The 144179-nt window shown below is 44.3% G+C and overlaps 3 long non-coding RNA genes across 7 annotated transcripts in view; 1 reads left to right on the top strand and 2 right to left on the bottom strand.

Annotated features, from left to right (window-relative positions):
* The first annotated feature begins 41597 nt into the window (after positions 1–41597).
* Positions 41598–70748, top strand: LOC149916374 (uncharacterized). The gene is made up of 4 exons (XR_016470037.1): positions 41598–42242; positions 48561–48745; positions 49467–49643; positions 70663–70748. It is a non-coding gene; the product is annotated as an uncharacterized LOC149916374 (long non-coding RNA).
* Positions 70749–70753: 5 nt separating this feature from the next.
* LOC149916373 (uncharacterized) lies at positions 70754–94127 on the bottom strand. The gene is made up of 3 exons (XR_016470038.1): positions 93925–94127; positions 90131–90242; positions 70754–70797 (listed from the first exon to the last, which is right to left on the bottom strand). It is a non-coding gene; the product is annotated as an uncharacterized LOC149916373 (long non-coding RNA).
* A 44485-nt stretch (positions 94128–138612) lies between these two features.
* The window catches only part of LOC149916372 (uncharacterized), a 14363-nt gene continuing 8796 nt past the window's right edge, over positions 138613–144179 (bottom strand). For 3 of the 5 annotated variants that reach the window (XR_016470031.1, XR_016470034.1, XR_016470032.1), the window contains one exon: positions 143205–144065. This is a non-coding gene — a long non-coding RNA (uncharacterized LOC149916372). Of the gene's footprint in view, positions 139794–143204; positions 144066–144179 lie in introns of those variants that run through there. The other 2 variants (XR_016470033.1, XR_016470036.1) reach the window with 2 other exon arrangements.

Below are 144179 nucleotides of genomic sequence, written 5' to 3'. Positions count from 1 at the left end.
TTCTAGCTCGAACACCTGGGGAAAGCCTCCCTGCCATGCACACACCTGCAATGCAGACCAGACCCCTCAGGGCAGCCTGCAAACCAAAACATCACTGTGAGGCCTACTCCTCTCACACTGCTTGCTTTTTTCTCTTCTCTGATGTCATCTCCTGGTGCCATCCCAGAAATAACATGGACAAATTCTTGGCTTGCTATTTTTGGCAGCTCCTCCCACCTAGGAAAGAGGGAGATTACACTGTGGGCTATTCAGGCAAGCTGGCATGCCGGCCACAAACACGCTTTCTAGCCCATGCGGCTCTAATGATAAATCCTGGCCAAGCTGAACAGACTGTTTCAACTTCAGAGCGTGCTTGGAACGGCCAACGCTGTGCTAGACAAACCGCCTATGCATTTGGAAGGTGCTATTTATTTATTAAGTCTATTTAATGAGTAGAAATAGAGCTGTGCGGTGGGCACGGTGACCAAGGGTGGCTGGCGTGGGGTGAGAGGCCCCTGGCATGTTACCTGCACTTCACCTGGCACTGCCACCTGCATGGCAAAGAAACCAACCTGAGTGACTGATCAACTTTTAATTGGCACGTAATTAGCAAGAGGTAGATGTCAACTGGCAGAGAAATGAAATGAGGCCATTTATGGACACCGAGCCGCAAAGGAGCCTCCTGTGTCCAATCTGGCATGTCCCAAAGAAGTAAAACTTGGAAATAAAAACAGGCAGTGTTTCACTGGATTCCCAGAGGAGCTGCATGCTGTGCATGGAGCACATTAGTGCTTAGGCTTTAAAATGCAACTTTGTGTAAATGTGGTAAATGAAAGAACATTTTCTTATTCTAGGTTTACATGGCTTTTACATGGTTTCAGTTCTAGGAGTGTCTCCAGTGACAACAACAACATCCTTGGATTTTACTTTATACAGTGCCCACACAAAACAGCAAATGGTATGGAATTGAGAAAAACAAGGCTGGTCTGAAGAAAAAACTACAGATTGCTTTGAAGTTTATAAGTATTTAAATGGCCAAAAGCCCTTGTTCAAGAACAGCTTCGGCTGCAGCTTCCCAGGGAGGGAATCTCTCATTTAAACACTGTCCCCATTTTAAGACATATTGAGATGTGGTATGTCTGAGCTCACTGGCTCTAAAACCCTGTAAATTAATCTTTTGAGTTCCTTCAGAGTCTGTGTCTCAAGTGGTTGGGTTGGAAGATTTTTATGGAAAGTACACGGGAACATTCATGCTCATGTGTAATAGATGGGTTGCACCCAAACAAATCTTTCCAGGCCTAAAGATGACATATTAAATCATCCCTTTCAGGGCAGCAAACCTACAGTTTGTTCCCAAAGGTCTACCTCTATCCCAGATGAAACTTGTTTAGACAACAGGATTAAGCTTGAAGTAGAGCCATTTAGATCCTACTCCAATTTCACATTTTTACAAATACCAGCACTGCTCAAACCCAAGAATTTGGTTCACCTGATTACAAATATTCAAGCCAGACATAACACATTTGGATCTGGATACAGGCAAGAATGTCCCCAAAGAGGAGGCTGGCCAATTTGCAGCTTTGATTCAGAGCCTCCTCGTATTGCAGCTGGTGTTATAAACAGGATTAATGACTTAACATCTATAACACTTGCACAAACCAATAAATCTGTATCTCAGGATGCATGAGTCCTAACAGCATCACAGAAAGTGATCTGGGAAGTCTGAGATCTTCAGAGCCAAACAGGAACTAGGGACATGCAGGAGAAATATCTGTGAGGTTCTGGGTCCTGATGTGGACCTGATTGTCGCTCAGGTCCCATCACTGTGGATTACAGCTGAAAAAACTTTCTGCTAAATAAAAAGCAAGCAGAATATGTATGTCTTACTCTAAGACATATTTCCTAGTCCTGCCTTACAGAGCTCATATTTTCTGCAGCACAGCCAACTGTGGATAAAAGAGCAAAATCCCCAAAATATCAGGGAATGATGGAAAATTCAGACAGGCATGATGAAGTGGTCCAAAAAGCTGCTGACCTGAAGACACTACTATGAAAAAGGCCCAGATGTTTGTATGTGCTCGTAGGCCAGAAAATCACAACACAGCTCTCCCATCTTCAAATACTTAAATTTTCAGCCTTCTGAGTACTTTTGAAGATGCTGAATCACAATGACCAACTGGGCTGCCAGCAAGTAATTCTGTTTGCTTTGTGAAAACATTACATTGCCCAAAAAGAACCACAACTCTGCACAAGAGTGATAATCCTATTGAATACTGCAAACAGTTTCCTATGAAGGAAGGCTGCAAGGACTTTCATTTCAGTCCTCTGCTGCAAATGCCCATAATATTCCTGAATTTTCTGAGCTGCAAGTTTTCACACTGCTTTCTCTGCCAGTGTTGGCTTTCATTATTTCTTTTAAATATAAACTTGGAGCTAAACCCCTTCAGATGTTTTAAGTTACAAATGTGTGGAAAAGATACAATTTCCTACAGTAAGAATAAAGTTCTCTGTGTGAGTGTGAGAGAGACACAGAGAAGGAAAGAAGCAGGGAATAGATCAAAAATGGCAATACTTTGAAACCTGAAACTTGGCACAGGTACGGGTCCTGACAAAGTGTATGTTCTGCTAAGTTTAGAAGAAACTGTGGTTGTAAAATACAGCTAGGAACAGTTGAGAGTGTGCCATAGTGCACTGACAGTAGAGGATACTGCTTGGATTTAGCTGCTACATTAACCCACGCAGGCTGAAGATGTGTGCTGAAGGATTGCTCTTCTCATCTCAAGCAGCAATTGCAAGGACCTCAGAGGGCTACAACCAAACTCTTCCAGCAGGAAAGGGAAGGGAAAAGGAAAGAGAACGGGAATAGGAAAGGAAAAGGGAGAGGAAAAGGGAAAGGGAAAGAGAAGGAGAAGAGACAATGCATATCCTTCTACTGCATACCAAGACTGTTGAGTCATTTAGGATGTATTAAACCAGGAAGGCTAAGATTTAGAGTTAGGCCATCACTAATCAATGGCTTCTGATCAAACAACAACTTATTGCCTCTTTTATCCAAAAGCCAAAAACACACAGTGAACGTGGAAGCTGCCTCACATGTGGAGCCAAACTACCAGGCAGAAGGTGAGCAACGCCATCTCATTCCCAGTGACTGCCACTTAAAACTCGTTTGGCAGCTGACAGAGAGAATGTCAAACCTAAGGCTTGCTTTGCCATCCAATCCTGGTTCAGCTTTTTCCCTGTTTCAGTTCACATTACCTATGGAGCTGTTTCATAGCTGACCAATGGGCTCCCATGTGTAATCACATCAGTCTGACCTCTGCATGTCTTCTACCTTTATAACATCAGCCTCTGCTTGGGGCTCTAGACATTGAGCACCGACACTGAGTTTGTGTTCAGCAGGCAGAATCCCAGCATTTCACCCACCATTCTCTTATTACCCTTAAATCAAAAGCTATTGCATGATAAAACAAACACTGTTGACCTAAGTACAAGGTTGTTAAAACTGCACAGGTACTGTGTGAGATGTTGTTGACCAGCTAACAGCTCTTGAACATGCTGGCCTGATATTTGTGCAATGTGCTGCTGCTCACCAGTGCATCTCACAGCACCATCCCAGGGAAAGCAGATGAAAAAAGGAAAATTGAGCTATTCCTATTTTAGACAGGATGAAGTTCAAGCACACAGAGCAAAAGGAACTTTTCCTGCTGCAGCATGCTGCAGGTGCAATGCAGCTCACTGCAGCAGCATCAGCAAGGAGTGGAAGAGGGAAGACAGCACAACACCCCCCACGTCAAAAAAGCAGGGTTTTAGTCAGCAGTTGATGGAGTTTTGCAAGTCTTTTCCTCGAGAGGCATTTGATCAAGGACTGAAGAAACAGCAGCAAGAAAATAAACTAGAATGAAAAGTTAAAATGACTGGAATAAAAGCATTTTGACCCAGCCCTCCAGGGAAATGGCCTTCTATTGCAGCTCTGCTTTGGCATGACAGTTATATCATGCTTCATGATGGGTCACAGGGATGCTGACAGTTGCTCTTTGCAGGACCAGAACTGGTGTCAGAGGGTGTGGAACAGCACAGCAGATGCATCCATCCCAGCCAGGCAGTACTCTGACTGCCACAACCCCATGCAACATCTCCACTGAAAGTACAAAGCTGTGGCTGCATGTGAAAAAACAGAGAAGCAACTCTGAAGTTTTGATCCAACTGAGCACCTCTCATCAGTAATTGCACCCCATCCAGATGCAAACCACCTGGGGTCCCTTGGCCCCAAGCTGCAGTGGCACCTAAGATCCCTGCAGACAAGAAGGGTCTCACCTGGAGGCCAGGAATTCTCCCAAACCTGAACGAGAAGGCTTTGCTTGACAGGCAGGGCTGGATAGAAGGAGCATCCAGGCCTGCCATTTCCTCCAGAAAGCTCTATTTGTGTAGTTCGTGAGATGAGCGCTCTGTTTGCCTACCTTTAAAAGCTGGGCTCAAACAACCAAACCAATTTCACTCGGGAAATTCTGTCTGGACATACAAATACACAGACAAATACACAAGCTGAAGCTCAATGTGTACCCTTGTAAACACCACATTTCCTTTTTTATGTGTACATGTAAAAAACTTGGAAGGTTTTGAACAGTCCACGTTCAGAGAGATCTTTCATTTTAGTTAACCTCGGTCAAAGCAAACAACATCACATGGTACCCTAAGGTGGTTTCTTTTGGCTCTTCACACCTGGAAAACACTGAGCACATTTTCATGGATCCAAGTAATGTCCACACAGAGACTGGCAACACTTTGTATTAGTTCCATCATCCTCTGGATTGCAAAGATGAAAAATAACAAACCTCAGGCACCGTGCAATGACCTGAATTTTGATCTGAAACAAAGCTGTTCAGCAGATTGGGGATAAAAATCCATATCTACAAATTATTTTTGCATTTGTCATTTTACAGCATCCTTTTTTTTTTTTTTTTTTTTTTTTTTTTTCCCCTGTTCTGTGGAGAGGCAGGAGTAGAAAATCCCAAATCCCAAAAGGACTATCATTAAGACAGATTATTTGGAAGGAAAGTCGGGAACAGCGTGCAAAAGGCTGCTCTAATGAGATTTCTAGTCTAGTTTTGTCAAATGTAGGACATTTGCATGTTAGGAATTTTATAGGCATCCAAACCAGGGCTAACTGAATACAAATTTTGCATCAGGGAACCTGAACCACAAGTTGAACACACTGACCTTATACAACAGTTAATCAGACTTTAAGTGCTAGAATAGTAGGATTTGGAGAACATTTTGGTATATCAAAGAAACCAAGGGCTGCAGGATCTCAAGCTCTACAGCTAATTTGGGGAGATGCAGCATGGAAATGTCTCCTTTCAAGATGGCATGGGCAACTGGCTCCTGGCTCATCCTGGCTCACAGGCTCCAGAGCTAAAGCTTGCATCAGAGGTAAAATGCCAAAGAGGATTATGGGGACTTTGGTAACACTATGGATTTGTTTGTGAGGTTAAAGGATGTGAAAAACAGATGTTTTTGCTGATACTTTCAGTTCCACAGCCATGATCCCCCAATCATGATTCCTGATTGTGAGCTACTCATGGCAGAAGCAGGGAGGCAGAGGACTATGTGACCATAAATATATTGAAAAAGAATATACATAATTAACTTGTAAGTAAAGCCAGTTTAAGGCAGATGCCTTTTCAGTGGGAAACTGGGTCACCGGGTGATTTTGCAGGTGATTGAAGAAAGTCAACTGACTGCTGGCAAGCGTCAAACAGCCAATGCAATTTTGAAGTACAGCTTCATTTCAGAGTTGCTGTAGAGAGATGGGACCACACAGTGCTTCTCTTCTCCCATCAAGGACCAAACTCATGTGGCTCCTCTCCAGCTGTAATGAGAATAATGTTCCTGAGATAATACCAAGGAGACAAAAGCAGGCTGGATTCACACCACTTCAGCCAACCTGCATTTCTGTCAGGGGACCAGTATCTCAAACTCACATCCCATTTATCAACCTCTCCTCTCCCATGGGAAAAAGCCTGTGGGGGAAGCAGAGGAATTCACTCCAGGTCTCTCACTCTTCCCTGCTTCCCTTCAGCAGAACCCTCTTAAAGAGAAAAATGAGGCAACAACAGATGACGGATGCACAAGCATTTCTCCCAGCACAGCTCTACAGATAGCTGGGGCTCCAAGGAGATGTGATCCTTCACTGATGGAGCTGCTCTGGCAACAATCCCATATGCTGATACGATTATTTCAGCAAAATGTCCTTTTATTTTTTAAACAAAGACAATGTATGTTGTGCTGCACATCTATGTCCGTACTCAGGTGTATTTTTCTCCTGTACTTTTTGACAGCACAAAGCATAGCTGTGTCCAGAGGAGGAAGCACTTGGTAAGTACAACAACCTTTGGCATTCTGTTTTGTGCAGGCTTTCCTGGCATAGCCAAGGCCTCAGAGTTTTGGAATAGATGAACACGACTGAGATTCATCCCTCGAAACATCTCAAAAAATTTTACTGAGAAGATATGAGGAAGAGAAGATTTTTCAGAGGTCTAGCTTTACACAAAATTGAAAGCAGCTCTATTTTCAGACTGTGTTAGCCTCAAGAAAAAGCAAGCAGTAGGTCATGTTTGGTGGGATTATTGTGGATGGATGGATGGAGACAGAGAAAAAGTGCAGTCAAAGAGAGAAATAAACACAGCTGAAAGAAATTCTGATTTTTGATCAAGGGAGTGTACTCATGGAACATGACAGGCAATACTTGCCCAGATGAACATATCCTAGGAAAAGCCAGCATGACTCACAGCTGTAACATGAGAGAAAGCTGCTGGCAGCAGCAGACCATAAGGAGGATGCAAATAATTAAAGTTCTTCTAAACAAGGTCAAGTTTCAGCTGCTGCTTCACTTCCTCTACTTAATAGAGAAGGAAGATTGTTCAAAATGATTCAGTGAGAGCTTCTGTCCTTGTAAATCTCTGAGTGAAATAAGAGGATCAGAGCCTAGCCCTTCACTATAAGCTTTGCTGTTCACTGAACATGAACTGAACCATGACCTGGAATATAAGCCTGGTGCATCCTCAAAGCAGTTCTCCTGATGGGAACTCATTTGTTGACACCTTGAATTGCTTTATAGATGCTGTTGCAATTTTCACATTTGCCTTGCACTGCAATGGGTTCCCTGGAGCACTGAAGCACCGTGTTTTTCCAACAGTGCTGCCTCTTCCACTTCTTACAGAAGGGGAAAAAGAAACAGCATTAGAGATTATTTTTTTCAATGATTCAAGGCAATTTAAATATCTCTCCAGTTAGTGCTGTTATGTGAGCAATTCGTTTGGAGTCAGTTTGGGGTTGGCTGGGAGATAATTTCGGTTCTTAAGTACCATAGATACGTTTGGACATTTGTCTTTGCGTTGTTTTCCTAGAAACAGCCTTGCCTTCTGCAGTGTAAGTGGAAATACAACACAGCAAAGAAGTCAGAAAGCTGGTGTAAAGAAAGTAGATAAGATTATGACGTTAAGATTTTTACTTTGTGTTTTAGTGGAACAACTCCTTGAAGCATCTGACTGATCACAAGGTCTCTTTCCTCCTCAAAGAAATAATTTTGTTCTTATAATCCTTATTTCAGGTAAGGAAACATCCAAGAAAAATAATATAGTGCTCAGCACCTGGGCCCTCATCATCTGTCTTCAAGCATCTATGCTCCTTCAGAAGACAGCACAGAGCAAATACATTTTCTTGCTTGCTTGCTGGTATCATACTTAAAATCCCCTCAATTCCCCCCCATCATGAAAACATCAGAAGGAAAGCTATTTTAGATTTGACAGGCAGTCAGGATTAGAGCAGGACTGTTACATAAAGTGTCAGTGGGAGTAAGAAGGAACATTACTTATGGTCAGAAATGCTGCCATCTCAAGGGACCCTCACTGCACCACACAGTCTCTGGAATTCCTCAGAATGATTAATTATACATACTAGGTCTTTGGCAGGTATTCAAGTCTTCGTACCACATACCTGCCCTTCTTCCAGCATGCATTTTCTGTTTGGCTGTGCTTCTGCAGATGCTATCAGCCTACTTCCACAGAACATCAAGCACTAAGCACACGAAAGTCTTCTCCATCTGTAGCCAAATTATGGAGTAGCAGACACAGCTTTGCTTCCAAACAATAACAGTTAAAAATTTCTCCACTTCAGGACATTGGCCTACTGCAGTGTCATTCTGTATTCTGATCTGGGAGCACCTTGTACATCTCTGGCATTGTTCTAAATGACAGCTGATGCCTGGTTATAATGACCTCTAAGAGGAAAGACACTTGCACCAGGCAGCACTATCTCTTGGACTAACAGTTGTGACACAGAGTAGAAACAGGAGGGATTACCTGTCCTCTAGTCAAGTGATTTTTCAAGCTCTCGCTCATGGTACAACCTCCTGTGACAACAGCACATGAAAGAACCATGTTGCCTTGCTGACTAAAGCACTCATGCACCGTGCCAACCCTTCCAGATGAAATCAGGGCTCCATAGGAAATAACCAGTTTGCAGGACCTTTGGAAACACCAGGTTTCCTTTTCTTACAAAGCATTATTCTCTTGTTGGTTGATGGCACCTCTTGGCTGGGCAGAAAAGTAGAAGTGCTGTGGAAGGGCAGAGATGGGTATGAGGTTGGGAGGGGACACAGGTAGAACCAAAGGGATATTCCAAGCCATGCAGTTGCATGCTCAACAATAAAAATCTGGAGACAATCTTCCCAACGTAGTCCTTGCTTGATACCTGGATGGCCATTGGTCTGCTGGTGCATCACTAGTGGTTTTTCCTTTTTCCTCTTTTTCTGCTTCATTTATTGAACTGTCTTTAGCAAGATTCACAAGATATTCTCCTTCTCTCCCCATCCTGAATTAGTATAACAATACAACCCAACATGCCCAAACCGGTTGCCCTTGCTGAGCAGCTAACACATCTGCTTCCCTCTGAATTGCTTGTGGGAGCATGAAGAGATCCCTAAAGCAACACAGGGTGGGAACATGCACATCTACAAGCCCTCACCAGTAGATCTATGCTTATGAGTGGAGCAGGAAGGAAGTTAGTCACTAACACAAGAGCTAGCTATAGTTCTAGGAGTATTTGTGAGCACTTATTCAGCCCTCAAATGCCATAGTTCAATGACCAATTTCACGTCCGTCAGGCAGGTCTTGAGGACTTCTGCTAAGGTCATTCATTCAAGGTGTATCCTTTTCCTTCAAGCATAGTTAAACACACATCTGATCTATCATCTGCAATGAAAACACTACTCAAGTGCTTTCAGTGCTGACAAATATATTCTCCCACCATTGCTCAATCGCTATTTAGTCAGTTTAACTCTATATGTATTATAATAGCACTGAAAGACAGACACAGCCTTCAAAAGCAGATAAATCTGAAATCAGCAACAGAGGCATTTTCATCTCTGAGGTCTGGATGAGAGCACAAAATAACTGAACTTTGTTCCTGTGGCTTATTACATCATCTGGCCCCTTTTTGCCTGAAAATATTTCTATTCCTCATTCCAGCCCATCTGTTCTTTAGAAAACTCCTCTCAATTTAGAAGGAGTTGCCTGGAGGCAGGGCATTTCTTTTCAGAGGAAAGTATGTTCATAATCAAGCAAATGATATTATATGTTTATTCTCTTTAGTGCACATGCACATACATACATGTGTGCACGCCTGTCTATTTTTAGTTACACTGCCAAAAATGGTCTTCAAGAAAGGAGGTCTTCTTAATCCACAAGAAGAAATACATTACTTTTAATTAGGAAATAATAAGAGTAAGAATAAGCACATAACAAGTAAACCCAATACAGAACTGTCAAAAAAAAAATCTCTCTGCAGGGGAGCTATGCTGCCAGGTGACAGGACTTTTCCCTGCTGTTGTGTTTTCTTTAGCTTTAATTTACTTTTGTGTGAAAACTGAGCCCAATGACACTTGTCAGCCAGCAGAGAAGGGCTCATCAGTCCTCACCGTCTTAAATGGGTTGAGAAAGGCATTTTGGGTCTTCTCTGCCGATGGAAGAGTTTGCTCCTCTGATAGTAGTGTCTCTCAGTCAGTACAAACTTGTCTGCCTGTACTGCATTCAAGCTGTTTCTCCAATAAACCTTTACTCACATTGGAAGAAGACTAACTGAAAGCAGTAGAAACTCTTTTCTATTGGGGTAACCCATGCTGTCAAAAAATGGATTATTTCCACTAACATGGGTATTCTCTGCCCAATGCCATCTATAAAGTGGAAATGACAAATTCCTTTTTGTCTTCATTTTCCTTATTGTGATCACTTCTGGAAGAACCCTGCTGTACCATTTTCCTGGTGAGTGTCTGGAACACAGTGGCTCTTGACTGAATTTCTGGTCTCAGGGCACACAGCAGTGGGAACATGGAAAAAGAGCCTCATTCACTGTCCTCAGGAAAAAAGTCCATGTGCCTCACCCAGGCCACTTGGACACAAATGTTTTGAAGAGCTCCTAAATGAGTCAGTGCTGAGCTCATTTGAAACAATGACTACCAAACCACATATGAAGGGGTGAACCCCCCCTCTAACAACCACACTGATGAATTCTCAGAAAGTGTAAGCTGAGGGGAAATGCACTTGCAGAACACGCTGTATGACACGGGTAATCCATGGGGCAATACCCTCTCTCTGTCGGGGCCACTGCAAGAACTGCCTCTATATTGCACAAGCTCAGATTCAGCCATTCACAACTTCCTTTGGAACAAACTTCTTGTTCTCAAGGCAGGGTAGAGGCTGGGTAGGGGATGGAGATGCTTGGCCAGGTTCTTCTTTTCAGCTATGTTTCCAAGCTAGACAAGAAATTCCACTACATGGGACACGAGATGCTGCACACCAGCCCAAGCTGGCAGGGTTTCTAGGTAGGGCTGGAGGAGATACTTCACACTCACCGTACTCTTGGTATCTCTGTTAATATCTTCAATGTCCTCCTAATTTTGTCTCTGATCCCTACAGAACTGTTAAGGGACCACTAGTAACTGTATTACAAGAAACCCAAGGCAAGTCTACTTTGTTGCTTGTGGTATACAGAAAATTATTTCTTTCTAGATAGTGATCTGTTCAAGAGCTTCTGGATTGTAATTCACACCAGGTTAATCTTGGAACATAAAGATTTCAGTGCAACTACTCCTGTAATTTTGGAATACAAGACTACAAAAACACTTGAGCAGTAAACCACTGAACATTTGATGCATCTGAAGTCTATATAGACATGGTACATGAAGAATGGGAAAGAAAGCAGCGATATAGAGAGCTGAGATCACTGGATCTCATGGAAGTAAGCATTCTTGGGGTCTGCTACCCCTAATCCCCACAGTTATTAAGCAAAAAAAAAAAAAAAAAAAAAAAAAAAAAAAAGGTTCATACTTTAATTCTTTACATAACAAAAGGAAATAAGGAATAATAAGAGGAATAAAAGCAAACCCCATTCCAGTTTCTGGAGACACTGCATAGTGCAGAAGCCAGGCTTAAACTCCAGTGCATCTTCTGCCACATTTTGCCAGGCTGGCTGTGGGCACCTACCAGTTCACTCAGCATTTTGTTAGCCACTATGCAAAGGTGCAAGGACATACAAGTCTGACATTATGTGCTAGTGACAATGTTATCTGGTCACATAGCTTGTCTGTGACACACGTTTGTCAGAGAATGAATACACATAAACACACTACTGTCTTCTAAAAAAAAAAAAAAGAAAAAAGAAAAAAGAAAAAAAACCCCACATACTAGCTAATATGCTTTAAGTTTGCCTTCATGTTGAGAATGAAATGAGCTCACCATGCTCTGCTTTATCCACAGGGGTACAAAATGCAAGCGTCTTGCCTTTCTTCTCTTTTTGACGTGGTCAGAAGACTCCATTAAGATGGAGGAGTACATCAGGCAGATAATTGCACTCAATCCATTTAGCTCCATGTGGCTAATGGATTAAGTGCCTGGGCTTGCTATAAATTTAATTTCCCATTCTGAATGAAACACATCTTGCAAACTGTATTATTTCAGAAAATAGAGTTTAAAGAAAGTACTTGCCTGCAACCGCGGGCAGCACAGGTACAGGCAGCAGGCTTGTTTTTGTTTCACAGCAATTTGTTGGTGCAAAAGATGTAAGAATTGGGTCTCTAAATTTTCACATCTCCTTACAGATGTGGTTTCCAGATAAAAAGACTTGTGAAAGTCTTTCTCTTATTCTATGAGAATACCACTCGACTTTAACAGGAAGCAACCTGGTAGTCAAGAAAGATACTCTTCTACAAAGCTACAATTTATGCTTGCAAAATAGACTTGATCCTGAAGTCTCTAGACCCTTCCTTTGACTTCTGGCATCAAAGTGTTTTGCTGATTTGCCTGACTTGTTTTCCCAATTCACCACCCCCTGCTGCAGGGTGTCCTGCCCTATGTAATTGCCCCCTCCAGCAAACCACTGCTCTGGACTGATCATGGAAGCCCAGATCAGAGATAAGTAATGCACAGCAGGACAGAATATTTTCTTCTTGCTTTTCTGTAACTTCATATTTCTACTTGCCTCTGGATAGTGTTACTGAACACTGACATTTTTTCAATATTAACCAGAATGGGAGCAATTGATTTTCTGATGTCCTGGATCCCACCCAAACCATCCATTAGCCATGAGTTTGCAAATTTGGGGGAAAGAAAGGCTCACAGGAAATGTTATTACCTCTCAAAAGAAGTTAACTTAGGGTAAATGGAAATCAGATTTACTGCTTGAGACAGGTAGCATGCAGAAAATAACTCAGGATTTACAACCTGTCACCCATAAGACTCCATTGACTTGCTGTGATAAGGGGCCTTATGAGCACTCAGAGCAGCAGCTCCCCATCATTTACACACACTGCCACGTGAGGACTGGATGTAGATGAAGACTTTGTGATGATAGGGGCTATCCAAACACTGTGGCAGGTCATCATGCTCACATCACTCTGACAGTGGTAATTGGTACGAATGTGGAACATGACCATGGGTAAGGAATTCCTATCAGCATCTCCTCCTACAAACTCCTTGCCATCTGGCACCTGTATGCCAGACAGGTTACTTGAACTAGGGCTTGGTCTAGTGAGAGTTCCTCATCACAAGGTTGAGACTTGGCATAATGATCACCATCTTACTGAATTCCTTTCAACTGTACCTATAACATTGCATTGCCAGAGATGGGCAGGTATCTCACTCCCAGATACCCTGCCAGACCCTCGTGATTCACCATACACACCTGCTATATGCAGTAATGTCACAAATACATCTCGCAGGGAGTGCTAATAGAAGTATATCATCTCAGGCTTGGCCCTGTGGTTTCACTACTTCAAAGCCCTCAATTTGTCCAACACTTGAGCTACTGTTTAGCAGTTTTGTATACCACTTCCAGAAAAGTATTCTTAGTAACACAGATGAAAAAGAGCCTCATGGAACCAAGTGTCAAAAAAGGCCAAGCCCCACAAAGGGACTCTACTGCTAGCATTCCCAGTGCATGCAGTGCACGAAGCCAAGCTATCTGCTGCTTGGCATGTTGAACAGAGCTGAATTCCAGAAACTCTTGGTCCTAGGAGCTACTGGTAGTGTGCCTTAGAGGGGAGAACTTTACTTCATGCTTGTGGGTTTTTATGTCATGGTCAAAAAACTTTCTGAGTCACCATGTGTTTTTCAGTAGAAGACACTGATTTTTTTGTGGCAAAAGGGGCGTTAATGTGGGACAGAAACACCACTATAGAACAAAAGTTGCTTAGAATTACCCAATACCACATTGTATAAAACTCGTACCACCAATTACACATATAGATCAGTGTTGATTGTGGTCTGGTCTCTCTCTCTTTTATTTTTTCCTTCCTTGAGACTTCCATACTGACTCAAACATACAGATATTTATGTGGTGGGTTAATAACCATTCCAACAATATGAAAATTACTACAAGCAAAAGTACTCTGAGCCAGCAGTGGAAAAAAAGCTTTTACCATAACCACACAAAATGGAGAATGCAAGAGAAGCAGTTCCAGGATAGCTAGAAGCAGCCCTGGGAAAGCAGGATCCTTAGATGCTCAAGCTGGTTGAAAACTTCCCCACAGTGATACCCTATGAGGAGACCCACCTGTATCCACTTGCTACTAGTTATGCTTTACCTGGGATGGTAACACTGCAAACTTCATCAAAGCTCTATTCAGAGCCCCACCAAAAATGAAAGTTAAGTTCATATTCTTTTCCTAAGTCAGATGGCTCAACTGACAGCCTAATTCTGCCACCGACTTTGCACAGAGGCATGGAAAGTTATGCTGTGTCTTTCTCTGTCAGCTGCAGGCAGCAGTGGCTCCAGCACAGGCTCCACTTCAAGAACTGAAAGGTTGGGCATCGTGCAGCAACCAGAGAAAAAAACATGCAGAAGGGTCTGTGAAGGATCTTTGACCTTTGAAGGTCTGGTACCTGGGAGATCTGGTTTTCCCTTCCACTACCAGTGCTGCCATTCCTGTGAACTCTCAGCCTGCCACACAGTGTTCCTTTTGAAGAGAAAAGTGGAAAAAAATCCCTTTTTGCTGGCAGTCTTGGCTGGTTAAAGTGCAAGATGCTTGCAGCAGGGCTTATCTCAGAGGGTGGAGAGGCACTGGAACAGGTTGCCCAAGGAGGTTGTGGATGCCCCATCCCTGGAGGCATTCAAGGCCAGGCTGGATGTGGCTCTGGGCAGCCTGGTTTGGTGGTTGGAACCCTGCCCACAGCAAGGGATGTGAAACTAGATGATCTTTGAGGTCCTTGTCAACTCAAGCCATTCTATGATTCTACGATCTTTACTATGTACTCTTGGCAGTCAGGGTCTCCAAACACAACTGTAGACAAGCAGTGGCTGCTAAGTTGTGTGTATGTGCAGGCAGGCAAACAGAAAGGGACAGGTTACTTTTTTCTCTTATTTTTTTCTCTGTGGGAAGGAAATACTAAGATGAAGGTGTGCTAATAAAATGTCAAAAGGAGGTCCAATTATTAAACATCTTTTGGAGACATTGCTCATAATTAGTCTCTTTAATTTACAATTGCTCCTGCTTGCTGGGACAATGCTCACAGGCTTCGCTTTCAGTCTCACAGCTGGTTTCATGGGGCACCAGAATGATGCTGATAGCACCAGTGTTTCTCAGCCCATCCTTATTTTGTCCTACCATTCCCTGCTTATACACCGAAGCCCCTTTGGGTTGGGCTCTTCTTCCTTTGGAATGGTTTGCTCCTTCAAAGTGTTTGAAAAGACGTTTAACTTTTCATAATTTAAGGAAGAAAAACCTAGGTGTCATAGCCCCTCCTTCAACCCATCCCACTCTTGCACACCCCACCTGCAGCACAGACTTCTGCTCCTATGCATTTTTGAATGCTTATACGGAGCAAGCAGAAACCCCAAGGCTTCAGGTGTTGGACAGGGCCTGGCATAGGACGAAGTCAAAGAAGTCAGTGGATTAACAGCCATTAGTGAACCTCAGCCAGCCTTCAAATATAAAACTAAATACTTCCTGTGTGGCTGAGGAGCTCATGCCTGAGGGACAGTGCCCCTTTATACACAGCCTGCTTCCAGCCATGCAGCGTGCACTTGGGTCTCAAGAGTCCAATAAGCTTCATTCAGCAGGAGCAAAAATAGACAAAGATGAGATCAAATACCGTGACATTTTCTCAGTGTTTCTAGTCAAACCGAAAATTAAACAGGCTCAGTATTATTGCCAGAATGTTAATATATGCACCACTTTTGGGAAAGCATACACAGAAGGTCAGGTTTAATGCTGTTATTAGCTGTTCCCCTCCTTCCTGCTAGAAATACTCACTGAGATACTTTCTGACCAGAAGAGGAAGATTTAACATCAGGATGGGTGGATGAAGGGCTGGAGCTTTATATGGAAGAAGAAAGCAGGGACATTTCACTTCACTTGGCAGATGGGGAGGACACTACTTACCCAAAATCGTGCCGACCTCTGCCCACTGATTTCACAGCTACTACATAGAACAATGTTGTGGATAAATAGCACTCGTGTTTTGTTTGTTTTTTTTTGTTTGGGTTTTGATTTTTGTTTCCTTTAATTACCTAGTTACACTAAAATATATTACCCCATGCCCTTGAGCAGGTAGCGGGAGCAATTATCCTCTTCAAAGTCTGAATTAATAAAACAAACACTGAATTTGGATAAAAATTATAATTACTCAAGGTAAAGGAGTAGATATTCTTCTATCGTGCCCATTAAAGCACTGCAGGAAGGCAGGAGAGATGGCTTAAAGAATTAAGCACTTACACATGACAAAGCATTTCCCAGTATGATCCTCACTTCTTGAAATCAGTTTCTGTGCCACATTCATGTGTTTATGTGAGTGTGGAAACCACATACGCCCTTTGAGCTGGAATTATCTTCCTGTGACTCAGATCTCTGCTTTCATACAATTTTCATACAGTGCAGAACACCCCCAGCAATGCAGAACAAGGGCTGGCTCCTCTGGCCAGCACTGTGTGCAGAAAAGAAGAGAATTTGGAAAAACAACAACAACAAAAAAACCCCCTCTGTGTCCACAAGGAATAGAACACCAGCTGTGGCTGGGACAATGGATCTCCAAAACCACCAGCATCATTAGAGGAAGAGAGATCCTTTCCATCCTGAAACCATGCAGCACAGAGATCACAATCACAGATTTACCTGCTTACAGCTGATGTGCTGCTTCTCCATTGAGCTGTGATAGACTTGAACTGATTTCAGGTTGTCTGAATTTGCTGGCAACAAAAGAAGCTGCATAGGAAAAAATTGGCTGATTGCAGATGAAATGTGAACCCAAAACACTTGCTGGAATGAACATTCATTACATTCAAAGAGACACAAGAGAGTTGAAGGCTGTGATGATTTTTACAAGTCTGAGTGAGCAGAAGGCACTGCAAACACTTCACAGAATTCCCCTCCTGAATTCACATTTACCAGCCCTTTGAAGTATCTTTCTCTTGGAAGATCAAACATACTGACTCCTTCCAACTAATTAAATGGGTTTCCCTGGGAATAACTTGTAGCTGTCACCTAATCAGATGCTGTATTTTAATAAGTGTTGGCTTTCTGGTGTGAGTGTCTGATTCCCACAGTGTTTTGGTCAGACTATTTACTCTGTTTAGTACTCATCAGTCTTGTCTGCTAACAAATGTTTGCAGTGGAAAAAATTATGCCACCAATTCAAGCCTGCACTCCAGAATCTTTCACTGCTCCCTTCCTATCCTCCCAACCTGCACAAACCAATGCAATGCTCAGAAACATAAGCCAATGTCTGTGCCTTGAGAAAGGTGGGTGAGAGGCAGTGATCACTAGCAATGTGCTTCACGCTTCACAATTTACACCCAGAAACATAGGCCTTCATTGGAATAAAGTTTTAAATTACATTATGCAGGTCTGGTAAACAGCTTCAGAGATGACCTTATGGCACAATGTTGCCTGGGCATGCTGCGTGCCAGCATCTGCTGCTCCTTTGCTCCATCCTGACACCAGCACTGAGCCCCTCTTCTTCTTGAATCACACAATGACTGTAAGAACGAGATGATGGCAGCAGCGCAGATGCACCCAGGACTGCCTTTAGTTTAGGTAGCTCAGAGATGTAGCAGAAATGCACACCCAGCATCCAAGCATCCACACTGCTAATAAGGGCTTGTGCATGCCCTGCTGCAGCTGGTCCCAAGGCAGTGCAAGGCTCTCTCCTGCAGCAATGACAGTGTGGACATTTATCTCTGGTTACATACCAGCCACCTTCTACATCCAAAAAACCTTCAAGGGTGTTCATATCTGCTAAATCAGCTACTGCTGCTTTATAGTCATTCAATACTCCTTTCCAGAATTTCTCTACAACCCCAATTCAGAGAGCCAGGATTTCCACTGTCACAGACAAAGTGGAGTTTGGAGTTGGCTGGAATCTTTCTGCCACTTGAAAACTTATTAGATTCCTATTCTGCCTGCAGAAAAACTAGTGCTGCCTTGAGGATATAAGTTAAAACCAAATAATAGCCTAATGGTGCACATTCTTGTCAGTCAGAAGAACCATCATTACTTAGGATCCTTCTGTTTTTCTTACTTCTGAGAAAAGTGAAAATTCAGCATGTCATCAACATTCCTTGTTTCTTTTGGGGACTATCAACAGCTTTTGGATGTACCAAGAAGCTTGGTGTCCCTCAGTTTTGTCTCAAGTCCTATTCCAAATGAGATATAAATGCTGAATTAAAGCTGTGGCAACTTACTTAAGAGCTGGTAAGAGTTTCCAGAAAATGCAATCAGCAAAAGAAACAATGGCAATTTCTGAAGTTGCTCACTAGAAAGGGACTTAAGTTGTCCTGGTATGTCACAAAGCTGTCAGCAATACCACTGCTTTGTCACTACTGCACATGATGGAAAAGACAGCTCAAGTCAAATCAGGTGGAAAAAAACATCCATTTACTGAAAGACCCTTCACTTACTGTTTAAAATTAGTAATGTGTTGTGATCCAGTGCTTTCAGTGCTTTTAGGATGGATGAAACCAAAGTATAGAATTTAACCACAGCAGAGGTAATAACCTGGACTGAAAGAATCAGCGTGCCTCTGGGTTGGTGGGCCTCTTGGGAGTGCTCTCGTGTCTGGTGGCATTGCATTCATTTCCCAGAGGGTCTTGCAGGGACACAGTTCCTTGCCTGCAGCATTTTAGGGTGATCACTAACCACATCCTAATGGCTTACTTACAGCCAGGATCTCAGTAAGAAATATTACCACAGTCTTGCAGCACAAGTCATGAACACACTGAAGTCACTTTGGATGACATTTGCAACGCAGCTGTAGATACCAACTGTGAAGAGCACTGTTCAGGGCTTGAGTAGGAAGACTGAAGTAGAAGCTGGACATATTAAGTTTTCTTGTGAGGAGGTGTCTCTGTGCATGCAACAGTGTAGAACAGCTAAAGGAGGCATGACAATAGTGCTAAAATTGAACATTAATTGAAGGAGGCTTAGGGCTCACTAAGGATAAGGAGACCCGCTTAGAAGAGCTCTGATGAACTTGCAAGGCATAGAAAAGGCCAAGGAAGACACTTGCATGACCAAGAGTTCAGTACAAAATGTGTATCTTTAACTAGCTTTTCAAAAGTGGATTTCTTGGGAAGTAGATTGCCTTGCTTCCACTCAGCTGTCTTTTCCTGTAAACTGATATGAACATAATATGGCTAAATCTTCTAGCTCTCCATCTAACAGTTGATATGGCAGAGACATAAATAGAACTCCTAGGTCCCTCTGTTAGAGAAAACCAGTCAAGTAATTGCTCTTACACAAGACAGACTTGGAGTGTGACTTTTTTTCAGGTTAAGTGGGGTTAATGTTTGGATGAGAAGCACATTCCAGTGTGATTTCACCGATGAAATTGAATGATTCCCAAGGTGGATCCTGCAGCTGCTGTTAGCACACATGCATTTTGCTCTGTATATCCAAAATATATTGCATATATACTATATGCAAGTGATCAAACAAAACAGCTGAGGATACATCAGCATTAAGGTACAACACTGAGGTAAAGCATTCTTGTTCTTGCTACATGCACCACGGAATCAAGGGACTTCTGCCTTCCCTGAGAACTGGTATTTTTCCAGCCATATTGACTAAAAGTGGAAAGGAGAAGACATCCCCCATCCAAGACAGGCAGTAGGCTGATGGCACCAGTGAGAGAGCAGCTCTCCAATGTAATCTGTCCTACTCTTCTTGTGCCTCACTTGCATGTCTCTCCATGCACTGTGCAGCACTGCATTGCTGTGTGCCTGCATGAGGGACCACAAGTGCCAGTCATGAAACTCAGAGGAACATCAGCATGTGCTGATATTCACCTGGCAGCAGCTGAGGCAAGAGAGATGCCCTTCTGCTTCGCTTCTCTCAGGTGATGACTGGGCACCTGATAGCTGTAGAGTGGTATCAAGCACACATAGCAAGACACCAGCTATTAATTTCTCACATTTTCCCCCCAGTCTCCTCTACTCACACCTTGCCAGCTTGCTTCACCGCTAGCAGGCTGAAAGCATTCCATATCCTGCTGGCTTTATTCCAGCTGTCTTGACAAAACACAGTTTCTCCTATTTCTAATTGCTGGAAATATCCAAATAATTTACCAGGATGGTATCTCTGATTAAGCAGATTTTATTCGCAATTGGAATGGCAGGCCTCCTGCAAGCAGGAGAGCATGCAGGAAACAGCATTCCATCTTTTATGCCTTATTACTCGATGCTTATCTCTTTCTCCCCTGGTTCCTCATTGGCTGAGTGCTTCAGGTTCACAATCTTCCCGATGCTCAACTAAACATATCAGCTAAACATCAATTCTTGCTAGCTAAACATATATCACTAATTAGTTAACTTCTCACATTTGCTCATTCAACACTCGGTCATTGTTTCTGGACATCTGCTCGTCCTTGTATAGAGATAAGCTTGGAAGGAGGACAGAGGGGAATATCTTGATGCCTGCGTGTTGCATCCCAGTCTACCCACAGAGCGAGGCATGGCAGCCTTGTGTAGAGGCCCTGGCTTCTTTGATGTTTGTTAAGTCTGTTTTTCTTTTGCTGAGGGTCTCTTATCCAAACAGAATAGACCTACAATATGCTTTCTAGTCCATAACACTATACCTACGCTATTTGGAACATTTAAAAACTACTGCAGTTTTGCAAGGAAGAGTTAATCACAAAAATCAGTAACTATATTTCTAAAATATGCTACTAACATATATGGTATTTCTGCTTTTCCACATCAGCTATTTCTAAGGACAAGTTACAAAATACGAAAACATTGTGCTCTACTTCTTCAGATCAATTCCCCCTTTCCAATATCTTATGCAGAAACAACATTCCATTCCTACACTAACTGTGCATTTCCTGGCATGATTCCCATTGGAAACCTCCAGTTCTGATAATGTTCAATGACCTTTCCTTTATTATTTCCCCACGGTGCTCTTCAGTCCCTGATAAGTTCTAAAATTGGGATTTGCCTTCCTGGAAAGCCAGACACTCAGGGTGAATGACTCACAAGCCTTGGCATGTGGCTCCAGCAGCCTGGGACACAAAGGCAGCACCTTCCCCCACACTCAGCTGAGCTAACAGTAGGAAGTATTATTTTGCAGGGCTGCGCTCAGTGATTTCCTAGAAAAGCAACAAAAATGCCACATGTGTTTGTGTTTCCATGTGAATGGAGCACAAGGAAATCCAAACAGGCCACATGCAGTTTAGAAATTGTAGGTGTTAGGAGCCTCGTGCCTGCATAATGTCTTGCCTTTGGTATGCAGTAAACATTCCACATCTTTAGGGGAAACTCCCACATTGCCAGGAGAAAAAAAGATTTTTAAAATCCAAGATCCTAACTTCAGCGCAAAGGCACAGGTGGACAATAAATTTTACATCTGCTGAGGGACCATCCAATTATTTTGATATCCATTTTAATGGAACAATTACGCAAGAGTAATCACAGACAGGCCAAAAAAAAAAAAGACAGCAACAGTGTACGAGCTCTGAAGAGAGAAGGACACCTTAGAGGTAAGGCACGGATAGAGACCCAACCCCGCCAGCAATCACAGTGATCACACTGCAGGAGTCAAGGGGACCAGATTCCTACTGAGCCTGACAGCTCGCAATCTCCCTTGATCAAGAAGAAAAAAACCAGCTCTGATCTCAAAACAAAAAATCAATTGGCAGAGCAGAGCACTCAGCTTGGAGCAAGACACTAAGCAGTTTACAATCACATTCCCCATGTCTGAGTGATGGGCACTGCCTCTCTGGGTTCATCATGATGACCACATGCATTTCTTTGTCCCATAGTATATGTGCACAGCAACACACACCTTACTCCCCATCTGTCCCCAGTGGCCAGAACAACCATGGGAGCTATAGGAGTTCTGAAGCCACCGGGGAAGTATCAGAGCATATCTAGCTATCCCAGATCTTGGACAAACCACACATTTCAGACCAGGCAGAGAGAAATACCATCAAAACTTCCACTACAGCACTACTGGTGAAAAATAGCTTGCATCGTTCTATACCGCTTTGAAGGAAGAGTCATATGGAGGAGCAATATTTGAGGGAGGAAAAAAAGGAGCCACAAAGTCACTGATACTGATTTCAGGCCGACTCTTGTAGATTAATTATGGGGGGAAAGTATGCACTGACAGCTCAATGCTGACTCTAAGCTGGTTTTTAGAACAAAGCAGGTCAAGAGTGATCTTTAGAGGAAACAGCTTCTGATAGGGTCTTAGTGCTATGTTTCTTAGGTAACTGGACTCCAGCCAAACCATCTGGCTTTTCTGCATTTCAGGCTAACAAAGACTACTTCACAAACCCTGAAAGAAAATCCTGTACGAGAAAGGTAAGAATTATGCTCAGAAATGTGTCATCGAGAAGATGTTTGATGTATTTTAGAAAGATTTGGAATTAGAAGAAAAAAGGTAGGGAAAGAAAAAAGCGGCTGAGAGAAATGCTCCTATCTGAGGGGAAAAAAAAAAAGAAAGAAAAACAAAAACAAGACAACCTCTGCATTGTTATCTGTGGCTCTGCATTATTTGATCCTACTGAGAAAACAAGCATCTTACCACTGAAGTAGAAAGACTCTCCTGCTGCAGAGAAGAGCAGGATCACAGCTCCTGTCTTGGCTCAAGAGACACAAGAGAGCTTTGCAGCTTTCTTTCCATCACAATGAATAATGAGTAATTTAAACTCAAACATAGTGATGGTCTCCTCTAATATAAAACTGTCCAAGCTCAAATCACAGCCTGCTCAGACATCGGGCAAAAACACAAGACCTCAAAGGTCGCCTTCTTCTACTTCAGGCACTGCATTTAATCCCTAAAGCAAACCTAGATATGTCCATTTTGTGGAGTGGAAACATGATGATGTCCTTTTGCACCTTTGCTACAAGCACAGTTGGCACACACCAGAGTTGATTGAGTCTGCCATGACAAACCTGTGTAAAACTGACAGCCACATTTGACACGAAAAAGGATAATCAGGGTTCTCAGCAGACACTCCTAATCTGCTCTTCACAGCAGGTGGGAGCTTACTGACTAATTCCTTGACTTCAGGTGGGTGTCAGAAGGGTTTATTCCTTTCTCAGTTCAGACAAGTGCTCTGTCACTGCATGCACTGCTATCCTGGGAGAGTTCTGGGGGACTCTAGTCAGTTCTGAGGGCACTGGGAGCGTACTCAGGGTCTCCAGTCAGTACTGAGGGCACTGGGAAGCTCTGAGGAGAATTGGGTGTCTCTAATCAGTACTGGGGTGATCTCAGCAGTGCTCTAGGAGGGTGCTCAGGAAGTTCAATGCAGTACTGGGGGTCACTGCAAGAACAGGCTGGATTTTTTTCTTTGCCAGCAAGGCATAGGAACAAACAACACTGGACACAGCAAACAGAGATTGACCTTTGGTGGCTTGTAGTCCTCCTATGATAGCTCATTTCTGTGTCAAAGCTCATCTGAGTTCATCTGGGTTTCTACTGGCAATGAACCTGCAGCAGCTGCTCCCATGCAGAGAAGACCCCTGGCTTGATGGAGTCTCCATTCTGGCTCTTGTGTTGGTGGAAGGGCCTGCTCCCAAAAGGAAATCCAAGAGCCTGCAGTTCAGAGGTGGGCAGGAAAAGATCTAGGACTTCTCCAAGGAAGTCATAGGGTTTGCTCTGCAGAACAGGAACCTCTTCGGTCCTCCATCCAAGAGAGTTAGAGTGCCCAGCTGTGTCTCTCTGTATGCACTTTAAATAGCAAATATAAGCAAACATAACACTGTGAGCACATTCCATGCTAACAGTAGTTCTTGGAGCTTTGATTATTTTAGGAACCTTTCTCTGAACTGTGGACTACAACGTTATATACCATTATGTTACATGATGTCAATGGGCTGGGTTGAGCAACCAACGCTGACTCCACTGCCAGGCTTCCTTTGGATTTTTTTTCTCTTCCAGCCTTCCAGCAATATCAGGAATTACACTCTGCCCTGCCAGCATTCAGCACCCCATGCATGAGTAGGATTTGCGAATTGCCATAACCTAAAAAACACAAAATCAATAGAGCATTTTGTTAAAGACAGAGCCAATGAACACCTAGCTATAGGGCTCCACTGAACTTATATTGAGCTCCTGAAATTAAAGGCAGTGAACACGATAGAACTGCAGGCCTACTACACAACCCAGAGTGGATGTCTGCCCAGGTAAGTCATTTCCAGTAGCCCTCATTTTAGACCCAAATTGAGTAGGGTTTCTCACAAGCCTGCCATTAACTTGGTTTTCTTGTGTGAATTACAGGCAGGGGATATCACAGGATTGAGGTGGTTCCCTGGTTTACACTCACTTGCAAATAGCAGGGAGACAGCCTTGGGCAGAGGCAGGAACCTGGCTGGCCTGCCTTAGTCTGGGTCATGGCTGCAAATGTGAGGCCATGGGGGCTGCTGTGGATCCCTGCTCTCAGCCATCTCCAGAACCTGCTGTGGATCTGCCACTCCAGAAAGACCAGCAAAGCCACCTCTTATTTTAAACAAAACCACCATTAAATGAATGTGCTGGAATACTTTAGTTAAACATTCACACACATACAAACAAACAAACAAAAAAAAACCATCCAAACCCAAACAAACAAACAAAAAAAAAACAACCAAGATTCAAAACGTCTGTTTTGACATTTTTGATGTAATGAATCATCAGGAATACTTTGGAGTATTTATAAAATCTGTGTTTAAATAAAGGGTACAAATAAAGTTTAGGCTTTTATTTAAAGTGAAGACAGGGGGAAGGAGCTGTAATTGCTTGTTTGGTTGTTTTTGGGTGTTTTGGGAGGGGAACTTTTGAGATTGTATCTAGGTTCAGGTAAAAAAGAGAGAATGAAACTTACTCCTGAAATTTTCCACAGAAAGAAGATGCTTTTGCCAATAATCTCTAGTCACCACATCCATTGCTTGTGTTTCCCCAACAAAACTGTCATATATCAAGCAAGCTTATGTTCCCAGTCAGCTAGTTAAGGCTGCAGAGGCCTGGATTTAAAGGAAAAAAAACATGCTAATGGTTGCAAGCAATGAAACCCCAATGGAACAGAATCTGGAAAATTCAACATTGCCTTGGCCAAGAGCTTTCCCCCCGTGTAACATTTTTGGAACAGACGAGACAGTAAACAGCATACCATACTGATGTGCACCATATGACAGAAACCTACAAGGAGAAAGCTCCCCCTGCCTCAGCCTGCAGGGACACAGATGTAGGCACAGCACAGAGGAGCGGGGAGGGCAGACCCCCAGGTTTGGTTATGAAAAATCCACTTATTGCCTGCTTCACAGAGAGAAGATGTAGGCCTGGGAGTGGAAAAGGACAAGCCATCCATTCTCGCTGCAAGGACAACAGTTTGGCTCCTCCTTCAACTTCTCTCATTCACAACCCAATAGTTCAGCCTGAAATCACTGGCAAGAAGTTGAGTGAGTGACCAGGACTAAGACAGCATGGCACGGGCTGTACATCATTTGTCTGGACATCAAGACTGAGAACAGGCTGAGGTCCCTTGGTTTGTTCAGCGTGGAGGAGACTGAGGGGAGGCCTCATGGCGGCCTGCAGCTCCTCATGGCGGCCTGCAGCTCCTCATGGCGGCCTGCAGCTTCTCATGGAAGCCTAGAGCCACTTCTCAGGGGAATGGAGTGGAGCAGTGATGAGCTCTGCTCTCTGATGACAGCAACAGGACCCAAGGGAACGGCATGGAGCTAAATGATCCTTGTGTGTCCTTTCCAACTCAGGATATTCTGCCATTCTGTGATTACCACCTGCTGAAGATGTCCAGCTGGACACGAGGGACAGCAAGGTCACCATAACGTGTCCTGGGAGGCTTGCTGTGCTTCAGTCTGTTCTATGCTTCATTTTACTGCAAAAACAAGGACTGCATGGCTCCCCGTGGAGAATTCTGCAACCTGCTTGAAGGATTTTGGATCTTGCAGGTCTAGAGGGTACATGGTGGTGGAAGTGAAGGTAGCTCAGATAGGTGCTCTCTAGCAGATAGTTGCTCACACCATCAATCAGACAGCGCAGGTCCCCAGGCAAGTACATCTGCTCTGAACACAGCGAGCTCCAGATCTGCCTTCCTCAGACTAGGGATTTCTGAATGGTGTATGGAAATCAGCACCAATTTATGGCAAACAGACCCGATCTGCCTGCAGAATTAACCTCATCACCTGTGACAAGCTGAACTCTAGAGCTCAGCCATGCTTTTAGGAGAATAACAGAAGGATACGGCTTTTTGCATTTATCTTGCAGCTTCCATGTGCTGATTATAAATCCAGTTGGCTGGATTTTTACCTGCCAGCTGGTTTTCTGGAGGTGAATGGGAGGGATCTTGCAGGGAATATCATCTGGGAATAGACATTTAGCTCCAGAGCAGCAAGCAAGCATTTGAACTGCTCTATCTACAGGCTTGGAGTGGTTTCAGGAGGTGAATGGGAGGGATTTTGCAGGGAATATCATCTGGGAATGGAGATTTAGCTCCAGAGCAGCAAGCAAGCATTTAAGCTGTTCTGTCTACAGACTTGGAGTGGTTTCAGCCAATCCCCCAGACCAGCAGGAAGTGTCAGAATCCACCTCAGTGGAGAAGGCAAACATTGGACAAAAGCAATCCCAAGAACTGAGGCAGTAGGACTTAATGGATGGTATTTGAACAGGGCAGGAAACAATGTTACTGTCTGACCAGAATGTGGTATTTTGCAATGTTTTCCTGTCCAAGATCAGTGCAAGAAGTCTTACTAAGAGTTTTTGGCAAACCAAGTTTAAAAAAAAAAAGATCTTATTTTAAGTATTCAGTCCTCAAGGGTGTCTGCCAGTTCTCCCTCCCCCCTCTAGTTTGCTCTTAAGTTTAAAGGATAGAAGAGCCATTTTAAATTGATTTATTTTTTTTTCCTGAATGTTAAACAATACAAGGATAGACGATCAACCGGTCCTGACTCCCACAGGCATCTCTCTACCAAGCTGCCCACCTGCTTCCATAGGGGGGTCTGACCACAGCCATCACTTCTGTGCACCCAGCTTTTGGCAGTCAGTTCTTCTGTCACTCCTGCTCAGCAAGAGAACAACTGACTAGAGAACCACTCAAGTGATAAACATGCAGAAACCATAGGATTTCTGCTATAAAGCCTGACAGATAAGATCTGTGAGGCAGCTGAAAAACAATCCATAGCTGCACGTTGGTGGCTTTGTCCCTGCACCCTAATCTAGAGCCCCCAGCTATGGTGATTGGAGCGCCCACAGGACAGTCAAGGAATTCAATGAATTCAGGGCCAAACAACTGAATCACTGTACATGGAGCAGACAGGTCCTGGGGAGATCCCGAGCTGCAATCTGACATTAAACAAATCCCTCACCTTTACCTGTTTCCAGTACCACATATTTGCAAGCTTCTTTGATAACCTTCAAATGAACACCACAGCACTTGCATCACATGCAAAATGAAGAGGTGACAATCTGAGACAGCCAGCAAGTTTTCTCAAGGGTAGATAGTGCCTGACCAATCTGCTGACCTTCCCTGATGTAGTGATGGCATCAGTGTACCAAGGAAGGGCAACTGATGTCATCTACCTGGACTTGTGCATGGACCCTCACCACATCCTCATCTCTAAATCAGAGAGATACAGATTTGAAAGTGGACTATTCAGTGGATAGAGTTGGATGGTTGAAGCCAGAGGGTTTGGCCAATAGCACTATGTCCAATGAGTGTTGTCCTCCAGGGGTTCATCTTGGGACCAGTGCTATTCTGCATCTTTATCAATGACAGATTGTGGCATTGAGTGCACCCTCAGCAAGTTTGCAGATGATAACAACCTAAGTGGTGCAGGTGGCACAACAGAAGGAAGGGATGCTATCCAAAGTGACCTAAACTGGATTGAAAATTGGGTTCACAAGAACCTAAGGATGTTTAACAGGCCAAGTGCAAGGTGCTTGCATCCCAGAAGGGCAACTGCATCTTGGGTTGCATCAAAACAGGAGTTGGCCAACAGGGCCAAGGAGGGGATTGTCCCCCTTTGCTCTGCCCTCATGAAACCCCATCTGGAGTGCTGCATCCAGGCCTAGAGTCCCCAACACAGTAAAGATGTGGAATTGTTAGAGTGGGTCCAGAGGAGGGCCATTAAATGATCAGAGGGAGGGAGTAGCTCTCTGATGAGAAATGTTCAGGGAGCTGGGCTTCTTTAGCTTGTAGAAGAGAAGGCTCCAGGCACACCTCATTATGGTTTTCCAGTATCTGAAGGGAGCTTATAAGCAGGGAGGAGGGAGACTTTTTACACGGTCTAACTGTGATAAGACAAGGGTGAATGGCTTGGGGAAATTTAGGTTAGATATTAGGAAAAAATATTTTCTCAGAGGTTGGTGAGGGACTGGAACAGGTTGCCAAGAAATTGTGTATGCCTTTTCCTTGAAGACATTCAAGGCCAGCCTGGATATGGCCCTAGGCAGCCTGATCTGGTGTGCTGCAACAAGCACACAGCAGGGGGGCTGGAAATAAATGGTCTTTAAGCTCTCTTCCAACCTAAGCCACTCTATGATTCTATGATTGTCCTACAGTTCCCATTTCCACTAACAGACCCAGGCTATTTCTTATGTAGCTACAGATCAGTAACTCTCGGTGAGGAGAAAAGAGACACTTGGACAAGGGCTGCTCTGAAACTAATGCCTCCTATTTTATGATCTTGACCCATGACATCAGAGATGGATGTTAGTGGTATGGCAGCAGAGGCTGAACCTTCCAGCCTATATTCTGTTATAGTTTGTTGCCATGTAACAAATGGCAGCAGGTGGGCAGACTGACAGAATGACATCTGATATGGAAGTAGGTATGAAGATAAAGGCTAAAATTCAATTTCCTCCATGCAGAAAAAATGGCACCCATTGACATTCATCAACATTTGCTGAATGTTTATGTAGACAAAACAGTGAATGTGAACACAATGTGGGTTGGGTGGAGGTATTATGTCTGCCTTCAACAAGGAGCAGTAACACTCTTGTGCTATGCTAAAGAAAATCCAATAAAAGCTGAACATGAGGATGGGTGGAGGAGACTGCCAGCATCTGGGGGGGAGGGAAACGTGCAGAGCCAGGCCCCACACTCCAAGCGTGTACAAGGCATCACAAACTTCATTGCTGCACGGGAAGAGCACCCACTTCTGCACGAAATGAGCAGCAAACAGCAGGTGTCACACACAGAGACTGACAGGAGAGGCTAAGGCAGAAACTGGTGCTGCAAAGCCAGTGGTCGAGCAGAGTAAGGTGGAGTAAGGGGTAGTTGCTTAGATAACTCATGTAGGGAGAGCAGAAGGCCTAGGAAAAAAGCCAGACCTGATGAGTTAAAGAAAAAATGCACTTTTAAGGGAAAAGCACTCACAAACATGTCTTCTTAAGGAAACAGATGCACATGTAAATTGCAATCCAATCCTCTGCAAAAATAACGCGCTGATGTGAATTGGTAGCCTTCCTTTGTGTAATGACAGCCAGACTGACAGACAACAGTGGACAGATAACCCAGAAGCAGGAGGCGACTCTCAGCATGCTACTGATGTTTGTGCTTTTTTCCATTCTAGCCCCAGGGCTGGGGGAGTCTTACTGTAGCAATTTCTATATCACGGAAACAAATTTCTCTTTTCATCCCATCCACAGAGACAAAACTTAGATGTATTCATCCTGAAGATTAGTCACAGTAAGGAAAAAATAAATTCCAAGCTAGTGGCTGTTGAGGGCCCCAGATTCAAGGCTGCTACGTCCCTGGGAGCTACAGCAGCTGAAATAGAAATTAGGAAGACAAGTGCTTTTGACCCAGAAATGCATTTTACTTTTTCATGCTCAAAGTTCTGAGCTTGCAGAAAGAAATATAACAGTGAAATGTTCATCTGTGCCCCAGCCCTGCTCCAGCAGACCTGCAAGCAGGTTAACAGCAGTGTGAAGGGAAGGAGGGCAAGTGCTGCAAAGCCTACAGAAATGCACTATGGCCAATCTCTGTCAAGCCCCGAAGAATGCTTCTGGACTGGGGCTCCTGACCTCCCCTCTACAAGCCCTGCTGCCAGAGTAGCCTTTTCCTCTCCATTCACTTCAACAGCACAGCCATCACCCTTGGGAAAAAGAAAGAAAGAGCAGAAAGATCAAAGCTCTGCACGTCTGTAATATTTTATTAGTTCCTTCCATCTGTTATGCACTGATGAATCACTGGGAAATAAGCCCCCTCCTGAGAACTGCTACCTTTTTGTGGTTGGCTTCAGCTAACAAGCATCCTTTATCAGTTATTCATTCAGTCTGAATGAGTTTCAGCTCCTCATTCACAAACCAGCCCCTGCTCCTTGAATCAAAGGGCAAGGAAGGGGAGGGAAGGAGGAGGATCGTGCAGTGCTTCTGTCATCCCTTTTACACCCTGCTCAGTGTCTTCTGCATAAGTGGAGATTTTGAAAATCTGCGGGCACCCTGGCAGCTGTGTGTGGAGGCTTTTCCTGTTGAAAGAGCAGGTAGCAAACAATAACCCAGATTCACTGCTGGGGTGAGAGAAAGATGTGGCATGCTGCTTTTGGAGAAAGGAAAGCACTTTGGGGGAGTGGGGGAGAGAGTCAGATTTCCTGACTACTCCTGAATAAGGTAAGGCAGAGGGAGATTCTTGTAATGGGGCAAACTGCCTTGCCCTTCTACTATCACAGAGCAAACAGGCATCTGAAAGGCTTATTGCATAGATAAGCTCCAGAAAAATGCTGTGCTAGGGAAATTGAGGGAATTTCATGTATCAATGGCCCTTCCCTCTTCAAAGGCATCACCACAAGCATAATCCTGCTTTCTCCAGAGCTCTGAGGGCTCTCTCCCTTCATAAGGGCATGACAAGTACAGACTTCAATAGCCCAGACCTCTGTCATCAAGTGGAGTCTGTGGGTTAGTCATATTTTAAGGATGACCAACTGGAAGCATCTTAAAATGTTCACCTTTATGTTGAACATCCATTTTCTTTAAATAAACAAATCAATCACTCAATGGAAATAACTCGAGCACACTAAAACATTCTCACAATTCACTTGTCTTTAGCCTTGTCTCATTGGAGTTGAGCTCCTTGCTTGAAAATGGGCTCAAGCAGACCAGGAGAACACTTTGTACCAAAGCCTCTTCCCACCAGCATGCGAGACACCAAACACAAGAGCATTTGACCATGCTGGGCAGAAAGCCTTGGGGTCATATTATTAACTGCTCCAGAAAGTCCTGCTCACAGCATCCTGGGTCTGGATGGCCAATGGCAGAGCAGGCCCTCATTTTGTATGAGGACTCCACCTAACTATTTGGGCAAGCTCTCCATCTATCTATAAAATGCAATGTCAGGCACAACAAGCTGGAATTACCACCTGTAATCTCCATATCCAAACCAGAAAGGACGAGCCAACTGGGGAAAACTATGAATTTTCCTGATGCTACCCCAAAGGAGAGGAATGTTCTCCCATTCTTGATGGAGCACGCCCTTGGGGGGACCTCTCCTTTCTTGGGGGATATTTTGCTCATCCACAGGATGGCCCCTGCTGGTTGTCCCTTGGGCAGCCTGACTTCAGTATGTAGCTCTCACCAAAGGCAGCAGGAACCAAGGAAGTAGCTAAGAAGGATTTTGAAACCAGCACTCTTCTGAGGTCACTCTTCCCTAAAGCTTCATCGCTTTCACTGAGTAATTTCAAGGACCACCTTCAGAGATCATTTGGTACCACTGCCCTTTTGCTCACCATTCCTCCCACCTCCATCCTGACCTCTAAGTGATCTTCTAAGCACTGGGTACAGAAGTGCTTTTTCTTTCCTCTATTATCTGCATGGCATTCAGAGGGTGGAGGACAGCTCCAAAGCCATCCCAGGTGGTCCATTTTGCCATAAGTATTTCCTAAAGGTTGTGCTTCTGGATTGTCTGGCAAGCACAGCAAGCCATCTACCCCTCCTGCTTCATGAAACTGTCTTTTAAAAACAAGATCTGCTGCTATCACTATCATTGTTAACCCATATTCAGCTTTACAGAACAGCAACAACACTACAAGTGCTCATGTCCCTTCTTTTCACAAAGAATTTGAGCCATAATGAGATTCAGAAGTGTTTTAAAACCACCTCCAACCTGCAGTGCACCAGCCACAGCCTCATCACAGAATAGCTGGCTGGCCTGAGCATCAGAGTGGATTATTGTCCTGAGGGTGCAAAGTCAGAGATGAGGCTGCTGCGCGTCATTAAACAAACAGATGGAGAGACAGCCCCAGAGGCTCAGACACAGCCTGATGCTTGCTGGCTCTGTGAAAGCTTGTTACAAGAGCAGAAATAGCTCCAGAGTGAAAGGAAAAGAACTGGTCATGGGCTGCAGTCTCAGAGACTCAAGCTAATTGATGATGGAGAATAGAGGCAAGAAGGGGACAGAAGGCTCTTTCCTTAAAACTAGCTCAACAGGAACGAGCATGCTGCAGGGCTTTGCAAATAGAGAGTGAAGCCAAACTGCCCTAGATGGCCTCACAGGACCTCAAGTAAAATGAGAGCACCTCTCAAGAGGCAGAAGCAACCACTCAACTCATCCACTCCAGCTTATCCTATCAGGCTGAGCCAGGAGTCCTTCCTGAGCACATGCTGAGCACACTTGCCTGGATCGCTGGCCAGGATACCCTTCTGGTGTGGTTGCTGCAAGCCCTCTCCTGAAACTCTGACCTGAATTGTGATGGGAAGTTGCTCCAGCCATTCCTGATGGACCTGAGCTGCCACAACACACTGCTGTGTGTCATGCCCCTTCTTCCTTTCACTATATTCTTGTTTGACAGAAGGACTCAAAGCAAAAATGGTTCCCCATCTCATCTATTTATCTTCCTCCTGATAAGGCTGTCCTGCTTTGAGCTCAGCCTGAAGGCAGCATCGTGTCTAGGTGAGAATAGAAGTGCCTCCATGGTCTGAGCAGCTAAACATTTCACCACTGCTTGGGACACAGCAGTTAAATTCGTTGCTACTTCAACAACCCCTTCCTTCCTTGCTCTCTCATTTCACTCTGCATCACTGCTATTCTGTGTTTGCTTTAGCCTCTTCCAGTATGGATTATTCTCTTTCTATCACATTCCAGAAATGAAACCACATTGACATGAAAATAAATACCAGCTCCCACAAGGTTTTCATTTCATTTCTAACTACAGTCATTAGTTAGGATCTTTTCAATTTTCCCTGGACTTTGTTTTGGCCTTTAGAGTTCACTTAGAATCAAAGGCAGCTTGATTGTTTTGCATCTAAACCAGACTCCTGAAAGAAGGTGAATGACTTGATTTGTCCTAAATCCTGTTCATTCCCCAGAGCAATGGAAGCCACATCCTCCACTGAAGCATCTCGTGACTGGACCTTGCTTCTGAGGTATTTGGGTGCCTGTTGCCATCAGGACTTGAGGAGGAAGCATCAAAATCTTCAAGTATAGCATGAACCTGAAGACCTAACTACACTGAACTTGAGGAGTTTTCTTCCAATCAGCGTGAGTGAGTGTATCACCTCCAGCTCCAGGGAAATCTCATGAATAAACTCTAAGAAATCACTGCTTAAAAAGATATTGCAATTTTTAGAAACAAAAGAATAGTAGAGTGCTCTAGAAGTTTCCAGATGGGGATGTTGCAGCCCATGACTTGCCAGAGAGACTTTTTTTTTTTTTTTTTTAATTTTAAATGGGAAGCATCTTATTCACCTCAGGGAGAATGATCTCATCCACCTACCTGCTTCTGGGCAGCTTTTGTCATGGTTATAAACCAAGTGATGTCTCTGGGATGGCAATGAATTTCTCACAGAGCTGTTCTGGTTCAATTCATGCTAAGCTGGTATTAATATCACTTCCTTTATCTTCATTTCTGAAAAAGGCTCCAAGCATTAACGGCTTCAGTAATGACTCAGGGGTTTAAATTCCTAAACCTTTTGAGAACAGGAAATTAAAGCCAACATGAACAATACCCACAGATTAAATATATTTAGCTGCTGTGATTCTTGCTGAGAAACTCAGAACTGTTTAGTGGTGCTTTTCATGTGGCTTTTCCATGTGGGAATGATGGCAGCCTGCATTTGAAGTCAAACCAGAAAATTAAAGAGGGTGGGGGACACAGGAAGACATTTTATTGTTTTCTTTGTGCTTTCTGCTCTCCAGCAAAGCTCCTCCAGGCAGGAGCTTCACACTAGACCCTTCAGCATCAGAAAAACAACTAAAGGAACAGCCTTTCATTAAATGGTAGGGGACAGGCCACGAGGAAGGGAAACCACACTTCTGTGAGCATGTTCTTTCCTTTCAGAAGGGAGACTGGAAATGTTGGCAGAAGTAGATCATGCCTTCTCTGAGTAAGCATCAGCAGACAAAAAAAAAGCTGTTCTCCATCACACATCATTGCAGTCATTCCTCCCAGTGAGATAAACAGGGAAAGCAGGCACCTCCCAGCATCTTCCTCTCTTTTTGTGCTGAGGCATCCTTTTCTGCACTTCATCCATGACCCTCTTGAATCAGGAATCAAAACTATCCATGGAGCTGCAGTTCAATACCCTGGCTGCTAGGTTCCTTCTCCTCCTCTCTCTCAGGGCTGCCCAGGATCTCAGCTCTTTGTTTTTTCCCACTTCATTAGCGAAACAAACAATAACACCATGTAAAATACCAGCCTGCTAGTCCATCTGGGTGACACAAATGTATACAAAGGATCTTGGAGACAATTTTAGAAACAGGTTGTGCCTTTGCCAAATGCAAGCTCTCGCATTAGAGTGGCTGCTAAGCATGCAGCTCGAGCTCTGTGAGAGCCACTGGCTCAGGTGGATGAAGAACTGTCATTGAGATATAAAGACCTGGGCTATAATACTGCTAAGGCTTTCAATTAAAAGGCTGTGGATGACAAAATATCTCAAGTAATTCAAAGACATTATAAGGACATTAAGGCAAACACTTAAATGTCTGAGTGGGAGACTCAGATTTCCACATAGCTCTCAGCACCAGATGTTATTTCTCCTAGAAGACATGTTAAAGCACATGAGGAATGAGCAGGTGATCGGAGACAGCCAGCATGGCTTTACCAAGAGAAGGTTGATGTCCCTGCCTGTGGCAGGGGGATTGGAATTTGATGATCCTTGGAGTCCCTTTCCAATCCAAGCCATTCTGTGATTCTATGTTTAAACTTAAGTTCCCACAGGAGACCAAGATTGACTGCAGTAAAAAGTGGGGAGAAAGGCATTTGTGTAAAGAAATCCTTTCCCCACACTCACACTGGTCATCCAGCACTTAGCCAGAAAGGCTAAGCCCACTTGGAATTAAATCTGTCAAGAACAGCAAAAAGGACTTCTTCTTTAAGTATATCAACAGCAAAAAGAAGACTATGGAAAACGTGGGCCTGCTGTTGAATGAGGTGGGTACCATGGTAATGGAGGACATTGAGAAGGCAGATTTACTAAATGCCTTCTTTGCTTCAGTCTTTACAGCTAAGACTCACACTCAGGAATCGCAGACTCTGGAACTCTGGACATAAGAGAGAGAGTATGGAGAAATGAAGATTTCCCTTGATTGAGTAAGATGTAGTTAGAGATCATCTAGGCAAACTCAACACACACATGCACTCTGATGGGATGCTGAAAGAGCTGGCAGAAGTGATTGCCAAGCCACTCTCTATCATCTCTGGGAGGGCATGGAGAATATGAGAGGTGCCTGAAGACTGAAAGAAAGCCAGTGTCACTCCAGTCTTCAAAAAGGGCAAGGAGGAGAACCCAGGAAATTGCAGATCAGACAGCCTGAACTCCATCCCAGGAAAGGCGAAGAAACAACCTATTCTGGATGTAATCTCCCAGCAAGCGGAAAAAAAGAAGGTTATCAGGAGTAGTCAACATGGATACAAGGGGAAATCATGCTTGACCAATTTGGTAGCCTTCTATGTTGTCCTGATTGGCTAGGTAGGTGAAGAGAGCACAAGATGTGTTGTACCTTGACTTCAGGAAGGCTTTTGACATTGTCTACCATAACATCCTCATAGGTAAGCTGAAGAAGCGTGAGACAGATGAGTGAACAGTGAGGGGGACTGAGAAATGGCACAACAGAGTGTTGTGATCAGGGGCACAGAGTCCTCTTGGAGGCCTGTGTTCCCCAGGGGTAGGTCCTAGATCCATTCTTGTTCAATATCTTCATCAATGACTTGGATGAAGGAATAGAGTGCACCCTCAGCAAGTTTGCTGAGTATAAGAAGCTGGGAGGAGTGGCTGGCACATCAGAAGGCTGTGTTGCCATTCAGCAAGACCTGGACAGGCTAGAGACTTGGACAGAGATGAGCTGCAACGAGAGAAAGTGTAGAGTCTTATGCCTGGGGACGAATAAATGCATCAGTACAGGTTGGGGGATGACCTGCTGGAGAGAAGTGTTGCAGAGAAGGACTTTGTGGTGTCCTGGTGGACAACAGGTTGGCCATGAGCCAGTGGTGTGCTCTTGTGGACAAGAAGGCCAATGGGATCTGGAGTGCATTAAAAAGAGGGTGGTCAGCAGGTCGAGGGACATTATCCTCCCCCTCTGTTCTGCCCTGGTGTGACCACATCTGAAATACTGTGTCCAGTTCTGGTCTCTGCAGTTCAAGAAAGATGGGGAATTACTGGAGAGAGTATAGAGGAGGGTCCATGGTTAGGGCCTGGACCATCTCTTGTAAGAAGAAAGGTTGAGAGACCTGTGACTTCAGCCTAGAGGGGACTGAGAGGGGATCTTATCAATGCTTATAGGAATCTAAAAGGGCAGGTATCAAGTGGATGGGGGTAGGCTCTTTTTGGTGGTGCCCAGCAATAAGACAAGGGGCAATGGGCACAAGTTGGAATACAGGAAGTTCCATATGAACATGAGAAAAAAACTTCTCTACTTTCAGGGTGAGAAAGCACTGGAACAAGCTGCCCAGAGAGGTTGTAGAGATATACAAAATCTGCCTGGATACCTTCCTGCACAACCTATTCTAAGGAACCTGCTTTAGAAGAGGAGTTGATCTCCAGACTTCCCTTCCAGCTCCTATGACTCTGTGATTCTGTAGGTTATGGCTCCAGAACCCACTAGCAACCCGGACAGAAGAATGCAAGGGGTGGAGCCCACGTATACCTCGAGGATGAGAAGAACTTTTCGCTTACTTTGCACCAAATCCTCTAAAAGAGCATAAAACTATCTCATAAGAACTGCTGGCATAGGGCGACTAAGTTGTTCAAATGAGCAAAATTTGTCATCTAACACAGCCTGCAAGAACTTCCCAGCTGCAGAAGAGACTGTTCTGCAAAGCAAAAAGACCCTTGAGAAGCCCAGACGCACACAGCTCTCCAACTTTCATATCAGCTTGAGCCAACATTTGTTGTTAATGAGAGCTGCCTCTACCACTCACAGAAATCCCTAGGAAACTTTTATCAGTTTCTGGTGGGTTTCAATCATATCTCTGAGGTTAAAAGCAAATGGTTTTTCTACACCAAGCACATGCTTGTTCTAACGTATGTACGTGCCAGAACAGACGTCACGGAAACACTCCATGCCAGATGCCACTGCCAGAACATCCCCAGCTCCATGCAGCCCAAGGCACTGTGGTCACACCACATCCACGCTGCACCCACTCATCTGAGACCTCTGATGTATGACTCAGAGCAGTGCCACCATCGTGACTTATAAGTAGGACGAGCAACTTATTGGAGAGAACCAGATTTTCTGTAAGCAGAATAAATAATTTAAATGCTGAAGCAGCTAGCTTTAGTACTTTCCTGTGGCCTAGTCCTACTTTTAGGAGTCTTAGGGAAAAACATGACAGAAGCTGGAAAATTAGACTTTCTATTCAACATCTCCTTTGAGTTCAAATCTCCTAATCAGAATCAGTGAGCAGTTTGATTTGTCCCACTTTGCTTACAGAGTCCAAGAGAGCTATTCAAATTTGTTTCACATAACTTTAGGTCTCAAGTCACAACATCTCTGCGGAAGAAAATACTCAGAATGATCCTGAGAGACTGCTTGACTCTTTTTTTTTAAAGAAACAACCTTCCCTGCTGCCTCCCATACCATTAGCCAGGCATGCCATCTTGCCATTGGCTTTAGAAAGCTCTGTTCGTTTCCAGGAGAAATGTGAGCATGCAGAAATACCTTGGATGTGCAAACTGCTCTGTGTTGAAATCCAGTTTAACTACTCCAGGAACATACCTCTACCCTCGGTTGCATTGCCTTTACCTCAAAGGATCCTCATATGGCTATAACAGGGCTGTGGGCTGATAATTGAAGCTAGCTGTGCTGGACTGGACCTGAATGACAAGAGAGCAGTGCCACATTGCCCTTGTGGAGGAAGTGGAGAGGCTGCAGCTCATGGGCTGCTGAAAAAGCATGGCTCTTTGGCCAGGCCTAAGGTCTCCTCCTTAATTGACATGTCAGAATTAGAACATCCTCCTTAATTGACATGTTGAATTAGAACAGCCTATTCAACTCGTTATGGAAGATGAATGCAAGAACAAGCTTAAAACATGCCTGGAAAAGCCACTCATGAGCATTGAAGATCAAGAGCAGGTGTCGAACTACTGGGATGACCAAGCAGGTGGCATCAACTTTAATGAGTGACAAAGGAACTTGAAGTGAAGTTAGGCCAGTGGTTCCCACCCTGCTGGAGAGCTTTCTTTAAACCTGCTTGCTCTTCAAACTCTTACTGGGAAGGCAAGAGGACACACAGAGAGCAAGGGCTCCAGAACACCTGTACCATCAACTAGCTGCAAACACTTTCTCTTTCTCCTATCAGCAGACCACAAGAACTCAAGGCACAGACAATTCCTCTCAGCAAAAGACCCAGGAGAAGAGGGAGAGAGAAGGTCTTAGTTGACCATAACTGTTCCACCAACTTTAGCTGGCACACTTGCTTCAGATTTCAGATGGCATTGGTCCAACACTGATAGTATTGGCATTGGTGGACAAAGAGAAGGCAATGGATGCCATCTACCTGGACTTGTGCAAGGCCTTTGACATGGTCCCCCACCACATCCTTATCTCTAAATTGGAGAGATATGAATTTGAAGGCTAGACTATTTGGTGAACAGGGAACTGGTTGGAAGGCTGCAGCCAGAAGGCTGTGGTCAATGGCTCTATGTCCAGTGGAGGCCTGTAATGAGTGGTGTCCCCAAAGGGTCCATCTTGGATCCAGTATTCTTGAACATCTTGATCAACAACAGGCTATGGGATTGAGTGTACCCTCAGCTACTTTGCTGATGACACCAAGCTGAGTGGTGCGGTTGATACAACAGAAAGAAGGGATGTCATTCAGAGGGATCTTGACCAAATAAAAAGTTGGGCCCTTGTGAACCTAATAAGATTCAGCAAAGCAACATGCAAGGTCTTGCACTTGGGTTGAGCTAATCCCAGATATGTACACAAACTATGAGAAAACTCCTTGAGAGTAACCCTGCTGAGGACTTAGGAGCCCTAGTCGGTGAAAAACAGAACATGAGCCAGCAGTGTTGTGTGCTTGCAGCTCAGAAGGCCAATGTTATCCTGGCTTCCATCAGAAGAGGGGTGGCCAGCAGGGTGACAGAGGTGATTGTTCCCCTCTACTCTGCACTTGTGAGGCCTCAGCTGGAGTACTGCATGCAAGTCCAGGGTCCCCAACACAGGAAAGATGTGGAGCTTTTGGGGTGGGTCCAGAGGAGAGCCACAAGGATGCTCAGAGGGTTGGAGCACCTCTCCTATGAAGACAGGCTAAGGGAGCTGGGCTTGTTCAGCCTGGAGAAGAGAAGGCTGCAGGGAGACCTCATTGCAGCCTTCCAATATTTAAGGGGAGTTTAGAAACATGAGGGAAATCAACTTTATACATGGGTAGATAGTGACTGGACAAGGGGGGATGGTTTTAAACAAAAGCAAGGCAGATTTAGATCCAGCATTCCAGTCAAGGGGAAGTTTTTACTGAAAGAGCAGTGAGGTGTTGGAACAGGCTGCCCAGAGAAGTACTGGATACCCCCTCCCTGGAGGTGCTTAAAGGCAGGTTGGATGGGGCCTGGGCAATCTGATCTAGTACTTGATCTAGTGGCTGGCAATCCTGCTTGTGGCAGGGGGTTGGAATTTGATGATCTTTGAGACCTCTTCCAACCTAAGCCATTCTGATTCTATTATTCTATGATTTGGTATATCATCTTGTGCCCATGCCCTTGGGCAAGTTCTGCTCCTTCCCTTCCCAAAACAGAGACAGTACTGCCCACTGATTTGAGAGCCCACAAGAACAGCAAAGTGTTACTTCCTAATGGATGATTGTTCCAAAGCAAAGTCTCCTTGTGGAGTTAATTGCCTACAAAGGCACTTGCCACAGCCAAGCTGAATCACATGTTCCTAACTGTAAATAGGAGCTTCTGCCTGGCTCCAGCCCTTCCTAGCCCCAGCCCAGCAATGGTCCCTTCTGAGCTTCTTCCCTTCTTTTTTTTGATAAACAAAATAGAAGGTGCCTTCTCAGCACTGCTCGCATCCCCACCACCTCCTCCAGTCAAAGGACTAGCAATTCTGGATAAGTTTTATACAGTTTCCTTCCCTTTTAGTTGGAACAGAAGAGAACAACATCTGATCTAGAGGTCCAGCCTCACAAAAGTCAGTTCTCTGAGGAAGCACAGAGTGGTCAGCAGGTAAATACAATGGGGCTGTTGAGCACAACAACACACTCCCAGGTCCCAGGACCTCTCAAAGCCTGATTTAACTCCAGTGCCAACATTAAAAATTGCTGCTAAACAGGCTGCAGCAGGACAAAGGCAAATCATCAAAACCACATGTTTTTCAGAAGGATGACTTTACATTTTCACTGAAACCATCTATTGGGCACACATGTAACATAGCATGCGTTTTTTTGTATTTAAATTTACATTTGTTTGCTTCAAAAAAAAATCAGAACTCTCATGATTCCCCATGAAATGTGGTTCAACTTCCCTTTAAAACATAACTTCAACATCTATGTGGAAATGCTATGCCACAATGGGGGTCTTGTGTGTTCCTTCCTATCAATGAGCAGCCACCAAAAAAATGAGTATTTTGCAGAGAAATTCCTCGCTGACCCAAACAGAGAACAAATTCCTCGCTGACAGCAGAGAACCTGTCTGTGGTGGGTATTCACAGGTTGTGGCTCCAGAAACTTGTGGCCTTCCTTGACTGCCAGTGTAACGTGACCTTTATGAAAAGTCAGGGGTGAGGCTGGCTAAATCAACAGGAAAAAAACACCCATTTTGTTCCTGATGTAACAGTTGAGATTGAAGTTTGACATCGACTTATCTCCAACCCAGAGCTTTAGGTCAGAGATTGATTCCAGTTATGATTTCCACTCTACTTTTAACCATCACGCATAGCAATCTTCCCATGGTAACAATGCATTTTCTAAGGAGGAGTCCAACATTCTCTGTGCATGTGTCCATTCACCCCACTGGATACATGTGTGTATGGGGCACATGCCTCAGGGGGCACTGATGCTGCTTGTGCAATGTTCAGAGTACTTGGGCTCATGCTCTTGCAAGGGTTTTGCAGAGAGAGGACTGCAGGAGCCTTGGTCTGTACGTGAGCAGCAGCCAGCTTGTTGAGTGCACTGTGATTTGATTCAGACAGGAGCCAGACTCATCCTTCCAACTTTGCTCTGGCTTTAATTCTTGGCATAATTTCACGGCTTCTGTCAAGTCCCCAGAAAATTAACTTTATGGGAAGCCAATGAAATTACCAGATCACGTTTCAGCCTGCTCTATTGATAGTCTTCTGCTGCCCTGCACCTGCAGCAGTGTACTAACATTTTGAGGGAAGAGCCATTTGATGCAATTCTACCTTATACAAAAATTCTGTAGGAGCTATAACACAAAATACTGAGGCCAACAGATAAGCATAACTGTGGTACATTCAGCATTACTTGGTAGAGAGGAATTTTTGTTTATTGACTTATTCCTATCCATGGGAAGAGCATTTTCTGGCATCGGTGGTATCCTGAGCAGTTATTTCAGTGTAAAACACAGGCAGGGCAGAGCTTTCCCAGCTGTGTCTCTGGGCAGAAGAGACTGGCTTGCTCCTCCACCAGCTTCCTGCACCTCCCTGGCCAGGCAGAAATGATGCAGTCGGCAAGGTGATTCAGCACAGCGTCTGTGAGATGGTGGCAGTGAGATGGGATACTACCACAGAAGGGGGTCAGCCAGGGATAACCAGTGCCTGGGTGCTTAGAGAGAAAAATCCAAAAATTCTACCTTGAGTTCAGGAACTACTGCTTGGAATTAGGAGCTTCAGAAATGTGCATCAGTTTGAAGAGTGATGATAAGTCAAGCAGGATTTGTACAGACACCATGAGAGGTGAGTACAAGCTCTAAATACATGATTTTTAACCACTCCAGTTGGATCCTTTTGGCATTACAGTGACAACCTTGGCATCATCACTCCCACAGTTGTCTGCAATTAACAGTTGCACATTTGAGCCTCCTGGTGTTCATTCACATGCAGGTTCTGCCTGAAACCCCACTGAGGCTGCAGATGAGACCACGGAGTAAGCTCTGAGACGTTTGATGGGACGAATTTCAGACCTTCTTTTTCTTTTGTCCCTGATCATCAGAATTTTCTTCCTAGAATGAATAATCTCTTTTCCCTTTGCTCTGTTTTTCTCTCACAGCACTGTTAGTGCTCTCAGAAATAACAGCAGTAGGTCAGACAGCAGTGTCCTAGTGGCAACATTTTGCTCCCTGACTGCCCCAGCTGTGAGTTTATCAGCACTTATTAGTGCTGCAGCTCCCAAAAATATTTAGCCTCTTCAGCTGGAAACTGAAAGTCTATCTACAAAGAAAAGCCTGATGATTTGGGAGGCTGTCGTTCTCATTTGTAGCGTATGGGCAGTAAGAGAGAAAGCAGAATCTGAATCAATATCCTGCTTGAAGGACAGGATTAGCTTTAATGGAACAAAAGTATAATCCAGGGAAATTCATAGTGAAGTACTTTCCCATACCGGGGAAGCTTACTTGCTGATGTCACATATTGTTGCTGGCAGAACTGAGACTCAGAAAGTGACTAATGGCCAAACTTGCCTTAACCACAAGGCATTTCTTGGCTCTTGAACATTAGAATGAGTAGTTCGTATTTTATCTCAATTAGAAGTGAGCTGTGTGTATGGGGACATTGCACTCCACATTTAAATTGCATTTTGAAAGCCATAGCTTCTTTTCCATGAGGAGAGAAGAGGAAACCAGAAGCATATACCTGTTTGCCAAGTTAATATGAAACAAATAGTTGCAGAACTTCTTTCTGCTAGCTTATGGTTAACGTGACTTCCTTGACTTCTCCAGAATGAAAGATGTTTTACTGAGAATCCTCATGTTTTCACAGATCTTTATGGAAGCTTTTTAGATGCTTAATTGCCAAACCCACCCTGTCACTAGTACTCCCATGCCACTGGCTCGAGTATTTCAGTACAGAGCAAAAAGAAATAGAGGCAGTCTTAAAGAAAACACCGTAACAGAAAAGCCTAGAACAACAGATGATCGAGGAACTTTTTATTACTTTTGGTTCATTCAGGGCTAGCTTAGTGCAAAGTCTTCCAAGGCAGAAGCTGGATGGTCTCCGTTCCAGTCCATTTTCTAGGGTTTTATCCCCAAGCAGCCCATACTTAGTTGAGATCTTAGTTTTGCAGAGCCCTTAGCTTGCCAGTACCCCTGGGAGACCTACTAGACTTCTATTCTAATGATCACAGCCTGGCCTTTGAGACCTCCTTGCCTTCTTCCTCAGACCCCTGATCATAACTTGAAATTATTTCCCACAGTGTCATGAAAACAAGTGAGAGAATTTCAGTTCCATCCTCTCTCTATTACTAATAGAGTAACACCTTGAAATCCCAGCTTCTAAGTTCTAACAGGCTTTGGAGAAACAAGCAGAATTTCTATTAGTTCAACAGCACAAGCTATAGCACATATTCATAATACTAGCCTTGCTTTTCGTCCCACACCACTTTCTTCTTCCATAAAATAGCTTAAGTTGATATCTGCAGCCAGTTCCCTACACCCTGTGGCATGAACCCTAAAAAACTGTCTTCTGTGCTCACTCCAGCCAAAGCCAGAGAATAGGAGATCACTTGATAACTGAAGAGGTTCTGACTTGATATATTGAGAAGATCTTGCTACAGCCTCACTCTTCCATTTGTTATTTATATAACAAAAGCAGTTCCTAGACCTAGAGATCATAAACTCTGGTCCTGGCTTTGCATTACAGCATGTTCTATTGCTCAGAGTTTGCCAAAGGGAGGAGCTTGGAGGAAAAGGAAGAAGACAGTTTATCCAGTTGACAGACCTGTCTTGCTCACCTAATCCACTCCAGCCCAGTAGACCTTCATTCTAAAGAGAATCAGCTTAGTTTTTTACCAGGTCATCTCATTTCATTGGCAGCTGAGTAATCTTTTTGGTGTTAACAACTGGGAATAAAATCACAGAACCACTGAGGTCAGAAGGGTGCTCTGCAGATTATCTAGTCCAAACCCCTCAGAGCAGAATTGCTCTGAGAATCATATCTGGTAGGGTTTTTAATATTTCCAAGAGTAGAGACTCCACAGTTTCTCCAAACAACCTATTCCAGTGTTTGCCCACTCTACAGTAAGGGTTTTTCTATTTCGAAAAGAAATTTCCTGTGTTTTATTCTGAGGCCATTGATAACCTCCAACCCCAGCCTTCCCTACTCCATACTAAATAACTCCAGCTCTCTCAGCCTCTTCTCTTAAGTTAAATGATCCAATCTCTTCATGCTCCTCTTGATCCTTCACTTGGTACATTTCAGTGTGTCCATGTCCCTCCTGTACTGGAAGCCCAGCTGCATCTCACCAGAGCTGAGTGGAAAGAGGATCATCTCCCTCCACCTGCTGGCAACAATTTCTCTAATGCTGAGAATGTGCCACAAAGGCACACTGCTGGCTCCTGTTCAACTAGGTGCCCACCAAGATGCCAAGGTCTTTCCTCTTCCAGTTGCCTTCCAGCTGGGGGTTCCCCATCCTGTAGTAGTGCCTGGGTTTGTTTCTCCCCAGGTTCAGGATTTGGCATTTCCTTTTGTTGAGCTGAAGGATGTTCCTGTAGGCTCATTTCTCCAGCCTGTCAAGGTCTTTCTAAATGGCAGCACAGCCCTCCAGCGAATCAACTGCTACTCCCAGCTCTGCACTGCCTGGGTCTTGTATACAGGAATTAATCTGAAAGACCGTGATTAATTTTTAAGTAAAAATTTATTTTTGTTGTTTTCACCAGCGATATGTTCTTACAGGATCTCATGGAGCTGTGCCTGAAGCACCAGGGATGTGCATTTCACCTGTGCATGAGTAACTCATAGCTCAAACACCTGATATCCAACATTCATGCTGGAAAATGGAGAATTCTACACAGTGACGATGGCATGCGTCCTATCCAGTCATTCCTTCTTTCTTTATTTGTCTGGTAAACTAAAATTATAGAATTAAAACTTAGCAGCTGCAAGTGAGAGAGGCCAATATCCTCTGTGGATGACTCATTCCTCTTGTGTTTCTTGGGGGTTGAGTTCCTGAGGAAATGAAAACATGTCAGTGTCTTTTTTTTCTCTCACTTCCTTACACAACACACTGTTCTGCTGCGTAGACTCACTGGTGCACAAATCTGTGGCTCCTCTCTGTGTCAGGCTATGTGTGCTGCCTGATCTTCTGTACCACAGAGGCAATGGTGAAGTGGTGTCATGGCATGCCAGCTGCTGTCTCTAGTGTGTTATGTATGACCAAGGAGGATGAAAATACCCATCAGATGGGCAGAGATTGAAATGAGAGTAAGGGTGAGAAATGGAAGAGTGGCCACATGATGTTCCAGCAGAGTGATGACAGCCAAGTGATGTTTGATTTTCAGTGGAGGAGCGCTGAAAACTTCAAGTGTTACATGGCCTTGCAAGACCATGAGAAACCAAACAGAGGAAGTCAAGTGGTGGTTGGTTTCAGTCACTTCATCACTCGTAACCCGTGGTGCCCTGCTTTCCAGATGGCACAGTATTCACTGAGAGCCTGCAGCTGGTAGGAGTAGCAAGGTTTCACCTCCTCCAAGCTTCCTTGAGGTGAGGATGAAGAACACAGCTAGGGGCTGGGGCCACTGGAGCAGTATGCCAAAAGAAGTGGTGCAGCGTGGTGGCAAACTCCATGAAATGATGTGAATTCTTCTGGCCAGCTGAGCTGAAGAATTAAAGAAGCAGGTTTTATCTGCACTAAGCTGACAGATCAGTACCCAGGAGTCCCAGTCCTCTCCTTTCATCCCTCGGCTACGCTGGGATTGCAGAGCTCTGGCCTCTTAGAAGGAGCTGTTTTGCCATAGGGGTTTTCCTGCCCTCTGGTGTAGTGAACCCTGCATCGAGTCCTTGGCTTTCTGATCTTAACATGCTGGACAGGAAAGGGGCTGACACATGCTGAGCTTTTCTGATGTTCTATGTTTTTAAATGCTTTTGAGACTTCTGCTCAAAAATGCTCTGCTTTGATTTCCATTTAATTTCCTTAAAATTGTCACTGGAGCTGTTGATATCTCTGACATGTGTCAAACGCATCCTTTTCTCTGCTCTTTCTCCTCTACTACGCAGTACATATAGAGATATATAAGAGAAAAAGGGTTCAGCTCAGCACTTCACTATCCTCCTCCACATTTCTTTGAGCACTCGTTCCGTTTTTTTTTAATTTAAGAAAAAATCACATAGCATAGTGCATCTAACTCAACATATAATTGTTACATGTAGAGTTTCCCCAGAGAATTATATGATCTCAATCTGTCTTCCTTAGGCAGCATATAATCATGCAATCTACTTGTTCTTTGCTGCTTTTTTTTCTTCTTCTCCCCAATACTTGTAGTAAGTCTTCCATCTTGTCTAGACGTTTTTGACATACACTGCCTGATCTTCAGCAGCTGCAGCAGTTCTGTTCTTCATATACCTCAACAGGTGTATAAACAGGTCCAGCACCTCAACAGCACACAAGTCCTAATTCCAGTGTGCCAGCATTGGGCACTATTGGGCAGCTATTCCTACCCCTTTCAGCCACATCTTTCGTCCCAACAGGGGGGCATTTTAATTTTTTTTTTTTTAAATACTGGGACTCCCTCTTAATGGGAAAACACCCGCAGTGACCAAAATTGTCTGTGATTGATGATCACTGGCTCTGGATGCTACAGTAATTGCTGTTAATAGATAGGTACGATCAGAATTTTTCCACTTCAGTAGGATTGAATAGGAAAAGTAGGGCTGACACCTTTTTTTCTACTTTTTTTAAGGAAAAAAAAAAAAAGAAGAAGATGGTATTTCCATCCAAAACCTCTTTGTAAATGGAAAGATGGCTGTGATATTTCTCGGAAACTGTGGCTTGCCTGCCTTGCTTTTCCATTGCCTCTCTTACCAGCCTGCATCCTCCACTATTACAGCACAGCTGGAGCTCTAAACCACCTGCCCAGTATGGGAAGATCTGAGACAATAGAGCATCATGTTGGCTGACCAAATATTCTCCCCAAATTCCCACTCAGTGCTGCAGCAGTATTTCGAGCTCCCATCAGAGGCCTGGACAGCACGCCACTACTGGAACAGCTCCGTTTTCTGTCAGCAAAAAGCCCTCATCCCATCCCCAGCCTGAATGGTAAAAGTCCTTCAGCTAACAGAGACAGAGGTTAAGTATTGCCCGAGTCTGGCAGAAATCTCCTTTCCTAGTTTGTGCACAGCTTATACTGGGGCAGAGAAGGGAGAATGAAAAATTATTTGCAGTCATGTATTCAAAAAGCATAAACAAAATTCCTTGGTGTAAGTTCACATCCCATCAGCTCTAGCTTTTTGCCAGCTATCTAGCAAACACGTTCCAAGGCAGGAATGTTTGCTGAGACAATATATTGCATTTTTTAGACGTTTGTACAAAGTAGAATTGAAATTCGTAACGGTGAGTATTTACCTCTCCAACCTGAACAACAAAACTGCCCTAATCCACTTGAAGATTAGAAACATACCAGGGTGCTGATGTGTCCAAAAGGCAAAACTTTGGATCCACGTAACAGATTTGAAGATTGTGCATACACACCCTGAATGCCCCAAGTACATACACCTTGCACAGCAACTGCAAAGCCCTGGGGCACTCCAGAGAGGAGGAAATAGCTGCAAACTGTGTTTTGTTGAACCCAGGGTTCCTCAAAGGCAATAGACCTCACTCCCATCTTTGACCACACTGCTGTGAGAGCTGTGCCCGACCTGGCAGAAAGCAGGGAATTGCTCTTTTCTGGTTTTGGGGATGTGATCAACGGAACCCAAGGCCACTGAGTGAGTTAGACCTACCCTGTGTTTCCTAGTCTCACCAGCCATTGATACTTGCAATCAATCCATTTACAAATCCACAGCAGCCTCTGCCACCAATAATAATAATAATAATAATAATAATAAAACTTGAAAAACATATATTGTAGATATGCTTTTGTTTCTCCTTTAAAAAAAACAATTATTATTATTATTTTATTTTATTATTTTGGAGCCTTCACAGATTGCATTTAACAGGTTCTTTCAGCAACTACAAAGTGTTCTGAAAAAATGACAATTCCTTGATCCAGGACTTGTCAATAAAAATCAACATTATGTTGTAGCAGAGTGATGTAACCTTGGTACACATTGCATTTGCATTTGCAGCCCTTGTGAAGAAACAAATTGCTTCTCCATGACTATCCGTGAGAAACTGAAGTAGCTAGAGATCAGCAGGCTGTACATCTATGTCTGTCACAGCACTTCTCTCTGAAGTCCAATGCAGAGTACATCAGCCCTGGGCGCCAGGAGACCTGACTGCTTGACTCTGACACTGACTCATTTGTTGACTGGTAAGTCATTGGAAATGACTCATTTTATCCCCCTGCAGATGCTGTGAGGGTTACCCTATCAGTAGAAAAGCTTCCTAAAACCCATCGCTGAAACTGGCAACAAATACTGCATCAGCACTCCTGATGAGCCCAGCTCTTCTCATACCATTTCACAGAGCTAAGCAGGGGCTATTCTGCAATGGGAGCTGATGGAAACTTATCAAAGCAGGACCCAAAAACTCCAATGGCTCAAAGCAACACATGAATAAGCCAAGTGAGAAACCAGACCAGATGAACAAAGGAAAAAAAACAATATGGCTTATCACCATTTGCTTCATATCCAGTGCTATCCACAACCAGCAACTACCACCACCAGCCCATTGACAGTGGCCAAGGCTATGCCATGATGCTTGGGCAGCAGGGCCCTGAGCCTCTACTATACCATTTGGAAGTGCTCTATTTTCCCAATAATATTCTCTGTTACTCCCTTAACTGGCAGCCCCGATCTGCCAGATCATTAATGAGAAACTAAAGAAGAGTGTCAGGCTAATAGAGAAGCAGTAATGAAGATTAATCTCACCCCAGAGAGGATAACAGGCCTTTTTGGAGACTTAGTGCACCACAACAGCATTTGGAGGGTCAAAAATAGTGCAATAAATGTTAATTAATAGCAAACTTCTCTTTTGCTCTTAATTATGAGCGGTACCTAGGGATTTCAAATAAGCCTCTCATTCCATTCTAGCTACTGCTTTCCCAAACCAGGACAAAAATATGATGGCAAATGGGAGCACAGGTCTCTCAAAGCGAGCCAACAGAGCCAGAGAGACTAGGATTGCCTACGCTTTATTCCCTGGTAGCAACTACACGTCTTCGTTTCTGAAGATGAGTTGGATGAGCTTCTGTATGCACCTGGAGTGAGGTAAGACCTTAAATGAGCAACTCCTGCACCTTGGGCCACATCAGGTTGCTCTCTCCATAACAAGCTCCTGGCACCTTCTGGGAGCCCCTGGAGTTAGTTCTCCCATGGTGCAAATTCTCACTGCATCACTTTTTGACAAAGGACGCTGCAGATGGTAGAAATGTATGTAAGGCTGCTACATGCACAGATGTTATTACTGGCCCAGAGAGTTCCTGAAGGCTGAAGCAGCATGGCAAGACCATGCATCACCACAGAGCCTTGCTATTTGGGAATGTGACTGAGTTCCAAAGCCTGCTGCTCACTTCCATTGTAGCCTTATGTCACTTCAGCCCCTTCACCTCAATTCCTCGCCCACCACATGAAGGCACTTTGGTGGCTGAGATCATAGTATCCCACATAATGCTACCACCTCTGGTGCTCATGTGTCCATGCTACCTCATGCAACTGCCTTCAAGACATAACTGTGGCAATGGCCTTCACACACATTTAATGAGAATGCTACAACTCCTCCTTCATCCTCCCTATGTAAATCCATAGGGGAAAAAAAAAAGGCAAAAAATACCCATAGATCATCCCTATACCAGAGGAGAAAGCACCAAGTTTTGCTGCTCTAGGTGATCCATAAAGCAGTAAGCAATTAGGATTCCTGTCTTGCCTGGCTGGAGCCCAAATGGAAGCAAATCCTCTGCAAGCAGGACAGTCCTTCCAGCTCCACAGTCCCACAGAGGGGAAACATACTGAGTCTAAAGAAAATCAATGACTTTGCATATGCTGTATTCAGAGAGGTGTCTGGCAAAGAAATTGCCCTACTTACCACAAAAGCAGCAACAGTGCCACTGCCACAGCAGGGGACAGACCAACTCCAGGCCTTGTTTCAGATCTTGTTTTCCTAATTGGAGCAGGCTGTGCTGCCAGAAAGAAAACTCTTTACAAGAGCAGAGGTACATATCTCCCACTACATTTTCGAAGGTGAGACAACAGCTCCATGGCAGCGTTTAACTCTTACCCAGTTGATATCCACTGCACCAGTCCATGCTTTCTACCCAGGAAAGATATAAAGGGAGAAATCAGTAAGCAAAGATGGGTAGTGGCTGCTGCAGTCAAGGACAGGGCTGCATGTTCTGCAAAGAAGTGCTTGGGTTGAGCACTTTGCAGCTTATTTTTCAGTAATTGCCAGGCAACTTTACAAAGGCAAACAAGTTAGTTTTCATATCAGTGGAGCAAAAGGAAGCCATCCTAATTCTGTCTGAACTCTTGCATAGGACTAATTGCCTGCTAAGCATTTCAAGGGGAAGCCCTGCCATTTCTATTACATTTACATGTCCTTTCAAAATGGTGTTGGCAAAGACTCTGGATCAGATGCCACCTCTTCCAACATGCACCCTCTGGTGAAGAGAACATTGGCAGGACCTGTTCAGGCCAAAGTCATAGATGCCCAACCTTTTGGCTTCAGTCACACATAAAAAAATAGTTAATGCAGGAACGGTGTGGGCCACGTATAAAATAAATAGTTAATGTACATAAGTAACAATTTTTTTTTTTTTTTTTTTTTTTTTTTTTGTTAAAAAATTAAAAGACAAGGGCAACAAAAACATGAAAGTAACATACTGGACACACATGGTCTAGAGGTATTCTGTCCCTCTGCAAGGAGCATGCTGCCCAGGCACCCACTGGAAATGCTGCTCCCTCAGCTTCTCAATAAAACGCCTTGGGCATTCTGTTAAGCTGAGCATTTAAAGGAAAGATGTACCCACCTCCCATCGACAGCAGGAGGAGGCACCTAATTCTGGTAAACTCATTTGAAAGCCTTGCATTTCAGGAGGAATTCCCCCACAATTCAGGAGGAAACAGTTACTGACATGATACTTCATAGAGACAGTCACAAATCCATGGGGACAGATGGGATCCACCTGAGGGTACTGAGGGAGCTGCCAGAAGTGATTGCTGAGCTGCTTTCCATCATTTAGCAGCAGTCATGGCCAACAGGGGAGGTCCCAGACCACCAGAGATCTGCCAGTGTGCCACCCACCTACAAGAAGGGTCAGAAGGAGAATCCAGGAAACTACAGGCCTGTCAGCCTGACCTCAGTGTTGGGAAGGTCACGGAGCAAATCATTTTGAGTGCAATCACTCAGCATGTTCAGGACAAGCAGGAGCTCAGGCCAAGCCAACATAGGTTCAAGAAAGGCAGGTCTTGCTGACCAACCTGATCTCCTTCTATGACCGGGTGATCCACCTGGTGGATCTGGAAAGGGCTGTGGATGTGATCTTCAGTAAAACCTTTAACCATCTTCCACAGTATTGTCCTAGAGAAACAGGCAGCCCGTGGCTTCCAGGGGTGGGCTCTTCACTGGGTGAAAAACTGTCTGGAGGGCTGGGCCCAGAGAGTGGTGGTGAATAGAGCTAAACCCAGTTGGTGACTGTTCACAAGTGTTCCCCAGGGGTTGGTATTGGTGTCTGTCCTGTTCAATATCATTATCGATGATCTGGATGAGGGGGTTGAGTGCATCCTCAGTAAGTTTGCAGTAGACACCAGTCTGGGGGAAGTGTTCATCTGCTTGATGTTGGGAAGGCCCTCCAGAGGGATCTGGATTGGCTGGATCGATAGGTCGCACTTTGAGTTCTGTGTTCAGTTTTGGGCCGCCTCACTACAAAAAAGGCATCAAGGCCCTGGAGAATGTCCAGAGAAGGGCAATGAAGCTGGTAAGGGGTCTAGAGCACAAGTCTTATGAGGAGCAGCTGAAGGAACTGGAATTGTCTGAAGAAGAGGAGGCCCTGGGGAGACCTTATCGCTCTCTACAACTCCCTGAAGGGAGGTTGTGGTGAGGTGGGCAGTCAGCCTCCTCTCCCATTATCTAGCAGTAAGACAAGAGGGAACAGCTTCCAGTTGTGTTAGGGGAGATTCAGGACATTAGGAAATACTTCCCTGAGTGGTCAGGCACTGTATCGGGCTGCCCAAGTAGTGGAGGTGATAGAGTCACCATGCCTGGAGGTGCTCAAGGACTGAGGGATATGGTTTAGTGGGAAATATTGGTGATGTGTGGACAGTTGGACTGCATGGTCTCAGAGGTCTTTTCCAAGACCTCTATTCTTAATCTATATACCCAGATTCTATGATTCTAGGCTGAGACCAATGGGATGAAGTTCAACCAAGTGTCGGGACTTGCACTTTGTTCATCCAGGCAATGCTACAGGTTTGAGGCAGAGTGGCTATAAAGCTGCATGGAGGAAAAGGACCTGGAGGTGTAAGTCAACAATCATCTGAACATGAGCCAGCAGTGTGCCTGGATGGCCAAGAAAGTCAATGGTATCCTGACTTGTATCAGAAATAGTGTACCAAGCATGAGCAGGGAGGTGATCATCCCCCTCTACTCAGCTGAGTGAGGTTGCACCTCAAGTGCCCTGTTTCACTTTTGGACCCCTCACTACAAGAAAGACATTGAGGCCCTGGAGCATGTTCAGAGAAGAGCAACAAAGCTGGTGAAGAATTGGAGCATAAGTCCTTTGAGGAGAGGCTGAGGGAACTGGGACTATTTAATCTGGAGAAAGGGAAGCTCAGGGGAGACCTATTACTCTCTATAATTCCCTGAAGGGAGATTGTAGCAAGGTGGAGGTCAGTCTCTTCTCCGGGTAACTAGCAATAGGACAACAGAGAATGGCCTAAAGTTGTGCTAGGGATGTTCAGGTTCGATATTTGGAAGAATTTCTTCTCAGAAACAGTGGTGAGTTATTGGAACAGGCTGCCCAGGGAGGTGGTGGAGTCACATCCCTGGAGGTCTTCAAGAACCATGTAGATGTGGCAGTGAGGGACATGGTTTAGTAGGCACAGTGGTGATAGGTTGGTGGTTGGTGGCACCAGATGATCACAGTGGTCTTTTCCAACCTTAATGATTGTATGGTTCTATTATTTCAAAGTTCTGCTCTAATTAGTCAAGTAATTGCCTGTCATGTCTGTGCTCTTAAGCAACTGGCAGTAGAGCTAACTTGCACTGATTCACCTTCTGACTCAGAGTCATTTATTTGCACAGTTTCCACCACTGGGAGTTGAAATAATGACACATGTTTTCCATACGTTCACAGGATTAATTCATAAACTATGAAGAATATATGACTTCATGTCCATCTATGCCAGGCTTTTCTAGCTTCACGACCAAATAAAAGCAACCAGATCTATTGTCAGTTCTAGGTGTGCTTAAATAAGCTTGGGGATATATTAATGCAGGCAGATTCTCTTTTTCACCATTTTTAAGACAAATTCCAGCACTAAGAGAGCTCTGAAGGCTGTGAGGATCAAAGACAAAGCCAATCCTCTACTGCAGAATTAGTCCCTCCTGCCTGATTTTGGCTGGTGTCTCCTCACTGTGCATGAGCAGCCATTTAGGGGACTTGAAAACCCTCCTGGCTCTGTGATTCGTCTCTAGCTTTGACTTCCACGTTATGTTTGCCCGACAGCTGGCAGCAGCTGAAATATGGTGACAGTGCTGCCCAGCACACAGCACCACAATGCTCTCATCAGGGTTAGTGCAAGCTACCTCCAGCTGCAGCAAGAGCCTCTGAGCCGTTTGCATTTATTCCCTCTTCTACTGTCCAAACTCCATCCCAGTGGCCTCATCTCCCACAGCCCATCGAGGTTCCCTTTCCTTCAGCATTTTCATCCTCCAAGTGGGATACCTGACTAAATTAAAAAACTGCCTGGTACTGAAGTGCTGTAGGAGTATAGGAGCTTCTTACAGCTTCTTCCACCTCGTGCCCTCAGGCCCGTTCCTTAACATCAGCTCTCTGCCATTTCGAAGGGGAGTGCAGCATGGCCACCAGTCTGATGTGGAAGTCAGGCTCAGCTCAGTGAGGCTTGGCCTGGGCCACCCCACAAACAAACGTTTTTAAGATATGTAACTGAACAGAATATGCAACAATTAGTGAAATAAGAGGATAAGTATTAATCTGATTAAAAACTACCCAAGCTGAACAGAATTAAAAAATAAATGAAACTCAGATACAATCATAATGAACAACTACTTACTAACAATTTTTAACAGATCCTTAAAATAGAAAGAATCGTGCTGAAATAAAATTAAAGATTATTAACAACAAAAATGGTTGTCAAGAAAAAAAATGAAATAGGGCCTTTTAAGGATTTGTTCATGATGTGCACTGGTTGATGGTAATCTCTCCCCTCTGCTGGCTTGCACTATGCATTAGTATTTTGTTTTCCATATTATGTAGGTTGATCTGAATGTAATGCCTTCTCTTTATTTCCATGGAAATGACAACAGATGCAAAGAGAACAATAACACTATTTAGTAGAGCAAATTTTCAGCTACAAAACACTATTTTTCAACAAAGTCACCACCATTAGCTGTGTATTTTTACCAGCAATGACAAGAGTCTGCATGCCATGCTCATGCAAACCAGAGGAGGTGACCCTTTGTTTCACACCAGGTATGATGGCATTGTTACTAGGAAAATGATGCCCATGCAGTCTATCTTTCATTGGCCCAAACAGATGATAGTCAGAAATTGCCAAATCTGGACTATACAGTGGGCATGGTAGGATTGTAATTGCTCCATGGTCTTCAAACTACTATGGGGCCTGGTGTTATCCTGTTGCAAAAGAAATGTTGTCTTCTTCTCTGGCCTGACTCTGGATGTTCAAACCTTCAGCTTAGTCAGCACTGCAACATAGCGTTTAGGACTGATGATTTGTTCAGGTTCCAGAAAATTCAGAAAGATCACCCTTCTCTCTCATATCCCCAAAGACAGCACACATCTCTTTACTCACTGAGAGCTACATCTTGAACTTTGTCTTCGAGGAGGAATTCACATGTGCCACACCATGGACTGCTGTTCTGACTCCAGCCCATACTGGTGATATCTTGCCAATGGTAAAGATGCAATCCAGCAAATTGTCACTTTCAACCTTGCACTGGTTCAACAAGTGCATGTGGTGTTCTTTCTGTTCTGGTGTAAGCATTTGTGGGAGCCACCTGGTGCAAACTTTGCAATACTCCAACATTGCCACCATCACTTCCAACGCACTGAAGCCAACATTTCTCTCCTTACAGTTCCCTGGTCATAGTTTGCCACATTGCTTGGATCAAGATGCTCTTCATTTCGTGGTGACAGCAGTGCATGGACATCCACAACATGGCTTGTCTTTCATGTCACTGTTACCACTGCTGAAACACACCACTCAGCACCTCACTGTGTTCATATGCACTGTTTGGTCTTCACAAACATTCAGCAAATGTCAATGAATGTCAATAAGTGCCATTGTTTTCTGCAAGGAGGAAATTCAATTCCAGCCTTTGTCTTCACATGCACCTCCACGTCAGACTGCCCATCTGCTGCCATCCATTGCATGGTGACAAAATGGAATGGGATATCAGCAGGAAGGTACAGTCTCTACTGCCATACCACCAACATCTGTCTTTGATGTTGTGGGCCAACATCATAGAACAGGCCAAAATACTTTCAGAGCAGCTCTTGTAAGCTTCAAAGTCATCCTTATATTGTAAGCACACGGCACCTCATGGTCAGGCCTTGGCTGATGTCTTTTGTAGGGATAAGAGCCTCAGTTTAGCACAAATCTAATTTTAAATGGAATAGCAGGCTCTTAAAAAAAAATAACCACCATCAAGGTACCAGACTGCATAATGGATATTAGCCATGTTCCTAAGTGCCTTCCTGAATGAAGGCCATGGCCTATTGATTACAGATGATGTATTAACAGCATAATTTTCTCAGAAATGATGATAAAGCCTGCATCTAGGCCAAGGTTATCCACCAGGTACAGCAATGCAGATTGACATGGGAGTTACAAGCAGGCTGTTGGACAGTCACACTGACAGCACGTGGCTCCCAGAAGCCCACACTAACAACCCCACTCCCCTGGGCTGCACACACCTCATGTGCTATGTGAGTCCAGCACAGTGGGCTCATCAGCACCTTGTCCTGCCTGAGGCAATTTTGAGTGGTGAAAACTGCTGCTAATTGTACACGGGCTGCCATTCATGACAGTGTGCCGTGCAGAGATTTACAGCCGTGCCTAATCACGCAGGTCTCTAAATGAGAGGTAATTAATAGAAATTAATTAGCAAATGTTAATTGAGTAAAAACAATTAGAAAATAGCAGCTGTATGGTAGGAGTGCAAAGGATAGCTCTGTACCTGTGTTAGGCTGAGCAGCCAACAGAAGGCACGGCTAGCAAGCATAGGATGTGGCACTTTTCTCTGTAGTGTTTTGCTGCATGATGCTGCAACCCTGGGAAGTGGTAACAGAATACATAAATCTCATGTCATTTTTCCTGAGCAACATGAGGTCTACTTAACAGGCTCTGAGGTTCTTCATTTCCTGAGGTGCAAGCCCATGCTTACAGCACCTTGCAATTAGCCAGGGGGGCTTAGAAAATGAAATCCCATGGGTCTGGACCTGTGCTCCCAGTTCTAGGAATGGAAGTTTTCTTGGTGGTAGCTCCCTCTTCTTGCATGAGCCTACAAAACTGGAGCCTGTAGTGCAAATAAGTAAAATATTAGTGCCATACTGCGCTGCAAATGCTGCAGGAGCGGAACAGCACAGACTGTCATTTCAGAGTTGCATTGGCAAGAGCTGTTTTTATTTACATCTGCTGTTTTCATCGCTGCATGATGAAACAGAAAGGAGGAGATGTTCAAAAACATTATCTAGGTCGGGGCCATGTTTTGTTGTCTCCTACCCAAGGGACGGTGATCTTTGGCAGCTTCCACAGGGGCTGAGTTCCCCTCAAAATTAATCCAGGCCAAAACCCATGCCCTTCTCATGACCAACCAGCTTCACCATTCACATCCCAGAGGCTGCCCTGAATTAAAGCTGGTTCATGCACAGCAGTGACATCCAGGCAGCTCAGAAGTTAATGATGCAGGAGAGCAGTTGGGTGTGACTGCTATGAAAGGGGAGAATGTGCTTCCAGCTTTTCAATCACAGTTAATCATTAAAATGTTTCATGGTCACAGAAGGTGCTGGCTTCCTTACAAGCTCCCCTTATCAGCTATAATTATTTCCTGATCTGCTTTCACCTAACTACCTAGCAAATTTATGCACAACACCCTTGAATCACCTGACTGCACTTATTGCCCTGTAATCCAGGTCAAATGGGCCACTGCTATGTCAGCTGCAACACTTACAGCATGTTATTTCTCCCAGCTCATACCCAAATGTAAAAGCTGTTCTGCCCACCGCCTTCCCTTTACTCCTCTTTCTGTGACAAAGCAAAACAGAGCAGTAAGCTAAACATTTCACAACATCTACCTTATCTTCAAAACACAACTCCTGCATAAAGCCCACAAGAGTTCTACCCCCCCCTCCCCCCCAAATTCCACTTCACTCTACATTTTCAATCATTTTAAATCTACAGATATTGTCTAGACAACTGAATTAATGCATTTCTGTTTACACTCCTTTCATTTTTTTTCTTTTGTTTTCTGACAAAGACTCGCTCACTTCCATAGAGGAGTGAGATCTAAATCCCCTGATAGACCCAAACACATCACAGTGTGTTATTTACCATGTCAGAACCAGCAGAGCTGGGACTCAGCTTTCTGCTGGGTACAGTCCGGAGTTACCAACTTAATTCTTTTAATAATACAAATAATAATAATAAAAGAATAAAAATGGGTAGAATAGCCCTGCCCAACGTTATAGGTTTGAAGACATGAAGTCAGATCCTGAAGCCGTATGTAAGTGGAGCCAGTGGAAATTTCCAAGATCAAAAGAGGGCCTGCACTTTGATAAGTATGAGCAATGTACATAAATAAAAGTAAGAACTGGAGATCCAGTTCCCATTGCAGCTCTGATTAACAGGCAGAAATTCACCTGCTCTCAGTGAAGCAGAAGAAGCTGTCCCATCTACAGGTACTGTGAACCTACATGTGCACATATACCTGTGCTGTACAGCACCTACCTGAGCTACCAACAAGATCTTTCTATGACAACATAGACAAAGGGGACAGAGGTGTCTAGGCAGGGAGAGGAAGAGATGAGAAATGGCAGCATGGCATTTCATGATCAAATTCATCTTGGTGAGACAGTAACGTCTACAAAAAGGAACAAAAAAGCATTGAAGGGGGATTTTGTTTTCACTGCTTAAGTTCATGAAAATACTGTTTTAGGGAAATTCAAAACCACGTAGTAAGCAGGGGATGTACATGGAATAACCCTAAGGCCAGATTACACTGCTGTTGCTTAATCCTGGTGTTTGATACATGGTTGACTCTGCTTGCAGGCAATTGCAGGGTCATTGTGAAACAGTAGTCATCAACAATTGAAACCGATGCTTCCTCTTTCTTTCTAGCATAGTATTCACCCAAAACAGCCACTAATTCAGAGAGCTCTCAAATATGAACAAGAATGTGAAAATGATCTGCTCTCCTTGTCTTTTCCTGCTCGCTGCTGTCATGTTTCTTCCAAGGCAGAGCAGGGCACTGCAGGGACACTGGACTGCTCTGAGAGCTGACACCAGCAAAGTATAAGACAGCAACTCACAGAAATGTTTACCCACACGTGCAGTTCTCTGCTGTGTGAGCACACCTTTCTGCTCTCACACTTATCTATCGTTCTGCCTGTAGCCACTGCATGCAGGGCTTTAAAAATGCCAGCTCAAGGCTCAGAATGAAGGCATGCAGGATCCCTGGAAGTCCTACAGAAAGACTAGGGGAAAAGATGGTAAACTTTGCCGTTGTGGAAGAAGCCCACAATGCATCTATGCCATATTGCCTGTGGGGGGATCTCATCGATCTCTCTTGGAAAGCCCAGGCAATAAGTGTGGAAGAACAGACGAGGTGATTTTGCATACAGCACAGCATGTAGGTGGATGCCACAGCTCAGAAAAGCGACATCTGGGGAACGTGACAGAGGTCTGCAGAGACACAGATAGTGGTAAGGTGATGAAGTGTTCAAGACAACTGCATCCTGGGCTGCATCAACAGAGGGGTGGCAGCAGGGAAAGGGAGGGGATCATCCCCCTCTGCTCTGTCCTTGTGAGGCCCCATTTGGAGCACTGTATCCAGATCTGGGACCCCCAGCACAGGGAGGATATGGAGCTGTTGGAGTGGGTCCAGAGGAGGCCACAAAGATGTTCAGACTGCTGCAGCACCTCTCCTATGAAGAAAGGTTAAGGGAGCTGGACTTGTTTAGCTTAGAGAAGAGAATGTTCTGGGGAGACCTCATTGTGGCCCTCCAGAACTTGAAGGGAAAGCTCATAAGCAGGAGGGAAAGCAACTTTTCACACAGACTAATAGTGACAGGACAGGGGGGAATGGCTTTAAACTAAAAGAGGGGAAATTCAGGTTAGATGTTAGAAAGAAATTCTTTACCCAGAGGGTGGTAAGGCTCTGGCACAGGCTGCCCAGAGAAACTGTGGGTGCCCCATACCTGAAGGTATTCAGGACCAGGCTGGATGGAGCTCTGGGCATCCTGAACTAGTGGCTGGCAACCCTGCCCAGCGCAGGGGTGTTGGAACTAGATGGTCTTCAAAGTCCCTTCCAAATTAAGCCATTCTATGATTCTATGACACAAGAGGTAGAACCACTGCACTTACAGGGTCCACTACAAATTACCACAAAGCTAATGACAGACTTTGGGTGGGTATGCCAGGGTTATGGCAGGGGAAGGATCACACTACCTAGAGTTTCTCTCTTAGGCTTCCCTCAGACACTGCAAACTGGATGAAGATGGGCCTTTGGCATTAGCCACTACAGATCTCACTATCAGGGCACACAGTGAGTGTTTATATTACAGAACAATCTGTCTTCTGCTCAGAGCTATATCCGGGCACATGGCTCTTGGAAACTGCCTTTTTGTTTTCTTGCAGCTTTCCATTTCAGACTTTCACACTGTTGCCTTCTTTCAGCTTTTTTTACCATTCTATGTACACCTAGATTTTGAATGAGAGTGAAATATGCTGCAATAACAGCCTTGCAGCCTGCTGCCAGCTATCTGTCCACAAATACTTACACCTTTTCCCTGTGTGCCTTGACCTTTAACTAAAGAGGCCTCTTTCAGAGCTCATTCCTCATGGTGCGTTCAGTCCTCTGCTGAGACAGCCAACAGCAGTGCAATCATGGAAGTCACTCATTGTGGCATGATGTCCCATCCCAGGACACTCGTGTCCCACTGCAAACCCACAAGGCTGGGGGAATCACCGTGGAGCAGAACCAGCCCTGTCTGCCTGTACACAACACGTCTCATGCTTTCATTATGATGTCCCTGCAGCTTGGCTAACAGCTGAACTACAAATTGCCTACAGTAATCAGCAGCCACAAGAATTTTTAACACCTTCTTTTTACTTTTAATGATGTTTGAAAGACCTTCATCAAATATGATGACGGGTAAGGTAGTCACTGATGGAATTACACAAGAGGGAGGAGTACATCACCTGTGCTGTGGCTGTGCCCTGTGTCAGTGCTCCTAAAAGTCTGCTACCAGAGTAACTTGAGCAACCACTCAGCGGTCATCTTGGCACTAGCAGATCACACAGGGCAAGCTACAGCCATAATATTTTGAGCTGTGCCATTCTTTTATCCAAGTTCACTCGCCTGCTAATTGACACCTTGGTGGATGGTGTAAAACTTTCCCCATAGGTCCAAAAAGAATGCTATTTCCTTTGTTTATACTGGATTTCTGTGCCAAGTTTCCCCTGAAGATGGAATTAAGACTCTGGCATATTCCTGTTTCTTCTTGCTCAGGCCTTACTTTGCTGCTGCTGGGGCATGTTCCCAGTCCTGGTTCACTACAGGCATAGGTGGGAGTTGCTGGCTTCTGCCAGCTTAACAGCAATGCACATAAGTCCCTTCTCTGTCAAGCTGCATCTTGCCCATCCGCTCGGCCTTGTTTAATCAGAGTGAGGGAGGCAGGGGATTGTTTCTTGCCTTCTGAGAAATGTTTTGTGAAACTGGAATTTTTTTGAGGTCTTTTTCTGAGGTTGGCTTCTTGGTAAGTCTTCTTTCCTGAAACCCCAGTGAAACACGCATAACATTCCAAGAAATCACACCTCAGGCTTTGGGGTAGAGGAGTGGGATAAGCGTGGATTTGGTTAGCAACAAGTAAGCATTTTGCATGGTTCCCCTTCAAAGAAAAAAAAAAGCTAAGCTAGAAATAGCTTCCTGTGGGACACACATACTCACCAAAAAGCCCCAGCTTCCAACAAACAAAAGAAAAGAAAAGAGAAAACACTTCTGAGTTTCTTTCTGATCTGAATGTGGCCCTCTCACAGACCAATGCAAATCACTGCCCTTTGCTCATACTGCCCCACGATGCCTCCCAGCTACTCCTCTGCTCTGAGGACACTCAGCTCCAAGCCTGCTGTGCTCTGTTCTAGGCTGGCGGGTCCACTTGCTCCCTGCCACCAGTGTGATCTCATGCCACCAGTCATAGCCATTCTCAATGGCACAGTCAAACTGTCAGCCCCAGTGTCAGCTCTGCTTCGTGACACCTCTTGAAGTGAGCAGCTCATGAGGTACCTGGGAGCAGAGTCGAACTCTTTGATAAGATGGAAGTATATCCATCGCTTTAACTCCACTTTGTGGGGTCTGTATTGCCCATTTCCCCATATCTATCTCTGTCTTGCTGCAAAAAAAAACAAACAGCCAGCACCTTTACTGTTAGCCATAAATAACAGCTGAAGTTCAAAGCCCTCTGCCTCTAGCTCCCAGATCACAAAACCAGAAGGCAAAAAGAGGGAAACAAACAGCATTAACATGATATATCTTTTGCATGCTGACTCCAGCCTCTCTTTCAAGGCCGTGCATTTCAATAATGAGAAACAGGGCATTCCTACCCCTCATGCACAAACCCCCTTTTATTTCCTACACAGTAAGGACTTAGGACATGAGACTTGCACAAGTGCTTCCCACCAGAGCTATCTCTGGCTTTGACTTTGATAACTCAGCCCAACTCATCTTTGGCAGTAGCATCAGTAGTCAGAGCAACGGAAGGGCTTTACAGATTGAATGGCCTTTGGGACAGCTGGTGGAAGTGCCTAAAGCTCTCAGTTTTTGCTTCCTCAAGGGTATTCATGAATGCCATCTTCCTTTATTGTTAGCTTTGAAACAGGAGCAAAATAATGAAGGTGAGATTCTCAAGCAGCTGCATTACACCAATTGCTAGAGGAAACTGAGTGATGTGATTCGGAAATGGTGGCAGCTGCCCAATTTTTCTGCCGTCCCAGTATCCTGATCAACTCATATGCTGATGTTTTTTTAAGCTTCTCATCTTGGGCTGAGGTTTTCATTCCATATTGCTTATACCAGGTGTGACATCAGTGAGTGCTCCATGGGAGGATCGAAAGGCCATCAGCCAGAAAAAATATTAGCCTAGTCTCTGTGCATCCCAGAAAGCTGCACATTACTGATTTACATTTAACCTCTGTCGCCATGCCCCAGTTTCAGCTAAACTCATATTCTGCTAAGACTTTCTGAAGTTACCTTCAGAGCATCTGTGATCATCCAGGTAACATAACTATGACTGAAACTTTGAATGGAGTCATGCTGATAGGCCCCATTAAGATTCTCATCAAAAGCTACTGAGAAAGCATTGATTTACGCTTACCAGCAGGAAAATATTGTTATTAGTAGTTACATTTTTGTTATGCAGCTCTCAGAGATGCTTTAGTATAGGTTTCACTGTTTAAGAATGTAGGACTTAATGACTATTCAAACAGCTGACTGGTTTTAAACTTTCAGAACTGCTGGTGGTGACTGAAGTTGAAGACAAATTTAAGCCAATACAAGGAGGTGAGCTCCAAGGCTCCTATGGATAAGTACAATTTCATGACCAAATTACCAGATAGATACACACTTCAGCTGATGCCAGCAACTATCTGGGCACATTCTCGTAACCCATGCAAATACTGAGAGATTCAAGTTTCATAGACATGTATGTACACAGAAAGAAGCAAGCAGCAAACTGGCTGAAGACCCAAACACCCTTCAGAGTAAAAAATAGAAAAGATAGTTGTTCATTTCATTCTTCCATACTGATGGAGACCTAGGTCCAGGGCAGGAACTGAGAGGGTACTCCCTGATATTTTGTTTTGACATAAATGTAATTTGAATTTCATGTTTTGGAGCTCAGATCCCTGAGCAGAAGCAGACAGCAAAACTATGTTGTGTTTCAAGCCCTGATGTTGGGACTGACATGCCAAACAGCTTTCTCATTATAAAAGCAGTAGGATTAAGTTTTTAAGAAGAAGACAGATTTGTCTTCCCTTGTACTTGAGGACTTTCCCAACCACCACACAACCAGAGAGTAAACATACGTAACCAGGGTGAATGGGGGTGTAGTGACTCAGGCTTTCTGAGGCAGCATCAAGTGCAAACAAGACCTTTGACATGAGTTGCTGACTGCCTCAAAGTGAAACAACACTGACAGCTGCAGAGTGCACCACAGGGCAGTCATCACTTTCCCTTCAGAGATGATTCTTCCTGAAGATCAGATCTATGAAAGTGGCACCTGCCACAGAAGGGCTCTGCAGCCATTCCTCCTAAGACACCAGGATCTTTTTCCATGTGTAGTTACACCACGTGCACAGTTGCCTCTCGGAGTTGTTGGGAACTGTTGCATATCTTCAACTGGAATTTGAAGGAAGGGCCTCCAAGATATCAAGTTCATAGGAATAGCAAGAAAAATAGTGACCAAATAGAGCAGAAAATCTCTGTTAGTGCCCCTGTTATGGCAAAGGCTGATGAAGTGAGCTCTCTCTAGGCCCTGGAGAGCTCCCAGAAGGACATGTTAGAAAGTAGATCTCACTCCTGCTGCTAGTTGTGAAACTGCTGCCTTCTTTCTTCCTGGTAGCAATACTTCTGGGCTTTGGAGCTCAAACTCTACCAGCATTCAAGCTTTTCCTCCTCAACTCTTTCAAGCCAGTTTATTCCTGTAAATGCTTTCAGACTCCTCCAGCTTCTAGAGAGCTCTCATTTTTGGTATCCTTTGGGGGCAGCTCTGGAGTATGCTCAGGTAACAACCCTTCCCTCAGTCCAAAGCCTGACTGTGCAGGAAGTTGACTCCCGGTTTCAGTAGGCCTCCAGAACAACTCATGTCTCCACTACCTGCGAGAGGAATGTTTAAACCTTTGCTCACAATGAGTAGCAGCTGATGCTCTTAATCATCACCGAGAGGAGAAGGAGGGATGGAAAAATGTGTGCCTGCCAGCCCTATTACCAAGGCTTCAGAGTGAGACCTTTTCTTGGGGGTTGGAGCAGTGGTCTGGTTCTCTTCTTTGTTCATTTGAAGCACCCTAGTCTAAGATGCTTTTGAAAAGAAGGTACTGGTAGTCTTGGTGGGCAACTTAATATGATCTTCCCCAAGCAGCTGAGAAAACAGCAGAAAAGTCAACTGAGAATCATTCCCGTATCTATTATGAAATGACCCTGAGACTGGAAATACTGCAACAGCTCAACAGTAGGATAGTATATCAGCACAATATCAAAGGCTCTAAAACAGAAGCTCCCCAGATTTTTCAGTCCTCCCTTGTTGTTCAAAGACTCCTCCTCCATCAAAGCTCAAGCCCTCTAATCACGTGAGAGGCATCAGAGGATCATTAATCTGAAAGAAATTGGTTGAAAGCGTGTAAAGCACACCCAATCTTTGAACTGAGTAGTTTAGAAGATCATTGCAAAATAAAAGACAACTGTATATTCATTTCCCTTCAGAGAGAACATACGGCACAAAGCCACAAAAGTTACATGACCTTCATGTGAAGGAGAACAGAAGGACCAATCTTCATTCATTGCAAAATGACTTGGAAAGGCAACAAAGCAATGCCAGTTTTCTTCATCTGAAGATTCAACCAAATGTCTGAGGTACTGAAACTATTAGGCCTATTCATTGTGAATGCTTCTGGGCATATGACAGTGAGAAATTTCTTTCCAGAGATGATTATGGCACAAATAGGAGCCCATTAATTTAGCCTGTTACGAAGACTGTGCCTTCCTGTAAAGCATGCAGTGGAGAGTGGGATCTATTAACATCATCCAGCTGCAGAGAAGCCTGCAATCTCAGAGCTGCTTCTGCCTGGTGGCTTGTATTTACCTTCAGTATCATCTTTGTGTCCTCTCCAAATCCCTGCCCAGAAGACAGGCCAACTGCACAACCATTTCCTGTTGCCATTGGTTGGTCCTGCAGCAGTCAGAAATGTGAGAGGAATCTTTGCCTTGACCACATTCTGGCAACATGTGGGAGAAATACAGATTAATGTCTCTGAACTGAAGCTTGCCACTAACATTCCCTTAGAGGAAAACAACAGTGGCCATCAGCCTAGCAGCCATGGTACAGACAGCACTGCACTCATTTCCTTCTAAGAGTGGAACAAGATGCTCTGTATTTTCTACAGCAACACAGAGACCTGAAAAGACAACTTTCTGTAGAAGAGCTCTTCAGCTCCTGCTGTATACTAGATAGCACATGAAAGAATGGTGCACAACAGTACCATCCCACTTTGCAACACACACATCTCAAAAACATTCCAGAATTTGTGGCAACATAACAAATCTAAGATCTTTCAGGACAGGACAGCCTAAGCAGGACACACAAAAGAAATAATCTAGTTTCTTTGCCAAAAAATGCAAATAAACAAAACAAAACAAAAAACATGAATGCCAGTTAGATCCCTTATTTGCTCAGGAAAAGCTTTATGGGACCAGTGTTGATCTGGTCCCATAAATTGCACCTGAAAGAATTCCTATTACTTTTACTTTTCACAAGGAAGCGAGGAGATATTCTGTAATCAAAATTACACTTACACACAAATACTTACCAAGAGACAGTCACAACATCAAATGGAAACAGATTTAAATATTTTTTATTTCATATAATACAAGTAACTAGTACAACTCCTCACACTTATGAAAGCACTGGGAGCTATGGGACAGAGGGCTTTCTGGTGCTAACCTCAGCAGAAGTGAACATTGACCAACTCTTTGGGGCACCCAACACAAGAAAGATGCAGACTTCTTAGAGCAGGTCCAGAGGAGGCCACAAGAATAATTACAACCCCTCCTAGAAGTGACCTGCCAATATCTAAAAAGGGCCTAAAGGAAAGATGGAGAGAGATTCTTTGGCAGGGATTGTAGTGATAGGACAAGGGGTGATGGTTTGAAACTAACAAGTGGGTAGGTTTAGATTAGACATTATAAACAAGTTCTTTACTAAGAGGGTGGTGAGGCCCTGGCACTGTTGCCCAGAGAAGTTGTGAGCGCCCATCCCTGGATGCTCAAAGGTCAGTCTAGATGAGACCCTGGGCAGCCTGAACTGGTGGGGAGCAACTCTGCTCATGGCTGGGCTTGGAACTGCATGAACTTTAAGGCCCCTTCCAACCAAAGCCATGTGCTATTATTCTATGATCAAGATAGGATACTGTATTACAGAGACTTAATCAAAACAGCATTTCAAAATAGCATTTTCTTTCCCTGAAAATGAAGATCATTTTATGCAGAAGTTTGGCTTACTTCATGGCAAAGATCCTGGTCTGTTTGATAAAGTCAGCTCTTGACAGCCTAAAATTCAAGAGCAAGGCTGCTTTGCTGTTAGGGAGCTGACATGACACTGGCTGTGCTGAGGAACAAGGGCATGCACCTCTCCATGTGCCTGACCTCTACTCACCCCTTTCACGCTGACCTTCCCAACTGGATTCTGTATCCTATGATTTTCACTGCAGATCCCTGAAGTATTTTCTGTGCCTGTGGCTCTCGATGAGAATTTCCTGCTGAAGAACCACCACCTATGAGTTGTTAGTGTGCATATCTTGCTTTTCTTAGCCTGATGTGTGAAGGCTTGTGGACTGGAAGAAGCTGCTTACTGGACATCTGAAGTTCATAGCATAGGTGTGATATCTCATCTCTCCAAGTACAAGCAGCACATCTTCAGTTCTGCATTAACAGTGAGCAGCTACCAAATTTTGGATATCACTGAATCAGATGTCCTTCACATCCTTTGTTCTTCCCCAAAGGTTCACAAGATGACAGACCTAATGCATAAGATAGGAAAAAAGAAAAATGTGCTAGCTGACGTACACGCACTCATCCACACTGTCTGACCATGATTATCAATTTACTTAATTATGGGCCTAATCGTCAGTCTTTGCCAGCAGTTTCCATAGTGTAAATTGAGTCACGAAGTTACATCACCCTGACACCTTCCATAGTGGCCAGTGGTGAGCAGCCAACATGGTGGCCCAGTGCTATGTGGGCTCTGCTGGCCAGATCCTCTGGTTTCCACTTTCAGACAGGCAGGCTTGTGTTGGCACAGGGTGCAGAGGGGCTCATACAGTAATGAACTGCTCCTCTGAAAGAAAACTCTTGAAAGTGTTTGTAGGCACAGGGAGGATTTCCATAAAAACCATTTTAACAAGTTCTCCGTGGAAAGTCCACTTCTAGGTGTGCGCTGCTCCAGATCAGATCTGTGTTGTGAAGCCATCAAAATGGAAGAAATCAGGTATCTTTTCCACGTGAGTTCAGCAGGAATGGAGGCAAAGCACATGGCAATGGAACACAAGTCACACCTGGTAGGCAAGTGCTTTAAAAATGGCATTTCCAAAACAGTCATCACAAAAAAGTGACAAGGAAATTGGGTCTTTAAATGTAGCAATCCCCATATAGAATCTGTCCAAGGTTCTATAGGTAATACTTTAAGCCTTTTTTTATTGAATAACATTCAGTAACCCAATAGAGTCAGAGATTAATCATCACACAGATGTCATGCCTTCCTGTTAGGATTGCATGATTATTAGAGGTTAAACAATGAAACCACCTACATGTGGACAAGGTGTGTCCACAGATTAATACTGAAGTAAGACTTATTCTAGATCAGAGTAGTGACCCCTTTAACACTACCAGTCTGTCTAGGAAAGAGAATGGGGAAGAACTGTGCTCGACTTCAGTGTTGCAGTCTAACTCAATTCCCTCCTGCATCTGAAGCCAATTCTGCCAGCACAGCTCCTGTTGGACAACACATCTTTTGGAGTACTGCAGCAGCGGCCTGTTTGGAGTGAGCAAAGATGATGCGATCTGTTTCTTGTTCTCCTTCCCCAGTCATATCCCAGCAATGTTTTGTTGCTACCAAATAGACTGTGACTCACTGAGATGTTCAAAATCACACTGGTGTAATTTTCATTTTTACTTCTCTCGTTCAAATCCAGCCTGTTGTGGCTCGCCCAGCTCCTGTGCAGCAAATGCTCCCTAGCCAGCCTCATGAGTCTGAACATCAGCTCAAAATGAGGCCTAGGCTGGACACCATTAGAATACACCAGGTTTGATGTACAGACAAAAAGCAAACTGAAGAAGTCCAAATGGAGCAAGGACATGAAATATCCAGGTCTTCCCAGTACCAGTGCATATGTCCCTGCAGAACTGAAAAGCAAAAGCTCGAGACAGCAAGACTATCACAGAGCCTGTGTCAAGTAGCAGCCAGTATGAGACTTCCCATGAAACACACCATTGGTTTGTCCCATCACTACATCAGTGCCTCGGGAAAAGCCCTTCTCTGCTCAGCCAGGGATCAGGAATGAGACATCCAGCAGGATGCCTGGGCTGGGCTGACAATGTATGCGTAGCAAGCTCTAACTTAACCTTCCAGATTGTACTCCAAATCTTGTGATATTTACACTCTGGGAACATCAGCTGATCACTCAGAAGGACACCACAGGGCCAGGAACAGCTTCCCCAACATGCAGACTGCTTCAGGACAGCAGAATGCACAGACAGGCACTTCAGGAGCTGGGTAAGGGCTAAGATACTGCTAAGATAAGTCAATGTTTTTCCTGGTATCTCTCTCATCAGAATATAAAGCTTTTTAAAGTAAAGAGATCTACTTCCACCATTTTACATTTATGAGCAGGTTTAAAGACTACGTTATTCTTAGAACATACTTAAGAAGTTTTATTAATTCTTTTCTCCAAGCTGATTACAAGGCTTTATCCAAAGCAATGTTCATGCTTCATTATCATGACTGATACACAAGCTTTCCTGGCTTTGCTTAGTAGCTTTCACTGGACAGTGCAGTGAAAGAAAACATATTTCACCTTTCCTGCAGTAACACCAATCCTAACGATCATTTTGGAGCCAATGGGATTGCCTAGAGGAATCATTCAGTGCTGTTTCCTCATTAGCCTGACCATGGTTCCAAGCAACACTGCAGAAACTCAATTAGCCAGCTACCCATTCAGACTTCCTCTCCCACTCCCAGCTCTCTTATCCATGAAAATGTCCCAGGAGAGGTCACAAAGCCTTGTCTAAAGGATCACAGCTCTCAAATTCCTTGCTGATGTAATTCTCAATTAATGTGATTAGAGGTACCACTGATCCTACAGGTGGAAGAGACAGAGGAGAAGACAAAGCAATGCTAAAATCCCTGCTTTGCAAGGGATTTCAGCAGACAGAAGTGATTTGAGGAAGGAGGAGGGCTGTAGATTTCTGTCAAAGAAGATGATGAAAATACTCATGACATCATTTCAACTAAGTGACTTCATTTTCTAGGAAATTTTGTAGAACAGAAACAGCCAATAAACATAATCATAGGTGACAACGTAATCACAGAAATCATAGAATCACAGAACGACGTGGGTCCAAAGGGACCCTAAAGATCATCTAGTTCCAACCCTCTTGCCATGGGCAGCGTTGCTGCCAACTAGATCAGACTGCCCAGGGCCCTATCCATATCCTAGGACCTACACAAGAGTAAATCAGACTGCCCAGGGTCCTATCTATATCCTAAGACCTTTACAAGAGTAAAGGTATCTGGATATCCAGTTTTCTTTGTCCCATAGGTCCCCAGAAGAACATTGCCTCAATGTTTGAGGTTTTCCATAGCAATATTCATCTGCCTGGCTTCCTAATCTAAACACCAGTCATGAAGACAGTCCTCCAACATCCATTTACAACTTCTCCAGAGTAAACACACTAGGGGCTGCTAATGTTCTTTCTCTATACCTATCACAAATTCTCGGCTATACTTCACATTACAAAAAATGTTATGCTTACCTAATATGTATATTACAGGTTTTATTACTGCACAGTCCGCCCAGGATATTTCAGCATCCAGCTCTGGTTTCATGGAGAAATGCTCACATCCGTATGACTTAGAACAAGTCCACAACATACATTTGCACTGTCATCTCATGGAGCAACACAGAGCTATAACAGAAAGGAAGAAGTCACCGAGATCAATACATAAATCCAATCAATCAAATGATAAACCCAATCTCTTCTGTATGATTTCCTGGGGCCCGCAGTGCAAGAAGGACATGGAGCTTTTGGAGCAGGCCCAGAGGAGGGCCACAAAGATGATCAGAGGGCTGGAGCACCTCCCTTGTGATGAAAGGCTGAGGGAGTTGGGCTTGTTCAGCTTTGAGAAGAGAAGGCCCCAAGGGGACCTCATTGTGATTTTCCAATACTCGAAAGGGCCTTAGAAGCAGAGGGGGACCAAATTTTTACAAAGGTAGACAGTGATAGGACAAGAGGGAATGGATTTAAATTTAAACACGATGCCCAGAGAAGCTGTGGATGATCCAACCCTGTAGGCATTCAAGGCCAGACTTGATGGGTTCCTGGGCAGTCCGATGTAGTGGTTGGCAACCCTGCTCACACCAGGGGGTTGGAAATAAATGATCTTTGAAGTCCTTTCCAACCCAAGCCATTCTGTGATTCTGTATGGTTTCGTGCTGCTCTGCAGATGAGCCTCACGTCTCTCTGATGTAGTTTCATTGAGTCAGTCTCCAAGCTGCCCTCAACAGAGCGCCAACTGTGTAGTGGTTTATTTGGCTGAATTTAAACAAACAAACAAAAATAAATAAATAAAACACCTGTAGACTCCTAGGAGTTGTTAGTATTCATTTTATGCTGTGACCTAAGTCCCGTGCCTAGGTATCCAGAGTATACTCATCTTTTAAGCCATTTTAAGCTTCCAGTTCCTTGCTTACAGATCATTCCTCAACACCAATGCAACTGGATGGCATCTGGTGAATAAATCAGTAACTAAAGTTTCTGTCAATTCTTCTAGGAATAAACACTGCCATTTACAAAGTGGCAGTCAAGCTTGTAAAAGGAAGGAAATAAATGCCATTTGCAACCCAAGTGATTATTTCTGTTAAGCTAGACTTGAGCTTTTTGTCTGATAAAGCCGCTTATCTGACTGTATGAAAGGTCTTACATAGTTGTTGGAAGAACTGAAAGTCCACAAACAGGGTTTTCTGCCATCCTGCAACTGTTGTTTATGCTTTTGATTGAATCATTATTTCAGCTCCCAGAGCTGAGTCATTTCATCTGCGTGAACATGTATGAAGCACAGGACAAGCAAGCAGTCTCGGTTGTGTCAGAGAGTCCACGCAACTTCATTTTCAGCTGGCATGCTTATTTTTATGATCTCCCACCTCTAGAATCCCAAAGGTCTTCGATGAAGACCTCTCCACTGGAGGCGATGGAGGCACATTATTAACAACCGCTTCTCAAACCACCACCCCACATGCTATTAAGAGATTGCTTTGGCCTCTGAGCGAAGGTTGGCTCTTGCATTTGGGGTCAGGGAAGGAAAGCAGCACCATCAGCTTGCCCACACTGGTTCCTGGCTTTGTGCAAATAGCCTTTTGTACAGCTCAAATCGTTGATTAAAAGAGGTATCAATTCTCTGAAGGTTTTTTTTTTTTTTTTTTCCCATGGCTGCCTTTGTATGTCATTTGCTGAAATAGTCTAAGACCTCATAAACGTCAAGCATTACTAAAATAGATTTTTTTCTCCACTCTCCCTCCCTCCCCCTTCGCTATTTCAAGTGTATGTCTTTTGCTAAAGATCCAGATTCTCCCACAGAAAGCATGTGACTGTTGTCTGGAAATAGATCTTCTCTCTGCCTCTAAAAGCATCCAGAGCAGATGGGCAGGGACAAGATGCTCTGGTATCACCAGCTTGCACCGTCTCTCTGATAACACATCAAGGGAATGGTTGGAGGAGAGCACACGCCCAGCATGACCTCTTACCAGGATCCCTTACTGAAGGGACCAACATTTGACTGAAATGGAGACGAGAGCAATGCACGTCAGTATTGGGGATGCCACAGAGGACTTGAGTTGCCTTCAAAATCTCCTAACGCTCAACCTGGTTGCCAGCCAGAGCAAAAGACAAAATGCTTCTCAGAAGAGCTGACCAGGAACAGGCATGCTCAACTAAGAGTAAAAATCTTTCCTAAAGAACTGGAAACTGGGGATGTCTAAAAGTTCAAGAGCTGCAGACCTCATTTCAGAACAGACAAGGGCTGCTTGCATCACACTTTATTTTTACAGAACATGAATCATTTCTCACTTGAAGGTAGCTGGGATCACTCTGCTGTCAGTATCTCTGTCATCAGCAATGCTAAAAATACAAAAAGATCCAAAGTCAGCCACGGCACGTTGTCAGCTCTGGACCTGTGCACATGACTGCTGGGTCTCCTTCATGGGCTGCCAAAGAGCAGCAGCAGTGCTGGCACCCTTCATATCAGGCTCTGTGATGTACCAGGCCCACCTCCTGCGCATGCACACACACATGCACAAAGCTTTTGCTTCTCAATTCATCCCCAACAGTAAATATTTGATTGCTCTGCTTGCTCTGCCAAAGAATGGCAGCCTACAATTACAGTTAATCCTCTAAAGGTTGCCATGCTGTCAAACACTTTGGCTCTCAGCCTTGCTTGAGGAACCATACGGCTGCCTTCGCTGCAGTGCACAGCTGGTGAGCTTACATCCACCAAGGAAGTAGATTACCCAACTTTGCCTATAAAACTGCAGGTAAAGAGCAAGCCAGTAATGAACTCCTGATTATTTGCATATACTTTAACATCCATTTCCTCCAGAAAAGAAATTATCTTGTACCATATGAAGATAGCTGTGCTAATTAGGATTTTAGGTGTCATGAAACAGCCTTCAAATGTGATCCTTTCCATCTTGTCATAAACAAGGCCTCAGGTGTGGCATGCTCTACAAGGAGCAGTGCCTGCAGTTGCATGAGCAGTGTACTTTTTCGTATACGATGGCATTATACACCTGCATGCCACTAGCAATTTTAGAGGCTGGAATTGTTTTTTGCATTAACTTAAGACAAATTCACAGAGAAAAAGCCCACTGGGTACAGGCTCTGCTTCTCGAAACCTTTAAACAGCTGACAGAGGGAAAACAAAGGAGTGCTGAGGAATCGTACTATGCCAGCCATCTCCTGAACCTAGTGCTGCTGTACAGCTGAAATGCAGGAGGTGGGCCCTGCTCTCACCTGACCTGCTGGCCATCAGAGTTCTGGACTTGGAATAGTAATACCTTCACTCAGGAGTGGGACTCAAAGATCTTGATGGGTTTCTTCCCACTCAGGATATTCTGTGATTCTATGATCTTTGGTCTGGGTTACTCAATACTTATTTCACACAGTGGCATTGGAATCTCATTTTATTCCTCTTGGGAGAGTTGCTGCTCTGTCTCTTGTAGCATAGATCTAACTAGGTGCTAAGCTGATACATGAAGGTGTAAAGGAACAACTTGCTTACCCAGCAAATTTCAGCATGGCTTGAGCTACAAATGAGTTTCTCTGCCATCGTGGAACCAAAGCCAGGACATTACATGCCTCTCAGAAGACAAGGAACGTGACCCTTTCAGTATTTTCATTTACCTAACTCAGCAAGGGCTCTAAGAGATGGCCTCAAATTCATTATGATACACCATCCTTCTTCCCAATGGAAAATGGAGCTGTGCACAGGGAGTGACCTACTGCACAACAGTCCAACCATACCACAAGGGATATGGAGACACCAGGCCTGGCTTCCAGAGGACACTGGGGCATGCAGCTGCTGCTCCAGCAGTGGCCATCTGAAACAGCAGAATTGTGTTCAACTCCATGCCAGCTCTTCAGCATGAGCAGCCAAGATCTCTCATGAGAGAGTTAAAAGAAAATGTTGCCAGACTACAGAGATCACTGGCAAAGACACAGAGGGCTCTTGTACTTCTGATGTCTTTTGTGCTTATGCATGCAGGTTTCAATGCAGAACTTTGTTCAGTGGTGGTAAACCACATGGCCTCAATCTCAGCATCAGACTGCTGAGTACATCCCCCTTTTTTTTGTCCCTGATATTTGGAAAGATTCATATAATAATTTCATCAGATCACTTCAACACTCTGAGTTATGTTCTGCAATAACTGTGAAATCCATGCATAGCAGGTAGACATAACAGAGACATCACTGCAAAGGGGCAGCTGCACGCTTTACCCAATGCCTGTGCACCATAAGTGATGCTCCTTCTTAGTGTAACTCTGCCAAGCCCATGGCAGTTTCATCTTGGAGGAGTTTCTCCAACAAATTGAAAGAATAGTTATGCTTCCCTGCCATCTCCCAAGGCAAACCAACCCAAAACACAAGACTTGAGGTCAGTACAGAGCTCTCCCAACTTTCAAGGTAAAGACTAATATATTTTTAAAGCAAATAACAATTTGTTGTCTGTGTTTCTCCATTGCTTCCAGACAGATAATAAAGCAAAAAAAAACAAACCAAAACAAACAAACAAAAAAACCCAGAAGGGCTGCAAATACAAATGCTAGAGGCTTCTCCTTACACTGCTCTTTCATAGCCACATGCTTCGTCCTCCTCACACATACTTTAAAGAGAGAAATTCCTATCCTCAAAGCTGCCTTTCTAAAAACATTCTCAGGGTTGAATCCTTTAGTTGCAGGTGAACTAGCTCTCACTTATAAACACCTTCAAAAGGTAGAAGGCATGTTGTGTGCTTCTAAGCAGAGTTCAAAGAGCAGTGGCAAGGAGCTGGACTCTGGAGCCCACCAAAGCCATTGGCCATGGTATATCTGATGGTGAAGCAAAAGCAATGCCTCAGACCCACAGAGGTCTTGGACCTGAGCTACCTCATTTGATTTAGTCAGTCCCTGATACAGTTAACAGTGGTCAACTCTGCATTCATATTCAAGATACAGTCCCACATTAACAGCAGAGGTATCTCCTGAAAGGGGGTTTCAAGAAACACCGTTCTCTCGGGTCCATGGGCTCCTTCAAATCAGCACAGCCCACTGATGCCAGCAGGGGTTCAGTTCACACCAGCTGGGACAGGACCAATTGCTATTCAGCTTGTGACACTGTGTTTGAAATGAGCTGATTGTGCCTGAGCCATTAAGTGCTTCTGGAATGCTGATGGACTGATGTTATTGATTGGGATGATGCTGCTGCCAACAGAGAGGCTGCATAGTGCATTTCAGAGCCCAATTTTGTTGTAACACTAAGCTGTATTGTTCACAAAAGCCTAGGAAAAAGGTTGTGATCAGAGCTCTGTTAAAGTTGGAATCAATCACCTAGAAACACTGCCAAAAATGCCTCCTTCTTAGGTAGCTCCCACCACTCTCATCTCCTTCCTGTGTCCTGGAACTGGCTTCTCTCCTCCACATCATATCTGTTTGCCTGCACTGCCCCATTCCCTGCCAGTCTCCAGCTTTCTGAGCTCCCTCCATCTCTACCACCTCCCAGGTGAAGGCAGAGCCCAGCAGGTACCAGCTGGGCCTCTCAGCACTGCCTGCAGCTGGGGAATGCTGGCACTGGCTACAGAGCACATCTGCCATGCTTACAAATTATTTCCCTGCAATTTCATTATTTAAATTGTAAAAGACTTACTTAATGCCTCTCTGAGTTTACCTAAAGGCTGATTCTTTGCTATTGCAAATCCTTAAATAACAGTCACTCAATCAGAATTTCCTTAAGGGTGAAGATAGAAGGTATGTAATAGTAAACATTTACACGATGTTTCTTTTCACGGGATCCCCTGGCACTTTACAAACAGCACAGACATAATAAACCAAGAGAGTAAGGCACACAAACACCTACAGTGAAACACTGACCATCCAGTGCCCAGTTATGTCTCACCAATAGGCTCCAGCTTAAACAAATGAAACTGGATTAGTCCTACAGAAGTGAAATTGCTTTAACTTCATAACCAAAACAGAAGGAATTAGGGAGATAAGGGCAAACCCCTTCTGCTGCAATCAGCTTTAAAGCCATGCAGGCAGTGGCTATAATGCAAATACCTCCTTGCTCCTAGCAGACAGCAGCTCCAGCACAGTGCTTTAGCCAAGCAGGACCACCAGAAGAAGGAAATTTAGTAAATGTTACCAAAAAGCACAGCTCAAGACTTGAGGCAAGACTACCACTGGTGTTCCTCCATCATCCCAATGAAGCCTGTCTCTGTTTCTGACATTGGAAAGGCTGCTGTGAAAATGACAGTCCGGATGACACAAGATCACTTGGCACTGAAAAATGCTTGTATTCAATCTTTGTTTTGGTTAGTCGTTGGACTTCTTCATTTTGACAGTAATGCTTGTCATGAAAAAACAGTTCTAAAAGCTTTTTCTCTTTTTTGATTTCTTTATATGAGTGCCCAGCATTTTAAAAGGCAGAAATCTGACTGGGGTGGGGAAAGGAGGGATGAATGTTTCCCAGTGGAGGATCTGAGGAAGAGCTCAGCACATGCCTGTGCTGCTGCTGTGCTGTTGCCACAGTGGTGTATGGACAGTCCAGCCAATTAATATCTCTCTGCACTTTAGCAGTTTCTATTTCAGAACAGAAGATCTCCAGGGCCATTTCTTTAGTTTCATTACCACCTGTAGCAGCTGATTTGTTCCGAGATATTCTTCCCACAAACCTTGTCTTGCTGGCCCTAGTAGAGACATGCATCTGTCCCACTATTTCCAGCAACTCGCATTTTGCCACCGACTATTAACAGGCACAAGAGCCAGTTCACTATCCCAGACAGCTTCTCAGAAACTGATACAGGCCCTAAGGAGGGCAACAAGCATCCAGCCTGGGGGCAATGATTCTGGTCCCACACCTGAGCCTGTCTCTACCTGGATAAGAACATCACTGGTTCCCGTGCTGCTTCAGTGTCAGAACATTTGAGATTTTATTATAAGGTCTGGGAACAGAGATCATGTCATAAAGCAAGAACCCTATTTCCATTCATGCAGTTAAAAAGAAAGAGGAAAAACTCCATGTCACTAGATTCTTAATTGCCAGAGGCTTTCAGCACTGCTGGTCTCAATTAACAGCTGCCCAGCCATTAACAGAGGCTTACCAGCTTGCTGCACTTTCTGAATGAGCTGTACGTACAGCACTGCCAAACTTTGACTCAAAGCTATTTCTGAGATGGCAGATGCAGCCTGGGGGACAAATACAAACATTTCTCCTGCTCAAATCTGTCTCAGAAGCCACTCAGCGTGACTTCACGAGATTTGCCCTTCAGGCAGACTTCTGAATTTTGGATATCTGTCTTTGAGGGACTGAGATGGATGCCAGCAATTCCTACCAGCATCAGGAGAAGCTAATCTCAGATTTTTCTTTCTCCCTGACTTTCTCCTTAAAGATTCCCCAGGTCTACATCACAACACTGCGTTCTGGTTTCAGCTGGGGCAGAATTGATTTTCCTCACAGCAGATGCTGCGATGCTACGTTTTGGTCTTAGGAGAAAAACAATGTTAATCACACACTGATGTTTGAGCTGTTGATGAGCAGTGCTGCACAGAGGAGGTTTCAGCTTATTCTGTCCCACCAGCAAGGGGCCAGGTGGCACAGGGAGCTGGGAAGGGACAGAACCAGGACAACTGGCCTGATGTGGCCAAAGGATTGATGTGGCTCTGGGCAGCCTGGTGTGGTGGTTCACAACCCTGCCCATAGCAGGGGGGTTGAAACTAGGTGATCATTATGGTTCTTTTCAACCCAGGCCATTCTACAAAAGGATATCCCATATCATCTGACATCATATGAAAAAACACTCTAAAACTGGGGGAGCTGCTGCTTAGGGGCTGGTGGGCATCAGTCGGCTGGTGGTGAGCAACTGCACCATGCATCATTTATTTCGTAAAGTGTACTATATATATATATATATATATATAGAATGTATAATCATTCCTATTATTTCTCTCTTCCTTTTTCTATCTTAGTCGATTGTTTTTATCTTGACCTACGAGTTCTACTGTTTTTTCCCCAGTTCTCTCTCTCATCCCACTGGGAGCTGGGGGTGGTGAGCGAGTGTTTGTGTGGTGCTGAGCTGCTGCCAGGTCAAACCACAACACGTTGCTATCAGCCACCTCTTAAAAACAGCCTCAGAGCACACAAGTGTGAGCCTGCTCACAGTTACCTCTGTTAAGTCAAGAATAAAATTTAATCCTTATTGCTAAAAGGGGAAACAGAACAAAAATGAAGGTGCTGTAAATAAATCAAAGGCCAATTGCCACCCTTCACCCTACATCTCATGTAGCCCTGCAGCTCATTCAGATGAGAGGGCTTTAAAGAATGCTTGTGTGCTCCACACACACATACAGAAAAAGAAAAAATACAGCCTCAAAACATTTTGTTTTAGGAAAACATCTCTGAAGTGCAATATTGGGAGGATCAGTTCAGGCCACGCTGACACAACCCAGCCTTTATTTTGTTCCTCCTGGCATCACAGTGTTTCTCTGAGTTTCTCTCCTTGATGAATTACACCTCACAGAAGCCTGGCCTGGCTCTCAGCTCCTCTAAAATCTGAGCCAAGCAGGAGCAAGGCAGGCTTTAATGCAACTTGATGCTTTCATTAGCTAAGGGTTATGAGAGACTGTACCAGTCCCAGGGTGAGTCAGACTCTGCTTCTCATTGTCTTGGCAACAGAAAAGGAAACATGCTCTACCAGCAGCAACAAGGGAGTAGGAACAGGGACAACATTTGGGCTTCCAGGGAAAGCTCCCACAAGTTCATTACTGGGGACTATTTCACTCTTTTCTGCAACAGTTCTTCCTGCCGTGATCAGATGCTACAGCCACATCTCAATGAAAAAAATCAGATGAGAAAAAAAGATCAGAAAAAAGGTAAGAATGGGTGCATTATTAAGAAAAGTAGAAAGGAAGACCAACATATCAGCCTCACCTCTGTGCTGAGGAAGATCATAGAGCAGATCTTCCTGGAAGCTATGCTGAGCACATTAGGAAGAGAGGTAAAATGAGATACCAGCATGGCTTCACCAAGGGCAGGTCCTGCTTGACCAACCTCGTGGCCTTCTCTGATGGCATAACTGCATCAGTGGACATCAGCGAAGACCCACTGATGTTATCTATCTGGACTTTAGGAAGGCATTTGACATGGTCCCCCATAACATCCTTCTCTCCAAATTAGAAAGATAAAGACTGGACAGATGGATAGCTGAGAAACTAGTTGTGAGATTGCATCCAAAGAACGGTGGCTCAACGTCCAGATGGAAAAGTGGTGTTCCTCAGGGGTCAGCACTGGGACCACTGCTCTTTAACATCTTCATCAGTGACACTGACACTGGGATGGAGTGCACCCTCAGTCTGTGGATGACACGAAGCTCTGTGATGCATTTGACACACCAGAGGGAAAGGATGCCATCCAGAGGGACCCAGACAGGCTCAAGCAGCAGTGGGTCCAGGTGAACATCGTGGGGTTCAACAAACCCACGTGCAAGGTCTGCACCTGGGTTGTGACAACCCCTTTCAGTACAAGCCAGGGGATGAAAGGAGAGAGCCCTGACAAAAAGGACTTAAGGATACTGGTGGAAGGCAAGCTGGTCATGAGCCAGCAACGTGCCCGTGCATCTCAGAAAGCCAACCATACCCTGCACTGCATCCAAACAAGTTACCCAAGGGATAAAACTCTCTTACAAAGACAGGCTGAGAGCTAGGGCTGTGCAGAATGGAGAAGAGAAGGCTCTGGGGGAAACCTGAGAGCAGCCTTGTGGTTTCCTAAGGGGGCTGTAAGAAATAAGGGCACACCCTTCTTTCTGTGGTCTGTGGTCACAGGATAAGGGGAAACGGTTTCAAACTACAAGAGGTGTGATTTAGATTGAACATATGGAAAAAGTTGTTGGTTTGGGGTTTTTTTTTTTTAGGGTGAGGGTGGTGAGGCACTGGCACAGGTTTCCCAGAGAGGTGGCAGCTGCCCGATCCTTGGAGACATTCAAGATCAGGCTGGGGAAGGCTCTGAGCACCTGATCAAGCTGTAGGTGTCCCTGTTCATTTCAAGGAGCTGGACTAGGTGACCTTTAAAAGTCTCTTCCAAATCAAATGATTCTATGATCTATTGCAACACACTGGAAAACCCATTTTCGTAGAAATTCAGGTTTGCTGGAGGTGAAGAGAGTTGTGCAAAAAGAGCTTGTTAAAATGTGAACAGTCATCGGATGTGACAGTTAATCATTTACATGGAAGCTTGTCCCCTCTGATAATAATTTTCCAAGGCAGCAAAACTAAAGCTTACCTGGTCATTGGCTTCTAAAGCGACCTTGTCTGGCAGGGAAGAGAAAAGGGGAAACAACAGTAACATGACCCTCCTGTGTCAGTTCCAGGTGGGGACAGGAGGGGACAAAACCGCTGCTGGCACGTTTCAGTTATCTGGCTACTCACTTCAAGCTGCCAGAAACCTCCTGCCTTCAGGGCCAGCAGGGTCATGCCAGCTTAAAAAGCTCAGCAGGGTATTTTTGTTGAGAAGCCTACCAACAGGATATAATCAGATACAAAGAAACACTTTGGAGAAGGCCCAGAAACATCACAGCATTCGGATCTGAATTGCCAGGAGGGATGGATGCCTTTCTGCTCAGCCACCCCCAGTTGCAGGGACAAGTGATGGAAGCACCATAAATAAGCATTTAAAAATCCAAAGCACAGACAGGAGAGAGCTTTCAAACAGATACCTCCCTCATGGCATCCAGGAGCAGCAGAAAAAAACATGAGGTTAGAACATTCATTGCACCTGTGGTGTTAACACAGTTTTGCCACTGCATTGACTGCAATTCCAGCACCACGTATAGAACTATTTTATCATGCTAGAGGTGGGATAGAAATGAACCCTAACCTTTTCCAGACAGACTGTCAAGAAAGCAACAAAGTGAAGACAAAAATCACTAGATGTGAACATTTCTACTCCAAGTCAGACTTCATCTGGCAGCCCGATGCACTCTGACAAGATACTGGGAAGCCAGGGCTGGTCCCCAGCCAGAAGATCCATCTCCTCTACTTGTGGTCTTGGTTTCACTAAATGCTTCCAACAACAGGCTTGGAAGACAAAGTCCTTGTCAGGGCTGCTGAAGAGTGAAGGTTTCTGAGCTCTCCTGGACCTCTGACTCAAGCCAGAATCCCCAGGTAGATTGCTCAGTGGTTCCAGATCCACCCAGCTGTTTTGCCAGCCACTCAGTGTGGTATTGCTGTGTGGTATTGCTGTCTTGGAGACTGTCCACAATGAAACCTGGAGCTGCACTTCAGAAAAGTTCAGAGCCTGAAATGCCATCATCTCATTGACCCTGGTTTCACGGGAAATCTTCCAACCACCTTCAGGGACACTACCTAGAGGTACAGCTTGAGATCACATGAAAGAAAAAAACCACAAAGGTAGAAAAGATGCTTGGAGGAGAACTGCAGATGTGAGGCACTGAATATTTGCTGTTGCATACCACATGAATTCTCCAACAGCACAGAGAATGTGAAAATGCTGCTTACATTCACTGCCTGGATTCAGCAGGTTGTTTTGTACTCAATTTCCCAGCTGATCCAGCTGCAGCATGATAGCAGGTGCTAGAATCAATCATGTTATTGCATTTTTCCCTTCCAACTGCAGGTGGAAGAGACTCAATGCATCACTATACAAGAGGAGAGGAAGAAGACACTGCCAAATTCCCCACTGGATGCAATATTTATCCTGTAAGCAAGGATTAACTGAATAACTTGCTAGCTTTGTGTCAAGGCTTGTAAGAAGCGGTGACTAATCCTAGCTCGTGGGGATTAACAATGTTTGCTGTGGGAAATGTGCCAGGCTTTTCAATTATATCATGTCTTACAGACTGCAATAGCTGCACAAGAATACAACTGCATTCTTGCCACAGTGATAGCTGGGTATGTCCCTTCTAGTTTTTAATGCCACGCACTGCAGTGCAGTCATCAGCAAGATCCTCATATGGACAGACAGCAGTAGTCTGTCCTCCTTGAGCAGGGTAAGAAGAGGGAAAGATCAGGTGTGCAACAAGAGAGTCATTCAGTCATATTTTGGTGTACCTCCCTTTGTGATCCCCTAGGCAGACTTAGTTACAAGAACACAATTGAAAGTAAACGAAGTATCATGGTAAATTGCTAACCTACTATTTAGGCAACAGGTTTCCAATGGGACCTCCTATGCACTCAATGCAAAAATCCAGCACTTGCATTTAAGCCACCATTTTCAAGCTTGTGCCCTTTGCAAAGCTCTGGTCTTGGACAGAGCTGCTAATCCATGAGAAAGCTCCTCTCCATACTGGGACTTCACACTCAAGCAGACAGTTCAAGACAGGCACAGCCAGAGCAGTACAGGATAGGGGCTGTTCACCTTGGGGAAGAGGCACTGGGAGTATGGATAGAACAACAAGAGCAGTAACTGGTGGTATTGGTACCACAGGACAAAAACAGAACTACAAAAAAGCTTTGAGACATTTTTCCACTCGTTTTTAGTCAGCCACAACACCAGAGCAAAAATAAATTGTACCCACTAAGCAGTTCCAGAGGTTCTTGCAAGAAACTTTTTTGTGTGTGTCCTCCTCCACACAACATACCATCAGTTACAGGTCATTTTGGATGCCCAGCATTGCACCCAGCACCACACCTTAAGCAGTTTCTCCATCTTCATCCTGCTCTTAGAATCAGAGTCATGTAGGTTGGAAAAGACCTTCATGATTGTCACATCCAACCATCAACAGAACCTCATCTCTAAATCCCATCCCTTCATGCCGCTGTATGCGTAGCACAGATTTAAATTACTGACCTTATTAACTCGTTAAGTCATCAGCTTTACAGTGACTTGAATACTGTCAGGTTCACCATGCAAGTAGCTAGAGGAAAACCAAACATGGCAGGCTATGGCCTACAAGAATCCACGCACCAAAATAGTATTTTTCTGGCCTTTCCTGTGGTGAGGTACAGATGAGAGCATCACTCCACTGCCTTCTGCACAGCACTGGGAGGTGCAGGGCTTGTTGCAGCACGTGGAGGAAGCCTATGCCTTGGCTAGGGGACAGCTATGTTTGGTTAGATGTGTGCCCCACTCCCATGTGCCCACAGCCAGATGTAGAGCCCAACTCAGAGCCTTTCTGGACCTTCTACCTCGTTTCAAAGACCTCTGGATAAAAAGCAACCCAAAACAAATAATAAAATGAAACAAATCACAGAGATTCAGCTTGCAAATATTACTCTTCCACTTACTGAGTCGACAAGAGTCCAATACCCAAGAACCAAACCATTCACCTCTTAACTCCTCTGATGCAAGCCTGCATTCAGATGCACCCATGAGAAGCTTTGTGTGTTGTGTAATACAAAATCCCATTCTGAGCTCCTCTCACTCTCCTAACAAGCTACCTATTACGCTCAATTTCTCCCACACGTATCAATAGTTATTACTACTTAATAGTGACTTAATAGTGCTGCAAGGTACTTGGGAGTACCAGCAGCATGGAGGTAATTAGAGATGAAGAAATATCAATTTATGACTAAGATACATGCACCTGAACAGGACGCTTTGCAGTGGCTTGACTGCCCAGGGACAGCTATTTCAGTACACCAGAGATGAGCCGGTTTGAATGATTTTAATTTTTAAACTGGAAGCAAATTATTTTGGAAGTTTGCATTAAGTGGAAACAACAGCAACTGACTAAGCAAACCGTTCCATTTGAGGATACTTTCAGCAGCCTATATTCATGAGATGCTCTGTTTGCTGTCCTTTTCTCTTAAGAAAAGGAAGGACCGTGACATGGAAGAAGTCAAAACTTCCCTTTGCCTCATTCAAAGAAGGGGTTTGAAGCAAATTGCCTCAATTTCAAGTTGTCCTGTGTTTGGAGTGGTGAGAAATAATGTCCCAGGTGAAGGACTCTGCAAGGCCTCCTGAACACTTGTATGCACCTCCATGAGGAGCTTGGCTGGAGAGGCAGAAGCACCCTTCACAAATGGCCTGCAGCCAATGGACAAGGCTGTTCCATGGGACAGAAGAGTTTTAACCCATATTCTGCATCTTAATATAGAGGGGATTTGAAACCTGGTCCTGTGCCTCTCCTATGATTGCCTTCACCAGCTAGCTACAGGGAGGAACAGCACTGTGAACTGGTTTTCTGAATATTACGTGGCATACACCATCTCTAGTTTATTTAGCTGTAGTTATTTGCCAAACACAAAACCTGCAAGGAGCTTAAAGACCATCTGAAAACACTCTGGGGGGAAAAATAACAAGCTTGAAGCAGTATGACAGACAAAGGTGGGTTTAGGCATCACAAACATGTTTACTGGCTAAGGCTCATCACTTGGCCTCCCACGAGTGCTGTAGGAAATGAGGCTAGACATCATCACCCCCCATGCCAGGGGAGCAGTGAACAGTAGATGGGAGGGAAGGACAGAAGCCTAAGGTGGAAATAAAACAGCGGGTGCAGGGACCTGGAGAGCTTTGGAAAGGGAAAAAGGTGGAGGAACTGAGATTGACTCCAAAAACACTGGGATGTCCTACTTGAGATCCAGCTTGTACAAATCTTGGGACAGGAAATCTATGGACAATTTCAAAAAAAGCTTCAGCCACTTCTAGGCTTCTGCAAAGAGAGCTGCTCCCTCAACAACAAAGGACCTGTCTCCATCTGTCCACTCCTGTCTTTCTTCTGCTGAATCATGCAACAAACTTTACTTGCCAAAGAACTGTGGATGTAGAAAAGCAATTAAGGAATCAGGATGTGACATTCATCAGTTCATGTGCCTCTGAGCCTGACTACACCCTGGTGAAACAACTCCTCACAAGTGTTCAGATATTGTGGGAATGGGAGTTTGTACAAAAAAAAATACAATACAACAGTACCAACACCATCCAGTGAAGGAGAACTTGCCTTTCCATATCACAGAGATGAGCATCATGGCATCACTCCAGAGCTTGATAGGGAAAAAGAGTTGCACTGGTTTTCACAAAATATGCTCTAACAAATGAGCTAATTACCTCCATTACCAGGTTACATTTCCAACCTGCTGTGGGACAAAGGTTACCAATGGAATAGCCATTGAGCTTTACATCTGAGGGTCCCAAGCCCAGACGTCTTCAGGATGGGCGAGCTGGACCCACACAGCTTTTTCGAGCCCCACACAGCTCCAACCAGCCACACATGGCCAATGAGGGCCACATACACAGCCAAGTCATTTGTACATTCCATTTTCTCTGTGCCTTTGCCTTACTCCCAAAGAACCACGTGGCATGAGCTGGCACTCACAAGGTGAGAAGATTGCGGGGCAGCCACCAACATCACCCTCCCTAAAATGGCCTGAAGCCTTACACAAAAACTTTTCCTCACGAATGTCCATAGGAGCATCTGCCCCAGGGCTCAGCCATCCCACTCACAGATAATTCCCCCAGCTTTACAGGAAGCTGAGCACCTGTAAGAAAATAGCTGATATCTACAGCGTGCTACAAGTAGGAAGCAGGGCAGACAAACAGTGGTGCCCACACGCAGCCCAGGACCTGGCAGCACTGAGGGATCTGACAAACAAATAGAGAGCTAAGCAGCTTCTGCTTGAGCCTTAGGCCAGACTGGCTTTTTCTTCTGCCCCGCATCAGGATGGTTCACTAACTCACCCACTTGAATCTACATCCAGAGAGCCATTCTGATGTCCTTGCTCTTACCTCCACTAGATAATGCTACTTTGCCCAGATCATCCATCCTAATCACTTCCCACGGGGATCTGATGACAGTTTGGGCTGTTTCATAGAGCAGTTCCTTCCACCCACCGTGAGTGTCTGCATACCTTCTGCTCCATTCCTGCACCTGATGAGTAACACCACAGAAACAGCTACAGTGATCATCACACCCTTCCCTGGATGTCCAAATGACTTGCTCAGCCTCCTACAGAACTCCAGCTATTGTGGATCAGAATTAAAAACTTCCATTAGGATCCTGCTGGGTTTGACAAAGTGAACAGTTACTACGCCATCAAGATCAAGAGGTGGGAAAAGATAGAGAAAGGTTCCCCAGAGAAAAGGGGAGAAGGAATGCAGGCTGAGCACTTCTATTCCTCATAGTTGTTCTTCTTTTTTTTTTTTTTTTAATAATCCTTCAGAGATTTCAGTCAAATGCAGGAAAATGTTACAGTGGACAATGTCCTACAGATAAGAGCACGTACCCACAAAGTATGCATCTCATAGAAAAACAGCTTTGTATGAAAGCCCACAACTCTTCTGGTAGTAGTAAAACAATATTCTTAAGTTGTACGTTCAGCTCCCTTCTTTATGTAAGGTTCACAGTTTCTTCATGGTGGTAGGAGAGTTCTGAAATACAAATAATTTGTTTTCACTCTCTCCTACTACAGACAATGCTGACTGCTCCCACTCACCAGGATTAGCTGTATTTTATAAACAGTAAATGCACTTCAGCAGCTTTTTTCAAGACTTTCTCAATTTTGCTGATGGACAACGTATTAAACATTTTGATAGTTCAATTGTCAAAGTGTTCCATAAATAAATTGACATTGTTCATATCCTTATCTTGTGTTGTCCAAAACCATGGGGGTTGATGGTCTGAAGTGGAACAGTCCCTCAGTAGTGCCTTGGAGAAGGCACTTTCTGAACCAAGACAACTGCCTGCCCGTCTATTGCTTTTTCAGTGACCATTTGGAATAGGAAGCATTACTTAAGCTCAAAGTCCTATCTGCCCATAGCCCCAAACACACACAATTTTTTGCAGGATTTGCCTTACAGAGCAAGCACCCTGGTCTTGTTTTCTCTTTGCGCTCTGTTCCAAAGGGAACAGGAGATGGATCTCATTACTAGCTTACACCGATTACAAGCAAAATAAAGCAGCTAGGGAAAGAGAGAGGGAAAAATAATAATAATAAAAAAGCAAGCTCGCTTTTGTTTCCCCCCATGAGAATCACAGAATCACAAAACATCCTGAGTCAGACGAGACAACACAAGGTCCAACTCGTGGCTCCACACAGGACCACCCAAACCAAAGCCTTCTCTTGTGGTTTAACCTCACAGAGAGCTAAGCACCACAAAGCCATTTGCTCACTCACCTGCAAGTGGGACAGGAAGAAAATCAGAGACAAAATAGAACTTACAGTTGAGACAGAAAAGGAAAGCGGGAACAAAAATGCAATAATGACAATATATGGGGGTTGCTCTGAAAGTAATGCCTCCTGTTTTATGATGTCGGCCCACAACATCAGAGGCAGATGTTGGTGGGATGGCAGTAGAGGCTGAATCTTTCCACCTACATTCTGTCACACATTGTCACGATGTGACATATGACAGCAGAGGGACAGTCTGACAGAATGGCATCTGACATGAAAGTGCATATGAAGATAAAGGCTGGAACTGAATTTTCTCCAAGAAGGAAAATGGTACCCATTGACATTCATCAACACTTGCTGAATGTCTACAGAGACCAAACAGTTGATGCGAGCGCAGTGAGAGGTGTGTGGTGCATTTCAGTAGTGGTAATAGTGATGTGAATAGCCATGCACAGCCATCACACCATGAAATTAATAGCGTCTCGATCAGTTCACCTGCACAAATCGGTTAAAGGTGGTGACTATGCTGAAAAACAATGTTTTGTAGCTGGGAACTTGATCTATCAAATAGCATTATTTTTCTCCTTGCATTTGTTGTAGTTTCCATGGAAATACACAGGAGACATTGCTTTCAGACTGACCTACATTTGTATCCACGATGCAGTTACTCACCACCCAGCTGACACAACTGCTTGCTGACTGACACCCAGCTAGCAACACAACATCCCACCACCCAGCCAACTCCTCCCAGCAGCCCCCATCTGTACCACACGCAGCTGTATAGCCTTCTGCATGATGTCAGGTGGTATGGAATAACCCCTATCCTAATTCAGGACCTGGCTCCACCACACTCCCTGCTGCCATGCCATGAAGGCAGTGACTCTTCCTTGCTGAGCAGCACAGACCAATCCAGCCTTGGGAGCAATCCCATTGTTCAGTAACAACCAAGACATCTCTCAACTGAAACCTGGACATTTCTAACAATCAAAGCTCTTTCCTATTATTTGACACCTTCCCAAGTTTCCATCAAGTCATAGAGAAGCAAACCAGAGGGTCGGACTGGAGCTAGTCAAATCCCTCTTTAGCCTGCAGTGGGGTTCAGCAGTACTTGATGGGAGAAAGCTGGGTTTCTCTGGCTTCAGAACAGGTTCACAAGGCTGAGGAAAACACTGGCAGAACGGCTTCCTTTCCAAAACATGCAATGGAGCATGTGTTAAGATGAGAAACTGTTAGTAATCTAGGCACTCTTTAGAAGAATTAAGGTAATCAGTTTGTAGTAAGAGGGAGATGAAAGCTCAGGATAAATCCCTTTTCTATGTGTAGACCAGTTGCAATGAAGATGCCAACATCACGGAGAGTACACAAGGAAAGAAAAAATATCATAGAGTTGTGGCTTATTCTTGGCTACTCTAAAAGAGATGCCACAAACTTCATTTTTTACATCCTGCTGCACTTCACTGTTGAGCCACTCATATGAACCTGTTTATCCTCTACCAAGACAACACACAAGCACACCATCAGCAATGCCTACCAGCCTCTCTGTCAATAACTGCACTCAAGGTGGGCTGTCTGGAAGGAAGCCACAGCAGACAATTAAAAGATACCCTGACAGCCCCCTTCATCGTGTGAATGACCCTAGCAACAGCAAGAGCTGTCTTTGGGTTTCAAAGGCAGGAGGGTTAAGATAACAGCTAAGCACAAGCAAGGGATAAAAGTCTCAAGTTATCCATTCTTTACAGCTTCGTGCAGTGAGCTCAAAGAGAGCTCCCTAATAGCAGTAATGTCATTTAAGCTATGCAGTCCTGGCAGGCAGTGAGACAGAGCTGCTGTGGGGAGTTAGGCCTGCACAGATAGGTTACATTTAGATTCATGGCAGCCTTAGGATGCATCTCTCAGGATGCACCTGAAATCACTAAAGAAAGCAGACAAGGGACAGAAAGAAGAAACAGATGAGACACTGAGAATTCTATTGTCGTTCAGCAGCTGTTCATATTTTATGGCCTGTCAGCATGCTTGCAGTCAGGAAACAAGCATGTCCTTTCCAAGCAAAGAAACTTCCTTCCATCATTTAACTCCACCTGTCCCAAACATCTCAGATCAGGTTGCAAAGGTCTGGTCAGGTTTCCAGACCCCACATGCACAGGCCAGCCTGTCCAGAAAAGGGAGACAAGTCTATAACAGATAGACATGGCAGCCACCATAAGCAACTTATCTGCTTCTATTCCTTAACCCAACTCAGAGACTGGGTGGAAAATCCTGGGATGACTGGGCAAACACTTCACACACATACAGCTTGCTTCCTCAAGCCCTTCTATCTTGTGAACAAACACGAAAGAGAGCAAAGCTGAAACACGTTTGTGCAAATCCAACCTGCATTGTTGATCCATCACACTCAAAAGAAGCCTTTCCTCCGGCTTCAGCAGCCTGCTTACCAGACCAATGACAAATGAAATCAGCTCCTGTCAATGGCTCTTCAGTGAAGTGGCCCTCAATGAAGTTTCCAGTCATGACAAGTCCGATGTTGTTGGTACATTCTCAAGCAGTCTGAAGAGAGAAACAGTCTGATGAGACAGGAAAATTAAACTCCTTCCTCCACAGGAGGATTGGTTCTTGTTAAGGTTGAATGTGTGCACGCAGGAAAATACAGGTTCATTTTCAATTTTCTTCCATGCTTCTAATATCTTGATTTGAGGAATATTTCAGATTTCTATATTTCAAGACCCTTTTAACCCTTTAAACTTTTGCTGCGAGGGTGGCTTGCTTTGAAAGATGCAGGTTTTCACTTTAGGTCAAAATAGAACACCTAGGATAAGGCTTAATCTCACAGAATTTTTAGCCACATACTCAGAACATTTAATGGTGTGCCTGAATTCACATGAATAAGCAACCTCACTAAAAGGAGGCTGGAAACCACGTACCAGCCTTATTACATCACAGCTCAGAGGGCAAATGAAGCTTTGCCTAGGAAGCATAACTGTGACTGCACAAGTGTGCAACATGGTGGTGTGGAACTGCTTCTCCCAGGTGAAGCTGCACACACCCCCTGGCTTCCATTCCAGTGCAGACCATGAACAGTGAATTGGACAACGTGTATGTCTGGGGATGAAGCAGAGATGGGGAAAAGGGAGAGGAAGCAGTACTGCTGTACAGAGCACAACATGGGATTGGGATGGCAGTGCTAGGAAGCTGGACTGCCCTATCCACGCATGCTGAGAAGTACAAAAACATAAACATATCTATTCATGTATATATACACACACAAAAAACCTAGGAGAAAAAGAAACCCTCTGGCACAGCAATATCAAAGGATGGAATCATTTTGCTCACCAGAGGCCGTAGCAAGGAGCTGGCTGTAATACACAAGCCAGCAGGAGCACAGCATTAAAAGAAAAATTAATGCAAGGAAAAGAAAGCACAGGAAGAGAAGTGCTTCCATTACAGCTTGCATAGATGAGAGAAAAGGAGCGAGGAGTTGTTACAGTCTGTAGATTGTTAGGTTTTGGGAGCAGCTCTAGTAATCCTTATGACAGGAACAATTTAAACAATAACTGCAGAGAGTTACAAAGGTCAGTTGTGATAAATAATAGGGGATTAAATCACGTAACAAAACCAAGTTCTCTGTAGCTTGCTGAAGCTCTGAACAGCCTTGGAAGCTCTCTCCAACACCCAGGAATGAGGAAAAGCACATCCATACACCTTGTTCACAGTCCTCATCCCAAGGGACACGTGTCCTTTCAGCTCCTGTTAATCACCTACAGAACTTAAGGCAGCTGCATCCTCTTACCTCCATGCCTTTGGCAGAATGAAGGAGGAGACATGGGTTGGTGCATGCATGTGGGTGCATTCACAGGGCCCTGGTCTGGACAAGGTGCCACCAGCTATGTGAGACCTCAGTGATGGTTCAGTATCCCAAAGTGAAGCACTGGAAGGAAACGACCACAAGGACCTGACACTTTACCCTTCCTTGATTGCCATTTTTTTCCAGGAACTTCTTAAAACTACAATGAAATTTCAAATTGATTCTTTCTGCCCAAATGCAGATGGGCAGAATTCCATTTGGTCTCTTGGGCATACATCTTACAGGCCAGAAAATAAAACAGTAATTGTCAGGGAAACAAGCAAATTTCTCTCACACCCAACAGGCAGGCTGATTTTGGAAATGTTCTGTATCTCACACTGGCATTCAACCTGAAGGAGTTTCACAGCCTTGTGGCAAAAGGTTGAGGCTGGTACCAGACTGTACCTCTACAGGTTCAGAAGGGAGTCTTGACATTTATACATAATTTCACCTCCACTCAAACCAAAAGCCAAGCCTAGCTGTGCCAATCTCCGATCTCTGCTGCTATTAACCATCCTCTATAATTTTGGGCTTTCTTTGCAGGTGAACCTGGTTACTTGACAGCTGCAAGTGTCTTGGTATTCTGTTCTTCAACAGCCTCCAAGCATCTCTGTTTCCCACCAGCTTCTGAAAGGAGCCAGCCCAGGAAGAACACAGACCTCACGATCAAACTCATGCCAGGACAGAAGGACAAAGTCACAGGTGTGAGAAGACAGGATTATATGCTTGGCTGCTGCTTGCTCTGAAAATCTTACAAAGTCCAGAACAGACTCTGAATTTCCACCGAGCTTGCATTTTCTGGGATGTAACTTCTCTTAAATGATTAAAAAAAGAAAAAGCAAGTTAGCTGCTGACAAAATCCCATACAGACCAGTACTTAGACTAGGCTTGTTACAGACCAGTGAGGAGCAGGAGTTCTTTGCTCAGCAAATAGAGCACAAGTCTGTTTCAAACTCAGCAAGCAGGAAGGGGCAATGCTCCTCCAGAAAGCCTACTTGCTTCACCCTTGCTCTGCTGCAGGTGTCTTGGAAACATAACAAAGCAGTTACTTCTCTCCAAAGAGCCACTGACAGTACTGTACACAGCTAAGAAGCCAAGAAGCAGATGCACAGCTGAGCACGGGCTCTCTTGCTCTTTCCTGCTGTTTGCATCAGCCACATTACCGCTGACATGAGGTTGTGCAAGGCTTTGTCCAAAGAGAAATGATATACAAGTCATGCTCCCACTGCTAACAGCACATCGGGTATGAAAGAGTTCAGAATAACTGGCCTTTGTTCAAACGCAGGATATTCTTGGTACTAAATTCCCATGGCTTCCAGTTTTCCATGTCTAAGCTACATCCCAGGCCCGAACTGAGGGATGTTCAGCTCCACTCCTGCCAGATGCAAGGAGTCTTTATATTCAGTCACCTTTAGCAAACACAGTATTTATCTCAGACTGATACAGCAACCACGAACTACAAACATGGATATAAAGATGAGATCAGAGCTGCAACCACGAGGCAGAAGACACTGGTTTTGATATGCTTAGTTTGCTGTTATCTTAGTTTACCAAATATCTTGTACAACCAACAGAAATACCAGTGTTGTCCATGCATTTACTTCTCTCATGTCTTTTGGTTTATTTGTGGCAGCTTACAAATCAACACGTCAAAGGAGTTGAAAACAAAACACGCTTTGAAGATACAAGGATGTTTGTAACACAGGCTTAATACTAACTTGATGAAGGCAGAGTCAGATACAACCCACGTTCAGTTCCCATGGACAGCTTCAGGGTAAATGCAGTACTGATGCAAACAGCAATACCACTTAAATCTGTTTTCTTACCTATAATGTAAGCAGTTAAGTACTGTCACTGGTCTGTCAGCAGCAAGGTAGGTGGAAGAGTTTATATTAAGCTACTGGAACTTTATGGACAAAGGCAGATGACTAAGGAAAAGCTATACTGGGGTGTAAATTATTAGAAGGGATTTAGCACCAGCCTGCAGTTCTGCACTGGAATGATGTTTTACTCAGCTGTTTGGGATCTTGCTTAGTTTAAAACTGGCTCAGCTGCAAACCAGCAGCCTAGGAGTAAAACTGATCCCAGATCATGAGCATTTACCCCTCTGTTCAATCAAACAAATTAAAACGTGGATAAGGGTTAAGTCCAGCGTTTACACTAAAGCATTTCCCATTTTAACTGTTTTGCACCAAATCATTTCCTGCCAAGGCACAGTTGTATCCTACTGGTCCATCTACCACAACACACGCTCTTTGGAAGTCATGGAGTAGCAGAAAAGCCTGTGTTACAATTGGAAAGATCAATGGAAGGGCAATTCGGGAACATAACAGCAAAGGGACCAGCACAGGTAGGATGGTATTTCAAACAGAAAGTAAAAGCACTCACCCATCTCTGAGGATTCAGGCTTACAGGAAAGACTCCACAAAGGAGAATATCCAAGCAGAGCTCCTTCCCCAGTGGCACTCAGCCCTTCAATGAGGTCTAAGAGAGGTGCAGCCAGGCTCCAACCCTTCCTGTCTCACAGCTGAACTGCCTTCACCTGTGCTCCCAGGGCTGACCAGGTCCTTTCCCCAGGTGCTCAATCAGTGGTTCAGGCCAGGACTCAACAGTTCCCATACAGCCTGTGATTAGATGCAGACCAATATAGACTCCTCTGAAGACAAGTTCCCAAAAGCTTAATTTCCAAAGCAAGCTATTTAAGCAGCTGAACTCAATCATAGCTTTTTATTTTGCTCCATTCCTCTTCAAATGCAAAAAGTTTAAGGCTGCTCCTTGTTGCAACCCAGAAGCGTTTCTATGGGAGTCTGAAAGTCACAGCACTGATACAGGAGCCATGAGAAGCCTGAACCCACCACTTGGGCTAGCACCAAGCACAAGACTGCTGCTTGTCTAGCCTTTAGTCCTTTATCCTCAAGGCAATACCATCATGACATTTTACTAATGGAAGGTTTCTTGGATTCCCTTTTCCCAGAGCAAATCCAGGCTTCCCTGGTCAAGGAGATGAGCTTTCTCCTCACCGCTTACTGGGCATGCTGGCACTCCAGGATTTCTTTTGGGGTCTCATCCCTCTTCCCCCTGCTTCAGGACATCAGGACCCAGAAGCCTTGTCCTAAGGGCAAGCAGTGCTTTGTTCTTCCTTCCAAAACCAGGGGAAGCCTCTCCTGCCCTCTCGGATCTAAGGGTTTCAAACCCACTTTTCAAAGGAAGAGAAAAATTTGGTTCAAATTACGTGATTCAGATTAACACAGCCTCCTGAGGAGATCAAAGTTTCAGAGAACAAGTAATCACATTCAATTAAACAAGAGTGACACAAACCAGGGAGCTCTGATTTCCTTTTCATAGCACTCAGCCTAGTGAATCCAGTGATGGAACAACACAGATCTCAGCAACCAGTGCTTGTTCCAGTGCTGAGAAATACTTTCAAATGCCCTGAATATTCCACAAGTATAGAAATTCTTGTATAATTTTTTTTTTTATGAACTAACCCATGAAAATTTTCCTTCAGTTCTTTTTCTGAATCTTAGACAAATATTAGGGAAAAAAACTTGAACAGGTATCACATAGCAATTAATCAATTCCTCAGCTGCTCAGTCTAAAAGGTGTACAGTCACACGTCCTAAGAAACAGACCTGAACTTTTAGAAGGAAGACCTGACCTCAACATAATCCAATCCAAACTGCATGCAAGATTCATCTGTAAAACTCATCTAGCCTAAGTGTTTGTCTAGGAGTGCAATTACTGTGGAATTTTGCAGACAAAAAGGTATGGCACAGAAACAGGTTCTTCAATGAGAGGGAAGAAGAGCATTTGTCCATGTAGAATTTTCTTTCCTCGTTGATAAATATTCTCGAAGCCAAACCATTTTTCCTCCCAGAGAGGCAAAGAGGACCAGTGCAACTCCCATGGGGCAGTGTGACCAGACTGACAAACCATCTCAAGACCTATCCCACGTGAGCCCCATGGAAGGAGCAGGATCTCAGAAAAATGGGGAGCTTCCCTTATTCAGACCTTTGGAAACCTTCTTATTCCTAGTAATAAGGGACAGAGCAACAAGAACACAGGCAGTGCTATCATTCCAGCAGAGGTAATCCTTTTGGTGTCTGCCAGGCCCTTCCCATCAGACAGACAACTTCTTTTGTAGCTCACAGAAAACAGATCCTCCAGGCATCTTAGCACAGAAGACAATGGGATGCACACAGATGTATGCTGAGCACAACAGTGTGGTAATGGTGCTTTGGGTATATTTTGGGAAGAACTTACAGGATAGCACTGACCCAAATGCCAAGTTACCCAAGGGCAACTGCTTGACAGAGCCAGCCCTGAGGACTCATTTCCCCACCAATAATTTCCATATGGTTTGAAATTCATACTATTTAGCTTAAACTTCAGCCCTTCTGACAATCCCATGAAGGCATGGAAAACTCCTACAGCTATTGTGCTGATCAGAATAAATTAGGCAATCGCTTTCCTGCACCTCGCTGCCTGGCACAAATCTCCTCTTATCTGTTGGCCCTTGGCAAGCAGGGCACTGCTGGCTCTCTCTGGCTAGCCTTTGCCTCCACCACCCACCTCTCTCTGTTTATGCTACTTTCCCAACACAATTGCAAATATGATAAAGGTTAACCAGGTACAGAAGGCAAATAGGGTTACACAAAGCTGGATTTAGCAGTTTAATCAGCCACTAAGGAAGACAATTCTTCAATGCAAGTGATGAGGAGATACCCAAGCCAGATAAAGGATCCGAGTTATATAAACATGCTCCCAAAAGCCTGCTTCTCTTTTGCATAAGCAGTGTAATCGTGAAAGCAATTCTTAATGGAGTCACTTGGCAGAGGCTCTGGCACAGCAAGCTGTGAGCCTCTCCTTAGCTGATGGACCAGCTCCAAGAGCACGTTTTGCTGCAGGAAGGAAAGAGGTGAAAATCTGCATCAAGTCTGCAAGCAGTGGGATTGGAGCAGGGTCAGATCTCCCCTGATATTGCTGGTTTGGAGCAGGTCACTTATCCTTTCTCTGTTCAACTCTGCATCTATAAATTGAGACCAATGATTCTCCCTTTGTGCCGCACCTCTCGCAAGGATCTTTCCTTATACACAGGTGAATGCTTTTGTTACTGCCATTCAGAAACTAGAAATAATATTGCTACTAAAAAGTGACTTTTCATTTTTCCTGAGCTGCCAGTATTTGCTCATTGCATTAAGGAAGGAAAAATTAAACAAATCAAAGATCCAGTTTCCTGCACTAGCATCCTGTTCTCTTTCACCAGCCTGTGCCAAAACCTAGGACAATACCCTGAATGGGAAACCTTTTTCATTCCACATTTTGCTATTAAATTTAGCACAGAAGTGCCCTATCTGCCCTGTCCTTCAGCAGATATATTGGCAGCATCACCCACTGCATGTCCTCCCATCAAGTGGGATGGCTGCAGCACATCAGGGCACAGTCCTCAGCAGGTTCAGTCTGCTGCACAGCTCTGTTCTTCTGGCAGTCCAGGATGGAAGAACTCTAGGCAGGAGGCAAGGGGCAGCCTCAGGGAAGTCTCACAAAGTGAAGTTTATTTCACCCCAAAAGTCTCTATTTGGAAGATAGGTCTAGCAATGGCAGGGTTTTCTTACCAGAGACAAAAGAGACCTCATTCTCACAATAAACAGCATGCACTTTGCCAGCTGCAGGACTGAATCAGTCTAGGCATTCACTCAAATATCAGTTACACTCATTTGCAATGCCACACATTAAGAGTTCCCCTCTGTTTGCAATCATTTCACTTTCATCAAGGATCTTCATTAGACTGATCTAGAAATTTTCCCTATCCTATGCAAGCCAAACAGCTGATCAGCTACTTTGAGATCAGCAGAAGCAGCTATTGGGAAATAGCTGGAAGTAGGAAGATTTAGTCCACAGCCTGCCACTGGCCCACTTCAGATGAATATCTTTACTCTGCATGCCTCTTCTGTCCTCTGAAAACACAGGTGAGTATACTTCTGCAAAGTGCTTGGTAATCTATGAGTAGAAAGCACGATATAACAATTTGGAGTTATTATGCATAACAGGATCCACAGCGGTCTGCAGAACTGGCCATTCACCAGCTTTCACCTCAGAAGCAAGCAATGCTGTCGTGAACTACCTTGGAATTATCTCCAGCTGATAGAATATCATCAGACCTTTTGCAGAAGTATGCATCTTGGTCTTGTTGAACTTCATCCCATTGGCCTCAGCCCAGAGATCCAGCCTACCCAGATCGCTCATTAGGACCTTCTTACCCCCACACAGATCAACACTTCCTGCCAACTTGGTGTCACCTGTGATTAAATAACAATTGTTATTCTGTTGATCATAAAGGCTAACTTAAACCACCACAGCTAATCCACAGTTCAGGCTTGACACTTGTTCATCTGAACAAACAACCATGAAACGTTCTTTGTCCTTGCAAGGCCTGTATAGGCAGAAGTCATGGCTTTCCTGGTTATTCAAAAGGGCCACTGTTCATTGCTCAGGACAAATGAGAGTGCTCAGATAGTCTGACCAAGCTGAATACCCCGTTTCCCCCTGGCTCACATCATGGAAAGACTCAGAGCTGCCCCACCTGAAGGTCTGAGGTGAGCTTTCTCAGGAGCAGCAGAGTGAAGCAATAAACTTACATTTTCCCAAGTTATTCCATTCCCTACAGGCAAACTCACTAGGCATGCAAGAGCCCCAAGTTAGATCTGGAAACAGAACTGGGGCTTTTAAATAATCTGCCTTTTCTTTTTTTTTTTACATTTATAAATTATCTTTAGTAATAATGGACCATGTTATGCTCCTGGTCTGCTGCTCAGAGATAGAACAGTTGCTTCTTAGCAACTTAGCAGGCATTCCCTTCTCCTGAAAGGGGCAACAAGCTCCTTGCACATGCTTGTCATGGACATCAGGCTGAAGAACTCCCATCACAAGCCAAGGGTTTGTTTGAAAAGGCTCCCAGGCAAAAGCGTGGTTTGGACTCTGTCATTTAGCTTTTGGACTCTAGCTCAAAACCAACACATTTCCCTTCTGTTTCAGCATGAAGGTGCCTGCTGTACAAATGCAGGGCCTGGAGTCGCCCAGTCCTGGGGTAATAATAAGGAGGAGAGAATGATAGAAAGCCAGTGCCTGGCATAAAACAGCATCTTAGAAGAGTTTTGTTGAGACACCAAGGCAGATCAGGGACAACCATGCAGTTTTAGCCATTGCAATGCAGCTACAGAAGTGCCATTACTTTAACCTCACATTTGTGCAAACACCCTCTCAGACACCTCTCTTTCAGACACTAATGAGATAAGGCAGCCTTTGAAATTAATAGTGCTTGTGAGAAATTGTGTGTTTAAGTAAACAGAGCTGGTCAAATACAGCACTGACTCGTACCACTCCGTTCAAACACAGCATCTCCAAACTGACATTTCAGAGTTCACCTTCTTATAACAGAAAAGCAAAAGGAGGAGACCTGACTATGAGGAGATTCAGGAGCATGGGCTTTGCCAGAAAACGTTTGATTAAAGCTTTCAGAACAGGACTTTTCAGCCCAGGAAAAGAAAGTATTACAGAAGACTTCAACCATAACCTGTAAGTCCACTAATTGTCATCAGACACCAATGATATCAAGAGCTTATGAGGGTTCACTAATCAATTTGACAAATTCACAGAAAAGCCCGTCAGAAGCTATGAAGCAGTGCATATTCACCACAAACCACATCTCCACTGGGGACCTGGAGGACACACCTCAGAAGGAAGCATCCCTGCATGCTTGTTTTACACACTGCAGCCACTGCTACTGCCAATAAAGGACTGGGCAAGTTTGTCAGTTCACTGGGTAGAGGCATGCTTCCATTCTGAAAAACAGAAAAGAGGGAATGAGAGGTAACAATCTGCAGCACTGTCAGCAGGAGCGCAGTGCACTGCTCACACCATCCAGTGAGAGGTGGGATGCTTCTTCAGAAGCCTCACATGCTGATGAAGGGAAGGACAGTGAAGCTTCTCAGTGTCCCATCGCAGACCCCAGGCCTGGGGCCCCCAGCACAGAAAGGATGGGGAGCTTTTAGAGCAGGTCCAGAGGAGGGCCACTAAGATGGACAGAGGGCTGGAGCACCTCTCCTATGAGGAAAGGTTGAGGAAACTGGGCTTGTTTAGCTTGGACAGGTTGCACAACCCAAGGAGGTTGTAGATGCCCCATCCCTGCAGGCATTCAAGGCCAGGCTGGATGTGGCTCTGGGCAGCCTGGTCTGCTGGTTGGTGACCTGCACATAGCAGGGGGTTGGAACTGGGTGAGCATTGTGGTCCTTTTCAACCCAGGCTATTCTATGATGATTCTATGACAGGACACTGAAAAAGGTTGCCCAGCGGGGCTGTGGATGCCCCCACTGTGGAAGCACTCAAGGCCAGGCTGGCTGTGAGCAACCTGGCCTAGAGAGAAACGTCCCTGCCTATTACAGGGGGTTGGGACTACATGATCTTAAAGGTCCCTTCCAACCCAAACCATTCTATGATTCTATGATTAGACCCAGTCACAGCATTCTCATCTTCATTCACCGATCCCCACATATAAAACCAGTTGATACTTTCTGAGCAGTCCTGTCTCTGCCATTCCCTGACGTGGTCAGCACACATGTTGAGTCAGATCATTGCAAGGAGAGCACAGGAATGGCCCTCCAAAACAGTCAGCCTCATCTACTTCCTTGCCCCAGGCTAGCTCAATCATAATTGCATCTTTCTAGACAGATCTCTCTGTAATCTGACTCTTGGAACCCTCCAGACACCGATGTTGTCCCTTCCCAAGTCATCTGTTCCCCCTGCTGAAAACCCCAAATCCACAGCAAAGAGAGAGCAGTTGACAAACATATCTTTGCTAGGTTAATACATCCCCAAATGAGTTGCTCAGCACCATGAATCAGAGATTAGATGTACAGTCTGCTGAAGTTTGTGCAAGTTTGCAGCACCTGGCAATCTAATTTTAGGCTTTTTTCCCCCTCTCTTTCTTTCAGCCTTATCTGAGACATTTTGCAGGTGGAAAAAATCAACAACTCAAGGTCAAATTAAGTCAGGTTTAAGGGCATTTGCTGTACTGAACTAAAAATCTGTGGAGATAGAACACTCCTCCAAAATTTACCATAGCTGTGCTCTTCCTTATTGAATTGGAAGATGATGAAGAAATGTCCTTCATTTTTTAATACAAATCTCGAAGCAAACTGTTCAAACTGCTTGTTTATCAAGAGCAACTAGAGAGATTTGGCTTATTCATAAAAACAAGTCAGTAACACTTGAAGTCCTGCTATTGTCAGGATGACCTGGCAGGCTTTCCCACTATCCCTCACATGGTAGGAAGCAACAGCAGGACTGCCCTTCCAGCTCTGAAGTCATAGCTGAGACTTCACCCAGGGCCAACGGACTTAGCCAAGCAATGTCACCTTATCGCTCAGCAGTACTGCTGCATAATCTCAGTTATTCATTAAAATAATAAACTCCACATAATAAAAATGTGAAATACTCAATATACGGAGTACCTTACTTCCTTGTTAAATGATACCCTCATAAGAGATTTATGTCATGTACACCATTTACAAGAGTACAATACTATCCAAGGTAAATGTCCTGCAAGTTCTTGATCCTGTAATCTTATTTTTGAGCACGAATTGCTGGTACAGCTTTAGAAATGAACATTAAGCCCTTATCGCATAAATTAGCTCCCTTCAAGGCAGTGTTAGTGTTGATAAGATGCCTGGTGATGGCACGTCATGCAGAGGGATGACAAAAGCAAGTGGCTACGTGGAACCCTGAGTGTACAAGGGAGCTGGGCCCTGCTCCAAGAGCTGCCCTGGACCTGTGAGCTGCTGGCAATGGGTTTACCTGGGAGAAAGCAGCTAGGTGAGCCACTGTGAGATGAAGCTGGCACTATGAATGAGAACAGGGGGCAACAAAACTGTAATGGGAGAGAGCTGCTAGCCAAAACACAAACAGCCAGCCAACATCCCCAACCCAGACAGCTATTCTTCACTGAGTTTGTTTTGCTGTTTTAGCCCAGTTCTGGTGTGTTGAATCCATGGAGTCAAAGCTTAGTTTCACATTTACTTGTACTAGTTGCTTTCTGAAGGCTTAGGCTCATTAGGCAAATGAGCATGTGACAGCTACACTGCTACTGCACAGCTATCTTGGCTCCCAGACTGCAAGTTATGTTCACAGAGAAACTGGCAGGCATCTGCAGGGCTGCAACCACAACACCCTGTGCTCGAGTACAGAGACCTAAATCTTGTCTTCTCCTGTGGGAGGGCTGAAGACTCTCCAACATGCTGAAGACGCACAGAATTAGCCCTGCCATCACTGCCAGTCTCAGCACTGACATTTCTTACTGGGGAGCTAGCTACCAATTTGTAGGTATGCTTGGCAACCCAGGCCATCAGAAAACCACAAAGCCCAGGTGAGAGCCACTGCTGCGACACACTGTGATGGGCCCATAGGCTAGGCATGGGACACATCCATTCTCCTGCTTTCAGATGTGCCTGTGCTGGGAGGACTGCAGGGAGCGGTACATGCACTTGCCTGAATCAGAGCCTGAGTTACTCATTCTTCTATCTTCCTTCTGTGCTTTCTCTCATCTCTTTGCCTCGAAGTTCCTGGTGGCGTGACACTACAGAATAGGATGAGCCATCTCTTTTGCAATGGAATTAGCTCACACTCCCCTCAGCTGAGGGACACTGCTTTTATCGTGCTATCAACATGACACATTTTTCCCTCCTGCTATTTACTGCTTGGAAATTGGTTTGATCAGAATAATGAATCATGAAGCCAGTAATAAGAAAAGTCATAAAGCTAAAATCGGGAGGCTCAAATCCCATGGCACTCTTAGCTTTCTTGCATGCCAGGAGATACAAGTCTTTCCCTTCCTTCAAAATGAAATTACAGCACTGCATTCAGCAGTCCGTTCCAGAGAAGAAGGCGATCTGTATATTCCAGTTGACAAGGAATAGACATAACTGGAAGCTGTGGAGGCCTATAACACCACAACTGTGCTGTAAAATAGCCACTAGAGATGGAAAAGGGAGGGACAGCCATTTTTTTTATGTATATTCTAAAACAAACAAAATTAAATCTCTTATTTTTGGAAAGCACGCATACCATACTCAACACATTTGGAAGAAAAGAAAAATATGACAAGAGCAGCAGGCAAACCAGCAGTAAATTTGGTAACGAGCCCATCCCCCTCCCTCATCCCAGCCCAATAAAGTGATGCTATTTACTCCCACCAAATTATATTTATTCTCTGAGTGTTTCTGCAGTTCTTACTGCCTGCCTGAGATCAGGGAAGGATTTCCTATCACAGCGACAGTCATTCTTGCAACATGCCTGAATAGCTTTGCCTTTGACTTGTTACAGCTGACACGAGATTTACTGCAGATGCAACAACACTGCAAATAAATCTGCTGTTTGGTGGCTGTACATTTTGCCCAGACCCCTTGGATGACAGGGAGTCACACACTCGACTGATGGTTTATTTCAGCAGTCATTTCTCCAGAGCATGGTATCAATATATCTTCATTGTCAGTCAAGTATCACAGCAGCCCGCACTCTCTGGAAGGCAAAATTCTCTGCCATAAAGCCACGAATCTGAGTTCAGATCCCAAAGTCTGGTGGGCCTGTAGAAATTGCACTTTTGGGATGCTCAGAGAGTACCTCTTAAAATAAAATACAAAAAAAAATCCTTGAGTTTCAAACATCAGAATTATGCAAATCAAAGACAATTTCTCTTGATTTATTTGAACTATTATCTATTATTTTCATGACATATTTTGAGAGTGGAAAAGTACTAACTTAAGATTTTTCAGATCCCATATACATATAACATGAGAAAAATCTGGAGAAGGGGGAAAACGATCAAAGAAACAAGAGCTCCACCAGCCAACAAAATGAGGCCTGATCAGGAGATGACCAGAAGGCTGAACTCAAATTGAAATTCATTCAGAAATTAGTGGGAATTCTGGTTCCCTTAATGCAGAGGAGTTAACATCTTAGCCAATATATCAAGTGTGTTATCTACATCTTGTTGTACAGAAGGAAAAAGAGAAGAGCTTTTCTATCACCTATAGAGTATATATATAGATAAACACCTTTTAATTATAACCATATATATATATATATATTAGTGAGAGTGAAATTAAGCTTCTCAAGCATTACTTTTCCAGACAGCCATTGCACTGAACATGGAGACTGCAAATCCCACAGGCTATGCCAGGTCAGGCACTCAGCACAACTGGCTAGCTGCAGGCAGAAACAATGCAAAATCCTTAGTCATCATTTACATCACCTCCCACACCTTTCCTTTTCCAGTTGGCCTCCCAGAAGCCAGAAAGCACAAATCTCTTGCTGGACCCACAACTTCTAGCACAGTGTTTTTGTAACTCCCTTCTTGAAAGCAGTTTGGTTATGTATTGCTGTCATAAATTCAGCCTAGCAACAGCTGGGACACATTTACAGAGGATGTGTTTGTTGTTTTGGTTTGTTGTTTTGTTTGGTTTTTTGGTTTTTTGTTGTTGTTTTGGTTTGTTTTTTTGTTGTTGTGTTTTGGTTTGTTTTGTTTTTACGACAATGTTATGCATGGTCTGTTAGCCCTTACATTGTGTTTGGCCAGTTAGGAAAAAAATAAAAAAAATAATAAAAAAAAAAGATAAGATATCCTCTGGTTGATTATTGACAGATATTTGGCAGCTTTCATCTCCAGGACTACGCAGAGTCACAAATAAAGTGAATGATGCAGCCTCTAAAAGCACTGATTCAGTAACTTGAGCATGAGCATGTCAGACTGGGAAGTGATAGGGACTGAAGAGGACAAGGGCAGTTCTTTGTAACAGGCACTGTATTCTTGTCTCTTAGACCTTAAGCAAAAAGCTTTTCAGTGGAGCTGTCAGCCCAGGAAACACGCAGTGAATGGTCCCCCAGAATGGCCACAAAGAGGACCCCTGACCTCGATGCAAAGCTGCGTCAGCTCTGGAGGCACTGCAGGCACAAGGAGGTTTCAGGTGACACATGGGTATCCCAGGGGACTGTGCCAGATGTCAGCCAGTCACGGATGCCCATGCAGAACACAGACAAAAAGCCAGCTTCTTTCTGCCATGGAACACCTTTGCTAACTAACACACGCTGCTCTAGCTGCCTAGGCAACAACACGAGCCTGTTTAGCTATGCCTTAGCAAAAAGACATCATTGCCTTACTGTTTGGATTTCCACCATGCAAGACATCAGGAGACACGGATGGATTCAATCCTGACTTCTCTCACACACAGGTGTTGTTGGAACACTAACTGTCCATTTCAACTTGCCTCTTTCCTGCAGAGCTCAGACACCTCTCATAACTGATATCCCTGTTGCACCTTACACACCTATAAAGTTTAAATCAAGGAGTATGACAAGCAGGGGCTGCATCTTTCAGATTCTGATTCAGGTTGGATGTTAGGGAAAACTTCTTTCCCAGAAGATTGTTCAGGTTCTGGAATGAGCTACCTATGGAGGTGGTGGAGTCACCATCCCTGCAGGTGCTCAAGAAACATTTAGGTGTTGTATTACAGCACACTGTTTAGTGGGGAATACTGGTGGTAGGTGGACAGCTGGGCTGGGTGATCTTGGAGGACTTTTCCAACCTTGGTAATTCTATGATTCTATGATCTCTCCAGAATTTTCTTTCCAGGCTCACTTGTCTGCTGCTGACTACTAGATAAAGATGAACGTAAACCAATTATATAACAGTTCTTTAATTAGCTTTTCCTTCCCAGCAGTCAGGTGAAATTCTGTTTGCTTGCACAGCAGAAATTGCACGATCCAAGGGGAGTGGATTTTTTATTATTGATCTTGCACAGTTCATCATGTTCATAGTTCCCTGACCCAAAAGTAGCACGATAATCAGAGACTGGAGATAGCTTCTCAGAAATTTCCTTCTAGATACATCCTGAAATGTTGCTTTAACTCTCATTCATCATTTGTTTGCTTTGCTCATTGGCTTGGTACAGCAAGGCACTCCTTCACATGACTTTTTCCTTTGGTTAACGCCATGCATGACTTAATTCTTGCACTGTCAAACATTAACTCTGCAAGCACCCTGGTTTCACCAGGGTTTAAAGAGGACACCAGCTGTTCAAACATCCTTACTCACGAGCCAGGCTGGGTCATCTCACCCAGCACATTTATGTGCTGTGCAGCTGCTCCATTAACAGAAATCACATGCCTTTTGGAGAAAACATAAACTATTAACTAGTACAGAAACCAGACCTCCTCTCAAACCTTTAACAAAGCATCTGAAAGCCCAAATTAGTTTCTGTTGTGTATCTCCATTAGGCATCAGTGCCAAGAGTCTGAATGTAAGCAGTCAATACGGTAGTGCAGTTTGCACTTATCACTGAGGTTGTCTGGTTCTCCAGAGATGTATGCATGTGGTGAAAGAGCATTGGAGATCAGAGGGCAGAGCCCACGTGTTTGCCCATGCCTGCTCGTGAAGCATTCCACCACAGGCAAGAAGCTGAGGCCATAGCAGCAATAGGCTCTAGAGGGGAGCAGCCAGATGACAGCAGAAGACTTGAGACCATCAATGATTAAATGAAATAAAGCCCAGTTTGCACATGGGAGGGAAACGTTTATCTTTGTTCCAGGTAAGTCCTTCTGAAGATACTGGTTACTCTAGGAAACTGCATTCCTCAAGCCCCACTTATTCAGAGATGTAGTCCTGTTGTTTCATCCACAGTTGTGATACAGGTGGGTGAAACTGCTGCTGGGGAAGGAAAAAAACCCAGAGGTCTTGTGCTGAGTGATGGAGGCAGTGATGCATCAAACAGAAGACTTCAAAAGCCTTTACAGAGTGCAGGTTTGGGTGATGATGTATCTCCTCAGAGAAAGCTGAAAGCTTTGAGATACAAAGGGCTCCTAAGACCCAGGAGCACATCACCACCATCTCCCACTTGCCTTCACTAAAGCTTTGGGCCTCGTCCCATGTGTCAGAGCTGAGGCTGCTGCCAGGGTGGTAGAAAAGTGAACAGAAGAATGAGCAACAATTGCAAAACATTTCTGTCACTCCTCCCATTGCACCAGTACATTAACCCTTCTCGCTTCCCAACTTTTTCCTCTTCTCCTCATCCACCACGATGAATATTCCCAGGTACAGAGGCTGAACAAAAGCACAGCAGCTTCCAGGCGTCACAAAGCATTCAAAAAGCACAGCTGTGCCACTCTGGGCCTTTGAAAAGGCCTTGAAAACCCAACGACCACAGCTTGCAGGGAGTGCAGAGGCATCCCAAAAACACATCAGCATCAAGCAGAAGGCTGTGAAATAATATACAGGAGGTGTTTTGCAAATTCAAACAGAAGAGAGCTGTAGCAGATCCCAGCAGAGCCCTTGGGGAGGAGTGGGACAGGAGGGCTCCTCCTGCTGTAATTCATCTGGTAGAGAATGTCCTTAGCTTCCCATTGCACAATTATCAGCACCACGTTTTTGAGCATCTTAGCTTGTGCCTCATGTAACCTTCCCCTTGAAAAGCATCAGGACCACAGGTAAAGAAGCAAAGAGGGGAGGGCTGGAGGGAGGACACAGAACCTAGCACCCAAGGAGGATTTCCTTGCAGGGTCCTGTGCACACAAGCCCAGGCTGAAAAGGAGATGCATGAGCAAAAACACAGGTGGCCAGTTTTGAATTTCAGCTAGGCAAATAACAGAAGAGGCACGGTGTGATGGCTGTGCTGTGTCACTCCTTTCCTCATCGTTCTCTCCCCGCAGTGCACTCCTCATGTGGGTGGTCACAGTGTCACAGAGCTCTCCTGCACTGCTGGCAGATGCAGGCAGCAATTCTAGGCTCTGGCAAGAGCACTGCTCCATCCACATGGAGATGGATGGCATTCCCAGCCCAGCCCCATCTGGGACACCCAGCTGACATCACGCTTTAGCCACCACAAGCTCTGCACTCACCTGTGGCTGAAGCCCTCCTTTCCTTGCAGGCTTTGCAAATAGTGAGTTACCTATATGAACCCTGTTACAGGTCTGCCCAGGCTCTGATGCCTCGGTAAGTCACGCTGTTTGCAAACTCAGCTTTCCTACTCAAGTCAGAGCTAATGACAGACTCGGGGTAGGTACAGACAGGGGCTGTTGTGGCACCTTTAAGAAGCTACGACATGACATACTCTTTATTGCCAAGCAGAGTGAGGAGATGTAAGAGAAGAGGAGGAGTGGAAACAGGTCCCAGCTTGGCATCATAGGCAACCCCTGTCCCTACCAACCTTAGGGTTCCCCACGTGCCCCTATGTAATACGGTTGAGGCTCTGGAACTTGAGGGAGAAGTAGGTGAAGTCCACCCACAAGGTTCTCTAGGACAAGGCAGTTGACTCCACACATCAAGACTGCCTCCACCAAGAAGGAAAGAAGGGTAATTGTCATAGGTGGCTCCCTTCTGAGAGGAATGGAGGGCCCTGTATGTCAGTCCATATGATGAGACTGGAGGTGAGGCAAGGGGCTCAGCTAAAGTGCATCTGCACCAATGCACGTAGCATGGGCAACAAACAGGAGGAGCTGGAAGACATCCTGCAGCAGGCAAACTGTTGCCATTACTAAGCATGGTGGAATCACTCCTGCAACTGGAGTGCTGCAATGGAGGGCTATGAGCTCTTCAGAAGGGATAGGCAAGGAAGGAGGGTCATCAGGGTGACTTCCTATGTTACAGAGTGTTTGATGTTGTTGAGCTCAGGGCTGTGAATGATAAAGTTGAGTCTCTATAAGTAAGGATCAGGGGGACGGCCAACAAGGCAGACATCCTGGTGGGGGTCTGTTACAGACTGCCTAACCAGGATGAAGAGACAGACGGGGTGTTCTATGAGCTGTGTGATTGCCAGCCCTTGTTCTCATGGGGGAATACAACTTCTCTGATATATACTGGAAATACAATACAGCACAGAGGCTGCAGTCTGGGGAAATTTCTTCTCTGAAGGAATGTTCAGGTGCTGGAATGGGCTGTCCAGGGAAGTGGTTGAGTCACCATCCCTGGAGGTGTTCAGGAAACATTTAGATGTTGTACTGAGGGACATGATTTAGCTGGAAATATAGACAATTGGGCTGGATGATCTTGGAGGTCTTTTCCAACCTTGGTGATTCTCCAATTCCACAATTCTAAGAACAAGAGTGTTTTTGAACTTTCTAGCCAAAGAAATTTCATAAGCTACCTTTGCTGTTTAGGCAGCCAAGTAGCAAAGCTGGAGTTTGTACTGCCTCAGAATGGTCAAGGAGACAAACCACAACAGTGTCATGCAAAAGTATCCAAGAACAACCTCTAAACCCATTCACACTTCTGATGCATTTCAGAACAAGCAGAGAAGAGTAACTGCCCAGCTTGGGATTTGTAAATAGCCACCTTAGAAGGCCAGCTGCACAGAGTAAGTCTGGATATGGAGCTTTACATGAAAAGATCAATGAGCCCTTTTCTTTTAATTGCATCATTAGTAACTTTCAGGGAGAATTCTGGGTGCTTAAGAAATACAGCTGGCTGGCAAATGAAATCACTGGCCACTATCTGCTCTCTTAGCATTTGCTTCTAAACTTCAATCCGTACCCTAAATTAACCCCAGAATAATTGCTTTTCAAATAGAAAAGGAACAGGATTGGTTTGGCTTTTCTTGGTGCTTTCCAAAGTCCCAGAAAAGAGATGATATCAGTTCTCTGTTCTACTCTTACAGAAACCTGTAAGGCATCAGTGCCTGGAAAGCTCCAGACTTTTAGTTTTGTACCCAACTGAAATTCTTGCCGAGATTTTTTGACCAGCTAACACAGCAGCTTGAAACTAACATGGGCGGTGAGTACTTTTGATGGAACTTGATGAGCAGATTCAATAATTATATTTTTTTTTATCTTTCACTCTGAGAGTTTCTTTGAATCCAAAAAATGAAAGCAATAATGCTAGGGCTGTAAAATCCTGTTAGATGTTTTAAAGTGATTTGAAAGGTCCTTTATGAGTCAAACCCTTTGAATTTCTCAGAAGCCACGCTGCTACCCCTTTCTGATTATAACAGTCAGGTCCTGTGCACAATAATAGAGTAAAAGCAAATTCCAGTTCTTCAAGTCAATACAAAGAGCAGAAAAACATGCCCCAAATCAATGGGTGGGCTGCAGCATTGGAGAATCCAGCAGAATGCTTCAGGCCCTCACCACCACCTCCAGACTTAGGCTTAGGCTGTTTTCTAAACATTCTGCAGGGCTGCCAGCACTGCTCATCTACCAGGAGCACTGCAGGGCCCAGCACAAACTGCTTGCTCATGGCTGTTACTTGCTTACTGCAGTCAGTTTGATCAACTTATGCGTACTTGCAGCAGAGATCAGCATCCCCACAGTGGAAGCTGTGCAACCTGCTGACTCTAGTGATGCAAATGGGGTTAAACTGTCCCGTTTCCGGTGAAATAAGGCCTCTCTCTCTCTCTTTTTTTCTTTTTTTTTTGTTTAAACAAATAAACTGGGCCTGGACACAGGGCATGCAAGGCTAAAAGGGAGAATGGCACGCCAAAGCAAGAGGGAATTCCATCCATCCTTCTGTTCAGACACAGCCCAACTCCCTGTTCTTGTGGTCGAAGCCCATAAAAATTATTTTTAGAAGTCCATTTTAAATATTTAGAACAAAACACAGAAATAAAGCCATGTCAACTCCTAGAAAAACTCAGCAGAAAAGGAGGACTGCTCAGAGGAATGGAGTCTTCTCATGTAAGAGAAGGTTTCATCCTCTACAGTCAGGGTGATTTTGAAGCATACAGAAACACACCGGTGCAGCACAGCACCACATGGAACCTGCCTCAGAAACATGCAGTCTGCAGGAAGAGTGTTCAGTGAGTGGCTGCCAAGGCACAAGTTACAGGTGTATCTGAAAGGGTACCCACAAAATGGATTTTAGAAAGCAGACCAGATACTGTGAGATGCATTAGGATGCAAGCAGTATTTGAAGAACAGCATTTTATCAATGTGTTCTCTGAGAATTACGAGATAAACTAAAAGAAAATGGTGTCACACTTAATCGCTCAAATAATTGCACTGAATGCAGTCACATCCAAGATGAATGTAGCTTTTTAACTCTCCTAGAAATTATATTTTTCTTTTTTCTTCCATCTCAGATCCTCTTTGTTTGTATCCATTCGCACTCCCACCACAAATGCACTCCTCCAAGTGAGTGAAACGCTCTAAAAATCCTTCAGCTTTGCTTGAACTGCTGGGCTGCTTTGCAGCTGCTGTTTCTTAAATTGGTTACTCACAGGACAACCTTTTCATATTTAGCATTTCTGCCAACACCAACAGGGAAATGAAAAAAAATAAGTCTATGCTACTGGGGAACGGGGGAAGGATCCAGGTCTAATTGTTGGCTCTCCTGCAGGAGCTCTATATTTGGCCAAATCAGATTGACAGAAATTTTCAAAGCATTCCACATTTGAGAAACAGGTCAATGACCAGGTCAAAACCCAGTACCATCAACAACCTGAAATCAATACTTGTTGTTTATGGGAACATTACACCTCACCATACACCAGTCTCCTGACTCTGCCTACAGACTACATCTCATCTGTCTTCTCTCCACACTGGGTGATCCAGATCCTCAAGAATCTAGGATCTAGGAGTACTGTTGGCATTGTGGTCATTTTAGTATTACTGTACCAGTTTCTGACTTTGAACCTCATATCAGTAAATGCAAAGAGTTTACAACAGTCTCTCAGCGAATTTAAATGAACCCAGAAAGGATGCACTTTTTCATTTCATGAACACCCCTAGAAGGCAAAGCTGAACTCTACAACCCTTGTGCTGAGCTAAAGTGCACACTAGCACTTGCAGATTGCTGAAGTGTAAATCCTTACTCCCACCGAATCAAGGCTAAATAGACTTCAGCTGGTGCAAGGAAACTGTCCCACGTAACCTCAAAAGGGGCAACAGCAAACCCCAGCCAGGCACTTAAGATGGTGACACTGGCAGGAACGTGTGTAATAAATCACTAGGCACCTCTGGTGACACAACGCTCTACCTGATTGACATGGCGAGGACTGCAGAGCTGAAGAGGAGAAATGAACACTTCTCACATTAGCCAGGAACACAGCAACAGATTCGAGATGCCAGTGAGAGAGAACACAACCCGTTTACCATCACACCCAGCACAACAGAAATTAATCCTTCCTATTTAAGAAAGGAGAAGAGAGGACATATTTTCCTGCTGCCTGTGCATCTCAGCCAGTGAGCAGCATTTGCTTGTTGAGGCCTAAGACATTCCCCTGCTGTTTAGTCCTATTTCCTTCATATTCTGTATACTTAGATGTGAGCCCTGGCTCCTGACTCCTGCACACAACTGTCTCCTCACAGCCTTACTTGAAGTGATTATTTTGTGTTTTCACAGCATGTTAGTTTAGCAAACGCTGCTGATCACTTAGCAGCATCACAAATCACAGCTCCTTTCTTTCAGATGGGGAAATTAATGTCTTGACAGGAACCAAACAGATGGTCCCAGACAGATTGCTGTATGGACAGCCCACACCATGGTCCCTCTAGAGAACTCCAAACCCCATTGGGATGGGAAAAGAAAGTGCTTGTAGCTCCATCACAAAATGAAATGAAAATTTAAAAAGCACTTTTATACTTCAGCCTGTGTTGAAGGTGGCCAGCAAGCTGGATGGGATGCCCTCCCAGAACATTTCGTGAGGTTTTAAATATCCCAGTTTAGAGAAATTAAAAAGCATATTAAAAAATACATCCTCCAAAATTTCCCCAGGAATAAGAACACTGGGGGAGGAAAAGAGGAAGAGAACATTTTGTTTCTATTCATTTTCAGGAATTTCATTTCAGTTCCAACTTTTTTTTTTTTAATCTTCAATTAATGCTAACTATCAGAATGAAGCAGCATTTGGACCTAGAAACACTGAAACTTTGCCATTTAGAGAAAGTCAGTTTTCAAAACATTTTCATCCAATACTTTTCAGCAACTGAAATTCATCAAAACTAGCATTTTCCCACGAAATTGTTCTGTCTCAGCTGGCATTTTCTGAGGCACAGCACTTCTCAAGGGACCTCTTTGCCAGCCCAAGGGTCAGTCCTTTCTTTTTGTCACCAGTTTGCCTCTTATGTAAACAGCCTATGATACAGTTTTGGACCCCACGAAGTCCCCCACACCCCAGCTCAGAACAGTGCCTCAGTCAAAGCCAGACACCAGGCCAGGGGCTGTGCTTGTCCAGGGCTCATCCCACACCTCCATCCCCAGTTTCCCAACACAAACACCAGCTTACCAAGCAGAGAGGCAGAATCTCTTTGAGATACCGTTGTTACAGAATAAAGCTGTTTTTCTTTAGATAGGATCCAAATATATGCGAAACTTCCACTTTTTTTTTTCAAAGATTCTCAATTCAAAGATGATCTTCTAAGTAACCATGAAAGGTCAGACCTCTTGAGTCTCCATGTTTTATTTCTCGTTTTGCATCTGAAAGCTATCCTGAAGAGCCCAGGTGCCCACAAATCCTAACTACCTGCTTGTGTGTGGATGGGATTTAATGACAAGTGGCTGACTCCATGTTCAGCGTCTGGCTCACATTTGGCTGTATCCTTGCACAGGCAACAAGTTCACATTTGTCTATCTGTGTAGACATGCGTAACGTGTCAGGGCTAAGCTCACAGCCCCCTCCCTAAGCAGGTTCCAGCAGAGCTGAGCAACCCATACTAGCTAAAGGAGAAGAGACTAAAGCCTTCAGCAGGAATTTATAGAGGCTGAGTCAATGGTGGGCAGACGTACACCTGGCTGGCATGAGTACCAGGCATATTGCCAAATGACAACCACAGTTCCCCAGAAATAGACAGGACTGTTATAAATAAAACACAAAACTCCATATTCTCTGTAGGCACTGTGTCTCTGAACCCTATCAGTTTGGAAATCAGAGTAATACAGGAGTGCTTCAGTGCTTGAATAGAAACTAAACACCACCATGCCCAAACTCAGAAACTCAAGATGTGAGTTTGCAAACTTGGCCCTTCCCATTCCTCACTCTAAGGCAAGCTTTTCCTTCTTTAAAAGAAAAACACAAAGTATTCATGCAAACATAGCCCTCATACCATAATGGTCCCAAGGAGCCATTATGAGTGAGCAGCACTGGAAGCTTTGAGGGTCATCACCTGCCACACAGATCCATAGCACTGTCCCCGTTAAAGAACCACTGAGTTAGGTTTTGTTCTTCTCTGGTGCTTTTTTTGCCAGACATCTAGAAAAGAATTGGCCATTGAAAGCTTTTGGAGTGTGCCAGTCACCATTGCCTGCAAGCAGGAAAAGTGTTGTGCAAGGAAAGTTTTCATCAAGTACATGTTTCCAGTAAAAATCCAGATCTAACACAGAATGCCAGAGGGTTTTCTTGCACAAAGTGCTACTGGACTCCTCAGCACTCAGTCTTTAGGCTGAAAGGGTTGTGGCACAGTGCCCTCCCTTACAGCACCGCTGCAGAGGCCTTGGCTCCGACAGAGAGGCAGTCAAGGATACAACTTTTCTTTCAACCTGGAAAGATGATAAAAGCCATCACTGCAGGAACCTGGTGTGCTGAGAGCTGGGGCACCAGATGGCTACAGACACTGAGTGACTCTAAGGTCGCTTCTGCTTCCTTCAACAAAAACTCCAGTGAGTCCCTCACACTTCCCAAAACCAGATGCAGAGTTGAATTCACTGCTGTCATGGTTTTGTGATTTCTGGTTTTCGGTATTCCACATCATAACATCATGTAGTGCACTGGGAGTTGAAGTGTGAATGCACACACACAAAGTGTGAATGTACCTGTCCCTGTATGATGTGGAAGTCATGGGACCTGGCCTTCCTGCTGGGGCGGTCTCTTACTGCCTGGCAGTGGGTGCTGGAGGTGCTTTCCTAACCGTGCCAAGCTTTTCGGGTTTGACTCAGTCTCAGGAACTCTCTCCTATTTTATTTGATTCATTAGTCTCAATTTCAATTAGATTGCATTATGTTGTGCTCTCTTGCATCATAGTTAGTAAAATAAGCTTTCCTCCATAGATTGTTGCCGCTGTTTTTTTTCCTTCCTTGAGCCCAGCTCCCATCTCCCCATCCCTTTTCCCTTTTCCTTTCTGTTTTGTGGGGCCGGGGGGTGCAGGGGCACTGCTCCCCTGTCACGGGCATAGATTGATCTAGTTAACTCCATGACAACTGGTTATACTGTCACCAGTCCACGCTTCAGCTGGATGGGCCACGTTACTACACGAACTGCTGAATCTAGTAATGGACAGCATGATTTACACCACTGCAGGCAAGCTGCAATTCTTCTGTGGCTTGGCAAAACCCACCCCAGGGCCTTTTCAAGTCCTCCTTTCAGAGAGATGCCGTTCCCAACTCGTGACCCAAACCACACAGAAGTTTGATAGGGAACATCAATCCCAAATCAGGCTGTTTTGCTCACATTCTCCCTGCAAAAGTATTTCTTTTCTTCTACCTGAGCCCTCAGGAGATTCCCCAGAAGGGAAAAGAGTTGAGGCATTCTGGTAAGAGATACACAATAGAAACAATCCAAACTTAGTTCCCATTGACTTTTGGCTGAAGCAGGAGCAACTTAAGCTCACTTCAACTACAGCCTTAGTTTCAAGGGAGGAAGAAGTTTCTTTAATGCTCCTAAGTTTCTTACGTTGTACAGAATAAAGCCCCAAATCTAAACTGGAAATGGCATTTATAAGGAAAAAAAAAAACAACAAAACAACATGAAAGGTAGCCATCAGCTCTATTTCCAAATAAACCTGTGTTTTGAGCAGTGACAGCGAGCAGCAGCAGCCTCTCCTGTTGCAGTTTAACCTGGCAGATGGCTCAGCACCATGCAGCTGTTTGCTCACTCCTTTATTCCCAGAGGGACAGGGGAGAGAATCCAAAAAAACAAAGTAGAACTCATGGGTTGAGATAAAGCTATTAACTAAGATAGAGAAAAGGAAAAGATCATGGCTATAAATATATACACGAATATAACAAGTGTTGCACAAGCAATTACTCAGCACTCCCCGATGGATGCCCAGCTAGCCCCTGAGCAAAAGAAGAGAATGAGCTGAACTCCCACTCCTTTCAAAACTTCCACATGGTGTCATATGGCATGGAACACCTCTTTGGCCAGTTTCAGTCAGCAATCCTAATTCTGTTCCCTCTCTGCCCCTTGAGCCCTTCACTACAAACGTCCTTGGCTCTGTACAGCACTGCTTAGCAGCAACTGTAAACACTGGTGTTATCAACATTGCTTTTCTCCTAGAACCAAAATGTAGCATCACAGTTGATACTCTGAAGATTTCAGCTGAAACTAAGACACTTGTATACCTATCTGCCACATCCTGGTGTTTCTTTTACACCTCCTGGACCTCTTCTCACCAACTTGGAGGGATAGGAGATGTACCTATTCCCAATTCTGTCTTCTCTGTTTATTTTCACAAGATGTGTGGAACAGTGGTATGAGCAAGAAGTGGTCACTTTGCATCCCTATGACCAGACTAGTCATTTTGGACCATGTTTCTGCCTCAGCAAAGGTAACAAGAACCCTCTGAATAAGCCCAGCAAGCCCATGAGTTCCACATCTTCCTTTAACATCTCTTAGACACCTGACAGCTCTTCTGTGGTGCAAAAGGGTGCATCAGCAGAGATCCCACGGTTCTCAGCATGGTCACTTGCCCAAGCCATGGACATACACACTGCCTCAGTCCACAAGCACCTTTCAGCTGCTCTACAGCACATCAGGCAGAGCAGAGCAACCAGACACTGCTGGTCAAAGCCATCAGCATGTTCTCAAGCCACAGCTGGAAAAGAGGCAGTATGAAAACAGTACAAAAGATTAAGATTAATGTGGAAGAGTTCCTGGATCTTGCATCTGCACCTCACTTTTGAGGGAACAAGGCTGAACAGAGATGGTCCACGTTTATTCAGCATGTTTGCACAGAAACTCTCTGGGAAACATTCAATGTGCTCTACCACCTGGAGACCTGTGAGGCTCAGCTAGCATGCTCAGCTGCTCCCGTGCCTGATGGATGCCAGCGGTACAGGTGGCATTGCCCAACTCTCTAACATGTAGTAATGTTAGAGAAAGATTTATCGCTCTTTGGACTTCCCCTCATTTCCTGTTCCTGGACTGTGTTTCCTTCCCACCTGCCCAGGTGAGGAAGGTGAAAAAGAAATACCTGTAGTGATGGTTTGATTCTGACCCAAGGCTTGAAGGGCCTTGCTGTTTGAATGCAAGAAAAGAAGGACGTCTGTGGAAAAAAAGAATTTTTATTTGTTCTACAAAAAGGATTATCCTGCACTCCCCTCTCCACTTGATTGGGAGGAATTTTGGTGAAGTTGTTCACTGTAGTTTGGGTTTGGTTTTTAACTTGGTTTCACATCGGTTTCCCTCTTCACCTTCAAGCCCCATACCTGAAGCCTCCTACAAAATAGGAAAACTTCCTGTTCAGAGCTATGAAATCTTATTTAACTGCTTTGTTTTGACTCTTACGTACACAGGGATATCAGAACACTGCACTGCCAACACCCAAACTATTTTGTAAAACAAGCAGACTCAGAAGGGGACAGGAAATCTATGACACTGACAGCATTTTCCTCAAGCCTGCTTTGCCCTTGAAACCTTCATCCATACAAACCTAGAATCAGAGGGTGTGGGAAGCCTCATTTCTTGCAAGCATCAAGGAATGTCAGAGATGTCAGTGAGAACAGTCTTCTAAGGAAGAGACTACGTTCAAGGAAGTGCTAACTGCTCAGAAACAGGAAAAAACTGAAGACGGATGAAGTTTTGCTTTGCCTCCAGTGAGACTAGTTCAAATAAGTTCAGCACTGCTGCACTGAAAAGAGACTCAACAACTGAGATGAGGCATGCGGAAAGGCTAAGTCAGCTTTGGGTAGAGGGTGACTGGGAGTCAATTAGCTGAACTTAACAGCAGGGCTCATTATCTTAGACATCCTGTCCTTAAGCATTGCACAACCACCCACAACTGGCCGTGAGAACCAGGAAGCAGTGAAAGGAAGAAGGCAATGGCACACAGACAGCTGCAGCCTCAGGACATATAGGGATGGCCTACAAACCCATGCTGGTTTTTTTGTGTGCGTGCTCTGTGCCACATATGTTATTCTATAATGGGTAACACACCTTTGTTGGGAGGGGGAGATTTTTGAAGAAATCTCCTTTAGGATGTATATTGAAACACTGGAGAAAGGGACAACGTGATGGAGAGAAATCAGAGGATCCTCCCATCGGAAGACGCTTTTTGGCAGGTTACCATGCCAGTTGCAAAGGGTTTGGGCACTAACAAAAGGAATGCCTGCAAGCTAAGGCTGCAGCTCCAGCCATAGCAAATGACAAGCTCCTCAATCAGCAATGAAGGGCTGAGGGCAGGGAATCATTCCCAGCTGAGCCCCTGGTTGAGATGTGGCTGAAGGATGAGGATGGCCAGGCTGAACCAGACACAGCGCTTGTTGGTGCAAGTCCTCCAAATAATAAACTTTTTTTCTTTTTTGTGCGCCTTTTGTATATTGGGGCCAGATATAATTAAGTTTAGAGGAAGAAGAACAAGACACTTGAGTGTGGTTGTCCCTTGGAACTGCAGGAAAACCAGCCCAGTCTGTTTGGTTATAGTTAAACTAAAACTTGTTTCTGAAGAGAGCAGGTTTATAGGCTTTTCCAGCCATATGTGCGATCATAAAATTTCTGTATTCAGTTCTGATTTAAGAGGTTGCCTTGGTTTCAGTTGGGATGGAATTGTTTTCTTCGGAACGTCAGGTCTGATGCTACGTGCTGGTTCTAGGAGAAAAACAATGTTGACAATACACTGATATGTATAGTTGCCTGCTAAACCAAGGCCATTCGCAGGAAAGGGCCCAAGGAGCTGGGAGGGAACAGAATTAGGACAGCTGACTTAAACTGGACAAAGAGGTACTCCATACAGTACATCACACAGAAGGAATTTTGAAAGGGGGAGAAGTTTATCTATCCCCTCTGTTGTTCAGGGGATAACAGTGGTCATTTTCTCTATCTTAGTGAATGGTTATGTCTCAATCAAAACAATCAATCCCAATCAAAACAAGCTCTACATTCTTTTTTTTCCTGATTCTCTCCCCCATCGCACTGGGAAAGAGAGGGCAAGTGGGCAGACAACTGCGTGGTGCTGGGCTACCTGCCAGGTTAACCAAAACAAGTGTTTTGATATATATATTTTTTTTAAGTGTAAGACCAAATGGCGCCAAAAGATAAAAGGACTGTTGACTTGCAGAGGAAAAGCCCATGAGGGTGGGCTATCAAAGGTGGTGAATCTACCCCAAAGGAGGTGGCTATAATACATCTCAGTAGACATTGGGCAGGATTTTCAGAAGAAGCAATAGGTAACATAGGCAACTGATTGGCAGATGGAGAAGCTTCCAGAGTGGTGTGGCATTTCTGCCACAAGCATCTAAGATCTTCCCTTTACTCCCAACAGCCCAGCCACAGCCAGATAAAACATTTCCTGCAAGACGAGTTAGAGTTAATTAAAAATAGTAGGGCCAGAGAAAAAGAATTAGTGATTTACAAGGGACAGCAAACAGTGGCTACCCAAATCATTGGTCCCACAAGCTGTGAAACACCTCATGAGGGAAGCCACTGGGACTCCTGAGGATTTGATTAGCAGGAGACTTTATGGAAATCTTTGCTATCATAGGGCTATTTGCCCTAGCAAGACAAACCACAGAATGATGTGCTAGTGTAAATAATAAACAAAGCAAACAGCAAAAGGAGGCTAACCCCAGGCAGGGCAACCCTTCCTGTCAGGTACCTTTACTGAGTCCATAAAGTTGCAAGGGCTGGGCAACTTAAATGCCTTCTAGTGATAATATGCTAGTTTATAGGATGGCTGAAAGCATTTCCCCTAGCCTCAGCAACTTCAGGCTCCGTCATAAATATATTCCTGGAACAAATCATTCCCAGGTATGGGATAATAGAGACAATTAATTTAGAGGAACTCAATTCAGTGGGAAGGTGTTGAGAGGAATCATAACTACATTAGGGGTACAATGGGACTTACACATCCTCCAATACTGCTATTCAGAATGCCTTACCCAAGTATCCTCCAACTAGGAAGAGGAAATGTAGGCAAGATACTGCCTCAGATCTCTTTGGCAGGAGGCTGGCTAGCACAAACCTACCCTTGGACTTTACAGTGCATAACATCCAACCTGGAGACTGGAAAGAATCACCACTCATTCCTAAGTGAGTTAGTCCTGCTGAAAAAGACTAGTTGCCTTGTGATGTGTTTGATGCTCCAACCCTGGAGACTTCCAAGGCAGAAGTCTGAAAGTCCTGGATCAGGCCATGGGCAGCATGATGGAGCTGTGGTGTCCCTGTTCATTGCAGGGGAGTTGGACTAGATGGCCTTCAGAGGTCTGTTCCAATTCTAAGGATTCTATGATTTTATGTTTCAAACTGGAACAGAGCCTTTCTGGTGCTGCTATGAAAACTGGAACACAGATGGATCCACTGTAAGGTATCAAACCTGCACAGGCCCCAGAGAGCTGGACCTCAGTGTTGGAAGAGAATGGAGATCTACAATTAACGCTCACCTGAAATTGTCCAAGTAGCGATCCTGAACCCCTAGCCTCTAGGGAAGCCAAAGAGGATAGTGGCAAGAGAGGAAACATGATCAAACCCATCCATTTTTAGTATACAAGAACCATCGCTGATCAGGTAAAATGAGTGGATAAGTAATACAGACTTTGACAAGAATTTTTGTATGAGGGCGAAAATTCTAATAATATTACTTTGCATTTCAGGAGTCACGGGATTAGAAAATAATTTGGTCCTAAAATTAATGCAAGAATTTGGGAAATTACAAAGTCTCACTAGCATTACTACCTGTTTATCAATACCAAAGTCGAGTAAGAATCCTATCCAATGGGGAATTTTAACTCCAAGCAGCTCTAGTGAATTAACAAACATTAGCGTAATACAGGACAAAATGCGTCACGGATTGGATCAATAAAACAAATGGAATTATAAGGTAAAATATGATACCAATTTCAGATAGAAATGGGTTTCAGAAACATGATGGATACATGGCAGGCTATGGCTGCTGGTTGTAGTTGTAGAAAGGAATGAAAATTTCAAAAACCTGGGAGGTTTGCCCCTGGCAGGATGGCCTGCAAGTATCACCCAAAGAGTGACTGCTTTCCTGTTGATAGTAATAATTGTAATTATAATTTCAGATGTGCAAAACTTGTCCTAATGCAGATAATATACAGCCAGGATCATTCCACTGAATCATGATTAGTAAGAAATTTTATTATAGCTACAGACTTGTAAGAACAATAAAATTACCAAAAAAAAAAAAAAAAAGGAAAAAGGAGGAATTGAAGGAAAAACAAGGATATAAGTTTCCTTGCAAAATAAGCTGAAACTTAGGAAGAACAAAGGAAGAATAGGGGGTCCCAGTAAAACAAGATAAAGCTGAGAAGAAGAGTTTTGGTCACAAGGATCTGGTTAAACAAACTTATCTTGCAAACTCTTGCTGGCTTGACAAGATGAAGGGAAGATGGACTTCACCAAGCAGGACTCAAAGATGGCTCAAAACAAAGAACTCTCAAAGCCAGACTGCAAATCATGTATAAACCAAAAAGAAATGAAGGGGTAGCTACTGGGGGCAGTCATGATGAGCGTATGATAAGCAGACCAGAAAGCCTGTAAACTCTGAGTACCTCTGCCAATAGAAAAAAAGAGGAGGGATAATGAGGGAAATGAGGATAAAAAGAGGTCTGTGAACCCCCAAAATTTGAGAGGTCCTCCAAGGAAATGCCCCAGTAGAATCTCCATCTATTTGAACAAAGAAGATTCTCCTCCATCTCTTTTGGAGATACAGAGAATTGACAGGTAGTGGCAATTCACAGATGGCACACATGAAACAACTGCACAGCAAGTGATACCAGCCACAGGGCTGCTACAGTGCAGTGTGGTTGCTCTGGTCTTGATTGAGGGAGTGAGATTCCAAACAGGTCCAGCTTGCACCAGCAGCAGCTGATTTACAAAGGAGTTCACTGCACTCCAGAGAAGGAAACAAGGAGGAAAAGAGGCAGCTGTGGGAAGAGAAGGACTTTGGATGGGAAAGGGAGACCACTGAAGCACCCCAACTTCACTCCAGTTACAAGTGAAAGAACTTGGAAATGGAGCATGAATAAATCTGAAAGAAATCAATCAGGTGAAAGGAAAAATGCTCCTGCCATTAAAATCTAGGACAGCTCTGTTTTTCTACCACAGATTTCCTTTACACCTGATTATCACATTATTATCACATTAGCCTCTGCTTCCTCAGCAAATAGTCCAGCTATGCTCCTAACTTGCTGGACTGAAGTTCATTGATCTCCATTCCAGTTCAAACCAAAGGGAGCATGGCAGCGTGTGGAGTGGTTACCAGGATAACCAACACACCCAGGATGTGCTGCAACTACACTGCCACCCTACAGCAGCCATCAGACCACAACTTCTGCTTTCCTCACCCAACACAACTTCCAGTTGAGAAAGTAAATCTGGGAAGCAGCAGCAGTTGGGCTGCAGGGTGTAACAGGAACACACTACTGCAGACTGATGGCTACCCAGCACTGCCTTCGCTAGGTAGGACTTTCAAAGGATACTGTGCCATTTCCAGCACGTAGCTGTCATACACTGAGCCACAAGGGAAATTTCAGACAGCAATCATTTTGCAGATCTGTGCCTGCCCATGAGAGGCCATTTCTTTCCATTAGTGTTAATAATTGGAACCCCCATGGAAGCACTGGATAACCAGCTGGTATATTTTTCTGGATGGTTTTCAGACTTCCTGATGGAAATACTTGCAATTTCAGCTAAGGAATTACCCCCAAATGTTTATGTTAAACTCAGAAGTAAAGAAATCCTGTAGGGACCTGCTTTTAAGAAAATATATATTTGAAGTCCTTTGCTCAAAGCAGCGCTAGTGGTTGGTCTTGCCTTAAAAGAGAAGTTTTGCTTAGTGCTAGCAGACTTTTTTCTTTTGCTGTGGAAACAAAGGTCAGCAAGCTACAGAAAAGTCCCCAAGTGCTGGAGGTCATAGGGAGGTGTTTCTCAGCAGGGTAACCAAAACTGCTCAAGTTTCTGTTTGTCTGCTCCTTTTAGCAGGTTACTGCTGCATGAGATCAATAAAGCAAAACAAAACCCTTACCTCTGCTGTCCCAAAAACTGCAATAAGCTAAGTCATAATATCTGTAATTCAACAATGTAGGCAGACAGAGACATTAATGAATTTTACATAACAAGCAGGCAAAGAACATCACTTGTCAGAAAGCTCAAAATTCATTAAATAACCTTTAAGAGCTACAGATCGAGTGCAGAGCACTAAAATGATGACAGAAACTATTAGGGAGGCTGTTTAATTCAGCACATACATTCTGGCACATATGACTTTAGTACCAAGGTGCCTGAGCTAAGACAAAGCCTTTCTTTTGCAGGATAACCAAGGAGACTGTAGTCAAATCTTAAAATACAAAGGTAACTGACTAAGCAGCAAAACACCACAGAGTGGAAAATTTGTACAAGCACTAAGGGAATTGTGCATCTTTTCCTGTAAAGACCTAAATGACATCTGCATGTGCTGCTGAGATGACTGACACAGCCTGACTCACACTCAGATGCATCTCCTGCATCGTGGAGGAGGATGGGAAGAGCGTGTGCCAGGCTGCTCACATCAGGATCATGTAGAACACGAGCAAAACCCCTGAGCAGCGCATCAAGAAGGAGAGGTGGGATGTGCCACGTAGGCCTTTGCCCTGTGCAGAAGAATCTGAGAAGCAGGGAGTCTTCACGCGTGTCTAGAGTATGTGGCAGCCCTTCTCTGCATCTGCTCTGTGCTGCTTTTTGCAAACTGCAACATTCTGGAACATCGTGCAAGATACAAGATGTGTCACTCTAAAAGCAACAGGCATGTTATGGATGGCCTGTAATGCAGCCATCACACAGCAAGGCCTGTGAAGAGCAAGCTGCATGGGCAAACTCTAAAGAAAAAAAAAATAGTTCCAGGTGAATCACCCACGTTCTCCACATGCCCCACAAAACACAAAATACCATTTCACATTCATCACCAGAAGCATCTCTGTTTCTGGTTGGGCCCTTTCCCACTGCTACTTTCCATTGCTGATCCACTACTTACAGAAAACATCATAGCTTAATGACAAGCTACAGCTTAATCATCCCGCTGGCACTTTATGCGTGTTTCATCACAAATAACCCACCAACTAATGTGCACAGACTTAAACTTGTGCAGTATTACCAGAACACAGTATAATTTAGCACTGAAGCCAGACAGCTGAGCAACTCTAACCCTGGCATCTCCAAGGTGCTACACAGTCCCACAGACCTGTGCATCCTGCGAGCAAACGGCTACCCAAATAACTCACGGGTTGTTATCCTGCCTCTCTGCCAGCAGCATCCCACACTGCTCCCTTCAAGCCCACGTATATGCACTGAAAATGAGTTTCTTGAAGCATTTCAAATGAAAGCATGGATGGAGAAGCTGTAAACGTCATTAACCTGTGAAAGTGCACACGAACAGAAAGCCAGGAACAGCAGACCCATTGCTTGAAACAACAGAAATCCCAAAGGAAGCACTAAAGAGAATAAATCACAGTTGGGGATGGGAAAACAGAGCTCTCTTCCCAGATACACATTAGATATCAGGTCAATAAGCCCAGATCACTTGTCTGTTCTCAGTCATCTTTAACTCAGGAGCTTTCAGGGTGATACTGAAAACATGCCCCAAGGCAGATCTCAACCCACCAAGTTCTCAAGGAGCAGTATTTTTACTGAGAGGTGCCTCCCCAGCTTAGCTACAGCCTCTGAATGTAGACACTCACTCACAGGTCTGTCAGTCTCCAGGATAAGAATGACAATAAAATTAGTGAAAACCTACCAAGTAATGTGAGAAATCAGGTGCGTTCTCTTTTCGCCCCACTTTTCAGACTTACAAAGCAAGTGAGCTTACCAAAGCAGAGAAACTCTGAACCTGTTCAATCAGCACAGCTCTAACTTCACTTCAGAGCCACTCTCACTGTTCCCCAACCCAGCAAATCACAAAGGAGTGTCACGACCTGCCATAGTAACTAGCTGGCATATGCAAGCAGTCAACCCACCTCGACCCTGCCACCACTGCCAGAGAAGAACGCAGGGGAAACATGGCCCATTACCTGTTACCACAAGTTTGCAGCTGGTGTCTATAGCCAACACCACAAGCAGGACACTGGTAAGCAGGTCCAAGAACTGAAGGCGTCTGCCCAAGCTTTTGCAAGGTAGTTAGCTCACTCACCCATGCTTCTCTGCCAGGTAAACACGAGAAAGGTACGCACAGATGTTGCTCAGGCTCACAACGTCTCCTGCCATCACTTTTCCAAAAATCACTGTTCTGACACAACAGCAGCACTCAGAGCTGTGGCTTTGACAAGCAGAGTGTGGGAGATTGTGTATTGTTTTTGAATAAGTAATAGAATGAAATACTGTTTTTGAATAAGTAATAGAATGTTGTAGCTAAGTGACATACCTCAGAACCTGTGATACGAGATAAGTTTTGTCTGTGGTTAAAGAATAGAGTATGCACATCCTTGAGAGATAAAAGGAGGGTCCAGCTGGAATGTTAGTTTATGTACTCTCCTCCCTTGGAGAGATTGCTGGGGGTGGGGGAGGAGTGCCCAGAGGTAATGGCTTTAAGACATACATGTGTACTCAGAACAGCACAAGAAGAAACAAACTCACCCGACAGAGATCTGGCAGGAGATACTGGCTTGGTGACTATTCTGTGGATTCTGCTTACTTGGAAAGACAAAGAGAGATGCATTTTCTCAGCTACCTGCTTAGGGGAGGTGCTTGTGATATGCAAATCTGGAAGAATGTGAGCCTCAGAGCAGGGGAAAGACTCAGCTTCAGGAACTAGGAAATAGAAGAGTTTGTTTTCCTTACAACACGTGCTTCTGCTTGCAAACACCCGCCATTGTAACTGTGAAATAAAACACTGTTCAGTGAGATACTCGCCTGGCTGAGTTATTGGCTCGCAAGCGTTGCTCACAAGAGCGCAGGTTCACCTGCAGGAGGTTCCTGTCTGCCCCCACTCAAGTGCAGAGCAAAATGCTTTAAGACAAAGCCATACACGGTAAGCAGAAGAACCCATGCAAGGTTTGCCTAGGCAAACTTCTCTTTCACAAGAATAAGCTGTCATCTTTCTCGAAGCCATCACTCAAGAAACTCCTCTAACGATTCTGGTCTTGATTTCAATGCAGTCCTTTTATCAGGCATCACGTTATCAAAGTGCCCTGGAAGTCCTGAGGACTCTCCAGCAATTGTTCGTTATCTGAACTGCATTATCAGAACTCTCCATCTTCCCATCACCAACACTGGTGCAAATTTAATTGAATAACTGGCTTGTGGAAGTGGTTATAAAGCAGGTATTTTAATTACAGCGCTGCACACACATGCTGGGTGCAGAAGGAGTAGCCCCTCCTAGCCTGCACACCATAAAGGGACAGTTTAAGGACATTTATAGGGACAAGTTATGCATATGCAAGAATAGGAGGAGATATTACAATTGCAAGAAACCAGGCGTAGATTACTCTGATAATACAGCTGGTTCCAAGAAGTTGTTACAATATTCTCCATCCCAATTGCTGAGTTATCATGACTTGCAGCTTTTATTCCTTGCTTTAGCAGCACAGTTTGAACCAATAAGTGAGCACAGGTGCCTGGAGTGGCACAAGAGATAAGGCTGCATTCCTCAGCTTTCCTCCCCTCCCTCCCCCCAACATCCTTCTCTGTAGCATCTGTTTTGCCTTTGTTCACTTTATACCCCCTTAGCTAGTTCATAATTAAGTGAAATGCTGTTCTGAAACAATTCTAAAGTAATATGTTCCACATCATAACTAAAGCAATTCAGATGGCCTACAACTTCTTCCTATCTCTGCCTTCAATTTCCTCCCTCAAGAGCTGATTGGGGAATGTCTCACCTGTCTCCTGGTGCAAATTTCAGGTCAAGATGGACTTGTCCAGGGAAGCTGCTCTTTATCCTTTCCTCTGAAGTACAAATTCTCAGTTTTCAAGAGTGAGACGATTTTCCACCAATCACTTCATTTACCCTACCCCCCTTTTGTCTTACAGATTTCTTTTTCAGACTAGTGGATTCAAACGTTTTAAGGTTTGAATTGTCTTAGGACAAGCAGAGAAGGTCAGCTCAAAACAAAGTGGCTTTTCTCCCCCCCACCCTTACAAGTTCACCTTCTCCTTGCAATACACAACCACAAGTTTCACTAAGAGCACAAGCAGTGTAGTCATGCTGATAGACAAGCATCCTGCTCAGCAGAGATGACAAAAGACATTTTGGAAACAAATGAACAAATTTGGTTTTTTCCTCACTTGAGTTTTAAGGGGTGGAAATTATACACCTGCTGATAACATGGGAACAGGAAAAGATGCCATGCAAACTTCAAATGCATTCAAACCAATGTCCCCTGCTTAGAGATGCTCAATCAAAATTCCCTGTGAAACACTTTTGGGTACCACAAGCCTATTAATGAAACTCAGTAGTACAATTAACACTCACTGGGTCACCATCTGTGCAAACATTTTGCGAATATTTGGGTTATACTTACAAACTCCTGTACAGCTTTAGGTCTACGCAGTCTTTAAAATCATTCTTTTTTACAATAAAGAAATACCTCGTAGCAGCATCTCTGTTTCTAAATGCAGAGTGACACCTCCCAGAAACACCTTGCACATTTGACACCTTCCATTACCCACAAGCTTTCAGTTTGAACATTCAGCAATGCAATAAAATTGGCTTTCTAGAACACATATGCAGAAAGAAACAACAGAAAGCAACCTCAAAATGTTACCAGACAAACCACAGCCCAAGTAAAACTCCTTAAGAACAATGTGGTATTAAGAAGCATGCATTTTTTAATACAGCACCAGACACACGGGGATCCTTCCCCCCCAACACACACACCAATAGAACAAAAGCACATCCCTTATGAACGTCTGGGTAAGCTGTGCCCAGTGTTTGAAGAAAGGTTTGCAGCTACCTTGAGATCTCAACCCCACCTCTCTCATTCACACACATTTGTTTAGTTAAGGACAGGGCTAATTCTCCTTTTAGCAGGACAGATAGACATGCTAAAACTCAAGTTACTTCCAGAAGGCAAGATTAGCTACGTCCACAACGGGAACAGGCACACTTGAATATTTCAAGTTAAATGAATGTGCAGAGCTGCTTGGGCCTTATGTGGAAATTGCCAGGTCGTGGCCTGAACCAATCTTTGAGCACCAGGTGAGAAGGTATGGGTAACCCAGGGAGGTCAGGTGCAAGCAATGGACCTGAATGACCAGTAGGTGGGCATCCAGGGTCCACCCTTCCTCACCTTCACTTAAGGATGAGCAGCTGAGGGAGAAGTATCTCTATTTTGAGATTGTGTCTTCCTTTAGACTTCATCAGTCTTTGGAAAGGATGAGCCACTTTTAACCTGTATCACTTTCTAGACTAAGTTTTGATGAATACCTTTACGAGTGTGCCTCCCTTCCTAGTAAGGCACTATCATTATTTCTATATTTCTATTGCTGCACAGGTCTCAAAGGTGAAAATATACTTAGTGCCAAAGTATCTCCTTGGCAAAGACATCTGTGGTGCTGCCATAATCTGATAATGATAATTTCACCCAACACACAATGCTAATCTGGTTTATCTCAGTACTGGGTACCAAACTACAGGGCCCCTGGGGGCTTCTCAGGGAATGGTGGCAATTGAAAACTTCAGAATGGAGGGTAAAGTAACTGTGATATTCAGACGTAATTTCATTCTGATAAAAGATACAGGGGAAAAAGAAACCTGACCCAAATAACTTGTATTCCAAATTGTACTTCTTAGAAGGGTAGCACAGAGCTCTCCAAGATGCAATCCAGGGCTTGAGCAGGGATTTTGGTTGGATGACCTTCAGAGGTCCCTGCCAGCCTCAGTCATTTGGGGATTCTATGACTCTGGAAAGGGACAAGGACATCTCTGGCTGCCTTCAGAGGCAAGCTGTGCACAAGCTACTCCTTGATGATGGAAGAACATTAGTTTCCCTGCTCATGCTCTTGACTCATGTTAGGCAAACATCCAGCAGTACAGCCTTAGGAAATAAAAACAACATTGTGTTTCCCCAAACCTTTGATGAAAACATGCACTGAAAAAGAATTCCTAGGGGACATGGCATAATGGCTTTTGTATTGTTTTGTCTTTTTTTTTTTTTTTTTTTTTAAATAGGCAAGTGCATAGATAAGACTGTTTTACTCTCATTTCCCATAAATCCTTAGAATCATAGACTGGCCTGGGTTGAAAAGGACCTCAAAGATTGTCTAGTTTCAACCCCCCTGCCATGGACAGGGTTGCCAACAACTAGACCAGGCTGCAAGAAATGTGATTTCTTGCCGCTAAGTCACACTATTTGTGGTTTTTGGTTTTATTGTTTTCCACATATCTTCATAGTGGTATTTAATTGGGAAAATATTCTACAGGCTGCTAAAGAGCAGACGACTTTCCATAACCAAAAACATCAAGCTGTCAACAAGAAATCTTGGCCGTTTTCTCTTTCCTCAAAATTTCAGCCTATATTTCCTAATTTGATGTAGAACACACAAACAAGATCTTTCTCTTCACCCTGTAGATAATTGAGCACAGGATCCAAATTATTTCAATAGCTACTGTGAACCTATGCTGTGCCAAATAATTGCAATAATCTAGCCTACCCTTCAACAGGTATGATTTTTTTTGTGATTCAGGGGGAAAAAAAAATCAAGGATTAATAGTTCTATTAGCACATCTTATTCTGCATCACAGGACACAGTTGTTCTTCCCCAGTTAGAATCACAGAAATCAATTTCTATGTTTTACAAATAATTATTACCTTTCTGGGAAAAAAAAAAAAAAAAAAAAAAAAAGAATTTTTTCAGATTTAATTTCTTTTCTGCAAAATTCAAGGGTTTTGAAATAGCACATCTTACATGAATGAACTGGGAAATTCATATTATTCCACTCCTTCTTTCACACAGAATCACAGAACTGTGGGGGTTGCAAGGGATCACTGAGTCCAATCCCCCTGCAAAGCAGGTCCCCTACAGCAGGCTGCACATGTAGGCATCCAGGGGGCCTCAAATATTTGAAGAGATATTTGAAGATATTCTTCTTCTCAAATATGAGAAGAAGAATCCACAATCTCCCTGGGCAGCCTGCTCCTGCGTTCTGTCACCCTCACTGTGAAGAACTTCCTTCTCACATTGGTGTGGAACCTCCTATGCTCCGGTTTGTGGCCGTTTCCCCTTGTCCTGTCCCTACAGACTGCTGAAAAGAGGTCGGCCATGTCCTTTTGACTCCCATGCTTAAGATATTTATAAACATAATCAGATCCCCCCTCAGACTTCTTTCCTCAAGGCTGAACAGATCCAGTTCACTCAGCCTTTCCTCACAGAAGAGGTGCTTTATCATCTTTGTAGCCCTCCGCTGGGCTCTCCAGGAGATCCCTGGCCATTTTGTCCTGGGAGCCCAGAACAGGATACAGTGCTCCAGGTGAGCCCTGACCAGGGCAGAGCAGAAGGGGAGGATCACCTCCCTTGCCCTGCTGGCCACATTCCTTTCAGTGCACCCCAGGATCCCATTGACCTTCTTGGCCACTAGGGCACACTGCTGGCTCATGTCCTCCAGGACCCCCAGGTCTTTCTCTGCAGAGCTCCTCTCCAGCAGGTCATGCCTTAACCTGTACTAATACTTGTGATTATTCCTTCCCACGTGCAAGACTCTACACTTGCTTTTGTTAAACCTCATCTGGTTTATTGCTGCCCAGCTCTCCAATCTGTCCAGGTCCTGCTGAATGGCAGCACAGCCTTCCAGTGTGTCAGCCATTCCTCCCAGCTTTGTATTATCAGCATACTTGCTGAGGGTGGACATTACTCGCTCATCAAGATCATTCATGAAGGTACTGAACATGACCAGACCCAGCACCAACCCTTGGGTAACACCACTAGTCACAGGTCTCCAACCAGACCCCACACTGCTGCTCACAACCCTCTGAGCTTGGCCAGTCACCAGTTCTCAACCCACCTCACCATCCAACTCATCTGCCCCACGCTTTCTTAGCTTTGTTACCAATATGTTGTGAGGGAAATATCAAAAGCCTTGCTGAAGTCAAGGTAGATGACTCCACTGCTCTCCCCAGATCTACCCAGCTGGTGATGCCATCACTGAAGGCTATGAGATTGCTTGAGCACAATTTTCCCTTGGTGAATCCATGCTGAGAATTCCTGACAAACTTATTGTCTTTCAATTGCTTGGAGATGGCATTCAGAACAAGCTGTTCCATCACCTTTCCAGGGACAGAAGTGAGGCTGACTGGCCTGTAGTTTCCCAAATCCTCCTTCTTGCCCTTTTTGAAGACCAGAGTGTCATTGGCTATCCTCCAGTCTTCAGGCACCTTTCCTGTTTTCCAAAACCTCTCAAAGATGATAGAAAGCAGCTGCACCATCAACACAAATGGATGTATCCCATTCGGGCCCATGGATTTGTGCACATTAATCCCACCTAGACACTCCCAGACTCTTTTCAACCCAAGGGAAGCTCTCCATTTCCCAGACTCTCTCTCTTCCCTCCAGGGTCCAGGAGTCCTGAAGGGGAGTCTTTGAAGCAAAGACCAAAGCAAAGAAGGTGTTCAGCATCTCCACCTTCTCAGCATCCCCCATTACCAAGATACCTCCTTTGTTCAGCAGGGGACCCACGTTATCCCTAGTCTTTCTTTCTCCATCAACATACTTAAAAAAAAAAAAAAAAAAAACTATTTTCCTTTATCTCATAGTCACTTGCGAATCAGCAAGTTCTACAACACCAACTGAAGATTCTGATGAGCATCTACTCAGATGTGACTTTTTTTTTTTTTTTTTTTTTTTACAAGAGAAAAAGGCAACAGCATGCCTGATGGGCTTTGGCTTTTGAATAATACGTTCAAAGCATTGCAGAGGATCAATCCATTGTAATCACTTTTCAAGAAATGACTGATGAGGAAGACAAACTAATATGTTTTTCTGATCACACTTAGCTCAGGGTGAAGAGGAACACCTTAAAGCAGCAGCTCTTACCCAATCTTTGCCCTTTTTCAGGTAACAAGTTACAGCTCCTCTTCTGCAATTACCCAGGCTATTCAGTTGTTACATTTGCTGCATATTTGACAGGCCTGGAATTTCCATTTCACCAAGGCTGGGACCCACCTTCTGTGGGTCCCCTTTGTATACCACCAAGAGTTTCAACAATCACTTGAATGACTGAGCTTTCTCAAGTATTTCTCAGTGGTAAGGCAGGAAACTACACAATCTACAGCAAGCAGGTTCTTCTCATTGCCTCTCACTTACCTGTCTCCCACCTCAATAAGAACACAAGCTTTGTGTTTACCAGAGGATTTCAGATAGCAAAAAAGATAGGAACTGTGAGCAAGTGAACACTAAACTTCCTACTCAAGATCAACTAAAGGACGGCAGATAGTCATTTTCATACTTTGTGTCTCAAATTCACAGATGAGTGAGATGTGCTTGCCTCCCTCTGACATGTTCAGGTTACTTCAAAAGCCCAAATGATTCACCCAGTAGGGATACTGACAGAAGAGCATATGTTTCTGGGTGTTCACCCTTTGTCCTCTGGCATAAGCTCTTTGTAAATCCTTTGACAATGAGCTGATAAATAAGAAGTCACTCCACCAAGGGACAAGCTGAGCCAGCTGCCTGAAGAAGCCGTGAGGTCAATGGAAAAACCTTGACCATATCTTGGAGATAAGAACGATGATCAAACAGCCACTCATTTTCTGAGGAGCAGCAGGTTTTCAACTCAGAGTTCACATCACCGTTAAAGTCTTTTTTTTTTCCTATACTCCAGTCAATGAGTGAGATACTACTGAAGCCAAACACATTCCCTGTGAGTGGTGATCACTCCTATGCAACACCTGGATCTATAAAAGAACTAGACACACACCGAGTTAACTTCTGTACTTCACTCTGCAGTACTGGCAGTAATTACCTCCTGTCAAATAGCAAGGAGAACTGGCTACCAGTTTCATCCTAGTGCTTAACGGTGGAAGAGGAGCAACAAAGCACTAACATCAGCAATGCTAGAAAGAAAGACTGCAACTGCATCCATGAAGTTAAGAAACTGGAACCCAGGCTACACCTTCCAACAGGAGCAAACTCCCCTAGAGCAGTTTTGAAACCTTGATGATTACTCCCCAGCTGCACCACTTTACACTGTCTGCTATATTTTGTGTCCAAGTTTTCATGAGGTATAAAAATGCTTTTTCTTATTCATCTTTCTCCTACACCTCCAGCACTTCACCATATTGAAGAGGAAGAAACTTGGCTGTTATTTTAAAGCAGAGACTTCCATTCAGAACAACAATGCAAAAGTTGTGGTAACTTCTTTAAAAAAGAAATTGCTGCAATAGACAACTATTGGAACCTTTGCAGCCCATTTCAAAGATTCTTATTTATTTATTTTTACTGTTTTCAGCAATACAATCTGCTTTTAGCAAGGGTTGATGTCTGCAGTTCAGGATGCAAATGTCTTAAGGTCAAGCCACGCACACTGACTCAAGACAAGAAGCAGGATAATTCTACTCATTGCCTATTCCACAGCCACAAGAGAGGAGACAACAGATTGCTGAGGGTCATAAGAATCAGAAGATGAAAGGATTCCTACTCCACATATCTAAATATAGTTTGTTATAGAAGAGCTGTCAGACTAATAGCATCGTACAGAATTAAGGAAGAAAATAACTGCTGGTGGTCAGAGCAGAACTGCTTATTCCCAGCTACACTCCCAATGGACATGCTTCCTCCCAATGTTTTGTCATGCTTCCATGATGCATAGAAGCAAGCATCCATCACAAGTATAATAAAAGAAACAGCCAGTCGTACCTCCCGCACACATACAAAACTGTATAGACATTAAACTATTCCAAATATATCTACATTTAACTTAGCAAATGGGTAGATATACTGAATGGTAAACATCACTGATCAAGGGATGTCTCATAGGAGAGTGGCAAGCTTTCAACACCAGATCCACTGGGAACGTAAGACTTGCCATTGTAGAATCATATCATAGAATGGCTTAGGTTGGAGGAGACCTTAAAGATCACCTAGGCTGCCCACCACAAGATCAGGATTCCATCCAAGCCTTGAATGCCTCGAGGGATGAGGCATCCACAACTTCACTGGGCAGCCTGTTCCAATGCCTCACAACCTCCTAAGTGAAAAAATTCTTCCCAACATCTAACATAAATCTCTTCACTTTTTGCTTAAAGACGTTCCCCTTGTTCTATCACTATTATACCATGTAAAAAGTTATTCCCCCTCCTGCTCCCTTAAAGTTCCGAAAAGACCCAGAGCCTTCTCTTCTCCAAGCTAAACAAGCCCAACTACCTCAACCTTTCTTTAAAGGAGAGGTGTACCAGCCCTCTGATCATCTTTGTGGCCCTCCTCTGGGCCCATGTCCTTCCTGTATTGGTGACCCCAGACCTCGATGCAGCACTGCAGATAGGGCTTTACAAGGGCATAGCAGAAATGGACAATCTTCTCCCTGCTGCCACCCCTCTGTTGATGCAGCCCAGAATGCACAGGACTTCTTTAAAAGAAGGACTGCTCTCAATGAGTTCTTCTCCAATTCTGTACTCATACTGGGAACTGCCACGACCCAAGTGCAACATCTTGGCCTTATTAAACATCATTAGGTTCTCACGTGCCCATCTTTTGTGCCTGTCCAGGTCCCACTGGATTCTGTACCTTCCTTCCATTATGTCATTGGCACCAGTCAGTTCAGTGTCATCAACAAACTTGTCAAGGGTACATTTGATCCCACTGCCTATGTCGTTGATAAAGATGTTGAAGAGCAGTGGATCCCAGACAGACCCTTGGGGGACACCACTCATGACTGGCCTCCACCATTATTTAGAACAGAATAAAACCTCATCACATCTAAATCCTGTCTCTTGTACAATCTAGAGCCAGTCTTGAAGAGAAAGCATTCTCATCCCACTGACATTAAGATGGTGAGGCACTCTCACAGGCTGCCCAGAAAAGCTGTGGGTGCCCCATCCCTGGAAGCATTCAAGGCCAGGCTGGATGGGACCCTGCTCTGGTGGGTGGCAACCATTCCAAGGCAGAGTTGGAACAAGATGGTCTTGATTGCCACTTCCAATCTAAGCCATTGTATGATTCCAGTGATGCGTGAAGTAGGACAGCACGAGTCCCTCCTAGCTGTTGGAAATGATGGATAGTTTGAGGTTTCTACTACTATAGAAGAATATATGAAATATCTCTTTTCCGTAGCTACTGGCCCTATATGTTTAATTGTGAGAGCCCAGCAGCTGACTTTTTCTTTGGTCAGTTTGAAAGCAAATAATCTCAATCTTTGAACGAAAGATCTGTAAGCCAGAGTGCAGTGATGCTTGGCAAGACAGCATTACATATGAAAATGTACTCTAAGACATTTTTCAATTATAATATAGTATATGCAACTGCCAGGTGGTAATCATGAATTGTCTCCAAATAGAATTAAAATGTGAGTGAAAGCAAGAGATCATTACTACAGTCAGCTCCTACCCAAAAAATGTTTTGTATCTTTAGCAGATTCAAGATTTTCAAAGGGAACTACATCCACATCCATACAGAAGAGAGAAACAGGAAACTGATTCACACAGAGCAACGTCTGCTTCAGAGCAGATATTCCCCAAGGGGGTAACAGCTGCTGTACTGGCTCAGGACAGTCAAGCAAACTGAAGATCAAATCTGAGCAGTTCTTAAGTATTTGAAAATAAAAGCATATTCCTGGTTTCAGTCAGCACAGAACAGGAGACATCTTGCACATGCAGGAGCTCTAAATACATGTCAGCATATCAATTTAGAGGTAATAGGGAGCTTAAGGTCCACTTTAACCTGACACACATTAAGAACCCACCTTTTCCCCTGTGAAAAATGCAAGCTGAAGGAACAAGACTCAATAGAGGAACTCCGCAGTGCTGAAACACTTGGGAACGCTTTATTCTGCCAGCACGTTTGGCTGGGAACTTGAGGAGCGTAACAACAAGCATGTGTGACCTCTCTGACTCCTGAAAATTTAGAAACTGATAGTTTAAATTCCACACACCCTACAGAAACAAACTTATGACAACATACATAGATTACTCTGACATAATCGACCTAGTGAAGGTTTCTCTCCATGGGAAAACTTCAAACTGTCTTTAAATTGAATGTCTTAAGTCTCTTCAAAGTAACATTTTTGCAAATTAAACTTTAAAAAGCATCGCCCTATACAAAGCCTGCTACACAACTTTGAAACCAAGTCAACAAATCCTGAGGGAAGCTGCTTAGATTGTTTGTTGCCGAGATAAAAATGACCAAGTGATAAATCATCCTGCAGTGATTGCTTTCTATTTGTCAGGTGTTATCATAAAGGAAACTCATATACCCCACACAAAACCTCATTCCAAATGCATTTATTTGATATTATCTGTTACCTACTGTTATATCTTGGTTTGACATTGTATATGAGTTTCCTCACCCCTTTGTTGAAAAAGATCAAGGCTTTGTCATGGAGAGGACCAGTCCCAGATTTTACTCAGGCCCAGCTCTGCATCCCAAGACCCGGACAGTTCTCAGGCAGGGTAAGAGGAGATCTGCTGTGGATTCCCTGCTTTGCCAGGCAATTTGAGTAACCTAAGCTATGCCATACCCAAATCGTTAAAAGGTATCTTGCCTCCAGAGTCCCTTCCATAAGAAATTGCCAAGTCTTAATCTCTACGAACCTGCACCACCTTCTTGTGCAAATACAAAATATGTAACAGGAAACACATAACCTTTCCTTCTGTTATAAGAGCACCTAATACCCACACTTGTTAAAAGCTGCAGTGCAAATCCTAAAACATTAGTGACCTCTGACTCACAGATCATTGCCAGTGGTGTGATTTTAAAATATTGCTGTAGCAATTGAATGGATCAATACAATGGGAAAGGCATTACAACAAAGGTGTGATGATGAAAGAACAGGCACAATATGGAAGTGCTATAAAGGAAGGGAAGAAGATTGCTCACCCGTATCAGAAGATTCCAGATTTGCAGGAGAAAGGTTCACCAAAGAAGCATCTCCAACCAGAGACCCTTCCCCAGCAGCACTCAGCCCTTCAATGAGGTCTAAGAAAGGTGCAGCCAGGTCTACCCCTTCCTGTCTCACAGCTGAATTGCCTTCACCTGTGCTCCCAGGGCTGACAGGGTCCTTTCCCCAGGTGCTCAATCAGTGGTTCAAGCAAGGACTCAACAATGTCATTGTAGCAGATGTAATTTTGTACCTGAGGATTCCTCCCCACAAACCACTTCATACTGTATCTTCAGCAACTGCTTACATCTCTCAGACACATTTACAGCTATTGCTGGAATCAGTAGGTTCCAGAATACATGAGATATTGCTCAGGTAGTTTGAGAGAAAAAAAATATCAAATGTATTTTAAAAATACATGTTTTAAAAAATACATGTTTTTAAATACAAACGTATTTTAAAAAAACGACCACAGAAAAACACCCAAACCAACCAAACGCTAACCCTAAAATCTTCAGGGCAATTCAGTCTGACATCATTGAATGGTATCTCTAATTCTTTGAAAGACTCCAGAATAGCATCAGGCATCTTGTCTTCAGAAGGGGCCTTTTTGCTAAATAATTTTCCATACATCAAATGGCTCGCTTGAAAAAGAAGCACCTTCTCAGCAGAGGGTAGAGAGTTTGTAAGACCTTTCACATGGGGAAGCTTCACAGAACTCTTTCACAGCAGAGCCTCCTCAAAAGGCCATCACTCAAAAGGACAGAACTTAAGTGGCTGTACACTATCTGAAAAGAAACCCACATTCTTGATTTAAGTTAGGAGGTGAGAGGAGGTATTTTGCAAATGGTGTAGCTCTGTATACACAATAGTGTGTTGATTTAGAGGTGATAGGAAGCTTAGGGTCCACCTTGAGCTGGTAGTACACATGCATGCTAATAAGTAAAAAATATTAAAAACCCACCTCTTTTCCTGTGACAACTGTGCTGACAGGGCAGTCTGCAGGAAGATGCCTTGACAGAGGATGCCTACCGTGCTGGAACAGCTGGAAACGCTTTCCTAACACCAGCTCAGCTCCAATGTAGTTGCCACATTAGAAGCCCAAATTTAGATAAGCTAGAGATATGCTTAACATCTTATTGATAATACAGCTGGGTTGTGTTACTTTACATTTTACTTAGGCAGAGTGGTACATATACATATAGACAAGATTTTACACCTTCAAAGCAAGACCCCACTTAAAGTTCAAGAGAAAAGTGAGCCAAGTTTAGTAGCAGGAACACATTCTGGGTTTGCAGCTTTTAAGAGCCACACAACACCTGCTAGCTGTGTAAGTGAATTACGTTTCACAAGAATATTTTCTTCAGTTTTGATTCACATTGTTTTCACGTCCCCAGCTTCCTGCTTCCAGCTTAATCCAGTCCCAGATCTCCAACAACACTGCAGGATTCTTCTGCAGCTTTGTGTGGGGAAAACAATTCTTCCAATTTTCTGCAGCAGTAAGATGTTTCAGTCTTGAATTGTCTCCGCAGAACTCAGACAAGAATCAGAGGAACACGGTGTGAATAATTACTTTGATGAGAAGTATGATGGACGACAGGTTGGCCATGAGCCAGCAGTGTGCCCTTGTGGCCAAAAAGGCCAATGGTATTCTGGGGTGCATTAAAAGGAGCGTGGCCAGCAGGTCGAGGGAGGTTATCCTCCCCCTCTACTCTGCCCTGGTAAGGCCTCATCTGGAGTACTGTGTCCAGTTCTGGGCTCCCCAGTACAAAAAAGACAGGGATCTCTTGGAAAGAGTCCAGCGGAGAGCCACAAAGATGGTGAAGGGCCTGGAGCATCTCCCCTATGAGGAAAGGCTAAGTGAGCTGGGTCTGTTTAGCCTTGAGAAGAGAAGACTGAGAGGGGACCTGATCCAGGTCTATCAATATCTAAGGTGTGGGGGGCAAAGTGGCGAGGCCAGACTCTTTTCAGCAGTGTGCAGAGACAGGACAAGGGGAAATGGCCAGAAGCTGGAGCATAGGAAGTTCCGCACCAATGTGCGCAAGAACTTCTTTACGGTGAGGGTGACGGAGCACTGGAACAGGCTGCCCAGGGAGGTTGTGGAGTCTCCTTCTCTGGAGATATTCAAGACCCGCCTGGACGCCTACCTGTGCGACCTGGTGTAGGGATCCTGCTTTGGCAGGGGGGTTGGACTCGATGATCTCTGGAGGTCCCTTCCAACCCCTACGATTCTGTGATTCTGTGATTCTGTGAGAAGCCGTGTCCTGTGAGTTGCATGCAGTACATCCAATAAAGTTCCGCTGGGGCAGTGGCATGCAAACACAACAGGGGCTGCTAAGTCACCCAAATCTCCCAACTCAAAGAGAAACTAGATAGCAGAGTGTCTCAGGGACAGCACGGCGAGCCCATCTTATCTGTCAGTGACAAATGGGGATCTCCAAAAGGACACAGACATATCCCAGCTGTCCCCAAAATGCCTCTGATAGCTTGCTCCATGAGGTGCACGGTGCATGCTGGAAGATCTTATATAAAGCTCAAAGGGTAGCAAAGAGCTTGCAGACTCCAGTCTCTACATTTATAGTGTCTCATGGAAAAGTAGAAAAAATAGGTTTTATTTGCCATCAGCTCAACACAAGCTCAGCAGGGAAAGAGGGGAGCAGGAGGGATTTTGTGCAAAGCAGTGCTGACTTAAGTACACATCACAAGTGAAATCAGGTTTCCTGCAGTGTGAGTCCCATTTTTGCACAAATTGCATGGCTGCTCTTGATATGGCAGTGGCTCAGGTGAGTTTGGAAGCTACCATGTGCCAAAGGCCACAATGCCAGTGCTGCCCCTATCCGTGGCGATGACAGCTCAAACAGTCCATGCAGGAAAACATCCCAGGACTGAGTTTATTCAGCAAGAGCTGAGGAGGGCTCAAGAAGCTATGACAATTCCTTCTTTGTTGGCACATACTATTCTTGTTTAGAAGTGTGCACCCAATGAACAGGTGGGATGTGTCGCTCTAGATGTTCCTAGGCACGTGCTTCCCTGCAGGCTGTGTACCTTACAGTCTGATCTGCTGTGTCCCAGCAGAGCTCCAAGACAGAGGATACAGCGGACTTCTGGCCAACAGACACTGTCTAGTAAGTACATACAGGGTTTATCAGAAAAGAGGTAGCAGGAGGACTGGGAGGAAAGCAGACAGGGGCTGTCAGGGAACATCAGGCCACAAGAGGAAAAAAAAGTTGTAAAAGGGTGATAGAGGGGAAGGCTGGTCCCCTGTATACATCTGCCTCCATCTCTTGGAGACAGATATGGTCTGAAAAAGGTGCCATGTGCTTGCCTCTGAGTATTTACCTGTCCCTCAGGAGGAAATGTGCTGCTGCTAACAAGAACAGTGAGAGGGGTGACCAGGCACATGGCCTCTCACAGGGAAACTCATTTATCTGATCCAAGTACTTTTCTTCCCTAATTGTGACTTCTTTTCTCAGGAGACATTTCCTCCTGTCTATTGTTGATTGCTACTGTAATTCCTCTGTAACTGTATTTGTCATGATCTTTCCTTCCAATAAGCAGGTAACTATGAATTCCCCATGTTTCTCAAGGATCATATTTAGCAAGGATGCTGTAAAAGACTTTTTCTTTTGGTCCTGGGAGGTTGAAAACACCACGGTACAGGGCAGATTACAATCCCATCAGAAGACACTAGAATTATTATCCGTTTTAAACACAAACGGAAAACAAACCCCCAAATTCCCAAGCATCCTTCCCTTAGGCTGGAGAGAAATGCTTATCTCATCACCTTGAAGGATTAAGAACTACATCACATCTCAAGGCTGTAATGCTAAGAAACGTTGCAACAAATGAGTTGCTGGAAACCTACTTGTCACACTGGAGATCTGAAGGAAGGCACAGCTTCAGTGCACTGTGCCACCTTCCCCAGGGGGTAGCTCAAAGCTACTTGCAAAGGGTTATTTGCTTCTACTGACCACACGCTCTTGCTTTTTGTTGTGCATGTTGAGGAAGTGCTTCAGACTGAGATGAGACTCTCAGAAGAACCACTCCTCCTCAGAGATCTCTGAAGGGTCATGGAGAAGCAGGATATTGCTTCATGCCAGGGAACAATCTTCTTCCTAGGAGATGAGGACCAATGAACAGTCTAGATGATCATGGTGACACGACAGGTTCCTAGCCAAAAAGACAAGCTGCAGGTCCAAGTCCCATGCCAATAAACAGGGTCAGACACGGCCCAGCTATCAGCAGGCAGCTCCGAGATCAAATTAGGAAGTCAATCCATGGAAGCTGGGCACAGGGCTGTGCAGAGTGAAGGCAAGTACCATCATCAGACCATCAGAATGGTTCAGGGAGCCACTTCTTCCCACTGTGCTGACATGCCTTGAGGCAGAGCAGAGCAGCTGCAGCACTGTGCTCTCCTCCCAAAGCATCAGTGCAGTAGCATGGAGGCCAAGGCAAACAGATTCAGAAAGCGATTATAACTTCAGGTAACAGAGGTGCAAAGCTGAGTAAGCAATTGTTTATCCACTTTCATCACTAAGCATGGGGCTTTCTTTAGAGAGAAAACAAACTAAACCCGACAGCACAACAGTGGCAGTTATTCCTAACAGCAAGGGGAGATAAATAACCTGCACCAATGGATACTGTAAAAGCAGAATGCGTAGGATAAGAGTGACAGTAGCATTAGAAAGGCAGGAAACAGGCCAAGACACAACACCCACATATACCCCTCACTTTCTGGGGGAAGTTCAGCATTCCTGGAGCATCATGGAATGCTCCCATGATAGTTTTCAGCCTCCAGCCAAGAACACACTGCGCCGTAACTGGAGTTGTCCAGTAATCAAAACCAGAAAATGCTTTCAGTTCTGCTGCTGAGTTTTATCCCTGCAATGGCACTCTTTGACTCTGTGTCAGAACATACAAGCTTACATTCAGAAAGATTTAATGAAAAGCATGCAGTGGCCAGAGATCCTGCTGCCAGAGAGGGGAGAGGGGAAGAGAAGGAAAAATATATCAAATGGCTTATAAAGAAAGATGCACGTGCACTTCCTAGCAGAGGATACAGTTTTCTAAACCATACCATTTGGGGAGCTCCCCCTAACTGATGCTTCCTTGAAGGCAAAAAGATAAACAGATCGTGGGGCCAGTGTAAGGGCTGTGCTCTGCAGCTGCAGCAGCCTCTCAGAAGGTCCCATTTGTATTGCCTTGGCTTGTTCTTCAAGCTCTCCGAGCCCCCACGTGTAAAGAACTGGCTGCAGAGGCATACTCCAGCCATTGCAAAGAGAGGCAGGCTCTGCCAGGCACGATATTTTCTGGAGTTAATCTTTTAGAAGTTGAAAATAAAGAAAGAAGTCCCAGAGTTTTGCTTTCAGCAGAACAGTTATGGAAATATTAATTTCCCCGACAACTCCAAGCATAATGTTTAGGAGTTACCAGACCTGACAATACCAATACCTGGGAAGGAGGGAGCCTAGTTTTACATTCTGAAAAAAAAAAAACAACAGTCAGCACCGTTCTTTTGGATTGGTTTTGCTCAAGAGAAAGCTAACCATGGAGATATACCAACACTTTTCCAGTTTAGAGGTTCCTACAGAAGCTCAGAGCTGTACCTGTGTCCTCCTGTCCAGCCCTTCCAACCACATGCCAGTTTGTAGCCAGGTGGTCAGGGAAGGAAATAATCACTGAGACTGCAGAACATTTAGAAATAACCTAGGCATCATTTCTACAGAGACTCACTGCCCTCGGGACACTCTAGAAAGCTTTAGTTGTGCTGACATTTCTATTTGGGCACTAGAAACAAAACTCTCTCCAGGTTTAACAGTCCCAGGGCTCCGAGATGAGCCAGCCAGCTCCACAGCAGCTGCCCAGTACAGTCTCCAGCAGAGACTGAGTTGGCACCTAGGTGAGAGCAAGAGCTGGCCAAGAATATCTTGCACTTCCCTCCTCAGTCAGCTCACAATTATTTTTAGCTGAAGATTTTTTTTTCAGCTTTAGATGAACTTAGCCCAAACTTCACTAGTCGGGGTGGGAGGGAGGGGAAAGCATCCTATTCTCTGAATTAGCTCCACTTCTCTATGGTGAATTCAACTTGTACTTTCTCAAGTGTTTTTCAGCAGGTTGAGAACTAAAGTCAGAGAAAAATGCCTTATTTACAACTACTTTTCCTCCCTTTGAAATCAAAGGGAACTCTCATGAAGCAAAACTAACGCTCTTCTAAAAGCACAGATTTCTCCCCCTCAGAAGAGAAAAACAAAGATCATGTCTCAGATATGGGGCTGTAACTTCCTCCTCCTATTACTCAAAACCTTTGACCTCTAACATTTCTCCATAGGGTGCCATAGATCTAGCTGATTTCATCATATGTTGTATTGACATCAGAGACTCACTGCACTTTTCAAATACAGTTTTGGTCAAGCCAACAGCTTGCATGGCAGCACTTAGAAATCTGCAATTTTGATCTTGCAATCCTTATTTTCTTTAAAGTAGAAGGGAAAGAAGATGGCAGAATAGTGGCTGGCTGAAAAAGATGTTGTTGTATTTACAGAACACAGCCTAACAGAAGCAGGTCATAATCACCCCAGCAAACCACACATTTTAGGAACCCCCACCATCTCAGGAAAAGCCTAAGAGGTTTCTTGGCTACCCCAGATAGGAAGATAATGCTCCTACACAGATGTAAGTAGCTACGTTTAGATGCATTTTGTCATCCTGGAGCAGTTCCCTTGCTATTAAAACAACTGATATGTCCATAGCATCATAATGTTTTGATATTAGATTACAAGACTAACATCGTCATTACCTTCAGCAAGTCAAATGAAATAGTAGTTGTTCTTTATTTACTAAATTCAGTATAGGTAATGGGATTATAGGTGGAAAAAAAAGAATGAAAATTAGTATTTAGAGTAAATGTGAAGGTTCCTCACATTAAGTATCCCAACAAAAACTTGAGCAGAAAGCCAATTTTAGTATGGGCTTCTACAGCAAGGCTGTGTTGGTTACACAGAATGCCTGAGAAGGCCCAGACTTTCATTCATAACCTGAAACCATTCAAGGACCACAAAAATTCTGAGCGGTATTCTCCCCATCACTTATTTCCTATATCTAAGTTCAACTCTAGAAAGACTATGGACCTTCCATTCTCTAGATCACTGTCCTATCTCTTTCACCACAACAGCACCACTCACATGGTTATCCCTGTCCAAGGCAGTGAATCCAGCAAGGTTACCACTGACCTGGGCTTTGGCAGAGTTCTTGAAGGAGCAGGGAGGAGCAGGGAGGTGATCATCCCTCTGTACTCAGCATTGGTTATGCTGCATCTTGAGTGTTGCGTTCAGTCCCACAAAGAGAACTATTCCTCAAAGTCAGTGAGAAAGCCCTCAAGGTACAAGCTATTGCAGCTGGAAGGAAAAAAAAAAAAAAGAAAAGAAAAGAAGAAGAAGAAGAAGAAAAGAAGCAAACAGAAAAGCAGCAGGTGTGAATGGTAGATGCTTATGATAGTACTGCTACCAGAA

The sequence above is a fragment of the Phasianus colchicus genome, chromosome 11 (genome assembly GCF_987193195.1).
Source record: "Phasianus colchicus chromosome 11, bPhaCol1.hap1.1, whole genome shotgun sequence".
In the NCBI taxonomy this organism is placed as follows: Eukaryota; Metazoa; Chordata; class Aves; order Galliformes; family Phasianidae; genus Phasianus; species Phasianus colchicus.
Note: the sequence above shows the minus strand (reverse complement) of the source record. Positions and strands in the feature narration are given on the sequence as shown.